Source organism: Cannabis sativa, chromosome X, assembly GCF_029168945.1.
Source record: "Cannabis sativa cultivar Pink pepper isolate KNU-18-1 chromosome X, ASM2916894v1, whole genome shotgun sequence".
NCBI classification, from domain to species: Eukaryota; Viridiplantae; Streptophyta; class Magnoliopsida; order Rosales; family Cannabaceae; genus Cannabis; species Cannabis sativa.
The window spans coordinates 12,370,323-12,484,035 of record NC_083610.1 but is presented as its reverse complement, the minus strand read 5'-3'; the positions used below and the strand labels follow the sequence as shown (position 1 = coordinate 12,484,035).

Sequence of the window (113,713 nt, the reverse complement as noted above, 5' to 3'; positions counted from 1 at the left end):
ATTCCAGATGAAGATTCGAGAGAGTGCTGAGAGCATTACTGATCAAATCGAAAGAAAATTTCGTTTAAATGGTATTCATTTTCTTTTCTTTTTCTTCAAGGCCAGATCGGGCTCTCTCCTTTATTGAACGAGTAACCTCAAGTCCAGATCCAACATATGAAATCCCAATTATTTTGTAATGGGTTTGGATTTTGGGTTTTAGATTTTGAGTTATTTGTTGTTGTGATGGTCATTGGTTGAATAAGGAATTTTGATTACTAATTTTGTTTAGGGATTTTCGATTAAGATGTCTTTGTTATTGTCTATTTTCTTTTTGTTCTTGGGGTGGTGGTCTCGCCGAGATTGTGGTCTCACTGTTGTCAAGGGTGGGGTGGTGTTGAGTTTTGGGTTGGGGGTTTGTGGGTGCTTCATTTTTCTGGGTAGTTTGGGTAGACTAAGAAAGAAGATGAAGAAAGAAAAAACGAAAAAAAAAATAATAATAATAATAATAATTTATGATTTTAAAATAATTTTTTTTTTTAATTTTAAATTATTTTGAATTAAAATTATAATTTAAACCAATTATTTATCGACACATGGCATTTTGAATTAGAAAACGGATCCGTTAGAGAAAGGGACTAACGGACTAACAAATATTGCGACCTTAGGGACTATTACCGCCAATTTTCGAAATTGAGGACTAACCTGCATTAACCTTAAGTTTTTGGGAACTTTTGCCGCAATTATCTCTTAACTTTAATTAAGTTTTACATATATATGCACAATTATTGGAATTAATGTAAGAACAACCAAAAGAAAATTTTCATTAATTATGCATAAAAAGACACCCTAATATCAAATAAATATCCTCTTATTACCTTATGCAAATTAATGTTAATATTAACACCCTTATATCAAAATTACCCCTCTCCTTAATTTTTCTAAATTTATCAAACAAACGTGACAAACCATGTCAGAGTTACCACGACGGCCAGCCCGTTGCTCGTCCACCACACCCCAAATCAAATGTCCACATTCTCTTCAATAATGGGTAAATGTTTTTTATTTTTTTAAAAAAAAATATTTAGAAAAATATGTAGTTTATTTCTAGTAGATCTGTGTGGTTGTTGTTTGCATTAGGGTTGCTTTGTCATTTTTTTTTCTTTGGAATTGAGAGATCTGGTTTTTTCGGTGAGATCCGAGTTTTTTATGATATTTTGATGGTATGTTGATAATACGTTAATGTTTTATCGATGATAATCGTACTAAAGTTAGAGATGAATTTAATAGACAATTTTTCGATTGATTTGAGATGATTTCTCAATAATTTTTAAGGTTGTCTGAATATTTGTTTTTTTACACTTTTCGTTTTATTATCGATATTATATCAATAGGTTTTCGATACATATGGTATCTTGAAAATTGTTATTTTTTATCCATCACAAGTGTTTATCGATGCTTTGTCTATAGTTGTTAGAAATTTGTTATTTTGTCTCCATCACGATTGTTTCTCGATATTTTGTCGATATTTTCTCAATGTTCACTTGGAAAATGTTGTTTTGTATACTTCACGATGGTTATCAATAATTTATCAATATTTTCTCGATGAAATGTATTTTTTTTTTTTATTTTGAGTGTTTTTAATATTTTTGTTGGTTATTTCTTAACTAACTTTTTTTTGTATGAAATTGCAGGATGGACTGTGTTTCTAGTTATATTATATGATAGTGTTTGGGGGTGTTGAGGGTTTTAATTGGGTTTATAAAAGCGAAAGAAGTTCAACGTTGATGGGTTAAACTAATACAACCTTATAGAAAATGTGCGAGATTTTATAGAAGAGTTGGAGGATGACCATTGGACTATGATTTGAAATTAGAAATTTGTTCGTTGTACATGAAAAAGTAATTGGTTCCGCTAGAGAAAGAATTGTTGGGCTTTGTGCCCTAAATAAAGATCTATTTTAATGTAATCTTTTCTATTCAATTATCAATAAAAGAATAAATTTGTTTTCATTACTTATTTAGTGTGTTATTTGGTTCATGTGATCATTTATTTGTATATTTGATTTATAAATTCATCCAAATCCTTATCACAATTATATTCTTGTTTATTGTATTGTCAACACAGTGGAAAATAATCAAGATTGTGTGATTAAATGTATTCCAATGATTTATCAGTACACAGGATTTAACTGATAGGATAATCTACAATGTAGTTTACTTGTACCTTGGATAAATGCTATGTCCTTTCTATGACATTAGTTAAAGTAAGCTTGGGTTGGATGTATGGAGTATGCATCGGAAGGGACCGATATTGAACTTGAATCAATATGATAAACTTACTGTAATATCTATTCAATTCAATATCACCTAGTTGATCTTAGATCAAATGATCTCAATCCTGAGATGGTTAGGTTCTAGTTCAGTTGCATTATTTGTGCTCTTAAATTTGTTCGTTAAAGTCGACCAAATGGTTCTTCTCGTGACATATAAGTTAAGGACATGGTAGTTCAATGAGTAGGAGCATTAATCATATATACGGAATCTATAGCTTCTATTCGGATATAGAAGTCAAACGATGATTTCCTTCGAGCTTGGCTTAATAGAGATAAATGATTGAGTACTCATTTCAGTGATTATATTAGTTCACTGAAATATCATTTATAGGTAGCTAAATATTTTAAGGGTAAAATACATTGAAGGGTGTAACAGTAAATTAGTCCCCACTCAGTGTAGATCATCTATAGAGGATCATTGATTATTAGGATAATAACAAATGGATAATCTCATAGCGTATCTATATTATGGAACATATAGAGTGTTCTATATAATTGAGAGTGCAATTCCAAATATATAGTGGTGCAAGGAGGAATTAAAAAGTTAGATAATTTACTTAGTAAATTCTAGATCTGCTTATTGGAAGCTCGGTTATATAGGCTCATGGTCCCCATACTAGCTGAGACAAACTGCTTGTAAGACTCAGTTAATTGATTTTAATTAATCAATTATAATTCTAAAATTAGACTATGTCTAATTTATGAATTTTTACTAAGTTATAGCTTGATTGTGAAGAAATAGAATTTTAGGATTTATTTGTTGATTAAGAAACTTTATGGAGTCTAATTAATAAATAATATAAATGAAAATTTTATTTGATAATTAATTTTAATTATTAAATAAATATTTTTGACATTTATAGGATTGAAATTACAAAAGTGGTATTTGTGACAAATAGATAAATGATTGAGAAAAATGGCAAGAATCTAACTAGTGGTGGGCCCACATGTGGCCGGCCATAGGGTCCTATTTTTGCTATTATTTTATTATTTTTTTTATTCCAAATAATTCAATCCTAACCCTGAGTGAATTATTATAAAAAGAAAAGAAATGTCTCATTATCCAACTAATGATGCTAATGCTTCTAAACCTAGTTTTCATTATGTCAGACAACTAGTGTTTTGAGACTTCTTCTTCTTCTTTTCTCTCTACTATTTCGAAATTCTTAGTGTTCTTCACCATCAAAATTCGAGCCTTAGTGCTCAATCATAGTGTGTAAGACTGTGAAGAATCCAAACAACTAAAGGAGTATCGGGCTCAGATCTTGATTATACTCTGCTACAGAAAGGATACAAGGGTTAGAGATCTGAGCGAAAGGAGTCATTTAATTCCGCTGCAACCAATGTAAGGTTTCTCATACCTTGTTCATTTTATATCGTTTTAGAAGTTCATATTTAGGATGTTAAAAACATACTTGTTAGTAAATCTAGGTCCTGGTAAAATAAATTCCAACAAGAACATCAACTAAGAGTGTTTAGGGGTGTTCATCCAATCCAATCCGTACTATTTTGCTCATAGTGCATCCGATCCGCACTAAGTGCGGATTTCATATTTTGGATCCAATCCAATCCGCGCAATAGCTCAAATCCAATCCAATCCAATCTGCAAAAGTGCGGATTGGATTGGTTATTTTTTTTAATAAAATTATTTAATTTTATGAAAAATAAAATCTTTTTTTCACATAACTAGCAAAACAGTAAAACACATTATTATTATTTCATGTCTCTAACTACAAATTAAAATAAATAAAATAACAAATAACAAATTTGAAAGAAGAAAAAAAAAATGTATGTATAAATAAATTTTTAAATTGTATGTAGAAAAAAATATTATATATAAGAATGGAGTATATATTTAATCTATTAAGTTTTAAAATGTAATTATATTATATGTATTAGACTTTTAAATTACTATTTTTTCACATTAAAATATTGATTGTATATAATTTTTTAATTTTTTTTATAAATATGTGTGGATTGGATTGGATTGGATCGGTTACTTTTACATGTCAAACAACATCCAATCCGCACAAGTGCGGATTCTGAATTTTCTAATCCAATCCAATCCGCACAAGTGCGGATATCCGCACTTTGCGGATTGGATTGGATTGGATCGGCTATTTTATGAACACCCCTAAGAGTGTTCATAGAGATGAGGTCAGCATTATCGAACACAGAATTTATGCCATTATAGAATTTATACATACGGTTTGACCAAAAGGGCTTTCCTTCACCCTATCAGTCAAACGACATGTATCAAACTGTGTTTTTATCTAATTAAATACATTGTTGCCTCTCTATATCACACGACCTGTAAAATACTCTGCGGATGGAACTATAAGCTTTGGAGACATCTGCAAATTAAAAAATCACAATTAGCACATAAACTGTCGTAAAAATATCGACAAACCGTCGATAAACCATCGATAATTAAACAAATTATCAAATACAAAAAGCCAAAATAAAAAATCATTGATAAGCAATCGACAAGCTATTGATACCGAAATGATAAAATAATTGTGACAAATTAGAAACCATCAATAAACCATAGACAATCTGGTGATAACCTATCAATAAAGACCAAAATGACAAAAAAAAAAAAAAAGATACAAAGCATGAACCATTGATATTATATTGACAAAGTATCGAGAACTTATCAATAACTCCCAAATTAACAGAACAATCTTACAGAAACATAAATCATCACTAAACTATTGATAGCCTATTGATAAATACTAAATTGACAAAGTAATTGAGACAAACTAGAAACCATCGATAAAACATAAATATTGTGCCGATAAATTGACAAAAAAATGTAACAAATTAGAAACCATCGATAATATATTGGCAAAGTATCGAGAACCTATCGATAACTACTAAATTTACAAAATAGTGGTAAACAAATAGAAATCATCGATAAACTATCGATAAATACAAAATTGATAAAATAATTGAGACAAACAAGAACGATAAACCATAAATATTGTGTCGATAACCTATCGATAAACACCAAATTGACAAAACTATGTTACACAAATAGATCCATAAAAAACATATCGATAACCTATTGATAAATTTGGTCGAAAAACACCATAACCACCACCATCTAAGATCTCAAACAAATACAAAATCCTAAAAAAATAAAAAAATTTAAAATTAAAATCTCACTAAAACAATCACAAATCCATGTCCAAAAGAAAGTTGTTCAATGTTCTTTAAAAAAAAATGAAAAACAAATGGTACCTTTCGGTGGTGGCAAAGCTCGCAAACGAAGGATTTGGGGTCTCTGGGTTTCTTCGCCACTCTCACAGACAGAGGTTTGGGGTCTCTGGGTTTTGTGGATGCTTGAGTGCTATGAAGGTCTGAGTTCAGGGCACATAGGTTTCGTCTAGGTTTTTGGGGCTTCTAAGGTTTCGTCACCACTGAGATTGAAGGGAGCAAGGTTTTCAGTAGTGGCTTCGAGCAGACAAAGAGAGAAAAGAGAGGGAGATGGAGAGTTATGATTTTTAATTGAAGGGGTAGAAGAAAATAAAATTAGGCATATATTGGTATATAATTATTGGAAGTCTAAAATTTGATATCAGGTAAAATTCTAAGCATCATTTATAAAATTTCCCCCCCAAAAAAAGACAACTGGTTATATAACTAAGAATATGAATCAACTATTACTATGGAGTCAAGCAAGAGGAAAGACAGACTATATGAATCAAGCTGGCTAATCTTAAGGATTTCATGTGGAAGGGTTGTAGAAATCAAGCAAATCTGCATCAATGATTAACAAGTTAAATTCAAGCACCAAGTAAATATAATTTGAGAAGGCCATTGCAGCAAAAGATAATAATCTGATCAATGAAATAACAATGTTATTATAGCTGATATAATAGCCATAAATATAAAAAATTCTGTAATCAATACACCATCAAAGTTACATCTGAATTTGAACACATCATAATTCACATATTGCTGCTTTCCTCTGTTACTCCCACCTAAGTTTAGAAAACTGCTTCAATAATAGCATGCTTAGGCTTAGGGAACCCCAGACCAAAAAGGTGGTTCAGGTACACTTTCCCGTCCTTAACAGTTGCAGCCGATGCCATTCTGCGCTTTGGGCCAGAAAAGGTGGCAACGACTGAGGCAGTTTCCCATCCATCAGAGCTCTCAACTAGTCTAGCAGAAGGTCGCCCGGCAACAACAAGCTTAGTTGGAGAAAGCAGCTCAAGGCCATCTCCAAAAGTGAGTGGACCTCCAGCTACCTTGATCAACTTCACTTCCTCTCCTTTTGTCAAGTCAATCTTTAACAAGTTTCCGCTGAAGGTATGAACGGCAATCAAAAACCCATCTTGGTGGTAAACGATTCCGTTCAGCCCAACCAAGTTCTTGTACCACTGTGTGGTAGTGAAGAGAGGGTTTCTTATGATGGAAATGAACTTTCCGTCCACCCCAACTTTCCAAATTTTATTGCCTACACAATCTGTAACGTATGCATTCCCCTCTGCATCCACTGCCACATCATCCGCCAAGGATTTCTCATCATCTACATCCATCAAATCAAAGGAACAAGCTTCATTAAAACCCATGTACAAAACAGAGATGATACGACAATGACTAATGAAACAATACAGGAGCGCACCAATAATGATATGTTATTTTTTACGGTGTTTCACACTTAAGGTCCCTCTAAGTATTTTCCGTGCAACAAATGGGTTCATTAAATTTCAACTAATTTAATTTCATATACCCTACAATGCTATTATATATGGGCATTTATTGAAGAACTAAACTTTTACAATGCCTATACAGCAAATTAAAACCCATACTAGCTACTTTCATATAAGTTATAACCTATGATGCAAATTGCAATCATTTTCAACAAATTAAAACCCAAACTGATTATTCCTATATACATGGCATTTATTAAAGAACCAAACTTTTGCATTATGATTGTGATACTAACTAACAATAGCTTTTCAACAAATCAAGACCCAAAAATAACTACTTTCATTAGTACCCTTTTGAACCTAGCTTTTAGATTTTCAATTCCCCAAACCAGTTAATGCAACAAACTATGACCTAATCATACCAGTTTGAGCATGTAAAGTTAGATTGGGACAAAAAATTAATGAAGAAAGAGGCAAAAACAAATCAAATAAAAGAGTCGAACCCCACTTGGACCACTGAGCTGGGTATGAAAGAGGCGATTCAACGTAGTCAAATCATAGGCGAGCAGAGCAGCATAGCGATTTCCCATGAGGTCAGCGGCGACCACGAGGAGGCGATTCCTAGGGCGGTCAATGACGAGTCCGAGGGTGGCGTTACCGGCCACGTCAGCATCTTTGATCAACGGAACTTCGCTCAGAACAGTCTCCGGAGAGTGGTCGTCGGGGGCAGTGAGCTGGGACACGGCGCCGGCGAAGGAGGAGATGAGGAATCGACGGTGGTGATCGTCCCACTTGGCGCACTCGCGGAACCAGCCTGGGCCACGGTAAAAGAAGACGGGGGTGGCTGGGGTGGCGAGTTCAAGGGAGACGAGGTAGGCGATGGGTATGGCGGAGAGGACGAAGAAGATGAAGAGAGACTTGAGTGAGCAGATTGAAGAACAACAGGAAGCCATTTTTCTTTTTCTTTGGAGAAATGTAACGTTCAAAAATAAATATTACAAATCGTTTAGTAGTTTTTAAGGGAAAAAATTTTACTAAACTTTTTAATTAAATATTGAATAAAGTAAAATCGTTTTTAGAAGTTTGATATTAGTTCACCAATGTCTTCATCTACCCATACTAAAATATTTATGATTACTAATTAATATTAAATGAAAATATTTGGTACACCTTTCAAAAGATTGTTCTAATATACTTCCATTTCTTTTGACATATACCATACTCTTTAACTTAATTTATTTTTCTAGTAGTTATTTAATATTACTTAATAAATTTTAGGTTAATTAGTAATTTTTCCCCCCGAACTTTGACATGTACTAAATCGTACCCCTGAATTTTTTTGGCCATTAAAAATTCCCCGCGAACTATTAAGATTGTTAAATTTAAGGACTTTTGTCTAATTTTAGTAAAAAATTCTAACATGAATGAAAGTTCAAAGGACATGATTCAGTACATATCAAAGTTGGAGGGGCATGATTTGGTAAATATCAAAGTCTGGGAGCATAGTTTAGTAAATAAACAATCAATGAAACAGTAAAATTGAATGAAATTAGACAAAAGTCCTTAAATTTAACAATCTCAATAGTTCGGGGGGAATTTCTAACGGCCACAAAAGTTCAGGGGGCACGATTTAACACATGTCAAAGTTCGGGGGAAAAATTACTAATTAGCCTAAATTTTATTGCACATAAGAAAAACAGTTACACTATAAAACATTTGATGTGTTTCTGTTTTGCCCGCCTCTTTTCGCTCTCATTCCGTAAGATTTGAGGTCCATTATCTTTCTGATTAGAGCGTGTTTGAGGTCTGGGCCGGAAGGTCGACTTCATATACACCAAAATTTACAATACAAAATTATATTCATTTTAATTTTGTTTGCAACCCCAAAATTTATGAAGACAGTTTATTTTGTTTATTTATTTTTTATGAAAGTTAACTGTATTTTGTTTGATGATAAATTATATCAAATAATGGTCTAAAGGGCCCTCCTCTATGCTATAGTTTCTGAACTGCAGAATGATCGATCTTTTTGTTTTACTGGTATGTATGGCAACTGGCGGCGGTGGAGGGAATTTGAGTGAGACTGTGGATGACATTGTTTCAATGACAAGTAAATTGGGGGTTAGTAGTGAGGAGGATTGGGAGGAGAATGAGGAGGCAGCCTCCTCTTTCGGTGAACATTCTCTAGTAGGCAAACTGGTTGCCAAGAGGGAGATTAAGGAATCTCTGTTCACAACAATTTTTAACCGTATGTGGAAAGGAATTGGAGGGTGGGAAGTTAAGGTTTTAGAAGAAGATGAGGAAGACTCATTTGTAGGAATCACATTTAAAACCCGAGAGGAAGCAGTGGGTATTCTGAATAAGTAGCCATGGATTTTTAATGGAGGTCTCTTATTGCTGGAAAAGTGGCCTAGCTCAGGTCTGTGGAGAGAGGCACGGTTAGATAAGGTCTGTTGCTGGGTAAAGATGAAAGGATGGCCAATTAGAGCGTTTACTCGAGCCAATGTTATGAGGTTGGGAGAGATAGCGGGTGAAGTTCAGGAAATTAGGTGGATTAATGAAAACCAAATGTTTTTGAATGGATTTGTGAGAATGAAAATTGGATTCCCTTTGAAGCAGAGCATCTTTGTGGGCAGGTATATACCTTGTGGTGGGAGGAAATTTTGGATTCAATTTAAGTTTGAAAGATTGCCAACTCTTTGCTTTGCTTGTGGAGTTTGGGGACATGAAAAGAGAGAATGTGGTAAAGAAGCTTTAATGGAGACTTCTGAAGATGGATTGCAAGTTTCTAAGTATGGTCAGTGGTTGAAAGATGATGATCCTATTCCTCATTGTTTTAGTGCATTTTATCAGAATCAAACAGAAACACATATTCCAACTAGGATTTATCGGGAAAAAGAAGGGGAAGGGCTGACGGAGGTAGATAATTCCACACGACACTTTGTGGTGGCGCCGGAGACGGGAACTGAAGATTGAGTGGGACTCCGATGATCCATAACGTTGTAACTGCTAAGAGTAGTGGTATAGCTTTTATCGGGGAGTCATCAATCGTGGGAGATGGAAAAGTAACTAATACTGTGCCAGGTGGCAATGGAGAGAAAAATTATCATTTTGGTACATTGGATCAAGTGGAGCGGGCTGGGAAGTTTAATATTAATGTGCCCAATACATTGGGCCGGGCTGGGAATATTAATGTTACTGAGCCCAATACTCTGGGCCAATTTACCACAAACAATAACCCAAAGGAGAATAGGGCTGCTTCTGATGTGTTTGACACGCACCAGGGGGGATCGAGTTCTGATGGGATTACAGAGGGAGCTGAGAGTGAAGCTAAGAAGAGAAAGAATGGAGGGAAGAATGGCGAGACTGAAGAGGAAAAAGATCGACGGGCACTTCTTAAGGGTAAACAAATTACCAATGATCTGGGGGTCAGCTCTTTCTCTGGGGGAGTGAATAATAATCATGGAGAGGGAGAGAAGTATTGGGAATTATTTTCTATGTTTGTTTTGGGTTACTGTTATCAGGTTATCTCCACTCTCACTCCGTGCATATTGTCGTCAATCAGGTGTACTCTTTTCCCTATCTTTTTTCATTTCATATTTTTTGTGACATTGAGGACACTGTCTAATTTTTAGTTGGGGGTGGTGAGCTCTGGTGAGCGTTCATTTGGAAAATTATAATTGTCTTGTTGAATTTTTAAGTCAAATTTTTCAAAATTATCTGAGCATGATTGTAAAATTACAGTTTGAGTCAATATTTGCTATGTTTCATTATCAAATTGTGATTTTTAGAGTTATTTTGTACACTTTCCAAACATGTGGTAAAATGGTTGTAAACACATATAGTTAAGAAAAATTTTGAGTGTAAAGTTTTTCATTTTTGGTGAGTTGTGAGAGTTGAGAAAACAACTTTTTGAACTTTTATTGGTCATTTGAGTTGGTAAAGTCAAATTTTTGGAATTTCAAACATGACATTTACTAGAGGGATTAATTTTATGTCTTATATCTTTATTTTTATATGTTGTCTCTTGTCAAAAATAAAAAAAAAGGAAAAGAAGAAAAAAAAAAGTAAAAACAAAAAAAAAAAGATCATCAAATCAAAAAAAAAAAAGAAGAAAAAAATCATAAAAAAAATACAATGAAAAAAGAAAAAGAACAAGAGCAACATCATTTTATTTTGATTTTCAAGTAGTCTCCATCTTTTTTTTAAGAAAAAAAAATAGCAAAAGTAATATCATTTTATTTCTATTTTCCTCCATTCTTTCCATATCTAAAAAAAAAAGTTTCATGTTAGTTTATTTTAGTTTAAAAAAAAAAAGAGAGAAGCATCACATGTCTCTCTAAAAAAAAATGTTATTACATTTCCTTATTTATTAGTTAGTTAGTTGGCTCTTTATTTTGTGAGTTTTTCATGTAAATCCTAAAGGTTGTTTGTCAGTTGAATTCTATTGGTTTGATATGTCTATCTTGTGATCAATATTTGTTCAAATTGCTTGTCCTAAAAAGTTTATCCTCTCTCATTTGTGCGTTAATTGTTACATTTCCAACTCCAAAGAGTGTCACCCTGCCAATATAAATACTTTCAATACCCGTGAAAAAAAATTGGAGTTGAGACCTTTACACTTTTGAGATTTTTCGATACTATTTGTGTTATGACTTTATAAAAAAATGGATAAAGTTTGGTGCGCACACATGACTCCGGAGTTACAACTGAAATAACTTTGATAGCAATTGACTCTCTACTAATATTTTGAAAATGCTTGGATGATTTCGCTGGGTTTGACTTGTTTATTCAACTCGATAATTCTTTTCTTTTTTCCGCTTGAATTGCTAGGGACTAGCAATAAGCTAGTTGGGGGTTGTGATTAATGGTGAAAAATACACAATTATTGGTGTTAAAGTTTAAAATAAATAAAGTTTAAATTAATATTTTCATGAAATTAACAAAATATATTTTTATATTGAAAATATTTTATTTGGATTTAATTTATTGTCATTTTGTAGGAATTAAAGTGTTGTTATTGAAAGAAAAGGAAAAAGAGATAAGAATGAGCAAATTTGAAAAAAGAAAGATGAAAAAGGGCAGCCCAGAAAGAATGAAGAGAAAGAAAAAAGAGAAGCCCAGCCCAATAGGCCTTGTTCTCTTTTGGGCTCCGCAATCCTCGTCATCAACAGTTGGTGCATCCCTATTCGTTCGCCTGTCCAACGCAGCGCTTAGTTGGCGCAAATCTCTTTCCACACGCAAGACAGATGGCAGCTCGGGATTGGTCTGCTTCTTCCTCTTCCTTTCCTTCAGCTCCCACGCGTGCGCCACTTGTCTTCCCACCATTGGCTCCACCTGCTCCCACATATTTTCTCCCCAATTGCAGCCCTGCCACACGCTAGCTCCCATGCTCCCATACCTGCATAAAAGTCAATCAAATGAAACATTAAATCACCAAAGCTTTTATCAATCAACAACACAAAAATAATAATAATAATATATAGAGTGGAACCATAGCTTCAGGAATCAAAAGCTACCATTCTTTTTATTATATTATTGTTATTATTACTTTGTAGTCCATGATTTATTTTTATTTTGCATTTTAATCCTTTTAGAGACTCTATAAATTGGAACTCAAAAGTGTAATTTTTAGTGTAGAAAAACTATAGCAAAATTCTCTCATCTTTTCTTCTCATCTTTTCTCTTTAGAAATTTTATGAGAATGATTAGCATAATGGCCTAATCTTCCTTGGAAGGTTAGGGATGATTCCATATGCAAAGTGAGGTTATTTTGTATCTTTGATTCACATGTAATATTTATTTGAGTAATGCAAGTTTTTATTTCACTTTTATTTTCTTGTTCTTCATCCATCTATACTACTATATATGCTATTATATACTAAATATATATATAGACTTAGTCATGCTCTTTCTATATATTTTTATTTAGTGATTGTAGTAATAGTAGTATTTATCTTGTTCTATCTTTTATGTTCATTTTTATTTACTTTTTATTAAACATATAGGTTTAGTCATGCTCTTCCTATGTGCTTAAAAATTAAGAAAAGTAATATTAATGTTCATTTCCTTCACTATCACCACCATCTCTATTTCTATTTTCTTTGTCATTATTTTTACTAAAAATATATAGGATTAGTCATGCTCTTTCTATGTGTTTCCATTTAGTAAAAATAATATTTATGTTTTGTTTTATGTTTAATCTTTTATTGCATTATTGCTTGATGTATAATGTCATTCTAGGTTCTACATAAGATTAAATCATTTCTTTTATTTTCAAGAACTTGTATACTCAAAATATAATGAACTTTAATGTTGTATGATTAGTGTCAACTTTGTGAATCGAAGGTACAAAATGGCTAAACAAGCATATGGATGATTCTTAAAGCCTTTCTCTCTTTTACTATTGATTATACATTTATTTGCTTTCTTTTAATATTTATTATCAAATTAAAAATCACAAAATCATTGGTTACTATTATCACTTATTATTAACCTTTTGTTTTTATTTTTCTATTAACGCTTTTGTCCATAATCACCTCCCTGTGGAATCGACCGCCCGATCTATACTACAACCACCGCTAGTGGAAGTCACATTTGGGCGTTAAACAATATAGCATATTGTATGTTTCACGATACCAATATACTATCTCATTTAACCATTGTTATAATCTTATTGTGATTTAAAGATCCTCTATATAGATGATTTACATCGAGATGAGATTTCTTTACCGTTCTCACCCCTCAATGTATTTTGCCCCTTAAAACACTTAGCTACCTGTAAATGGTGTTTAGTGATCTAATGATTAGTCAGTTAAACAAGAGCTCATCCATTTACTTCTATTTGCTAAGCTCGAAGGGAATCATCACTTGACTTCTATACACTAGTAGAAGCTATAGATTCCATATTTATGTTCAGCACTCCCACTCAATCATACTATCATGTTCCCAAAATATACGTATCACCCTGACCCGAAAGTAGGCTTAACTAATAAATCTAAGAACATGAATAGCACTCCTGAGTTGAGCCTAAGCATATCAGGATTTAGATTCTTTTAATCTTAAGATCAACTACTGATATTGACTTGGAAAGATATGTATAACGGTAAGTTTGTAATATCTTAACTTAGTTGCAATATCGGTCCAGTCCAATGTATACTCCATACATTCGAAACTAGTATACTTTACTAATGTCCTGGAAAGAACATAACACTTACTCCAAGTGTAAGTACACATCATCGCTGATTATCACATCAGTGTAAATCCAATAACACTGATGAAACAGGGACCAAAACTTTTGATTCATATGATCACAATCACATTCCACTGTGTTGACGATACTGTAATTGTGAATAAACATATGATCCTGATTTAACTGATTTTGTGTGTATGAATGTAATAAACATATTAAACATATTAAACCATTAGCATGTTAAATTCATGCAAACATCAATCACTTCAAATTTCTTATATTGATAACTAATCAGATTGTAAAGAGTTTTATTTAGGGCATAAAACCCAACAAGAAGGTTGGTAAGTCAAGTCTTCATGGCAATCGGAAGAAGATTTCGATTAAGAATCGGGCAAGAAATCATGGCAAAGGCAGAGTAGTGGTCTTTAACGCGAATGATGGTGGGGTGCTTGTTTCCTTGGGTGGAGTGGATTCGAATGAAATGGGGCAGCAGTTTGTGTTCGTTTCAGAGGCTTTCAATGGCACAAAGAATGTGGTGACTAACACTGAGGTGAGTATTTCTCATTGTACTGATTTATCATCTCAATTTTCAAATGACGAAGCGGCGAGTCTTGCTCAGCAAGACCGCCGAGAGCAATGAAAATGCTAAGCTGGAATGTTCAAGGAATTGGGAATCCTTGGACATTGCGTGCTCTGCAGTCCCACATTCGGGATCATGACCCGAGTCTTATTTTTTTAGCTGAAAGTAAGTTAATAAGAGTACAGGCTCAGAATTTATGTTCAACCTTAAACTTTGGGCAGAATTACTGGGCAGTGGATAGAGTTGGTTTGAGTGGGGGTTTATTACTTTTGTGGAAGGAGGAATTGAGTGTAAGAGTTGATTCAAGCTCTCCTGGTCATTTTCGTGGGAACTATTAAGAAACATTAGGGAAGAAGTTGTTGGACCATGGTTGTGTGTAGGAGACTTCAATGAGATAGTGAGCTTATCGGAGAAGGTAGGGGGTCGACTTAGAAGAGATGTGGCGATGGAGGAGTTTAGAACGGTGATTGATGAATGTCGGTTGATTGATTTTTGTTCTTCTAAAACGGACCTTACGTGGTGTAATGGACATGAGATGAACCCGGTTATGGAAAGGTTAGATAGGGCTTTGTGCAATGAGGAATGGCTACGGGCTTTTAATGGCGCTGATGTCATGGTGTTGGATTGGTGGGAATCGGATCATAGACCGTTGGTTGTGGATATGCCGATTGATACTGAAAGAGAATGGTGCGGTAAAGTGAAACGGAAGAGTCACTTCTACTTTGAGGAAGCATGGTGTGAAGAGCCTGAATGTACGGAGATAGTGGAGAGGGTGTGGACTACGGATACATTGGTGACTTCTACGGGGGGTTTAGATTGAAGACTAGGAAGGTGGGGGCGGCTTTACATGGTTGGAATAAAAAGAAGAAGAGGACACTACAAGAGAAAACGAACAAGCTGAAAAAGGCTATCTCGGAATTATCATCTCGGCAAGACGCTAATACATGGGGGGAATTGAAAACATTAGAGAAACAGTTAAATGTTGTGCTTGAGAAAGATGAGAAATATTGGCGGCAACGAAGTCGGGCATTATGGCTTAAATGGGGTGACTTGAATACGAAGTATTTTCATCGAAAAGCCTCGGCTATGAGGAAGAAAAATGAGATCAAAGGATTGATGGATAGTATGGGTATTTGGCAGACAGACATTGGTATGATCAGGAAGTTAGTGGAAGATTATTATGGAAGCCTTTTCTCAGCTTCTTCCCCTCATATGGATCAGGTAGAGGAGGTTTTAAGGAGAGTTAGGCCTAAAGTTACAAATGACATGAATGGGGAATTAGTGAGACCGTTTGTAGCTGAATAGGTAATACATGCTGTTAAGCATATGAATCCGGTTAAAGCTCTTGGAGTGGATGGTTTGCCCGCTTTATTTTATCAGAAATTTTAGGGTAAACTACAAGCTGAAGTTATTGCCGTACTCTTGAAGATGTTGAACGAAGGGGCTGATCTAGAGTGCTTAAATGAAACAATTATCGCCCTTATTCCCAAAGTTGAGAAACCAGTTCGAGTGGAAGAATTTCGGCCGATTAGTTTGTGTAATGCTATTTATAAGATAGTCTCGAAGTGTCTTGCTTGCCGGTTGAGATCTACTATGAGTGTTGTCATTTCCGACTCTCAAAGTGCCTTTGTACAAGAAAGGTTAATACATGATAATGCTATTATCGGGTATGAAGGTCTTCATTGCATGAGAAAGAATAGATTTCGGAATGGTACGAAGATGGCTTTAAAGTTAGATATGGAAAAAGCTTATGATCGGGTTGAATGGCACTTTCTTCGGGCAATGATGATAAGGCTGGGATAGGAATGTCAATGGGGCGGGTCGGATCTGATCCGACTCTGATCCGACCTGATCCAGATCATATACGGATCTGCCCCGCCCCGCCCCGCTAGATCAGATACTCGGATCGGATCTGATCCGACCCGCCTTATACGGATCGGATCTGATCCGACCCAACTTTTTTTTTAAAAAAAAAAATATATATTTTATATCTAAATTTATTTTTTTTTTCAAAATTTATTTGTTTAAGAACTAATAATGCATCATTTTTTTTCATATATATTTTTATTTTATTTGTCAAAATCAATAAAAAAAATACATTAAATTCTTATCACATAAAAATGTAATTTTACTATTGAAAAATTAATTTACCAAATGTTAGAAATTCCACCAATATAATCATCAATAATAATGTAGTATGATGATTACATGAAATAAATCTCCTCCAAAAAAATACTTGAAATTAACTATAAACTTTTTATATGCTGTTTTTCTAGTCTTCAAGATTTACTGTGTACGGCTCCTACAAAAAAATAAATATGTTAATAATAAAAGTAAGATTTTTTATACTGCATCACAACAAATTATAATTTTTGTAACTAATACTTTTAGTGATGGACCTATTTTAGTCACAACATAAGAATGATGATTTAATTAGTTACAACTTTTTTACTTTTAGTCACAAATTTTGTTGTGATTAAAAATAAGATTTTTTGTAGTGATATTTTTCTTATCAATTTTTAAAATTAAGAAAAAAAACAAAAATTGTTATAGAACACATATTTTTTAAAAACAAAAAATTACTTTTATTTTTATGATTAAAAAATTAAAATAAATAAAAAAAATAAAAATATTAGCAAATGTCCCTTAAATAATTAAATATTTAAGAGTCAAATAATAATATTAATTACTCATTATTATAATATTTAATTAATTAGTATTTTTATTTGATAAACAAAAATTAAATATTATTCTTATTAATTAATAATATGTTTATATTAAATGTAAATTATTGTTGCATACATATATAAAAGTGATATAATATAAAAGTGTAAATTATTGTACAAATTAATATATTTAACAGTGCCTATACATAAATCGATCTATTGTGTATAACATTTGTTACTTTACTTTCTTATTATAACTTTAGATTTAAGATTTTCCTTAAAGAAGAAGGTAGGGAATTTTACAAATAATAATAATTATTTTAATCAAATAATTAAAATATAAAGTGGCTAGTATGCATATATATTTTTATTTTTATATATATATACGCATATATATATAAGAATTAAATTGAGAGTGTAATTAATTAAAATAATAATATATAGTGGTCTATGGGCAGATCATATATGTCTAATGGTGGTATTCCACTGGCCTTACACCTTAAAAAAATATATTAAAAAGTAATTTTTTTTTAAAAAAAAAATATATATATATATTTCAAACGGATCGGATCAGATCCGATCCGTAAAAAAATTAAGCGGAGCGGGTCGGATCTGATCCAAGATCCAATAACTATCCGAATGTTACGGATCAGTAATGATCCGTCGGATCGGATCACTGATCCGATCCGAATGAATGGATCTTTTTGCCATGCCTAGGCTGGGATATGATGTAGATTGGGTTGATAAGGTGATGAGATGCGTGACCTCGGTTAGCTTTTCCTTCCTGATTAATGGTGATGTTCAAGGGAGGGTTATTCCGGAAAGAGGATTGCGACAAGGGGACCCTCTTTCGCCATTTCTATTTCTGTTTTGTGCAGAGGCTTTCTCAAATTTGATTCAACATGACGAACAAGAGGGTAGGTTGAGAGGGTTGCGATTTGGGAGGCATGGCTTGTCGGTATCCCATTTATTTTTTGCTGACGATAGCTTGATTTTTATGGATGCTGATATGGGGAGTTGTCAGAGGTTCAAAAGACTTCTAGATTTATACTCGGATGCCTCTGGACAATTGGTTAACTTTCATAAATCTGAAGTGTGCTTTGGGAGAAATGTGGATAGGGGGTTCAGCAACAGCTTGCTACTTTTTTTGGGGTCCGAGAGGTTGAACACCATGGTAAGTATTTGGGATTGCCTTCTTTTGTTGGAAGGAATAAGAAGGAATTTCTGGATCAAATCAAGAACAAAGTGTGGGCTAAGATGAAAGGGTGGAAGAGCTCTTTATTCTCAATGGCGGGTAAAGAGGTTCTTATCAAAGCGGTGGTTCAAGCTATTCCGACGTATGCTATGTCTTGTTTTCGATTATCCAAGAAGACTATCTCAAGCATTCATCGAATGGCCGCAAGATTTTGGTGGGGCTTTTCGAATAAGGAGAACAAGATACATTGGTGTAAATGGACACATCTGTGCAAACCGAAAGAGAAGGGTGGGTTGGGCTTCCGTGATTTGGGGTTGTTTAATCAAGCACTTCTAGCCAAACAAGTGTGGAGATGTATTAGGTTTCCGGATAACCTGTGTAGTCAAGTGCTTAAAGTATCGTATTTCCCCACTAGAAGTATTTTGGAAGCTAAGAGTGGAGCACATGCGTCCTTTGTGTGGCGGAGTTTGATGTGGGGAAAGAAAGTGATTGCTAAAGGCTATAGATGGAGAGTTGGGAATGGGGAAACTGTTCGGGTACTTGAAGATCCTTGGCTTCCGCGACCGGTTACTTTTAAGATTTATGATAAGCCTCCTCTTTCGGAGAATTTGTATGTTGCCGATTTGAAGAATGGGGATGGTAGCTTGGATGAAAACTTTGTCCGCTCGGTGTTTAATATGGAAGATGCGAAGCTCATTCTGTCTATGCCTAGCACGGGTTGGGATATAGAAGATAAGATAATGTGGCACTATAGCAAGAATGGCGAATACACAGTCAAAAGCGGATATAAGATGGTGACTTCATTGGCTTCTGAACAGTACCAATCCGATGATCAAATGTGTGTGGACTGGTGGAAAGCTCTATGGCGTCTTAAAATTCCACCAAAAATTAAACATTTTGTGTGGAAACTTGTATATAATTGGATCCCAATAAATGCTAATTTGGCCAAAAGGGGAGTGGTTGTGGATAACATTTGTGTGCGTTGTTCTGGACATGTGGTAGAGACGGCATCTCATGCGCTGTGGGAGTGCAAACGCAGTAAAGAATTTTGGGCGGTGAGCGGGTTGAAGGATGACATGAAGCAAATTATGGGTGAGGATTTGCTTTCTTTTCTGATGAGAATGGCTCGGCAGTGAGACAAAACCAGATTTGCATTTTTTTCTAGTAGTTACTTGGAATGTTTGGAATGTACGGAACACTGTTGTTCATGGAGGGATGGCTCCTATAGCTGGGGATATGGTAGATTGGTGTAGGTCTTTTCTGGCTGAATTTCAGGGGGAGGGAGTTGATCGTGAGAGTCGGGTTCGGCGGGACTATGCGAAATGGGTGGCACCTGACTTGGGACATAAGAAGATGAATGTGGATGCCAGAGTTAAGGATGGAGGAGGGGTATCAGGCCTTGGCTGTGTTGTCCGAGATCAAGGGGGGCGGGTTCAATATGCCTCTGCTACAGTAATTGATAGAGAGCTTGCTCCACTTCAGCTAGAGTTGCAAGCTATTTTATTGGGATTACAGGTTGGAATACAACATAAATACCATCGATTTAGCATAGAATCGGATTGTTTACAAGCCATTCAGTTAATCCAAAAAAAGGAAGAAGGTTGTCATGATGTTGATTGTTTGCTAAATCAAATTCGAACTCTCTTATTGTATGATAGTGTTGATGGTATCTCGTTTGTATTTCGTGAGGCCAATAGAGTAGCTCATGTTTTAGCCAATTATGCTTTGATTAACAAAGTTAGTGCCATGTGGATTAGGGTTGATCCCTCGTGTGCAAGTCAAGAAATATATCTTGACATGCCTAATCCTATTTGATTGTGTTATTAATGAAGATTTCCCTTTCAAAAAAAAAAAAAACATTTGATGTTATTTTCAATAATATACTATAAAATATTCAACAAAAAAGTTTAAAAATTTACACCATCTTAAATAATTACAATATACTAAGAAAAAAAAATAAGTTAAAAAATATGTAAATGTTGAAATAGATAAAGATGTACTAAAACAATCATTTTAAATAGTAGAAATTACATTATATATAGGAAAATAATAAGAATTTACTTTTTTATGCCATAAATAAATAAAGTTAAAGGGTTATAGATTTTTTTATTTTTTTTTAACATTTATATGATTTTTTTTATACCATATTTTTGTAAAAAAGATAGAAATCCCATATTTGTAAACAATAATAAGTTTTATTGGAAAAGTCGCGGGGATAGTCACCGGTGCCAGAAAAGTCGTCGGGATAGTCAATGGCCCTAGAAAAGTCACCAGAAAGTCATCGGCACAAAAGTCGCCGGAAAAATTACAGGCGTCGTAGAGTCATCGTCGTCGGAAAAGTCACCGTCACCGGAAAAAATTACTAAAAAAGTTACCAGAAGTATATATAAGGGAAATTTGAATTTCTATGCATGCATTAGGGGATAATTTTTTCCCTAAACTTAAAATAGGGGGTATTGGTAAAATGGAATAACATTTACTTAATTCCCACATAACCCCCACCCCCCCCCCCCCCCCCCAATTTGAAACCCGCTCTCTCTCTCTCTCTCTCTCTCTCTCTCTCTCTCTCTCTCTCTCTCTCTCTCTCTCTCTCTCTCTCTCTCTCTCTCTCTCTCTCTCTCGCCTCTCTTTCGCTCTTTCTCTCTTTCTCTCTCGCTCGGTGTCGCACCCACACACGCAGACCACCCACCCACGGCAGACCACCCACGCAGCCGACCGGCCTACGTGACCCACGGCCAACCGCCCACTCAACCCACATCACCCACGCCGACCGCCCAGACCACCCAAAATGTTCAAGATAATTTTTCTTTTCAATTTTTTTCTTTAATTTTTGGTGCTTAAATTCATGAAATAGAATAATATGGTTGCAATTTTGTGTGAAATCTGTTAGTTAAGGTTAGATTTAGGAAGATTAGGAAGAGATTTGTCGAAAATAGGAATTTATAGATCGGGTCCGATGGGGCCCGATGCCCGTCCGATGGTCGGGTCCGATAGGGGCATGGATGGAGGTTGAAGATGACCATCTGATGGGCCCGATGGTCCGATATAGGAGGGTCCGATGGGCCCGATTCCTTGGGCCCAATGGGCCCGACGGGTCCGATTCTTTGGGTCTGATGGGTCCGATGCCTTGGGTCCGATTTGCGTTTAGGGGAAAAGATGGGAAGAGAGGAGTTGATGTAATTGTGGAAGGGTATTTTGGAGAAAATAATAAAATTGTCATATATTAGAAATATTGGTAAGTATAAGTTTAGGAAAAAAAATTTAAGGTAATGTAAGCATAGAAATTCAAATTTTCCATCTCAAATATAAACAAAAATAGAACCGGTTATAATTGAAATATAACCGGTTCTGTAACACAAAGAATAAAAATAAATAAAACAAAATAACTCAAACTAATTATAATTAAATTAGAACCGGCTCTATAACATAATGAATGAAAATAAATTATACAAAATAAATCAAACCGGTTCTGTAACATAAAGAATAAAAATAAATAAAATAAAATAAATCAAACTAATTATAATTAAATTAGAACTGAGTTTATAACAATGTTATAATAAATAAAAATAAATAACACGAAATAACTTAAATTGGTTATAACTAAAATAGAACTGTATTATATACACATAATGAATGAGTATTTTTGAGGTAAATATGGTATGGGTGTAATTATTTGGTGGGTTAGAGCATGTTGAATGGATGTTTTTGTTTAAGCTATTTTATTTAACTGGATTTTGAGTGTGAGTTTTTATTTTATAGTTGCTTTACGCATCTAATTTATTTTGTCTTAAATTTTTAACTAGTTGATAAATATAAACGTTTTTTTTATATTGTATTTGAGTTATTGTGTGTTATTATTTGTGTTTATTTATTTTGTTATGGAACTGGTTCTTTTCATATTTATACCTTAATATTTTTTGAAATTGATCTCCATTTTTTTTTTAAATTATAATCGGTTTTATGAGGTATTATGTGTTATGAGGTTTTTTATTGTAGAACTAGTTTTATTTTTAATTTATGTTTCACTGTTTTTAGGAACTGATTTTCCATTTATTTTTTAATTGTAATTGGTTTGAATTATTGTGTGTTACTTGTCTGTATTCATTATGTTATATAACTGGTTATATTTTAGTTATAACTGGTTTTGAGTTATTTCATGTTATTGATTTTTTTCATTATAACACGGTTATAGAACCGGTTCTATTTTAATTATAACTGATTTAAGTTATTTTGTGTTATTTATTTTTATTAATTATATTACAGAACCGATTATGTTTTAATTATAACCGGTTTGTGTTATTTTATGTTATTTATTTTTATTCATTATGGTATAGAACCGATTCTATTTTTATTATATCCGAGACATTTGATCCCCACTTTTTTTAAAAAAAAAACAAAAAATTATAACCGATTTTATGAGGTATTATGTGTTATGAAGTATTTTATTGTGAAACTAGTTTTGTTTTTAATTTATATTATAGTATTTTAGAAACTGATTTCTTATTTGTTTTTAATTGTAATCAGTTTGAGTAATTGCGTGTTACTTGTTTGTATTCATTATATTATATAACCGGTTCTATTTTAGTTATAACCGGTTTGAGTTATTTCGTGTTATTTATTTTTATTCATTATAATACTATTATAGAACTGATCTATTTTAATTATAACTGGTTTGAGTTATTTTATGTTATTTATATTTAATTATAACTGGTTCTATAACATAATAGAACCGGTTATATTTTTAGTTATATCTGAGACATTTAATTTTGGTGACTTTTCCAGTGACTCTGCCAGCAATGGTGACTATTCCATTGACAGTGATTTTTCTGGCGACTTTTCCAGTGCTGGTGACTTTCCCGACGACTTTTCTAATACCAGTGATTTTTCCGGTAAAACTTATTGTTGTTTTACAAATATAAAATTTCTATTTTTTTCACAAAAATATGGCATAAAAAAATTCATATAAATATATATATAAAAAAATAATCATAACCTTATAGTATTATTTATTTATGTCATAAAAAATTAACTATACCCTCAATTTGCTAAAAGTCACCTATAATTTTTCTAAATTCTCTAGCAGACCGAAAGTCCGAAGGGGTAAGTTGAAAAATGCCTCTTTTAATCAATTAACCAAATTTGCCTCTAATTTTATATTTATTTGAAACATACCTCTTTTTATATGTATTGTACCTAAAATATCCTGACATAAGAGAGTCACATGGAGAGTATCTTGAAGTTACAATAATAAAATTAGTACAATGTTTAAAAAAAGAGGTAAAAATGATAGACTTTGAAAAAGAGAATAAAAATAAAAAAGGACAATATGAAAAGGGTATAAAGTGTAATTTCCTCAAGTGTCCGAAACCCTTTCGTCTTGAGCCAGAGTCCAAGCCCAAGCCCAAGCGGTGAAATAGAGATTTAACAAGCTCAATAATGAATTTTTGAATCGAGTCGAGTTATATCGTATCGTCTATCGCCCGTCTCTTTCTCCGTGTCATCATCGCTAATCGCCTCAGGTAAGAAAAACCCTAATTTCGATCTCGCGTTCTTTAATTTTGGATTTGTTGATTTAAGTTTTCGTTCAGGAAATTACTTTCTTTTTAAAATATAATTCTGTGTTGTTTTTCTTGTTTTTTCTGGTATTAAAATTTGAATCCTTACTTTCGAAAATTGAATCCAAATCCAAAACTCAATTTCTCTCTTAAAATTAAAAAGCTTTCGGTTCATGGTAAATATCTATGCCCTTGCACTTGAACGAAGAAGATCATCTCTTTATTATAATATCAAAATAGATAATCTTTTATGATTTTGATCTTGCATCTGTTTCAATTTGTGCATTCTATGAATTTTCCACCTTTGAGTTGCCCTTGAAACCTGAATGGATTTGAAACGAAGAACAATAATACGAAAACCCTCTGAATGTACGATTAAATGACACCAAATTGTATTATTGCGTCCGTGTTTACGATATGGTCTCCATAGGAGTTCTCTGTCTCTCTCGTCGGGTATTTATTTATTTATTTTTGTGTGTGTATGCGGACTTTAGTTTTTGAAAAAAATTCTCTTTTTCTTTTCTCTTTATAAAAGCAGGAAAGAAAATAGGCAAATGGAAGTCAGTTAGTGCGCTTAATTTAGAAACCTTATGCCCAGATTGGTTTGTGGAGTTTTTACTTTATATTATTTTTTTTAGTCACAAAGAACAAATTAATTATAAATATTCATTACAACGGATGATTAGGCAAAACAAAAAAAATGCCTAAAACACAACCATGATTAGTGGAAAAACACCCAATCAATATAGCATACCACGCTATTAATCTTTTTCTTTATCAATGCAGACACACATGCATACATATTAATAATCACACTGTAACAAAACCTGAGTTTACACACATTTGAAAAAACTGTCAGTTAGATTTGCTTCTATACTTGATCATCTGGACCAGCAAGCATGACATTGCAGTCAAAAGCATATTTTCTGGCAAGGGTAATAGCTGCATTCCTATCCCGTTCCGATTCAAATGTTAACATGAATGAGAGCCCCTTTCTCGCTTGCCAAAACAATGTTCTTGCTGCAGTATTACTTTCACCTCTGTAGCCGCATAACTGCATTGTTGCAGAATAAATTTCTCTAGCCTTTGTAATCCACCCTCTTGAAATCTTCATTCTCATCTTTCCAACATGAAATACATGTACAGAATTCGATGAATAATTTTGCCCATTCATTTGGGAAATGGTGACACTAAATTCAGTATTTGACTTTTACTTTATATTATTTATTCTACAAAGTTTGTGGAATTCACTTGCTAAAGTCTATATTCTGTTAGGTAGCTCAATTGGGCAGGCGTAGACATATAATTTGTTCCCACACAAGATTTGATATTCGAGTTTTTCCTTAGCGCCTACATAGCACAGCAATTGATAGAACTGTAGCTTTGATCTCAGAATATGTATGTATACTAAACAATAAGATGGTATTTTTAATAACATATATACATAATATGTATATCACTGAACAAAGTATAATAAACCGGTTATAACTTATGTATGTATGTATACATACATACATAAGTTATAACCGGTTTATTATACTTTGTTCAGTGATATACATATTATGTATATATGTTATTAAAAATACCATCTTATTGTTTAGTAATATTAGAATAAGTAAACTATTGATAGTAAGTATTGTAGGGCTAGGCGGGAACCTAGTTTAATATTTTATGTGATAATGGCCATCTTTACTGATTTGTGATATTCATAAAATTAAACGACTAGAAAAACAAGGCAGAAATTTTCTCTTGCTCATACTTTCATGTTGATACTTACATGAGTGTGAGAGGAGTCTTGTGAGTCCCTATAGATTATTCAATTTTTTTTGTTACTTTTTGTAAATCCTTTTCTATTAATATTCTTTGTATGTATAGGTTAAAAAAATGTGTTATTTGTATGTAGCCTATGTGGCTGGTACTCAACACCTCATTCTCATTGTACATAGCAATTTGATTGTGTTTGTTCTTACTAAAAGTTTCGTTGGTTGGTGTAGATGCTCTATCAAAGCTTATCATTAGTTTATTTTTCCGATTCAATAATAATATTGCTTTCTGTTATGAGATTGTGAGGAAAAATAAGTGTCTTGTATGTTAACGAAGATAGTCGTGTCAAATTTAGTGTTGAGTTTCAGGTGGTAGTGGTACTACTCTGTGTAAATCATGTTTACTGGTTGAACTATCTCGTGTTTTATGTATTTAATGAAGAAAGTGGAATCAAAGTTGTCTGTTGTTTCTTCTGTAGATTAACTGAAATGGCTGGACACAAGGTTGCTCATGCTGTCCTGAAAGGACCGAGTGTTGTCAAGGAGTTATGCATTGGATCGGTTCTTGCTTTGGCTGCAGGTAGCCTCTGGAAAATGCATCACTGGAATGAGCAAAGAAAAGTGAGGACTTTCTATGACTTGCTCGAGAAGGGTGAGATCGGTGTTGTGGTGCAAGAAGAGTAAATAATAGCTGTTTTTTTCCTATGATTTTCTTATTTGGCTGTTTGCAATCTTTTTGGGTTTTCCGCATTTGGCTCTTGAGCTTCGATATCGAATTTTCAGAGAATAAATTTCCCCTATTCAATTGTGGATATAATTTGATGTACTATTGCATCTTATAGAAATTGGTATTTACTTTGCTTTGCGTCCACATAGTTTTATGGAATTGCTTGAACTGCATATTATGTGCTAACTAGTTCTTAGAATTAAGATTTACTTGATTGTTTTGGAATTCTTTACAATTTTTTTTTTTTTAAAAAAAAAAATTATCATCTAAAACTTACACTTTGATAAACAGAAAGGATAATTCATTGATATTCTGAGGCAAATGGAATTATTGGCTACCAAATGAGCAGCTTGAGTTGCCTTCTTCTTAGGGATATTAAAGAAATTCTCTTTGATCGACTGATTATCTGTTCCTTCTTTTCATCTATTTTTGGGAGTGCAACAAAAAGTGTTTTTCAATTCATCGTTTTTTATGTTTATTTATTTTTTTTCCGAAGCATGTTTTCTCAAATAAGTGATATTTAACGCCCATTAAAATATAACATGTTTATATTTATTTTTGTTTTAAGAGGGTTTTTGTGTTTAAAAATATATATTGGAATATTTTTTTAAAAAAATAAGTTTTGTTCATAGCTTTGTTTGTGTTTATTTTTAATATTGTAAATTATTTAAAGTTTTTGAAAAATTTACATTTTTGTAATTATAATACTAATTAGGGTAAATACCATTTTGGACCTTCTGTTTTACAAAAGTTATCAATTAGACCCTGTGTCTTGTTAAATGACAAAATGGACCCTGTATTTTCTAAAATAGTACAAATAGGATCCTGAATTGATTTTTTGTCATAATAAAGTTTAATTATAATCCGATCTAAAAGTGCTATGACAAAACTGTTTACATTTTTTGTATGTGTTCATATTAAGCATTGTCTTCAAGTTGGTTGTATTAAAAAAAAATTGTCAAAAATTAAGCTCAGAGTCCTATTTTTACTATTTTAGAAAATACAGGGTTCATTTTGTCATTTAACAAAACACAGGGTCCAATCTGTAACTTTTGCAAAACACAGGGTCCAAAATGGTATTTACCCTACTAATTAACACTCTTCTTTCTTTTTAAGTAAATATACTTAATATCTTTAAACTATTGTACTTTTAAAATATTAAATGGTAGTAGTGATTAAATTTACATTTTTGTGATAATTTGATTTTTGGAAAAAGGCAAGTGTTAAAGTAACATTTGATATATTTTTTTTTTGAGGAAAAATCTGGTATTATAAATTCAAAGAGTCATATTTACAACAACAAAGTGAATGGTGGGAGGAAAACCTTCACACCACTTATAATCATTATCCAACGCTAAAGCTTGCTTAGCCAAGCCATAGGCGGCTTGATTAGCATCCTGACGAACATGAGATACACAAACATTAGGGAAATAGGATAATTGACTTTTAACATCATGAATTAAATCCTTAAATGCTAAATTCTTAGAGGCTAAACCAGTAATAGAATTCACAACCATGACAGAGTCAGTTTCCACATAACTGATTTGAAGCTGCAAATTCTGAGCCCATTGAAGACCATGACACAGGGCTTTAGCCTCCATTTCGTGTGACTTTAAGTTTCTAGCAATTGATTTTGAAATTGCAGCCACAGCTGAACCAGATGAATCACGAACTATTGATTCAATCCCTGTTCGATTTTGTGTTGTGTCTACTGCAGCATCCACGTTCATCTTTAGCTGTCCACAAGGAGGAGATCTCGATGGCTGATGAGCTGCAACAAAGGAAGCGATTGGAGAAGCCTTGTCAGTTGAAGATACTTGTTGAAAGTGGTTGAGATATGCTAAAGATTTAGCATAAATAGTTGCTGGTTGTTGAGGGGATTTATTGTGAATGATGTTATTTCTTGACTTTGAGTGAGCTCCATACAAATTTTCAAGTGCTTTCCACAGTGTTGCAGCTGTTTCACAGCCCATAACCTCGGTAGCAATTCCCTCTGTCATTGAACTATATAACCATCCCATTAGTAGCTGATCACTAACAATCTAGTGTTCGAAATCTGGGTTAATGGTTACACCAAACCCTGTTTCTCCTTCAGTGGTGATTGGAGCTGGGATAAACTTTGGTGGACATGGACGAGTTCCATTTACAAATCCATCGAGACGATGACCACGTATCACTGTGGACACCATTGTTTTAAGGACATAGTTTTTCCTATCAAGCTTTAAGGAGAATGGTTAATTCAGACTACTGAACGATTGGGTGTAGTTCTGTTGAGAAATAAGTACGGGTGAGCTTGCAGCACTTGCTGCAGCCGTAGTGGTTGCCTGAGGAGTTTGAGAGTGCGACGACATGGGCAGGCTTTTACTTGGCTCTGATACGAAGTTGAATTTTACACAGAAATGGTAAAGGTTTTCTTAGCTCAAATGGAGGCTGAGATATCATTTTCTATATATACTCTAAAGAGGGATTACAAGCACTAATAGGAGAAAGACATGTGGCCCTAGTGTTGGTAAAAGGGATTAACTAACACTGAAAACAATGTAACAAACTCAAAAACTAGAAATACAGGATTAACTAATTAATTAACAGTAATTAACTAATCTATTTTCTTAACACAAAATGCATCTCCTGTCTCATCCAAGAGAATTGTAGTGCCAAAAACACAAGTCTCATAATGGTGGTTGACACCGACAAGAATTGTCAATGGCTTGTTATATTTGTTTGTCATGTTTGTTGAATCAAAAGCCATAACATCACCAAAAAGCATGTAGTCTCTTCTATTGTTCCCATCAGCCCTAAAAAGCAATGCTAATCGATTTTGGTCACCAATCTTGTAGTTTCCATAAAATTGGAGATCTTTTGTCCAAAGGCACTCCAAGTACCCCAATGCGCCCTCAACATCACTTGACAAAACTTGTTCATTTCTTAATTTTTAAGCCGTTGTATACATCTCTCTTTTGAAAACTGAGATTTTTGTAGCCTTCTACTTAGAGGGCAAGATGTGTTATAATAGATGTAGTCTTCACCCCGCATTTGTTCATGATCATTACGTGTTCAGCCACATCATAGGGACCTCACGGTGTGAGTGTAGGAATGAAATTGAATCAAGGGTAGCTCGTTCGTGATTATGAGTAGCAATAAAAATGGTGCATATCCACTTATTAATTCCCACCAGGTTATTGACACGTATTCTAGCTTTGCAGCCTACGCATGTGATTTTCTTTGGGCGTTTTTTTCGATCTAGCATGTCTAAAAAAAATTTATTTTGAACAAACAAAGCATCTAATGTTAACAAGGTCTTTCCTGTATCTTGTCTTTTCAATCCAAACACTAAATCCTTTCCACTTTGAATATGTTTGGCAGAATAATTCCCATTGGTCTAGTGTATTCATCTCTTTGCCCTCAACATCTTCTCTATCTAATTTCACTACTGTCTTTAAAAGTTGACGAGAATCACGAATGCCTTCCCGTTTAGGATATGATGCTAGATCAATATCTAACATCTTGTTATATATGGATAAATAACCTGAACTATGGGAAAACATATTTAACAGCCATAATCAATATACTTATACATAGGGCATAATTATTGTACAATTTTTTATTTTTCGATCATAGTAGAATATGTTGGGCTTTGTGCCCTAAATAAAACTCTATTTCAATGTAATTTTTTCTATTCAATTATTAATAAAGAAACAGATTTATTTTTATTACTTATTTAGTATGTTATTTGGTTCATGTGATCATTTATATGTTTATTTGATTAATAAATTCATCTAAATTCTTATCACATTGATATTCTTGTTTATTGTGTCATCAAACAGTGGAAAGTAATCAAGATTATGTGATTAAATGTACTCCTATAATTTATCAGTACACAGGGTTTAATTGATAGGATAATCTACAATGTAGTTTACTTGCACCTTAGATAAGAGCTATGTCCTTTCTAGGACATTGGTTAAAGTAAGCTTGGATTGGATCCATGGAGTATGCATTGGAAGGGACCGATATTGACCTTGAACTAGATATGATAAACTTACCGTAATATCTATTCAATTCAATATCACCTAGTTGATCCTAGATCAAATTATCTCAATCCTGAGATGGTTAGGTTCTAGTTCAGTTGCATTATTTGTGTTCTTGAATCTATTCGTTAAAGTCGACCAAATGGTTCTTCCCGTGACATATAGGTTAAGAACATTCCTTCGAGTTTGGCTTAACAGAGATAAATGGTTGAGTACTCATTTCAGTGATTATATTAGTTCACTGAAATATCATTTATAGGTAGCTAAGTTTTTTAAGGATAAAATACATTGAATGGTGTAACGGTAAATTAATTCCTATTCAATGTAAATCATCTATAGAGGATCATTGATTATTGGGATAATAACAAATGGATAATCTTATAGCGCATCTATATCGTGGAACATATAGAGTGTTCTATATAATTGAGAGTGCAATTCCAAATTCTATAGTGGTGCAAGAAGGAATTAATAAGTTAGAGAATTTACTTGGTAAGTTCTAGATCTGCTTATTGGAAGCTCGGTTAGATAGGCCCATGGTCCCCATACTAGTTGAGACAAACTGCTTGTAAGACTCAGTTAATTGATTTTAATTAATCAATTATAATTCTAAAATTAGACTGTGTCTACTTTATGAATTTTTACTAAGTTATGGCTTGATTGTGAAGAAATATGATTTAAGGGTTTATTTATTAATTAAGAGACTTTATGGAGTCTAATTAATAAAATATTATAAATGACAATTTTATTTGATAATTATTTTAATTATTAAATAAATAGTTTTGACATTTATAGGGTTGAAAGTGCAAAAAGTTGTATTTGTAAAAAATAGATAAATGGTTAAGAAAAATGGCAAAAATATAACTAGTATAGTGCCCACTTCATGGCCGGCCACTAGTGCCTATTTTTGCTCTATTTTTATCATTTTTTATTCCAAATAAATCAATCTTAACCCTATGTGAATTAGTATAAAAGAAAAAGTATGGTCTCATTATCCAACTAATGCTTCAAAGGCTTTAAACCTAGTTTTCTTTCTCTCTGACAACTAGCTTTATGAGACTTCTTCTTCTTCTTTTCTTCTTCAAATTTCGAAATCCTATAGCCTTCTTCACTATCAAATTCGAGCCTTAGTGATTGAATGCATACCCACACATAGCAAGTTAGTCCTCAATCATAGTGTGTAAGATTGTGAAGAATCCAAACAACAGAAGGAGTGTCAGGCTCAGATTTTGGTGATACTCTACTACAGAAAGGATACAAGGGTTAAAGATCTGAGCAGAAGGAGTCATTTAATTCCGCTCCAACCAATGTAAGGTTTCTCATACCTTTTTATGTGTTTATTTTATATCGTTTTAGAAGTTCATGTTTAGGATGTTAAAATCATACTTGTTAGTAAATCTAGATCCTGGTAAAATATATTCCAACAGAATATTGTGTGGATTAATGCAACTTTTTATTTTAAGTTTTATCCATATTTTTTAAAAAAAAAGTTGTATAGAGAAATGATAATGAAGTAATTTATATATGGAGCTTGAAATTAAACGAAAATATCTATTAAAATAAACTAATTTGGGGCCAAGCTTAATAATATAAATAGAAACAAATGTCTCATTTACATAGTTCAAATTAAAGGTAACGTATAACAGAACGTTAGGGAGAATAGTGGTATCACTAAGACAAAGAAGATTACTTGAATTATTCATAGTGATATGGTAATGATGGAGAATGCTTTTATACTTGACTGGATGGTCAATCTAGTATACGAGATGACTATTGAAATTACAAGAAAAGATTGTAAGTAATGATGAAAAGGTATGCTCATCCAGAATGGAAAAAGCTTATAAACCGGGATGCACTTTAATGGGCATGCATTCAAGTGGTTGGTGAATGTTAGACCACAAAGTAGATTGTTTATTAAACAACGAACTATATAATTGAGTGTAAAATAAGTTTTAGAGGGGTTAACCAAGTATGATGATGTGATAATTGCAAGGGAACAATAGTGGTGTATGAATTAGGGAGTAAAACCTTAGTAGTAATGATGGGAAAAGTATACGAGGGTCTTAGATATTGATGAATTAGCATCATCAAAGGGGGACTGACTATAAGTTGGCATAGTAGTTCATGCCATGAGATTTTCAATGAAATAGAGAATATACTTGAGGTACGTACATCTCTGAATGTGTTTGAAAAGATTTTTAAGACTTCTACCAATTACAGAAACGAAATTAAAAAAACCGTGTTTTTGCAAATGTCAATTATATATAAGAAAATATAAAACAGTATGCGTCCGAAGCGAAAGTAATTTCTACAAAGAAACGAACGGGCGTAATATAAAATATTTGCAAAAAAATAAATAACTTGACACAAGAGATTTATACGTGGTATCAATGTTCTCATGAACACTCCTAGTCCACGGGGCCACGCCCAGAGAATGAAATCAATTAATAAAGTATCAAAATTACAAAGACAGACTTAAACAAGTTTAGACTCCCTCTAAAGTATTGTCGCAATCCTTTGTAATCCACTTTATGAATCTGACTTCTTGAAACACCTTCAAGCCCGAACTCCCTTCGTCTTTGAAGTGTGAGTGCTTACTTCCTCCCGAAGTAAGGCTTCAACAAGTCTTCTCCCAAAGACCAAGTGCTTACTTCCTCCCGAAGTAAGGCTTTATCAAGTCTTCTCCCGAAGACCAATCTCTTGTTCAGTCAAGTAGTTCTTCACAACCTCTAGGACAGAGTAAGAACAGAAATAGAACAACTAGAACCTAGATGAACAACTAGGCTCTCACAAAACAAAGAAACACTCTCTTCTCTCAAAAGATAAATGCAAAAAATGAATAATGGAAGAGGTAATTCGAATGGCTGCTCTCTAGGCTCTATTTATAAAACATAGAAACCTTAGAGACAGTCACAAGTTCGAATCTACAGCTGTACAAAAACTTTCCAAAAAAAAACACGATCTGCTACATCAGATTCGGATGCTGACGCAGCAGATCTGACCAGAAACGGGAAACTTGCTAAAATCGGGTCCGATCTACTATTAATGCTTGATTCCTGCCAAAAACAGATTAGATATTCTGATTGTATCAAGATACAATCGAAATCAATAAGGAAAAGGCAATAAACAAGGTTTCCCTAAAAAAGACAACTTTCCAAAAGAGAATTTCTTCTCTTTTAAGAAGTTTTCAACAAAGGAAAGTTCAGCTGAAAGTGCAACTTTCCTAACAAGGAAAAGAGCAACTAAAAACCGAATTTATAAGGTAAGAATCCGAATATGAATGCACAACAATCTTACCATAAAAGGAAAAAATTATTTTGTCAACTAACTTGCCAAAAAAGGACTTTACAATCTCCCCCTTTGGCACTTTAGATGAACAAAATAATTTTTAACACAAAGTACCTGCAAGTTAAAGTGAGCAAGAGCAAATAACTACTCCCCCTGAGTAACACAACCGAATATCACAAATAACACAATAAACAAGCTAACTTTTAACAAAAGATGTTCACAAGTACTAACCACAACTCCCCCTGGAAAAAGGGTCCAGAGTTGATAAAAACAAATTGAATGCTCAATAAAATGCACATTAATTAAATTATATTTTGACAACTAAATTGTCAAAAAAGGACCTAACAGAAACTTTGAGGTCAAGGAATAATCTTATGAACAATGCGTGTTAGTTTGATTCTCATTGTGTATAAATGATAATATTCGAATAATAAACTATATGATCATTATTATTGCTTTTCTTGCTGAGTCCTTGTGACTCACGAGTGTTATGTGATGCAGGTAAGGGCAAGGAAAAGTTAGAGCTGCCGTGAGGTGACTATCTTCTCCGTAATGTACATATTGACATCACCGGCCTGTGCACCGGATTGCCAGGAGTTATTTTGAGCTGTATCTACTGTGTATTTTGGTTTTATATTTTTGAGGCGTCGTCGTATATAGTTCTTCTATAAAACTCTTTATAACAGGGATTCCCAGAACACGCTTTTTATGCCGTTATAATGTCTATTTTTTGTATTTCATTTTAGTTAAGTTTTTAATATTATCACGGTTTTTAATAATTAATTAATCAATTAGTATTAAACTAGTTTATAAAATCATACATGCGGCGTCTCTATAGATTAGGGCGTTACAGATTCACTCGTTAAAGTTTCTCAGAGAAGATGATTCTTATAACTTCTATTTTGGGAGCTTAATACCATGAGTGGATGGGAACATGTTATACAATAGTAGAATCTAAGCTTTCCGAACGGATCAAATATTAGTTCCCTTATAGTGTTTATTCTGGGAGTGCTAACAATTGGATCCAAATCTATAATAAGTTATAGATTAATTGTTCACATTGAATTAATGGTACATAAGGAATCAAGAGATAATTAGAATAGTGAAACAATAATTTAACCAACTCTAATTATGAACTAATAATTAGAGGACGAACTCCTTATACTGATTATATCAATATACTACAAGTAAGAATTAAGTAAATATAATTTTATATTGAGATTTTTACACCTCATGTCAAAATTGACACCTTTTTTACATTTTTATCCATACACGGTTTTTTAAACTTTTTTAACTTTTACATTTTTCAATTTTACTTTTCAAAAAGTTTAATAATTACAATTTTACCTTTTCCATTCTTCCTTACACACGTACACGCACGCCACCTCATAACTCCTTTCTTTTTTTTTTTTTTTTTTGAATTTTTCATTTATCTGATTCTTCCACTCTTCAAACCGAGCTTCCCACGATCACCATTATCAAGCCCTAACCATTTTCTTCTTCCCACGATCTCCTTCTCCAAGCCCTCACCCACGTTTTCCTCAACCTACATTGTCATCCTCCACTATATTTTCTCTATATAAATGGCAACCACTAGAAGTGGTTCGAAATCACCATCTCCGGCGAAGAAAGTTTCTAAAAAATCGAAGAAGGCTCCAACTGTTACTTCCAAAGTCGAACCTAAGATGGGGTTAAAAAAAATTGCTAAAAATTTAGTGGCTGATGTTCCAGAGACATCGGGCACTAAGAAAAGAGCCCCTCCTGTTAAAGCCGATGCTCCTAAGACTAAGAGAGCAAAAATTTCCAAGTCTGCACGCGATGTAATTTTCTCTTTGTTGTTTTTAAATTTTTCTTTAGTTTTTTTCTGGTTGTTTTATTTCTGGTGTTACATTTGATGATTTAAAGTTTTCCCCATTTTTTGTTCTAGGTTTCCTCAGATTCTGATTTTGAGGATGAAGTGCATGGTGAGGACCAAAAGCCCAAAGTTGAATCAAAGGTAATTTAAATTTGCTTGGTTTCATTTTATTGTGTTAATTTTTACATGAGCTTTTTAGGTCACTGGTTTAGGTGTTTATTAGGATGTTTTTATGTTTTTTTGGTGTTCTTTATGTATTTCTGTCATGTATTGTGGTTGATGTTGTTTTGTTGTTTTTATTCAGTTGTTGTTTGGTTGTTGAAAAATTGCCCAGTTCAATTCGTATTTTGTTACAGTTTTGAATTGCTTTTCCCCATTGGTTGGTTATAAGTTTATTGTGAATTTGTTTTCGGTTGTTTTACACACTATTGGTATTGAGAAGCATTTTACTAATTTCAATTGCAACAAAATCTTTCAGTGTTGTTTATTCTTTAGTTTTGTATATGTTTATTGTCAGTTTTTTCTCGGTTGTTTGTCACACTACTATTATCGACTACCATTTTCGAAATTTCATAACAACGAGCTTGTACAGTGTTGTTAATATTTTAGTTGTTTTTTTTTAAGTTGTGACAGTGTTGTTACTGTATTTTTTTGAAAGTTGTTTATCTCTTACATTTATCATACTGTAAGGGTTTCATAAACGTTGTTTTTAGGTTTTTTATTGGCTGTAATTTGGTTACTACATTTTTATATATTCATTGTTATTGTATCTAAGATTTGTTGCTTTTGTATTTCTTTTTTTTGCAGGTCCATGCTAGGACCTCAGTGAAGGTTGAAGGATTTGACCTACCAAAGAAAAATCCCCCTAAGGTGTCCTTTTTTTTAAAAAAAAATTATTTTTATTATTTGTTTTCTGTTTTTTTTTTTTTAGTTTTTTTGTTTTTGTCCCGATTTATTTTGTTTATATTGATACAGAATGAGATTATATTTATGACCTTAAGAATCTATTCATTGCGAAAGCCTTTTCCATCGCTACTTTCCAGGTGATAGAGAACATTAAGTCTTGTCTTTCAGATGTACAGCTTGAAATGTTTTCAAAAACCTGTTTTGGTCATTTCCTTAACCTTCCCGATTTTAAAGTTCAACCCCAAGTGTTTCATGGGTTGTTGCTCCGGGAGGTTCAGCAACCTAATGATGCTGAGTTGTGGGTAATGATACGCGGTGTTAGGCTTAGGTTTAGCATTGAGGAATTTGCATTGATTACTGGGTTAGACTGTGAAGGTGACTGTAGTGTCTTAGATTTTAAGCAAGAGGTTAATAGTCTTTGTGAAAGATATTGGCCAACTTCGTCCTCTATCACTAAGGAATCTGTTAGGGAATGTTTTACCACCAAGAGGTGGGGTGATTCTGATGAGGATGCTGTGAAGTTGGCAGTTTTGTATTTCGTGGAGTGGTTCTTGCTTAGTGGCACTAAGCATAAAAATGTACCCAAGTCTATTTTAGATGTTGTAGATAGTGGGAGGTACAATGAATTTGCTTGGGGCCGGAGTTCTTTTGAATTGACTATTTCCTCATTGAAGGGTAAGCTTGATAGTTGGGTTGAGGGGGTTAGGAAGGCAAGGAGTTCGGGAAAGAGGCCGAGTGTTTTTTACACTTTGATTGGTTGTCCTCATGTTCTTCAAGTTTGGTTCTACGAGTGTTGTAAGTACATGAAAGGTAAGTACTGCCAAAAGGAAAGCTCTCGTATTCCAAGGATCACTCAGTGGACATGCAATAGTCAACCTACTTTCAAAGTTTTGAAGACTACTATCTTTGATGTTTCCAAAGATAAGGTATATCTGTTTGTTGTAATTTGGTTTTTCAGTAGTTGTTTTTGTGTTGTTTTTCATTATTATTAATCTTCATAATTGAAATTTTAATTTTGGTGTTTTTTGATCAGCTGCAACTTTCAAATATGAGGCCCACGGCTGGTGAGTTCAAAGCTTTGAAACTGAGCAGTTTCAAGTTCGACACCGACTACAACTCTTACAAGAGTCTTCCTCTTCCCGAAGAGCCAACTGTTGCTCAGAGTGACATTTCTGTCAAGCTTGATGCCTTTTCTGAGAAATTTCATGGGTTGGAGGTCAAGATCGATTCGTTGCATACTTCCCAACAGAAGATTTCATCTGATTTGGTTGAGTTGAAAGAGTTTGTGTCTGCACAGTTTGTTTCTTTTGGTGCTCAGATGGCTTCAATGCAGACACAGTTTTCTACTGTTTTTGCCGATTCCTATGCCAAGGTATTTTAGTTTTTCAATAGTTGTTTTTCGGTTTTTTTTAAGTTGTTTTATACTAATTTAATTTGTAATTTCAATATAGGAAAAAGGCAGTGACTCTTCCAATGATGATGATGGAGGTGGTGATGAAGCAGATTTTGATTTAAATGAATCTGAAGAAACTGATGAAAATGAAGAAGAGAATGTTATGGGTGATGAGGAAGGGGAGGGTAGTGAAGGTGAAGAGAAGGATGGTCAAGCCGATGAAGATTCTGACTCAAAAGAAAAAAATGATAATGGCAGTGATGATGAATCCACTGATAGTGAGGAGAAGGTAGATAAGTAGACAATGTAACTAGGTTTTAGTTACTTTGTGTGGTTTATTTTGTTGTAAGTCCGTTTTAGGTAGTGCTCTTGTAATTCTATGTTATTGTTATGTCTCTTGTTATGTTTTATTTTTCAGAAATTTGCAACTATTTTCAGACTATTTATTTGTATTTATTATGTTATTTATATGGCTGTGTTTGTAGATTATGTTGTTCGCAATTTATTGTTGGTCTTCTTATTTTACTTGTTGTTTTTATTTTGTTTTTAAGTTGTTATGTAGTTTTTTTTTAAGTTGTTAAAGTCTTTCACAAAAAATAACTTCACTTTTTTTCCATTTTCTTTTTCCTTTATTTTCTGTATCAAGAATTTCGTTGATTTCAATGACGGCCCTACTCAAATAGATGTTGAGGCTACTGTTCAGTCCGGTGTAAAAGCAGTTGAGATTATGGTAATTTTGCTTTTGTGTTGTTTTTTGGTTGTGTAAAGGTTGTTATTTTTTAACCATGCTCTAATTCCTTTTTAATACCATATATAAACAGATGTCTTCAGATGGAATTGGTGGTGATCCTTGTAAACAGATTTCAGTTTCTGAAAATGTTGAGGTTACGGATCGTCGTCTTGTTTGTTTTGAGGTATATATTTTTTTTTTTGGTTGTTTTTTAGTTTCTTCATACTTTTTGTGTTTAACACTGTCTATTTTCTTTCATTTTTGTGGAAAAAATATATTAGATGGGTGCAACAGGTCTCAATGTTGATTCTAACATTGAACTTGAAGATGACCCAATTCCCGTTGAAGAAACTCCTCTTGTTGACAAGAGGAAATCTAAGAAACCCATAGCGCTGACGTCTCCGTTTATGGAGTATGACTCTTCCATTTCTAGTTCTAAAGATGGTTCTGGTTATGGAGTTGTTAAGTATGTGGCTGGGTTGTGTCCTCTCGATGATAAGATTGGTGAAGATGTACAACATAAAGACGAGATTGATTTTGACTTGTGGCTTGGTGAAGGACGCCGATCGAAGAAAGATACGTAAGTGTTTATTTTCAGCATTTTTGTTGTGTTTTTGTATTTTTTGTTTTTTACTTTACTATTTATGTTTCCTTTTTTTTTAAATGTTAGGCATGATAAGGAGAAGGTTTACTTGAAGGGTAAGGATAAGATTGTTCCCCCTTTTCGTTTTGGCGTGGAAGATGTTGCAACCAAGATGTGGTTCCACAAGCTTGCATATCCTGGCCAATGTTTGACTAATTCTGTAAGTTAAATTATTTTTTCTTTTGATTTTTTTCAAAAATTTCAGTCTATAGTTTTATTCAGGTTGTTTGTTGGTTGTTTTTTAGTTGTTGAAATATAATTCATTTTCTGATTTTCGAACATTTCTCATTTTTTATTGTTTAGCATCTGGACATCATTTTTTACTATCTACATAAAAAAGGAAAGTATGCAAAGGAGCCAAAGGTTAAGTTCACAACCACCGATTGCTTATTCTTCAAAACCATTCATGCTTTGTATGAAAAATTTATTGCACAGAAAAAAAATCTTTCTTTGATAACTGCCCAGCATGCCATTGCTGATTATATAAGAGGTAGAAAAATGTTATGTGGTTCCCCTTGGCATTTGTGCGATCATGTTTTCTTTATCATCCATATGGAGACTGAATCACATTGGATTCTTGGTCGATTGAATATTGAGGAAAGGCGTGTGTACATGTACAACTCCTTGTCGACTGCTATGAAAGATAGTGCTGCTATCAAAGCTTGTCAGCCATTTGCGGTGTTGTTGCCCCACGTTTTTGCTTTGTTTGATGAGTTCAAAAAGGAAAACAAACCGGTTTGTTTAGACCCTTTCGAAGTTGTTAAGGTTGATGGTTTGCCTCAACAAACCTCGAAGTAAGTTGTTTTTATTTTTTATTTTCAAATGTTTTTAAAATTTGTAATGTTATTTTCCTTTTTTAAGTTTTTCTGCTGTTGTTTTTTGGTTGTTTTGCAGTGACTGTGGTTGTTTCGTTGCATCGTTCGCCGAATACTTTATTGATATGAATCCGATTCCTCCCATATTTGATGTTGAGAAACACCGTGATAGGCTTGCTGTGTTGTTCTATAAGTATGCTCGCATGAAAGAAGTGGAATTTATTGATAGTGAAGATGAGGCTCCTCCAAAGGGTCCAAAGAAGAATTTGTCTTAGTTATCTATTGGTTGTTGTTTGAAATACTACTTTTTTTTATGTAGCTTTTGTTTTTTCTATTACCAGATTATGTTCATAATCATAGACAAGTTGTTGTTTCTATCATGTTTTTTTCTTAATTGGAATTGGTTTTTAATTTGTTCATATTTTTGGATTTTTAATCTTTATATTTACTCTTAGTCATGACAGCATACTATTAACAACCTTATTACAACCATCTGACAAACAACTAAATTGCATTTGTAATCACTTTATGTAGTTTATTTTTCCTTCTTATTAATTTCAACCTTCTTCCACTCATTTAATTATTTAACTATAATATTTGATGTTCTTTTGTATATTAATGATAATAATACCAATTCCCTATTATCAATATCTCTCCACATAAAAAATCACAATAAAAAAATGTATGTAACAACCAATCGTAATATGCAGTATGTGTTTTCTAAATGTTTTAATATAGTTGTTTTTTGGTTGATGTGTAGTTGTTTCCACTTCTATGCTGTAATTCTTCTGCAGGTCTTTTTGTTATGTCCCTTTTGTCCACACTTGTTTTGTTTCTTTGTTTCCCAAGCTGCTGCCATTCTTCTTTTCCTCGGCCTTCCAGACTTGATTCTCTCCTTTGGAGACAACACTATGATTTCTTCAAAAAAATCTGGAAGTTCCCATTCTCTTACGTTTCCAACTGGGTATACTGTTTCTTCATATGTTTGCAGCCATGCTTTTGATGTGTAGTATTGTGCACAGTAGTTGTATGTGTTTATGTTCAAGTCCTTCATGACGGCGACTGCATGGTTACATGGCATTTCATCTTTTTGAAATCTATTGCATGTGCACGTCTTCTCCTTCAAGTTTACTATTCTTGTTCTGTCTTCATCTATCACCTCAAACAGGTTCTGGTTTGCTGGTTTCACCTGCATGTTTTAAACCAACTTTAAAACAACCAAAAAACTATGCAAAAACAACTGTTTTTATTTTACTTTATGCGAACGATAATCTGAACTTACTGTTAGTCGCAATGACTGTACATAGTTCCCTATGAGTTTTTTCTCAGATGATGGTGTCAGCCTTGTTGTGCATTTTTGTGCCTCCTTTCTATTATTGTATGTCCACTCTTGCATTTGTGCCCTCAAGCACTCCATTAATGTTATCCTTTGGTGTTTCCCTTCTTTGCTAAATTTGCGAGTTCGATTACCTCAGCTATGTTTGATGTCATGGTAGAGTACCTATATTTTGGACAGTTTCTGTCATAGTTCTACTTTTGAAAAAAAACTCAAACGCAACGCAAAAACAACGCAAATACAACGCTCTAAATAGGTGAACATATCATTAATTTTATCCTTCTTATTAGTTTTCACCTGTTGTTTTACGAATGATACCTTGACCATTTTTCATGGCCAATTTTCTCCGAGTACGGTCTTATGCGCTTATCCAAGTTGTCTAGCTCCCTCATATGGAATTCAAACTCCATTTCTGTGTAAGCTTTTGCAGCTGCAAAGAATGGCACTCTGAAATGCTTTGCATTTTTCTTGAATTTTGTTTTGAGGTTCGACAAGAGGTGGAAGATGCAGTAGCCATGTGTTATTTCAGGGAACACTTTCCTAGTTGCTTTGATGATGCTTTCATGTCTGTCTGATATTAGGCATTGACATTCTCGAACCCCGAATGCTTCTCTTATTTTTTTTAAGAACCACTCCCACGATTTATCGTTCTCAGAATCAACTATGCAGTATGCTAGTGGAAAAATTTTCGATTCTGCATCTTGTGTGTTGGCAGTGAGCAACGTGCCTCCATACGCGGCCTTTAGGAATGTACCGTCTACCACGATGATTGGTTTGCAGTTTGGCCAACCTTTTATAGCAGCATTCAATGCAACAAATGCATATTTGAAACTGTCATCATCATCTTTCTCTATGTCTATTAATGTTCCTGAATTTTAATCAAACAGGATTTTGTCAAACAACATGTACTCAACGAAATAACAACGCAAAAACAACTGTTTTTTCACAAATATTTTCAAAGTAAAATTTTTAAATTTTTTTTTACCTGGATTTGTTTTCTGTAGCATGTACAGGTATCTTGGCAAGAGATTGTACGACTCTTTAGCATTTCCATGTAGCTGGGTTTGTGCTCGCTCTTTACTACGCCATGCTTTCATGTAATTCATCTTTATTCCGTATTTGTCTTTCATTTCTGTCTTTATGTCTGCAGGGCTGCACTTTGTTTTCAGGTTCAAGAATTTTGGTTTTACAAAATCTGCTATCAACTTTGATGTAGCTTGTCGTTGATCTCCAAATCTTATTGTAACTGCACATGTGTGTTCTTCTTCGTAGCTCCTTATTATGAATGTTTCTGTGTTTTCATTTTTTGTAGCCTTTAAACTCCATTTGCAGTTTGTGTCCAAACACACTATGTTGTATTCTTTTGTGCAAGATTTCACTACTTTGTATTGAAATGTCTTCTTGATTGCAAAGTAGCATAGTGTACTTATCAATGTTTCTTTGTCCTTGTAAATTTGCCCCTTCTCTATTGTTTCATGTCGTTTGTCATTGATGATCATCATTTCTGTGTTGTCCACTTCCTCTTCTTCTTCCTGGTTGTTTTCTAGTTGCTGTACCATTTCTGCAGCCACAAGCTTTGCGTAGTCGGTGAAGTCGAAATCTTCATCTACTGCTGTAGTTTTTTCTCTGTTGTTTTCTGGTTGTTGTATGGTTGATTCTGATGACACTGTTACTGTTTCTAGGAAAAATGCATCAACTTCACCAGATCCCATCGTCTGCGCAGATAGTTGTTGCTTGGAAGTTGTTGCCGTGTTGTTTCCAGGTTGCTGCAAGTCTTCCTGTGCTGCGTTGTTCTCATACGATTCCATGATCATATTGTTCGACACCATTGTTTTGTTAGGTGGTGCCGTGTTACTGGTTTTGTTCACACACAATGGGTACCTTGTGAAATCAACCTCCTTCGTTAATAGCTTTATGTAGAACAACAGACTTTTGTCATCCTTGATTTGTAGTGGTTGGCCTCCTTCCTTCAGTTGATATTTCAGTTGTAGTTGTGTTGATTCATGGTTGCATTGGAGTTCTTCCATCATTATTCTCATTAGTTCCTCAAATGTGCACTTGGTCGAAATTAATTCTCCACTTGATTCATAATCAACATAGTTTCTGTTGTCATCCCAATGCCCATTGCTCTGCACCAATATTTGTAATGGTTCCGTTTCCTGAAATAATGTAAATTATTTACTTGGTTCAGTTTTTGTAGTTGCAAACAACTATTTTAATCTGCCAAAACAACCAATAAACAACTCTTTCCACCAATAACTTATGCATGTAACACTTTCAGCTGGCCGACTATTTATATAGGTTAAATCAACTATCAAACAACTATTTCAAAACTGATCACTAATTAATAACAATAGATTCATATTTTCCAGTTTGTAGATCCCAAACAACTATTATTCCACTGTAAAACAACTTGTAAACAACAGTTTCAGAATAAAACACTGTAGCAACTATTTATATGCCTTAATGTTTATTTTCATGCAAACCGTTGTTGTTTTTTTCTCAGATTCATCAATATTTCATTATTATATCAATTTAATCCGGTTTTCATCAATTAATATCAAATTTCTATTCATCTACACTAAAAAAAATTTTCACGTTCATTAAAAAATTTGTTTACCTTCAATTCTCCTTCTGATTCAATCATGGGTGAGTTTCTTTGATTTCCAGCTCTCCTTCTACTCGGTTCTTCTCCTCTGATCGCGATTTCTTTGTTCAATGATTGTTGTTTTTGAGTTTTTTTTGTACATCAATGGAGGTTTCCTGGTTTTTTTTTTCCTTTTCGTTTTTGATTTTGGATTTTCGGGATTCAGCTGGTTTCCTAGGAGTTCTACATTTTGAATTGAATTTGATTTTGCTGGTTTTTGGAAGAAAAATGGTTGAGATTGGGTTGTTGGGGTTGGACGGCTGGGTCACGAAGAATGGTGCGGCTGGTCACGAAGAAGATGGAGTTTCCCTTTCCGTTTTCTCAGCCGGCATTTTTGTAATTAACTTTTTAATTTCCATTTTTGTTTATTTCCTTTTTTGGGGTCATAAATGTAAATTTCATCTATTTTTAGTCTATAATAGAAAAAATCTCTTTTATATTATCAAATAGTGCAATTCCATATTTATAGTGGAGTAATAATAGAATTAATAGACTAGATTATTCTATTGATGAGATCCATAATAATCAAGTATGGTTATTGAAGCTTTGAAATATAGGTCCACGGTCCCCAAGTCATCTCAATACAACACTGTACAAGGGAAGGTTTTGTTAGATGAATAAATTTTGAGTGAGAATTAATTTTTATGTGAAATAAATTCTTAAAGGCAAAATAGTAATTTGTAAAATTATTGTTCTGATTAATTATGATTACTATGAATTGTATAATTAATAGTATTTAATTAATTAATTTTATTAGATAAAGTTATATTAATTAGTTAAATATAATATTATTTTTAAATATTATTAAAGAGAGAAATATATTATTTTAGAGAAAATAATATTTATTTTAATCCTTGTGAAATAAGAGATTAATTAGAATTAATCAATTATTATTTATTGGTAAAATAAATAATAAATCTTATTTATAAAAAAAAAAACAAAAAATTAATTTTGGACCTTAAAATATGACCCACACATGTACGCCCAATCCACACGTGTAAGATGAGGCTGAGGTATAATGACTCATGATTAATTTAATTATCTAATTATCTTTTAATTATTAATTAAATGAAATATTGGATGATTGTTTAATTAAAAAGATAATAATTAAAATAAAAGATCTAACTAATATTTGTTATTCAGTTATTAATTAAATATTTTCTTTTTATTTTAATAAAGGATTAAAAGAGTTTGTTTATATCACTATATATATGATATATAATCATAAATCTGTTGGAAAATTGTTGTGCTCCAATAGAAATATCAAACCAACAAAATTACAACTCAATGACAAATAATACAAAGGACAAAAATATAGAATAAATAATGTTACACATGAATCACAATATATATTATATTATATTATATATACAAAAGAGATGTGAGAGCAATCTCAATACCACACACCACAAGTGTATAATAGGGGAATCACAAAACTTGAACAAGGTCTTACACCTTTGTCTAAAAGCTTATTTTCCCCTACCACAAGCACTTAGGAAAGAGAAAAGAATGGAAATAGCTTTCTGGATTTATCAAGCCTATAGTGTTTCTAGCAATGTGCTCTCTTGATAGAAACTTCTTCTCCCAAAGTAAACTCAAGACCTCTATTTATAGTGTTTTGAGAATCACATTTGAAAATCAAACTCTTTCATCACATGGCTGTTACCAACACATTAATTTGTGTTTAATGGGATAAAAACGTTGGACAAGAGAGCTGGAAACATGCTCAATTAATTTATGTATGTTTATGAACGTTTTCAAAAATCTGGTTCCAGATGTTCGAAAAAAACCATAAAACAACATACAAACAACCATTAAACAACTGTTTCCTGAGAACTCAAAATGTAACTCCTCTCCGAGTTAAATCATTTCCCAACGTCCCAATACCCATTTAAATGATATAATTGAGTATTGTAACAGTTTCTAACAGCTAGAAACTTATCCCATTAATTCCATAACTACCATATGTAACAACTCACATAATTACATATTTATCAATTGTGATCCTTAAGTTACAATCTATTTTCAGATTTGTAACTCCTCATATGTTACAATTTTATGTGTATTATTATACTATATATGATATAATATAACCTCTAACACATAATATATATTAATCTCCTATTAATATATAATTTGTCACATTTAAATATTTTAATCTATATTATATTATATCAAATAATATAACAAAATCGACAACTTGAAAAAATAAGAGAACATCATGTGTCAGTTGAAAAGAAAATAGGAACTATTTTTCATCCCTATTCTCTCTCTCTCTCTCTCTCTCTCTCTCTCTCTCTCTCTCTCTCTCTCTCTCTCTCTCTCTCTATCTCACGCCTACTCTCTCTCTCTTTCTATAGGTCTCACATGCCTACACCATAAAAAGTGTGTGTGAGATTAAATAATCTTGTCTCAATTACAGTATCTCATGAGTTGAGTACACACTGTAATGCCTAAATTGATTTATCCTATAAGATCTATTAGCCCACTCTATTCCTGAGTGTTGAGGCTGGCTTAAAAGATTAAGGTATAGATTCTTCAACATAAGTTTTTTGATTAGATGATCGTTAATTGTACTAATAGAAATAAGGATACCCTAATAGGCTTCAAGATGTATTGTCTTTATTTCAATAGTCTAGATTTAATTTATATATGATAGGTTGAGATCTTTGGGCTTATGGTTCATATTAGATAAAAATTATTTTTATTAAATTCGCTTCCGCTTTTATAACTCTGATATGATCCATAAAGACTAAGATCTTTATCAACATGTCATTTACTATAAAGACCTAATTCATATCATAGTGATGATCAGTAATAGATCGGCCTAAATCATGAGCAATCATAAACTCATGTTCATGTTATTAGTTTCTTTGATTCACTCATTAAAGTTTTTCAGAGAAGATGATTCTTACAACTTTTATTTTGGAAAACTAATAATGTGGATGGCTGGAAACATGATCTACAATTATGGAATCATCACTTTCCTAACAGATCGAATGTTGGTTCTCTTTATGTGTTAATTTTAGTACTGAAAAGTTGCGCACAAATTTAGATGGGATCTAAATCATGCTTCCACTAGTGAATTAATGAAACTAAATGATAAAAAAGTAATTAAAATGGTAAAATGCTAATTTGACCAAAACTAATTATGAACCAACACAAGGATAACTAATCATTGAAATTGATTATATTAATAGATACTGCAGTAAAACTCAATAAATATAATTATATAATTACTAAGAGTTTAATTCTATATTTATAGTGGAGTAATCATGAAATTAATAAATAATTATTATTTGGTTGATGAGACTCAATAAATAATCTTATTTATTGGAGCTTAGAATTATAGGCCCATGGTCTCCGAATGGCCACCTTAAAATACTGTCAAGGGTAAGGATAAAGAGTAGTATAATATCGTTTAGAAAAATCTATTTTGAATTGGAAAAATAGTAATTACTTATCTTTGTAATAAATTAAAAAAAAAAAATTAAATTAAATAAATAAGGAAAAGACAAAAGTTATTAAGATAATATTTGTTGAGACAAAAGTTGTGAGGACAAAAGATACCATCCTTGTCTTAAACAAGACAAGGTAGGCACATATCATGTAGCATGTTCCTATAAAGTTTGTCTTTTTAGGTTAATTAATTATTTAATTAATTCAATTAGATAAATATCTAAATTTGAAAAGTGGTTATAGATATTTCAAAGTTTTTGAGATATTCTCTAAGTAGTTGAGAGATTCTTTCATAAATATCAGTAACCGAATTCGGTTATAGATATTTATTTATTTAAATAATTAAATATGATTTAATTAAAGGGTTATTAACTATTATAAATAGGAGCTTGATTTGAGAAATTAGACTGGCACTTTACACTATATATTTTTAAAATATAGAGAGCAGCAAGAAAATATACCCATTCTAAAATATTTATGATTACTAATTAATATTACAGTAGAACCTCTATTTAAGAATACTCTATTCAAGAATAACCTATAGTTTGTTATAAAAAAATCAAGTCCCAATTTGGGCCAGTTATAAATAAAAATAACCTCTAAATTGTAATTAGTTATACATTTTCTAAGTCCCGTACTAACAAAGTATACCTCTAATAAGAATAATTACATCTTAATAATATATATACATATATTTTGTAAATTTATTTATGTAAAATTAATAATTTTATTTAAATTATAATACATGTATGTGTTGGAAATATTTTACCAAGATCTAGATTTACTACCAAGTATGTTTGATTAACATCCTAATATGAATTCTAAAACAATGAAATAAACACATATAAAGTTTAGGAAACCTTACATTGGGTGCAGCGGAATATAATGACTCATTCCATTCAGATCTCTAGCCCTTGATTCCTTTCTGTAGCAGAGCATTATCAAGATCTGAATCTGGATCTCTTTCTCTCCTTCTTTGATGCTGATTTTCTACATTCTTACATACTATGATTGAGGTACCACTTGATGTGTGTGGGCACTACTCTATCACTCAAGGAATTTCGAAATTTAAAAGAGAAGAAAAGAGAGAGGAAAGTGGAGGCTCAGGAATTCTCTCAGAAAAGAATGAGATGCAATTGTGTGTTGTTTCCTGAAGCCATTACTTTCTATTTATAGAATGCCCTCTAGGTTTAGGTTAGAATTATGTGGCATTAAAATAATAGAAAAATAAAATGGTAAAAGCCTATGCATAGTGGGCGGCCCATATAAGGAAATTGGGCCTCACTTTGTAACTTTCTCATTTTGTTATTTCTCATTCCTATTTTCTCAAAAATGCCAATTTTCTAATTTAATCATTTAAATGCCAATTCTAATTATTTAATAACTTAAGAATAATTATTAAATAATATTGTCATTTAATATATTTATTAATTTAGACATATAAAATATCTTAATTAATAAATGAACCTAGAATCTCTTTTTTTTTTTTTACAATTTCGCCCTTGCTTAGTGAAAATTCATAAAGTAGACATAGTCTAACTTTAGAATTATAATTGATTAATTAAAATCAATTAACTGAGTCTTACAAGCAGTATGGTCTCAACTAGTATGGGGACCATGGGTCTATATAACCAGCTTCCAATAAGTCGAACCGAATTTACCAAGTAAATTCCCTAACTTATTAATTCCTTATTGAATCCACTCTTAGAACTTGGAATTGCACTCTTAGTCATATAGAACGCTCTATATGTTCCACGATACAGATACGTCATTAGTTATCCATTGTTATAATCCTATTTTGATCAATGATCCTCTATATAGATGATTTACACTGTAAAGGGATTAAATTACCGTAACATCCTACAATGTATTTTATCCTTAAAACACTTAACCTTGTATAAATAATATTTCAGCTAAGTGAAATGAGTACTCCACCATTTATTTTCGTTTGGTTAAGCTCGAAGGAAATCATCTTTTAATTTCTATTCGCCAGATAGAAGCTATAGATTCCATATTTATGTTGGCGCTCCCACTCAATTGCACTACCGTGTTCCCAAAATGTACGTATCACCCTGACCCAAAAGTAGGCTTAACTAACAAATCAAAGAACACGAATAACACTCTTGAGATTGAACCTGATCATATCAGGATTAAGATCATTTAATCTAGGATCAACATGTGATATTGAATTGAATAGATATTATGGTAAATTCTAATATATCTAATTAAAGTTCAATACCGGTCCCTTCCGATGTATACTCCATACATCCGATACTGGTAAACTTTGTCAATGTCCTGGAAAGAACATAACACTTTTCCAAGGTGTAAGAATACCTATCGCTGATTATACCATGTCAGTCTAAATCCAGTGTTCTGACAAATCATGGAATAAACTTTCAAACATATAATTAAGATTATATTCCACTGTGCTGACAACACTATAATCATTAACAAATTCATATGTTCTGGACTTAAATAGAATTCATACATTATATATATAGGGAAATTTGAATTTGTATGCTTGCATTTAATTAAAATTTATCCTCAAAACTCATAATACCCCATATTTAAAATATATGACAATTTTTCTATTATGCCCAAAATACCCTCTGTTTTTTCCTTCACCCCCCTATCACTTCTTCTCTCTTTCCCTCTCTCTTCTTTTCTCTAACCTGCCCGAAGCTACACAAAGGGAAGGTCAAATTTTGCTCCTCTATTCTCATCCTCACTACACTAGCACCACACTGCACAAGGCTCACCACAAGGCTCACCACATAATTTCTCTCATTTTTGGACGAGCATCATACACTAACTCATGGGTAATTTTTTTTTTGTTTGAACAATCTTGTTTGTTGTTGTTATATTTAGTTTAGAATGTTATTTTGATGCTTGATCTATAGATTGTTGCTGTTATTTGGCTGTTTTTTCTGATAAAAAGTTTGCTGCCTGTGAAATCTGGATTTGTTCTGGTTTTCTGCATTTTTTTCGTCGGGCCCGATGCTGGCCCGATGGGGGTCCTATGAGCTGAAAAATTTGATGGCAGGGAAGACGGCCCGATGGGTCCGATGGTCGGACCATGTGGGTCCGATGGTCTGACCCGTTGTGTATTTTTTTTTATTTTGTTTTTTTTGGACCTGGGTCCGATGCTCTCTATGTGGGTCTGATGGGTCCGACCCGTTGTGTTTTTTTTTTATTTTTTGGACCTGAGTCCGATGCTCTCTATGTGGGTCCGATGGGTCCGATGGTCGGACCATGTGGGTCCGATGGTCGGACCCTGTGTATTTTTTTAATTTTTAATTTTTTATGGGAAATTTGATTTTTTAATTTTTTTTGGACCCTGGGGCCGATGCTCTCCATATGGGTCCGATGGTCGGACCAATCGGACCCCATCGGACCCGATTGGTTTTTGGATTTTTTTTAATTTTTTTAAAGGATGGTCCGATGCACCTCCATGGGGTCCGATGGTCGGACCAATCGGACCCTACTGCAAGTTTTTTTTTTTATTTTTTATTTAATTAATTATGATTATTTATTGTTTATTATTGTATGCTTAATTTATTTTGTAGTGATTTATTAATATTTGTGTTATTAATTTTTCTTTTATTAATAATTATTATTTTATTATCAATTAATAATTATTTTTTATTATTAATTATTATTTTTTTATTAATTATTGTTTTGTTATGAATTATTAATTATTGTTTTATGTTTTTTAAATAATAATTGTTTTATATTATGAATTATTATTAATTATTGTTTTATTAATTATTGTTATATTTTTTATGGTTTTAGTAATAATTATTAATTATATTTTATTATTAATTTTTTGTATTTTTTTTATTATTAATTATTGTTTTATTATGAATTATTAATTATAGTTTTATTTTTCATTTTTTTATTAATAATTATTTTATTATTATTTATTAATTATTAATTGTTATTTTATTATCAATTAATTATTATTGTTTTGTTATTAATGATTAATTAAGATTTTTTTCGGTGAGATTTTTGTTGTAAATTATAACTGTGTTTTTTTAAATGTTTGTGACAGATTCAACTGTTAATGCGTGTGTTATGTATAATGGTGTTTGGGAGCTTGATGGTAGAGATTGGATTTATAAAGGGAGTGCCGCTTTGACAATTGACATTGATCCGAACCTAAGCTACTCAGGTTTGGTTGATGTTTTGTACGAAGAACTGGATGTTGACAAAGCGGAGTATGACTTGAAATTGAAAGTAAATTACAAGTACAGGAAAGGCTATGAGTATCCTCCTGAAGTTATTCGAAATGATAAGCGTGCAAGGTACTTTTTATCTACACTTGCGAAGAAGCCAGATGAATTTATTCCTTTGTTTGTGACTTTGTTAAAGAAGAATGTTTGGGTTGATCCTAGTCCCACACCAAGTTCTGTTAAGGATAATCGTAGCGAGGTTGGGAGTTTTGTTCCAGAAACAAATCCAGAGGTGTTGGTTGCGGATGTATTACCTGAATTAAATACTATGATGCCGAGTGCTGATATTGTAGCACAAATGCCCTTCATTGATGGTTTTTGTGATGGTCCAGACCCTGAATATTATGTTGAGGGCAATGATGGCGTAAGAGACGACGAAGGTACAGAGGCCCCTGCTGCTGTACCTTTGAACTTGACTCCACTATCGTACCAAATACCACCGAGGCCACCGACACATAAAAGAATGCCCCGTAGAGAAAATTGCCAAACACCTGGTACTAGTAGTAGTCGTCCAGGCGAAACCAGTCATGCTAGAGGAACTACTGACAGTACAGGTCCTAATAATGGTAGAGAGACCAATGATGTTAGTGGTCCTACTGATGCTCGAGGTACCAATGTGACTGGATGGAGCGATCCATTTTCTTCTTCGACAAGTTACGGTAAATTCAAGGAGAAAATGTATACAAGAGAAGACATCGAGGATCATAGTCATTATATATCTACGGGTGGCACACCAGGCGGGGAGTTACATGTGGGAAAGTTTTTTAGAGACAGAGCATTTAAAGATGGTTGTTGGCCTGTATGCAATGAAGAAAGGGTTTGACTACTACGTTAGGAAGTCCGGTACTGATATTTGGTACGTCACATGTAAGGATACAGATTGTGGGTGGAGATTAAGAGCGAAGAAGAACGTACTTTCTAACATGTTTGAGGTGAGTACATTTCATAATGTACATACATGTTCCCTTGATCTTCGAGGAAAAGATAACCGTCAAGCATCACCTGTAATAGTTGCCCATCTAATTAAGGATAAGTTCACAACTGACGGCTCGGATCAGTTGCCCTCTGATATAAGAAAAAGTATGCACAAGGATTACGGGATCCAAATGAGTTACGAAAAGGCATGGAGGTGCAGAGAGAAGGCAATACACCTGACTCGGGGTACACCTGAAGATTCGTACTCTTTATTACCTAGTTACTTGCACATGCTACAGTTGCGGAATCCAGGTACCATCACGGATTTTGTGGTAGAAGATGGTCGCTTCAAGTATTGTTTCTTCTCTCTGGGTCCTTCTATTCGGGGGTTTAAGTTTTGTCGACCTGTTATATGCGTTGATGGGTCTTTCTTGAAGACTAGGTATGGTGGGCAAATGTTGTGTGCAGTGGCTTTGGATGCAGGGAGTCATATCTTTCCGATAGCTTTTGCTATAGTTGACAGTGAAAACCACAATTCCTGGACCTATTTTATGAGAAAATTGAAAGAAACAATTGGTGAGGTTGAGAACTTAGCTTTTGTTTCGGATAGGCATCAAAGTATTGTTCGTGCTTTGGATATCGTGTTCCCTGATGCACACCACGGTGCATGCTACCACCACATTATTATGAATGTCAACCACAAGTTCAAGACTGACGTCTTCACGAATCACATTTACACGTGTGCGTACACGTATTCAAGATCAGAGTTTCACAGAGAATTTGAGAACATTCGGGCCATGAATCCAGCGGTTGCAAAATATCTTGAGGAAATCAGATTTGAAAAATGGGTCCGGTCGTACTTTCCAGGGGTACGTTACATTGTAATGACGAGCAACTGGGCTGAGAGCTTCAACAACACAACTAAGGATGCAAGAGGCTTCCTGATCACTGCTGCTGTAGCATTCCTGAGGTCCAAAGTCCAGAAGTGGTTTGCTTCACGAAAAGAAAAAGCTGACAAGTGGACGAAACCCCTAGCACCAGAAATGGAGGAGGACTTGGCATTGCATTTTGAAAAAGGTCAGTTTTTGAACGTTGACTCATGCGGGCCTTACACGTTGCAGGTTCACCCTGGAAGAACAGTTCTCACCGGTGGCGTAGTGGACTTGCAGGAAAAGAGTTGCACTTGCGGCTTGTTCCAGTGCATGAAGTTTCCTTGTCCTCATGCATGTGCTGCATCTCAGGAGCGAAGTATTAGCGTGTACACACTATGCTCGCCATATTACACAACAGAATATTGGAGGAGAACATACGAAGGAATAATTATGCCAGTTGGTGACGAGGATGATTGGGAATTACCTGATGACATAAAGAACATGACAGTTGGAGTGCCTGTTGAGAAGCAACCAGTAGGGCGACCCAAGAAGCAAAATGTTGGAAGAATTAAGAACAACCGAACTGCTTGTAATGGTGAAAGGATTATCAAATCACGAAAATGTAGCAAGTGCGGTGCCAAGGGACACAACAGAAGCACTTGCACCTACCGAGGTTTAACATAAATTTTTAGTTTATTAGTATTGTGATGCGCTGGACTATTATGTTATTTATATTTATGGTGTAAAATATTTTTAATTTGTGTCATGAACATGCGTTGTACTGTTACGTATTTCGTAGAAAATTATTTCTAAACTTTGTTAAACATCTGAGCCAAAAACATGTTCTACTGATAAAATAAAATAATTTTAGTGAAAGTAGTTTATTCAAATTGAAAAGTGTAAAAGTAAACATTGTTCAACAAATATAAAAAATTAAACATCTAAAGTTCATGCCAAGTTCTGGTAGAATAAATCTACTGCCCATCTCTGGCGAAAGAGCGACATATGCTGATCATGTACTCCATCGAATGGTAGATCCAATAACTTATGCTCAATATGCTCTATGACGTACATTCCACAATCGCCGCTGCAATAGTAGGTAAACGCAAAATTTAATAAACCATAGAGAATATTATAAATTTTTTTGTTAATTAATAAACATACTATAAAAAAAATGCATTTAAATTACCTCGATTTTGTCTGAGGTACAACTTTATTGTCCATTATTTCCCAGTCGAAGGGTCTGACCTGACTTTCGGAGGCTGTCATTTGAGGGACCATCACCATGTAATGAGTGTCACATACACCACATTGGTCCACCAATTTGGCTAGTAAAGGGCACCACACATCCATAAGCGAATTCAGTTCGTCTTTCGTTAGAGATCCAAGACTCGAATCGAAGAGGAATATCTTCCACAACTCAAGATTGACCTCCATAGCGATCCAATGTTTCGGTCCGTTCAAGAACATGGCCATGTATATGCACTCCATACCCTTCCAAGAAGGCAAAAATTGGTTTGGATCCCCACGAAGGAGTTCCAAGATGGACTCATCCCAAACAAAACCATCATGGTCAGTATTGCTCTTCCAAGCATCCCACCGACCCCTCAACGATGAGCTAAACCAAGATGGCATGACAGTACACTTACGTGGGTACAACTCCGGGAAGAAGTGTTGCCTCCTCCTCATCATATGGAAAGCAGCATCCAAATGCTGCACAGCACATATAAATAAGTCAGCACAACCACATTACAACATTAAAAAAAAAACAAATAACAACGGTAAAAAGCAGTAAATAACAACATATAATACTTAGTTAATAAACTTACGTCATCATAAAGCCATAGTTTGTCTGTATTTAGGGTCGAGAACCAAGCCACGCCACACAGACCGGTGAAGACGTCCCTTGGATACTTGTTTCCGATGGTTCCCACTAACCAATTTCGAAAACTATGTAGTAGCTTCTCATCAACGGGCCGAAGTGGGTCAACATTCACATTGGTTGTTGATGGCTTCATCTTCTTCTTCATTTCGGTGTACTCGTCAAACCACCTTGGCCTTTTCTTCGTTCTCTTCTCCACCGGTGTTGGAACGGTCTCTAAAACCTGAACCTCTGAATCTTGGGTATCTCCAATGGACGTGACCGACATGTTCTGAGGTGTCTGGAGTACATCTTCCACATCATTAGGTCTGTAATCATTCGGAAGAATGAACTCATCTCCTAGAGACACGGCGTCTGGCTGTGGCTCTGCCTCTGCGCTGGGCCTTCTCTGATCTCCCATAAGAGCCAATAGGGTCTTCAAGTAACCCATTATCTCATTCTGCCCTTTCAAAATATCGATCGCCTTGCTTCAAAGCAAGCTGTTCCTTTTCAACACGCTCCAATCTTGCCAATATGGCAGAAGATATTGGCACCTGAGGCTGTGAGGTGCTGGGAATAGATGCTGACTGCGGCATAGATGCAGAATCGGGCATTGAGGCAGACGGTGGAACCAAACGGGCCCCTGATGGTGGAGAATGTGGTGGTGTATCATCTCTGAAGATTCCAGCTTCCTTCGCTCGCTGTTCTAGCGTGAGTGCAAGCTTTGAAGCTTGACTGCGCAAACTATCCTGAGTAGGCTGGCCATCATTTCCAATAACCAATTCTTCCATATCCACAAATAGAGGCGCCTCACCTCCAGTGACGTGGCTCAAAAACTCGGTCTCATTACTCCGCGGACATAAAACGGAGTACACTGTCAACTGCAAATGATAACAAATTGATTATTAGACTTAAATTAAAATAAAATAAATAAATAAACGTAAGCAAATGCAATGAATTAACAAACTCACTTTTTTTGCAAATAATTTGATGACTTCCTCTTTCCCGAGTGGGGCATCCTTACTCTCCCAGTTCACCATTCGGGGAAAGCGATGCGATCTTCTGATTGCAAATTTCTCAGCAAGCTCGAGGATGGACTCATAAGCCCAATACTGCAATGCTACAGCATATCCATAGGCCGAATACTTTGACTCCTTCTTAGTCGTTCCCTTCCCAATCTTCTCATCCATATGCTTTTTCTTTTGTACGAAGTCCTTACTCCAAGTATCTTTCAACAAGTTGAAAGAAATTTTCCCCCACGGGTAATTGTAGAAAAAAGGGAGGTCCTCAACCATTCTAATGATAAATGGGGGAACCAGGGTCTTCTCTTCTTTCCCAGTCAGAACACCCATCACGAACAGCACCAAACCCAACTTGTAACAATCATCCTTCTCAGTGCAACTCTCAAAGACGCTGCGCAGACGACCAATGCTGATAGATGGATCCCCATTAAAATATTCTACTATCAAACGGTCTGACGTCGCCCTCTCCGAAACCTCAGCCTCAGTCGGTCCACGTAACAAATTAAGCCCAGTCACCAAGGCAAACTCAGTTCGGCCGAATCAGCATCTCTTCTTTGCAATATAAAAATGCACCTCATCATCTTTATCTGATTTTATCTTATGCATGAAGAGCTGATGGATAAGAGCACCTGAAAACGCTAATGGCTCTCTCTCAAAAAAATTGTTGAAAGGGGATTCCTCCTTCACCCTTTCCAACAACTGCATTTGTACAAACTTGGCTTTTACTTTGGGGTAATAGTAACTACCGCCCCGCCAAGTAACACGACCAGTGTAATGTTCAGACACTGGCAGTAAAAGTCGTGGAACTTTAGAAGACTGAAAAAAAAAAATTATATTACACCCTAAACCTATAAATAAACAACAATTAATCATTAATAATAAAACAATAATCAATAAATAATAAAAAATTAATAAGACAATAAAAATTAATACAAAAAATAATAATTAATAATCAAACAATAATTAATAAATAATACAAATTAATAATTAATAATTAGTAAAAAAATAATAATTAATAATAAACATTAATTAATAATTAACAAAAATTAATAATTAATAACTAATAATTAGTAAAAAATTAATAAATAATAAAACAATAAAAAATAATACAATAATTAATCATTAATAATAAAACAATAATTAATATAAAACCACACCTAGTAAAAAATATTAAATAATTATTAATAGAAAAAAAACACTAATTCATAATTAATAACAAAACAATAATTAATGATTAATAATAAAAAAAATTATTAATAAAATAATTATCAATCATTAATATAAAACAATTATTAATAAACAAATTATTAATATAACAATTATTAATGATTAATGTAAAACAATTATTAATAATTAATAATAAAAAATAATTATTAATAATATAAAACAATTATTAATATAAAACCATACCTAGTAAATAATATAAAATAATTATTAATAGAAAAAAAACACTAATTCATAATTAATAACAAAACAATAATTAATCATTAATAATAAAAAAAATTATTAATAAAATAATTATCAATCATTAATATAAAACAATTATTAATAAATAAATTATTAATATAACAATTATTCATAATTAATGTAAAACAATTATTAATAATTAATAATAAGAAATAATTAATAATTAATATAAAACAACTATTAATATAAAACAATACCTAGTAAATAATATAAAATTATTATTAATAGAAAAACAATAATCAATAATTAATAATAAAACAATTATTAATACTAAAACAATAATTAATACTAAAACAATAATTAATAAAAAAAACAATATTCAATAAATAATAATTACTAATTAATAAAACCAAAAAAAAAAAAAAATCAACCCACGGGTCCGATGGCTATGAATCGGACCCACTGTGAGGTCCGATTGGTAGCCATCGGACCCATACAAAACAATTACTAAGCATCGGCCCATTAATATTTAAAAAAACGAAAAAAAAATTGGTCCAATTGGACCGATGGGTCCGATTCGTACCCTATCGGGCCAATCGGACCCATCGGTCTGCCCATACAGAACACAGCCGAAAATCGGACCCATTTAATCGGACCATCGGACCCATATAAAATGGACCATCGGACCCATACTCGGGCCGTAATGGGACCATCGGACCACCTCCACTATCGGGCCGCCTTCTTCCCCCCCAAATCCGAACGCCATATTCACCATTTTTTACAGTCAAAATCCTATTTTTACGGACCCGAATCCCATTTTCACAATAAATTTCTTAAATCTTACCAATAATATTTCACAACTCAAACTAAATAAATCTATAAACCATTTCTAAGAAAAAAAACAAAAAAAAAAAGGGAAACCACTTACCTTTGACATTTTCGGAGTGGGGGTCGGGGTTGCGAGTTGCTCGGACTAGGTTGCGAGTTGCTCGGGGTACAGCGTTCGTTGGGGTTCAGGTTCCACGCCGGAGTGATGGGGGTTGTGGTTCGACGGCTGTGGCTGAGTTGGGGTTTTGGGTTTTTTAGTGCGGCTGAGAGAAGAGTGAGGAAGAGAGAGAGGTTGATGGTTTCAAATGAGAGGGTTAGATTTGGAAATTTGGTAAATTGGTCATATATTACCAATTTTAATAAGTTTGCATTTAGGGGAAAAATAATATGGTATTTTAAGCATACAAATTCAAATTTCCCTATATATATATATAATCATGAAATAAATCATGTGAACCATACAACATAAAATGTTATTTCTGATCTTTATTAATAAGTAAATCTGATTATATTGAAATGAGTTTTATTTAGGGCACAAAACCCAACAGTATGAACATTATATTTACTCTAAAATAATTTTATTATGATATAGTATTAATGATTATTTATTGTTATTATTATTACATTGATATTTTTTAGTTTTTTCATTTTTTTAATTATTTTTAGTGTAACTCTATTTAGTTATAACCTCTCAATTAGAATATAATTTACTTGGTCCCAAGTGTATTATTGGATAGAGGTTCTACTGTAAATGAAAATATATGGTACACCTTTCAAAAGATTGTTCTAATATACTTCCATTTCTTTTGACATATACCATACTCTTTAATTTAATTTATTTTTCTAAGTAGTTATTTAATATTACTTAATAAATTTTATTACACATAAGAAAAACAGTTACACAATAAAACATTTGATGTTATTTTTAATAATATAATATAAAATATTCAACAAAAAAGTTTAAAAATTTACACCATCTTAAATAATTACAATATACTAAGAAAAAAAAATAAGTTAAAAAATATGTAAATGTTGAAATAGATAAAGATGTACTAAAACAATCTTTTTAAATAATAGAAATTACATTATATATAGGAAAATAATAAGAATTTATTTTTTTATGCCATAAATAAATAAAGTTAAAGGGTTATGGATTTTTTTATTTTTTTTTTAACATTTGTATGAGTTTTTTTTATGCGATATTTTTGTAAAAAAGATAGAAATGCCATATTTATAAACAATAATAAATTTTGTTGGAAAAATCGCGGGGATAGTCACCGGTACCGGAAAAGTCGTCGGGATAGTCAATGGCCCCGGAAAAGTCACCGGAAAGTCATCGGCACAAAAGTCGCCGGAAAAATTACAAGCGTCGTAAAGTCACCGGTAAAGTCATCGTCGTCGGAAAAGTTACCGTCACCGAAAAAAATTACTAAAAAAGTTACCAGAAGTATATATAAGGGAAATTTGAATTTCTATACATGCATTAGGGAATAATTTTTTCCCTAAACTTAAAATATGGAGTATTGGTAAAATGGAATAACATTTACTTAATTCCCACATAACACCCCCCCCCCCCCCCCCCCAAATTGAAACCTGCCCTCTCTCTCTCTCTCTCTTTCGCCTCTCTTTCTGTCTTTCTCTCTTTCTCTCTCGCTCGGTGTCGCACCCACACACGCAGACCAGGCACCCACGGCAGACCACCCACGCAGCCGACCGGCCCCCTCAACCCACATCACCCACGCCGACCGCCCAAACCACCCAAAATGTCTAAGATAATTTTTTTTTCAATTTTTTTCTTTAATTTTTGGTGCTTAAATTCATGAAATAGAATAATATGTTGCAATTTTGTGTGAAATCTGTTAGTTAAGGTTAGATTTAGGAAGATTAGGAAGAGATTTGTCGAAAATAGGAATTTATAGATCGGGTCCGATGGGGCCCGATGCTCGTCCGATGGTCGGGTCCGATGGGGGCATGGATGGAGGTTGAAGAGGACCATCCGATGGGCCCGATGGTCCGATATAGGAGGGTCCGATTCTTTGGGCCTGATGGGTCCAATGCCTTGGGCCCGATGGGTTCAATTTGCGTTTAGGGGAAAAGATGGGAAGAGAGGAGTTGATGTGATTGGGGGAGGGTATTTTGGGAAAACAATAAAATTGTCATATATTAGAAATATTGGTAAGTATAAGTTTAAGAAAAAAAAATTAAGCTAATGTAAGCATAGAAATTCAAATTTCCCATCTCAAATATAAACAAAAATAGAACCGGTTATATAACTGGTTCTGTAACACAAAGAATAAAAACAAATAAAACAAAATAACTCAAACTAATTATAATTAAATTACAACCGGTTCTATAACATAATGAATGAAAATAAATTATACAAAATAACTCAGACCGGTTACAATTGAAATATAACCGGTTCTGTAACATAAAGAATAAAAACAAATAAAATAAAATAAAATAACTCAAACTAATTATAATTAAATTAGAACTGACTTTATAACAATGTTATAATGAATAAAAATAAATAACACGAAATAACTTAAATTGGTTATAACTAAAATAAAACTGGATTATGTAGACATAATGAATGAGTATTTTTGAGGTAAATATGGTATATGTGTAATTATTTGGTGGGTTAGAGCATGTTGAATGGATGTTTTTGTTTAAGTTATTTTATTTAACTACATTTTGAGTGTGAGTTTTTATTTTATAGTTGCTTTACGCATCTAATTTATTTTGTCTTAAATTTTTAACTAGTTGATAAATATAAACGGTTTTTTTATATTATATTTGAGTTATTGTGTGTTATTATTTGTGTTTATTTATTTTGTTATGGAACTGGTTCTTTTCATATTTATGCCTTAATATTTTTTGAAATTGATCTCCATTTTTTTTTTAACTTATAATCGGTTTTATGAGGTATTATGTGTTATGAGGTTTTTTATTGTAGAACTAATTTTGTTTTTAATTTATGTTTCAGTGTTTTTAGGAACTGATTTTCCATTTATTTTTCAATTGTAATTTGTTTGAATTATTGTGTGTTACTTGTTTGTATTCATTATGTTATATAACTGGTTCTATTTTAGTTATAACTGGTTTTGAGTTATTTCATGTTATTGATTTTTATTCATTATAACACTGTTATAGAACCGGTTCTATTTTAATTATAACTGGTTTAAGTTATTTTGTGTTATTTATTTTCATTTATTATATTACAGAACTGGTTATATTTTAATTATAACCGGTTTGTGTTATTTTATGTTATTTATTTTTATTCATTATGTTATAGAACCGATTCTATTTTTATTATATCCGAGACATTTGATCCCCACTTTTTTTTTTTGTTTTAAAAAAAAATAAAAAATTATAACCGATTTTATGAGGTATTATGTGTTATAAAGTATTTTATTGTGAAACTAGTTTTGTTTTTAATTTATATTATAGTGTTTTAGGAACTGATTTCTTATGTGTTTTTAATTGTAATCGGTTTGAGTAATTGCGTGTTACTTGTTTGTATTCATTATATTATATAACCGGTTCTATTTTAGTTATAACCGGTTTGAGTTATTTCGTGTTATTTATTTTTATTCATTATAATACTATTATAGAACCGATCTATTTTAATTATAACTGGTTTGAGTTATTTTATGTTATTTATATTTAATTATAACTGGTTCTATAACATAATAGAACCGGTTATATTTTTAGTTATATCTGAGACATTTAATTTTGGTGACTTTTCCAGTGACTTTGCCAGCGATGGTGACTATTCCAGTGACAGTGATTTTTTCGGTGACTTTTCCAGTGCCGGTGACTTTGCCGACAACTTTTCCGATGCCAGTGATTTTTCCGTCAAAATTTATTATTGTTTTACAAATATGAAATTTCTATTTTTTTCACAAAAATATAGCATAAAAAAAACTCATATAAATATATATAAAAAAATAAAAATAATAATAACCTTATAGTATTATTTATTTATGTCATAATACCTGAATTCCTTAAAATTCACCTATAATTTTTCTAAAATCTCTAGCGGACCGAAAGTCCGAAACCCTTTCCTCTTGAGCCCAAGCCCAAGCCCAAGCGGTGAAATAGAGATTTAACAAGCTCAATAATAAATTTTTGAATCGAGTCGAGTTATATTGTATAGTCATCGCCCGTCTCTTTCTCCGTCTCATCATCGCTTATCGCCTCAGGTAAGAAAAACACTAATTTCGATCTCGCATTCATTAATTTTGGATTTGTTGATTTAAGTTTTCGTTCAAGAAATTACTTTCTTTTTAAAATAAAATTCTGTGTTGTTTTTTTGGTATTAAAATTTCAATCCTTACTTTCGAAAATTGAATCCAAATCCAAAACTCAATTTCTCTCTTAAAATTGAAAAGCTTTCGGTTCATGGTAAATATCTATGCCCTTGCACTTGAACGAAGAAGATCATCTCTTTATTATAATATCAAAATAGATAATCTTTTATGATTTTGATCTTGCATCTGTTTCAATTTGTGCATTCTATGAATTTTCCACCCTTGAGTTGCCCTTGAAACCTGAATGGATTTGAATGTACGATTAAATGACACCAAATTGTATTATTGCGTCCGTGTTTATGATATGGTCTCCATAGGAGTTCTCTGTCTCTCTCGTCGGGTATTTATTTATTTATTTTTGTGTGTGTTTGCGGACTTTAGTTTTTGAAAAAAATTCTCTTTTTCTTTTCTCTTTATAAAAGCAGGAAAGAAAATAGGCAAATGGAAGTCAGTTATGGGCTGTTTGGTATCATGTTTGCTTACTGAGGATTGGGAATTTAAAGCCCAACCCCTGTTTGGTATTACATTTTAGCCTTATTTTTTTAGCTGGGGATTCATTTTACTATGGGCTCAACATTGAGGTAATATCCACCTCTTGATAACACAAGAGTTTCATTTCTCAGGAAAGCTCACCCGAGAGGAAGAACAACCAAGCCTAGCCGCCTCTGCTCTTCATCTTCTTCCTTCCATCCACCAATTCCTGCTAAATCAGGTATTTCTCTCTCTCTCTCTCTCTCTCTCTCTCTCTCTCTCTCTCTCATTTTCTGGTTGGGGACGAGGGTTTTGGGAAGTGAAAGATTCTAGATGAGATGCTCTTGTTGATTGTTTCATTGAATTGAGATGGTATAATTGTTTATTGAATTGAATCTGAGATTTGTTTTGTGGAATATATTTGTGTTTGTGTGAATTTCATTAATTGAATTGTTATGCTTAGATTTAACGATCATTTTGTAGATGGTGACCTATAAACCCTTCAATCTCAGTTATTTAAAAATCTACTTTTATTTTAGTTTACAGTTAAACATATAAAGCTGAGATTATGTTCATTCTGCTCTGTTTCTCTAAAATGAAAAAAAGCTTTTGCTCTCTTTTATGTTCTTTGTTTGTTTGGTTTGTATTTGGATTCAGTTCTTGCTCGAGTTGAAATTACAGCCTAACCTTCAAGCAGAGCAGGGGTTGGGGGCAATGATATGTTTCATTGATATTTATGGTGGTTTCAAGTTTTGAGCCAAGACATAATACATGGTTTTTACTTTGATTTTGTTTTCTACATTGTAAAATACAATTGATTTACCGTAGTACTATCATCAGTGCTCAGTTTTCATACTCATACGTGAAATGATATCTTGATAAATGAGGGTCTCTTCTATTTTGTGTATTTTTTTACTACAATATCTTTCCAGCACTATTCAGTGTAAGCCACTAATGATGGCAATTTCCTTGTTTAAAGGATACCTTAATTTTATCTCGGGTTTGGGGTTTCCTCCAAATTTGGAGGTCAGTTATTTTTATGTCCTGAATGATGGACTAATTTAATGTTGGATGTTAAGCTAACATACATACTGGAAGATAATTTCTGGCTAAGGTATAGTGTTTAAAATTAAGCATTTTGTGCCTTACTCATGCTTTATTTGCTTATCTTGAATGTGGTCAATTTGGAGTGGGGCTAAATCGGTTCCTTTTTGTATACATATTGCAGTTGTATATAAGTTCGAATTTCTTCTGTTTCTGAATATAACAGATATAATGGATCATTGTATGATTCACTGTAGGCTTTTCATCTTCTTCCTCTTCCTTTGTTTGCTACAGCTCCCAGTTTCCTCTACATCTTCGTGCTTCCTATATTATCCATTCCCATAGAGGTTCATTCTCTCTCTCTCTCTCTCTCTCTCTCTCTCTACACCCAATTTATGGTCACCTTCAATAGCTTTTTGCTTTTGTTTGTTTTTTTTTTTTGAAAGAAGAAGCAAGAAACGAGATGAAGTATTTGTTATTGTTATTTTGTATTTCCCTATTTTTGTGATAAATTTTTATTTGAGGACTAAAATGTAAGATTATTTTTAAAAATAAATTAAAATAAGGATTAGAATGTAAAAAAAAATCTAACACAAAATTGGTGTAGATTCAAAATCCAACACCATTAATGGTGTAGAATTTGATGTACACCAATTTTATACACAATTTGGTGTACCATTAGAGTGAAATAGTGTAAAGATTCTACACCAATTTGGTAAAATAGTGTACCATTAGAGATGCTCTAACAGTAAAAATATAAAAAAGAAAAAAAAAATAGAAAATTTTTGTAAGATTGTAAACAAAATAAAAAATTCATCAAAAAAATATTATTTAATTATGCCATTAAAAAAAGTAAACCTTTAATTTTTTAGATGTAATTTTTAAGGTAAATACCATTTTGGATATTTTATTTTGTAAAATTTACCAATTAGACCCTCTGTTTTGTTAAATAATAAAATGGACCTTGTATTTTCTAAAATTGTACAAATAGGACCCTAAACTGATTTTTTGTCAAAATAAAACTTAATAATAATTTGATCTAGAGATGTTATGACAAAACTGGTTATATTTTACGTATTTGTTCGTGTTAAAAATTGTCTTAAAATTAGTTATATCAAAAAAAAAATTGTTAAAAATTGAGCTCAAGGTCCTATTTTTACCATTTTAAAAAATAAAGGGTTTATTTTGTTATTTAACAAAACAGAGGGCCTAATTGATAACTTTTGCTAAACATAGGGTTTAAAATGGTATTTACCCTAATTTCTATTATATTTTTTAATTTTCCTCCCCTCACTCAAAGTGGACTGAAAGAGAAGAGAAGAGAAAAGTGGGGTGTTTGGCAGAAGGGAAAATCTGATAGAAAATAATGTGGATGGTTTACGTTTGCGAAGACGAAAAGAAGGAGCTTGATCTCTCTCTCTCTTTCTTAATTTTCCTCTCTGTTCTTCTTTAAACACTCTACTTTCTCACATTATACGAATTGTATTATTCAAAAATAATTATGTCAACAACATCAGATAGTTCTGGTTCTAATTTAATTTTTTTATATAGCATTATAATTGTTTAAGATATATCATACAAATTAGAGTTTAAAAATATGTTTTTTGACACACGTATAATACAATCCAATATCACAATATGTTATTTAAATGTGTTATTTCAAAATGTCCTAAAAGGTATTCATTTACATTGTTTGCATCTATGATTCGTGAAGAAGAAGTGTGGGTGCCTTGTCAGTTTGCAGTTATCATCTTCTTGACAATTGAATTTTGAAAGGACTAAACCGCCAACTTTCAGGTGCTTGATTTGATGAATCCCCTGTTTCACCTCCGAAGATTGAACAATCTTCCCCACCTAAAACCCACCATTTTCTCTGGCCGTAGTCTCCTCCAAATCCAAGCTCAGCTCACCACCACTGGCCTCATCTACTCTAACCCTTCTTGTCTTCTTTCACTCCTTAATCTTACCCTTTCATGCCCTGAAACTCTTCACTATGCCACTGCCATTTTCAGCCACATCCAACAGTCAAATGCGCCAACCTGGCCTCTTATGGTCCGCAGGCTCGCTTTAGACACCGACCCTTTTCAGATTTTCTCTTTGTTCAATACTATGCAAAGGCTGAGACGAAATGACCCACTTGGTGATCCTTATGTATATGCTTCATTGGTTAAAGCCTGTAATAAGTTGTCGGCTATCCGAGAAGGGAAATCGATTCATTGTTATGTTGTTAGACTCGGTTTAGATTATAATTTGAATATCTTGAATAGTTTAATCAATTTCTATTCGTGTTCGAGGAACTTGATGGGCCTTGCATGTGTTCTGTTTGATAGAATTGCTGAGAAGACTATTGTTACTGTTAATGGTATGATTTCTGGGTTCGTGAAGAATGAGTCATTTGATGCTGGTTTGAATTTGTTTAAACGAATTCTGGTGTGTCTTTTCGGTTTGGAATTGAAGCCCAATTATGTTACTTTAGTAATATTGATTTCTGGTTGTTTTGAGTTTCGAAGACTTGATGTTGGAAAAACACTTCATTCTTACTGTCATAAAACGGGTCTGGATTCGGTAACAGAGGCATGTAATGCACTCATTGATTTGTATTCCAAGTTTAAGTGTATGACTGAGGCATCACGTTTGTTCGAAGCAATGGTTGATAAAGATTTGGTTTCATGGAATACTATGATTTCTGGTTATGCTTCGGTTGGTGAATACATGAGAGCTTTCATTTTGTTTAGCGAAATGAGATCAAATAATATTGCATTTGATAGGGTATCCTTGATTAGTTTGATTTTGGCTTCTGGTTACGGTAAAGAAATTGATTTGGTCAAAATGGTTCATGGCTATATAATAGCTAGTGGAATAGAGATCACTGCGCCTGTTGGAACTACTTTGATTAACATGTACTCAAAATGTGGATCAGTAGAGTTTGCTAGAAATGTGTTTTTCCAATTACAAGACAAAAATATTGCTTCTTGGAATGCTCTGGTTCATGCGTATGTTGAATGTCATCATGATCATGAAGCGTTAGAAGTCTTCAGTCAGATCAAATTGAGAAAGCTAAAACCAGATGAAGTAACCATGCTAGGAGTAATCTTAGCTTGCCGAAACTCTGGTGAATTGTATCATGGCATTGACATTCATTCGTACATTGAATCGAGTTCTCATCTCAATCAGAGCATCATATTACAAAATGCTCTTATAGATATGTATGCAAAGTGCGGAAACATGGGCCGAGCTAAGTTGGTATTCGATGAGATGCCCAGGAAAGATGTTATATCATGGACTTCAGTTATAGTAGGCTATGCAATCAATGGTCAGGGAGAGGAAGCTTGTGATGCTTTTAGGAGAATGGAGACTGAGAACGTAAAACCAAACTCTGTCACTTTTCTTGGTGTTCTCTCTGCTTGCAATCATGCTGGCCTAGTTGAGGAAGGCCAAAACTTCTTTCATTCTATGTGCATGTCTTACCATATTCAGCCAAACATTGAGCACTGTGGATGCATTATTGATATGCTTGCACGATCTGGGAGGCTAGAAGAGGCAGTAAAATTTGTAAGGAATTTGCCCGTCGGGCCAAACGCAGTTATTAGGAGGATGTTAATCAATGCTTGTAAAGTTCATCGTGATTTTGATATAGGATTGAGTTTGATCAGAGGGCTAAAGACTTTTTCACACAGTCCTGAAAATTATGTCATCTCTTCCAATTTGTTAGCTGAAGCAGGAATGTGGGATGATGTCCTTGATGAAAGAAGCTTGATGGTGAAACAAAAAGTTCTAAAGGTTGCTGGTAAAAGCTTAATTTCTGAATTAACATAATAAAATTCTGGTAAAACCTCAGCGATGAAAGTTATTGTGGCTTTCCCAGTTTCCCTTATGTGAATCAGCAATAGCAATAATAGGGAAAGCTTGCTCAATAACAATGAGTCAGAACTGAAGATGCTCTGGACAAAATAAAAAAAATGAATCAAAATGTCACTTCAAGCATGTCTAAGAGAAAAATCAATGAAAGATGTAATGAATGTTGGAGGATGCTTGATAAGCTATTCTTGTCTCAATGATCATTCTAGTAATATTTAAGGCAAATTCTAAGTGGTCAACAGATGATATAGAACTAGTTTAATGAATGTTGTTTATACATTATGACTGATATGAGTAGCTTTCTTATCTGGTTTGAAATAATGTCATGTTGCACCCTTCCAGTTATCTCTAAGCACAATCCATGGGCAAGGGTCTTATTTGGCTGTCTGCTTTTACCAGGTTTCTTAATGGGGCCAGGATCCATGAATATTGGTTGAACTTTATGAGTTGGATTTGGTTTAATACGATTAGAGTCTCTTTCATCTGGTGGCCTCAGTATTCCCTTATCTGATTGTACTTCCTCATCTTCATCTTTATTTACAAGAACCTGCAAGATAACTATAGGTTATAGCATGGGTAGAGAAACAAATTTTCTCTAATGATCAATATTATGCATGTATACCAAACAGCCCATTAGTGTGCTTAATTTAGCTTACGGATTGAGAAATACCTGTTTCGGGTAGAAACCTTATGCCCAGATTGGTTTGTGGAGTTTTTACTTTATATTATTTATTCTACAAAGTTTGTGGAATTCACTTGCTAAAGTCTATATTCTGTTAGGTAGCTCAATTGGGCAGGCGTAGACATGTAATTTGTTACCACACAAGATTTGATATTCAAGTTTTTCCTTAGCACCTACATAGCACAGCAATTGATAGAACTGTAGCACCTACTGCACCTACATACATACATACATAAGTTATAAGCGGTTTATTCAGTGATATACATATTATGTATATATGTTATTACAAATACCATCTTATTGTTTAGTAATATTATAATGAGTAAACTATTAATAGTAAATATTGTAGGGCTAGGCGGGAACCTAGTTTAATATTTTATGTGATAATGGCCATCTTTACTGATTTGTGATCTTCTTAAATGACTAGAAAAACAAGGCAGAAGTTTTCTTTTGCTCATACGTTCATGTTGATACTTACATCAGTGTGAGAAGAGTCTTGTGAATCCTTATTTATGGTAAAATTGGCAAGAAGATTATTCAATTTTTTTTTTTACTTTTGTAAATCCTTTTCTATTAATATCCCTTGTATGTATAGGTAAAAAAAAATGTGTTCTTTGTATGTAGCCTATGTGGCTGGCACTCAACACCTCATTCTCATTGTACATAGCAATTTGATTGTGTTTGTTTTTCTTACTAAAAGTTTCATTGGTTGGTGTAGATGCTCTATCAAAGCTTATCATTAGTTTATTTTTCCGATTCAATAATAATATCCCCAAATTGGGTTAACGACATTGCTTTCTCAGGTGTAATGCATTACTCTTTTGGGAAAATTTTCATTTTTATCATCAGGATCGGTGAAAATGAGATGTTTTGTTCCTGTTTTGCTTAGGTTTTCCAAACACATGTATAATTCTCAGTTGGTGATAATATTTGTCTTTGTTTTAGTGTTGCAGCTTACAAAGAGAAAAATTAATGTGCCTTTTATGTATGAAGCTTACCATCTTCTTTTTTTGTGCCTCTAGAACCTTGACGAAGCTGAAGATTTGATAGGGAAAGGGTCAAGTTTTTCTGGGCTTTAGAGTTTATTAGTGATTATAGTACAGATTTTGAAATGGGTTCTGCTTCTTTACTTCCCAAACATGTTGCCTTTGTGGTAAAGTACCAAAGGGATCCACTGAAAGCACTTGAAATGTTCAACTCAGTGAAAAGGGAAGATGGGTTTAAGCATACTTTTCTTACTTACAAATGTATGATTGATAAGCTTGGCTTTCACGGGGAGTTTGAAGCTATGGAACGGTAAGCATTTCTTGGAGATGAGGATGAACGTGGATAATGGTTTACTCGAAGGAGTGTATATTGGAGCCATGAGAAACTATGGAAGAATAGGTAAGGTTCAAGAAGCTGTTAATATTTTCGAGAGGATGGATTTTTATAATTGTGAACCTTCAGTGCAGTCTTATAACGCAGTCATGAATTTACTCATTGAGGCTGGATATTTTAATCAAGCCCACAAAGTGTATATGAGGATGAAAGATAAAGGAATCGAACCAGATGTATATACTTATACAGTTAGGATCAAGTCTTTCTGTAGGACTAATAGGCCTCATGCTGCATTGAGGCTTCTCAATAACATGCCTTCCCAGGGTTGTGAGTTTAATGCAGTTGCATATTGTACGGTCATCAGTGGATTTTATGAACAAGACTATCGTGCTGAGGCTTATGAATTATTTGTGAACATGCTTTCTCAAGGTTTTTGTCCAAATATTACAACATTCAATAAGCTTATACATACACTTGCTAAGAAAGGAGATGTTCGAGAGAGTGAAAAACTTTTCAACAAGGTTTATAAGAGGGGGGTATCTCCAAATTTGTTTACATTCAACATTTTCATTCAAGGACTTTGCAAAAAAGGTTTGCTTAGTGAGGCTGTCAGATTGTTAGATGGAGTAAAGAGGGAAGGCCTAACTCCTGATGTTGTTACATATAATACATTGATCTGTGGTTTGTGTAAAAAGTCTGAGGTTGACAAAGCTGAGTGCTATCTTCATACAATGGTAAATGATGGGCTTGAACCTGATGGATTTACCTACAACACTATCATTGATGGATATTGCAAACAGGGTAAGATCCAAAATGCGGATAATCTTCTGAAAGATGCAACTTATAAGGGCTTTGTGCCTGATGAGTTCACATACTGCTCATTAATCAATGGTTTGTGGCAGGAGGGTGACATAGACCGTGCCATGGATGTATTTGCTGAGGCTTTGGGAAAGGGCTTAAAGCCAAGTATTGTTCTGTATAATACTGTGATCAGAGGGTTGTCTCAGCACGGGCTTATTTTGCAAGCCTTGCAGCTGATGAATGATATGTCAGAAAATGGCTGTAACCCTGATACATGGACTTTTAATTTAGTTATAAATGGGTTGTGCAAGATGGGGTGTGTTTCTGATGCAAGTAAACTTATGAATGATGCTATTTCTAAAGGTTGCCTTCCTGATGTTTTTACCTTTAATACATTGATTGATGGTTACTGTAAACAGTTGAATTTGAATGATGCCATTGAGGGAGTAAGTAGCATGTGGAGTCATGGTGTTACACCTGATGTGATAACATATAACACTCTACTGAATGGTCTTTGTAAGGCTGCAAGGAACGAAGATGTGATGGAAACGTTTAGAGCAATGTTGGAGAAAGAATGTACCCCTAACATCGTTACGTACAACATACTTGTAGAAAGTCTTTGCAAAGCTCGAAAAATAAGTGAAGCAATGGACTTGCTTGATGAAATTCAAGATAAGGGATTAGCCCCAGATATTGTTTACTTTGGTACATTGATTAATGGTCTCTGCGATAATAGGGATTTGGATGGAGCATACAAACTATTTAGAAGAGCTGAACAAGAATTTAAGGTTTCTCATACAACTTCATCGTATAATATTATGATCAATGCTTTTTGTGAAAAACTGAAGGTTGGCATGGCACAAAAGCTATTTAGTGAAATGGGTGAAAAAGGCACTAATCCAGACAGTTACACTTACCGAGTCATGATTAATGGATTCTTGAGAGTAGGTAATACTGACTCTGGTTATGATTTCCTTATTGAAAAGATTGAGAAGGGATTTCTTCCGCTGTTGACAACATTTGGAAGGGTGCTGAATAGTCTTTGTGTGAAACATAGAATTCTTGAGGCTGTTGGCATCATCCGCCTTATGGTGCGTAAAGGAATTGTTCCGGAGGTTGTGGATACAATCTTTGAGGCTGATAAAAGGGAGATAGCAGCGCCAAAAATTCTTGTGGAAGATTTGCTGAAGAAGAATCATATAACTTATTCTGTTTATGAAACTCTATATGACGGAATTAGAGATAAAAAGATACTGAAGAAAAGGCTTCCAATTAGGTCTTCTCATGCTATTAGTTGAAGCTTTAATTTTTAACTAGTGAATAACTTTTTATATCTTTATATATTAAGAGTGACTATCTAATAACATTTCTTGGTTTAACGATTTTTTTTAACGTTATATTTTTTTTAGAAAAAAAATAGACGGATCATTAACGTGAAACGTTAACCATCCGTTTATTTCTACGTTTTATACCAGTTACTTCACTCAATCCCAGTCCCATTCGCATACCAATCGTAGAAATTCTGGTTCTTCTCTATATTTTCAATCGCAGAGTTTCACTCTCAATTCCAATCCCAAAAAGGAAACCCAAATCCCAATTTTAATGAGAAACAACCATTTGTCTTCATCGTCCCTCCTTCCAACAGCAATGGTCAGTGCGATAATTCATTTTCACCACCAGCAATGGCCGCAAGCAATGAAAATTACGATCAAGTTCGACTCCTGCAAAACCCTCTTCTTCCCAAATAGACAATGACCACGGCTTGGAGACCGCCAGAGATGGCGAGTTTGGGGGTAGCGATAACAACGACCACCACCATCCGCATCAACAAATAGAGGAGCATAATTAAACTCCCAATCAGATGCATGGGAAGATCAAAACAAGCTGTTGATGAAAATGGTAATTAGAAGCTTTTAATGACTTTGTTATATAAATATAATCAAAATATTTGGGTTTCATTTTAATTAGGTAGTTGTTTTTGTTTTTATTTGTGACATTAATTTTGGAATTAACTGTTGTTGATGAAAATGGTAATTAGAAGCTCTTAATGACTTTGTTATATACATATATGTGTATATATTTCATTACCGTATATTGGTATTAATGATTGGATTTTTTTTCCTATTTTGTATAGGCCCCAGAAATATGGATGAGACAAGACAGTGATAATGTTCACAAATGCATTGCTCGACCCAAGAATCAAATAAGTATGTATAATCAATGTATAATCAAGCACAAGAGAAACTCATTAAAACAATTCAAACTCTAATGTTTTTGGAATGTGAATTCAATTAAGTGATAGGTTCTAAAACGAATGGTTATCTTCTTGTTCATGGCAACAGTGGACTAAATTAAATGAGAGCTGGGGTAAGATTTTTTTTTTGTTTTTTGTTTTCTCAGAAATTGCTTCTTATTTATTGAAATTTCTGAGTGACTTTTTTTGAGTTAACTAACTTTTGCCATAAATGAGTTGCAAATTTGTGATATCGTTGTTGTCGCAAAGATTATGAATGCTATTTTTGTTCTTCCTTCTCCTGATTTTGAGTCATTTTGGACTGATCCAAGGTTTGATTCTCAGCTTTTCTGGCTTTTGAGATATTAAGGGTAAATAATTTTATTTTCAAAATATATTGATTCACATTTCTAATTTCAGTGAATTTAAGGACATATTTTACTGGAGACACTTTATGGAAGTTCCGAAAGATGATATAGCAATAGTTGAATATTTGCCTTCCTACTATGCATCCATGAAGCCCTTACTTAAGGCCTCTGTTTCCTGGTCTAACGTATGGAAATTATGAGACACTATTTAAGCTAAACAACATAATATTTTACTTGAATTTTATCTAAGATGTTTTTAACAAATGCAGCCTAGCTATTATAGGAACGAAATGATTCCATTGCTTAAGCATTACAGAGTGGTAAATTTCACTCATACTGATTCCTCCCTTGCTAACAATGGCCTTGAAATAAAGAGTTTTAAGCATTAACGAATTCCAGTCGACTTTTGGTGTTTTTCCTAATTATTTTGTAAAGGGGATTTGGGTTTTGTAGTTTTTAAATTGCTCCCTAATACAAAGATATTAAAAAAAACATTTTAAGTATCCGTGGTCTAGGAAATCACAAAGAGGAGTGGTGAAGAGTATGGTGAGTAGGCTATCAATCACTGTCGTTGTTCACTATCGTTTTCTTGATTAATTTCACAAGCAATCAAATATAGCTTCGATTTCAAGTATTATGTGTATATTAGGGGTGTTCATCCAATTCAATCCGCACTATTTTGTTTATAGTGCATCCGATCCGCACTAAGTGTGGATTTCATTTTTTAGATCCAATTCAATCCGCACAATAGTTCAAATCCAATCCAATCCGCAAAAGTGCGGATTGGATCGGTTACTTTTTAATATTAAATTATTTAATATTTATGAAAAAAAATACTTTTTTTTTTCACATAACTAGCAACAAAATAAAATAAATTATAGTCATTTTATGTCTCCAACAATACATTAAAATAAATAAAATAACAAATAACAAATTTAAAGGAAGAAAAAAAATTTATGTATAAAAAATATTTAATTTTATTTGAAATTGTATGTTAAAAAAATATAAAAATAGAATATACATTTGATCATTTAAGTTTTGCAATATAATGGTATTATATGTATTAGACTTTTAAATTACTATTTTCTTTACATTAAAATGTTATTTGTATATGTAACTTTTTTAAATTTTTTTTATAAATACGTATGGATTGGATTGGATCGGTTACTTTTACATGTCAATCAACATCTAATCCGCACAAGTGCGGATTTTGAATTTTCCAATCTGCACAAGTGCGGATATCCGCACTTTGCGGATTGAATTAGATTGGATCGTGCAGATTGGATTGGATTGACTATTTTATAAACACTATATATTTGTATATTAAAATGGACTTTTTGTTTTTCTCAGACCCAAAGCCAATTATATTTTTATTCTCTCACGGATTAGAAGTTCAATTCATCTTTCAAATATATGTATCTCATGTGTATAAAAATGAGTATATAGGTATTGGTTTATTTTTTGTGTTAATTTATGTTTTTCATTTTTTTTTTTTTTTCTATTTTCAGGTTAAAAACCAAAGCCCAGCTCTGTATAATATTGCTCTCTCATTCTCTATCTTGGTTGTATCAATGGTATATATCTGTATAAATATGTAAATATATTGTTTTAATTTTTTTCATTATTTACAAGAGTTTATGAAGGTCTTTCCTCATATCACTCTGATTCATCCCTTCTCTTAGTGGTGTTTGACATTGACAGGTTTGTATTTATTTTCCTGCCCTAATTTTCTTACCGTTGTATCGCAACTTCAACTCTATCTTCGACTCCAGTGGTCTCTAGTGGTTGGCCTAGGCTGAGGAGATTTTTTTTCTTCCAATTATATATATATTTATATAATATTTGTGTTTATGTATTTATTAAAACTTTTATGTGTTTAATTTTATATTACAACATTAGATTGTTATTAGGAAAATAAGTTCTTCATTGTTTGGAAATTATATCAACAGGTCTTAAATTTAAAATTCTATTTTACAGTTTCACATTCAATGTTTTGCTTTGATTTTCATATAAGGGTATTCTAAATTTGAGTCCAATTGTATGGAGATTCAAAACAAACAATCAATCCAAAGTACAATTAATTCACTATTTAAATTGCTGAAACGATGAAAGATTAAGATAAAATTTCACTATACTTTACTTTATTTTTCATATGGTATTTTATAAAACAAATCGTTCAAATAATCATATCACTTTAATTACAAAAATTTATATAAAAAAAAAAGCAAAACCTCAAATAAAACTAACAATACGTGGCTCGGCACGTAACATCTACCTAGTAGAAATATTATACATCTTTACAGTGTGCTATGCGGAACATGAAACCAAAAGTTAAAAGTAAAAAGGTTGCAAGTGTAAAAGAGTTTTGGAGCTCCAGCTGTATTGAGAGATAGCTCTTGTTAAGCTCGGTGTACTTGTTCAACTCTTCAAGATTTATGAGAGTGTAATTCTGCTTCTATGCCATCAAATCCTTATTGAGAAAAATCTATCTCTTAATAAAATTCAACCATAGTTACCCTTATTTTCTTTGGAAAGAAATGAAGAACGGAAAGTGCCTTATTATGGTACATGCTAAACTTTCTTTTTAGCAGGATTTATATGAGAGTAGTCTTGTATTGTATGACATGAGAAATCAGTTTAGTTGAAACGGATGAGAATGATTTTTTAAGTGATTTAACACAGATTTAATAAAATTATTGGGGAGGAATGAAAGAGCTCAAGGTTTTTTTATTTCTCTCAATCTCTTGTGCAACTATAGAAAAATATAAATGGGACAATGGGTTGGGATGTAACTCTACTTTATTGACATTTTTTGGAAGATGGATAATTATCTTCTAGTTTCTGTTATTTCTTTCTTTACCTTAAAATTTTTCACTATAAAAATGAACTCTTGAATGTTTATTATAAATTGCATTCATTTCAGTCATTCAACATGTGGTGCATTAATTTATCAAACTTGTGGGGTTTATTCTCTACATTATGTACTCTTTCAACAATCAATACCAATCTTGATTATTAATTAAGTTTGGTCGGTAACAATAGCACTAGAGTTTTCAAGAGGCATGTTTCTCTATCTCCGTTTGGTACCTATGTTGGGTTTCTGGTCCACCCTCTATGGTGGTATGGTGGCAATTGGGTCTTGGTCCCCCTTTAATTTTCTCATCATTCTTCTATTCAGTGCATTAATTACCATCTTAATATCTCTGATGCTTATTATCCTCAAAAGATCCTCTCAGCTGAAAATTTTCAATGCATTAAATGCATTTTATCTTTCCCACAATTTTTAAAGCCTTATTTGTCAAACCCTAAATTGTATCTAATAATTTACTTTCACCATCAAATCAGTAATCTTAATGAAGATATGCTTCTTCTAATAGAGGAGGCGGCGAGAAGATATAATGGTGATGATGAAGTCTGGGAGAGTGGGATGTCTAGAGGAGCTACTCAAGAAGCTACTGCCAGGGATAAGCCAAGAGTCTTCCTGAAATGCATGGTATTTTTTTATCTATAAAACGCGTTTTCATTTGAGTTTATGCATTTGTGCTGTCTGTTGTTCTTTTTCTCTGTGGAAAATTTTCTTTAGCCTCACTATGAATGCTTTAGGGTCTAGTTCTGCTTCTCCTCTTATTCTAACTCCTGATGAGACCATGGTTTACACCATGGCTGAAGTTCAGGAGGAACCTCCTACTGATATCAGTCTCCTTCTTAAACTATGCACTGTTAAGCATTTTAATTGAGTTTCCCTTATTAAAACTTTGTCTCCAGTTTGGACCTCTCAGTGTCGTTTTCTAGTTACCATCTCTGAGCACGCTGATGGTCTTTTTCTTGTTACGTTTCTCTGTGAGGGGGATAAACGTAGAATCCTTGATGGGCAACCTTGGCATTTTGCCCAAAGTCTCACTATTTTTGCTGCACCAGATAATTCCTTTCCAATCACTCCTGATCAGCTGCATTATGTGCCTTTTTGGGTGCAAGTCTATGGGATCCCTTTTAGATGTAAGTCTTATGATTTGGCCAAACTCATAGCAACTGAGGTAGGGGAATTGATTCAAGTTGATAGCACTACTATTAAGGATGGAACTGAGCCTTACCTTAGGGCTAGGTATTTGCTAGATGTCAACAAATCCATTAGGAGGGGAATTCATACTCGCTTCATAAAGATGGACAGAGAGTTTACTAAGTGGTTGGATTTTAAATATGAAAGATTACCTGATTTCTGTTTTTATTGTGGGAAGCTAGACCATACTAAGAAGTATTGTCATGCATACCTCTAAAAATGTGATGAGTCTCTTGTTCCTCCCCATTGCCCTTATGATAGGTTGCTCTGTGGTAAAGAGAAGTCTTCTGAAAAGCCTTTGCCTTTCCAGTATCCTCATGCTCCTGCTATCACCATAGCTGACCTTGATCTTGCTGATTTTCCTCATGAAGGTCAAGTTATGAACCCTTTCCTCACTCAATCTGTTAGTTTTACACCCTTGCTTAACTCAAATGGAGCTTCACTTTCTAGTTTGAGTGCACCTAGGAACTCACCTAGTGTTATGATTCCCACCCCAATTAACCCAAATTTCTCTGGAAGTCAATCGGTTTGTCTCACCTCTATTGTCACTAATTCTACTCTTGTCAGTGATAGTCCTGCCTCTGTTACTCATGAGATAATCCATGCTGCACATTCTTTGGCTGCAGCCATTCCAAGTTTAGACCTTGGACAAAATTGTAGTGTTAACTAGGCTACTGCTGTGGAACCCCTACGACTTGATTCTCAAGTGAAGGGGAAGGGGCTGGCTTGTGCCTCTGGAGTGAAAAGGCCATGTTTCCAACCCTTCCAAGCTCATGTTGGTGGTTCTCTACGTTCCATGCTCAAGAGAGCTCAAGTTGGGGAATCTGATTCTGATGGTGTCTCTCCTGCTGAAGAATTTGAACAGGCGGGTGTTGCAAAGCACACCCGCCCAGAAAAATGAATCTTATGAGTTGGAATGCTTGAGGTTTGGGGAGTCCTCGAGCATTCAATCGGCTCTCCCAGTTGGTCAAGAATCATCGGCCAAATGTTCTTTTTTTGATGGAGACAAGGTTGAAGGCTTTTTCTGTAGATAAGTTTAGAAAGGCTTTAGGGTTTATGTTTGGTTTTGAAGTCCCAAGACAATATTTTGGTGGGGGACTTCTTCTTTTGTGGGGGGCTGATGTTAATATTACTATTTTGAACTCTTCTTCTAATCATATCGATTGTATAGTTAATTTTAATGATAATATATGGCACTTTTAAGCATGTTACTTGGAAATTATTGTGTGATTTGTATTATACTGCTCCTAATCTTCCCTAGCTGGTCATGGGGGACTTTAATAGTTATTTTGTATAGTTGTGACAAAATTTGGAATAATAACCTTGATAATCCCGCTATGACTCTGTTTGCAAATTTTCTAAATAATTTTAGTATGTTCCCTGTCTCTTTCCTAGGCAATAGATACACTTGGTCTAACAAAACTATTTGTGAAAGATCAGATTGGGTAGTTGTGTCTAATTCTTGGTGTGATCTTTATCCTACCCATACTCTTCAGCATTTAGGTTTTTATGGGTCTAATCATTGTGTGCTCAAGTTAAGCTTGACGCACACTCAACCAAATCGTGTTATACCTGGGGTTAAGCGATTCCGTTTTGAAAATAACTGACTAGAAGATCACTCTTTCTACACTGTTGTTAAAACTGCCTGGAACACCTCTTTGGTTTCTTGCTCAACTCAAGGAAATAGTAGCTCTCCTGTGCGTTGTTTTGGGGATTTTCTTAGGAAGCAGAGTAGTTGTATTTCCTCTCTTAAATGTTGGCATAGGGATAATAATCTCCTTTTTAAAACCAGAATACAACATCTTACTCATGAAATCGACATGCTTCAAGATAAGATGTTTTTAGATGATGAAGATAGGACTCGTTTATCTCATTTGCAGTCTTTGTTGGATGTTGTGCTCTATAAAGAGGAGATTTATTGGAAATAGAGGGCTAGGATTGAATGGCTTAATGCTAGAGATAAAAACACCAAATTTTTTCATAAGCATGCAACCTCTAGACGCAGGGCCAATTATATTAGTTATCTCAAGTCTAATACTGGTGAGGTTGTCAATTCTCATGAGGGCATTGTGGGTTTAATTACTAGTTATTTCTCAACCCTTTTCACCTCCCAGGGTAGTGATGTTGAGGTTGCTGCCTCTATTTTTGACTGTTTAGGGTCTGGTCTTGCTGATCATGATATTGAGAGTCTTTCTCAACCTTTTGTTGCTGAGGAGGTTAAGCGGGCTGTTTTCCAGCTTTCTGGTCACAAAGTTGTAGGTTTAGATGGTTTTAATGCCTATTTCTATATATAAAAAAAAAAAACTGGTATGTTCTGGGTAGTGATTTTACTGCCGATGTCCTTGATTGTCTCAATAATGGGGTTGATTTTTCTGAGATTAATTCCACTTTGATTGTTTTAATCCCTAAGAAGGCTCGTGCTAACATGCTTAAAGACTTTAGGCCCATTAGCCTTTGTACTACTTTTTATAAAGTCATTTCAAAAATTTTGGCAAATAGGCTGAAAAGAGTTTTAGATAGTGTCATTTCTCCTTTTCAGAGCGCTTTTGTTTCTGGTCGTGTTGTATATGATAATATCATACTTTCTAATGAGTTAGTCCATACTATCACAAATAGGAAAGTTGGGAAGAGGGGATGGGTTGCTCTTAAGCTTGATATGGCTAAGGCTTTTGACAGGGTTGAATGGGATTTTCTTCGAAATGTTATGTTTCATTTTAATTTCGCTGTCCATTTTGTTTCTCTCCTTTTTAAATGCCTTTCCACTGCTACCATTTCTTTTTCTGTGAATGGTGATGTTAGTGATTCCATCAAGCCTACTAGGGGTTTACCTCAATGGGATCCCCTATCTCCTTACTTGTTCATTCTTTGTTCTGAAGGCCTCTCAACAATCCTTAGCAATTACCAAAATCGGGGTCTTCTTAGAGGTCTTTCTATCTCTAGGAATGCTCCTTCAATTTCTCATCTTTTGTTTGCTGATGATAGCATTCTTTTTTGTTCTGCTGATCGCACTTCTTGCTCTGCTCTTAATCAAGCTCTTGCTCTTTATTCCAAGGCATCTGGACAAATGATCAATTTTAGTAAATCGTCTATCTTGTTTTCACCAAATACTCTTACTGATATTAGGAATCTCTTTTTTAAACGTTTCAGTTAGAGGACCGGCCTTTTATTACAAAATATCTGGGTTTACCTCAATGTCTGTCTAGGTCCAAATATCCTGCTTTTGTCTTTCTTAAAGACCGAATTTCTGCTATCATTCACTCTTGGCATCATAAGTGGTTTTCTAGAGCTGGTAAGGAAACTCTTATAAAAGCTATTCTCCAAGCCATTCCTACTTATGCCATGTCCTGTTTTAGACTTCCAACCAAACTTCGTAAGGATATTGAGTCTATTCTTTCTAAATTCCGGTGGGGTTCCTCAAGGGATACTTCTAAACTTCACTGGAAAAATTGGGGAGCTATTTTTCAATCCAAGTTTGTTGGGGGGTTGGGATTTAGATCTCTTGTCCATTTTAATCAGGCAATGCTTGCCAAGCAGGCCTGGCGGATTTTTATGTGTCCTAACTCTTTGCTTAGTCAAACTCTAAAAGCTAGGTATTTTCCTCATTCTTCAATCCTTGATGCTGCTCCTGGCTTTAATCCATCTTATTCCCGGCGTAGTATTCTTTGAGGGCGTGACTTGATGAAGAAAGGGTTAATTTGGAAAATTGGTGATGGATCGAAGATAAACACGATTGAGGATCACTGGATTCCTAGGCTTCGTTATAAGTTCTACGCTTCTCTCCCTCCTCCTGATTCTACTCTTTCTTATTTCCTATCACCTACTGGTGATTGGGATCTGAATAAGCTTAATCAACATTTTGATTCCTCAATGATAGCTAATATCCTCAATGTACCAATATCTGGATCATGTGGTTTGGATGGCCTGATTTGGGGACAAGATCCCTCATGAATTTTGAGTGTTAAGAGTGCTTACCATCTTGCCCTGAAGGATCGTAGTATGGCTTCTATCTCTTCTTTTGATAGCAGTAAACGTTTTTGGACTAAAATCTGGTCTTCAAATGTCCCTCCTAAAGTGAAACATTTGATCTGGAAAGTGTTGTCCCAGTCCATTCCTGTTGCTTCCTCCCTGTTTTTTCGTCACATTATTCCCTCCCTTATCTGCCTGATTGGCCATCAGGCTACGGAGACAGTGAAACATGCCATCTTGGACTGTAAGTATGCTAGGAAAGCCTGGAAACATTTGGAATTTTTTAGTATTTATACTTGTCATAAAAATAGCTCAGTGGATATTTATTTTTTGTTACTACTTTTGAGGTTTTTGATACTCATCAGATTGCTATGCTGTTTTGTTTTGTTTGGGCAATTTGGAATTACAGGAATAATGTTTTCCATAATAAAAAAAGATCTATGCCAGAAGATATATTTCAATCTGCTTGTAATTATTTTAATGAATTTCAGTTGGCTCGTATAAGCACTATAAAGCAGTTTGCTCAAAACTAAGACTCGTAAGACCAGCTCCCTGCCCTGACTGTAGGAGCTTGGAAAGTTAGTACTGATGCAGCCATAGATGCGGTCTCTCAAAAAACTAGTTTAGCAGCAGTTGTTATAGATGATCTTGGGATCATCAAAGTGGGATTTATGCACTAGACCTGACATATGCTGTGCAGTAGGAATTGTGAGCAGGTATCAGACAAACCCAGGAGAGGAACATTAGACTACAGTTAAGCATATTCTGAAATATTTGAAAAGTACTAAGCATTATGTGTTAGTCTACAAGGGTGGAGCTTTAAATCCTGTAGGCTATACCGACTCAGATTTTCAGGCTTGTCTTGATGACAGAAAGTCTACATTTGAGATGGTTTTTACTCTTGGAGGTGGACCAGTTTTTTGGAGAAGCGCTAAGAAAACTGCAATATCAAACTCTACCATGGAGGCTGAGTACATAGCTGCCGCTGAGGCTGCTAAGGAACTTGTTTGGCTAAGAAAGTTCTTCTCAGGAATTGGTGTTGTTTCTGGAATGGAAAAACTACTGGTTTTACTTTGTGACAACACTGGTGCTAGGGCTGCACACAAGTCGGGTTTTCGGATGGTCGGGTTCGGGTTATCGGGCCTCGGGTTTTGGAAATGTGTAACCGAACCCGGTTTTCGTGTGCTCGGGTACGTCGGGTATCGGGTCGGGTGTAGTCGGGTTGGGTGTAGTCGGGTTCAAATCTTATTGGGCTGAGCCCGAATATTTAATTTATGGGCTAAAATAAAATTTTAATTTTAAAAATGTCTTTTTTTTTTATTTTTAATATTGTTTGGGCCTTTTAGATAATATTATGATAATATGATATTATGATTATCTTAATAAAAATTATATAATAATAATTTATTATACAAAATTTAATAAAATGATGTATATATAAAACAAAAGTTATAAAATCATATAATTGTATCCTATGAGATAATCAATGATATGTTCATATTACATAAAAAAAAAATAATAAACAGCCCAATAACACCTAACCAGTGCCCAGCCCAATCAATCTATTAAGTCACGGTGGTCACCACATCTCGGGTTACGGGTTACAACCCGATCAAAAAATACAATATTTCCCATACCCGAACCCGAAATCGTGTGGGGTGTTTTCAGGTTGAACTCGACCAAACCACACGGGTTTTCAGGTTTTCGGTTCTTTTGGCGGCGGGTCGGGGCGGGTGGTCGGGTTTTTCGGGTTTGCGGGTCTAAATGTTCAGCCCTAACTGGTGTTATAGCCAATAGTAAAGAGCCTCGAAGCCACAAGAGAAGCAAACACATAGAGAGGAAATACCACATCATCAGAAAATATGTGGCAAGAGGGGACGTACTAGTGGAGAAAGTGGACACTGAAGACAACTTAGTTGATCCATTCACCAAAGTTTTGATTGCAACTACATTTGAAAAGCATTGATTGAATTTATGATTAATTGAAATGTACTGATAGTATTATGTTAGTGCAAGTGGGAGTTTGTTGGGCTTTGTGCCCTAAATAAAACTCTATTTCAATGTAATCTTTTCTATTCAATTATCAATAAGGAAACAAATTTAATTTCATTACTTGTTTAATGTGTTATTTGGTGCATGTGATCATTTATTTATTTATTTATTTGATTTATAAATTCATTCAAATCCTTATCACACTGATATTCTTGTTTATTGTGTTGTCAACACAGTGGAAAAAAATCAAGATTGTGTGATTAAATGTATTCCTATGATTTATCAGTACAGAAGGTTTAACTGATATGATAATCTACAACGTAGTTTACTTGCACCTTAGATAAGTGTTATGTCCTTTTCAGGGTATTGGTTAAAGTAAGGTTGGGTTTGATGTATAGAGTATGCATCAAAAGGGACCAATATTGAGCTTGAACTAGATATGATAAACTTACCGTAATATCTATTCAATTCAATATAACCTAGTTGATCCTAGATCAAATAATCTCAATCCTGAGATGGTTAGGTTCTAGTTTAGTTGCATTATTTGTGTTCTTGAATCTATTAGTTAAAGTCGACCAAATGGTTCTTCTCATGACCAAATATAGGGTCTATTTTGTTATTTAATAAAACAGAGGGTCTAATTGGTAACTTTTGCTAAACATAGGGTTTAAAATGGTATTTACCCTAATTTCTATTATATTTTTTAATTTTCCTCCCCTCACTCAAAGTGGACTGAAAGAGAAGAGAAGAGAAAAGTGGGGTGTTTGGCAGAAGGGAAAATGTGATAGAAAATAATGTGGATGGTTTACGTTTGCGAAGACGAAAAGAAGGAGCTTGATCTCTCTCTTTCTTAAATTTTCCTTTCTGTTCTTCTTTAAAGACTCTACTTTCTCACATTATACGAATTGTATTATTCAAAAATAATTATGTCAACAAACATCAGATAGTTCTGGTTCTAATTTAATTTTTTATATAGCATTATAATTATTTAAGATATATCATACAAATTAGAGTTTAAAAATATGTTTTTTGACACACGTATAATACAATCCAATATCACAATATGTTATTTAAATGTGTTCTTTTAAAAATGTCCTAAAAGGTATTCATTCACATTTGTTTGTATTTATGATTCGTGAAGAAGAAATGTGGGTGCCTTGTCAGTTTGCAGTTATCATCTTCTTGACAATTGAATTTTGAAAGGACTAAACCGGCAACTTTCAGGTGCTTGATTTGATGAATCCCCTGTTTCACCTCCGAAGATTGAACAATCATGTCATCTCTTCCAATTTGTTAGCTGAAGTAGGAATGTGGGATGATGTCCTTGATGAATGTTACATGAAAGGGTATATGATACAATTACCGATTGTATCGAATTGCACTCTTCGAGTCAGTGCCAAACTCCCAATTGAACCAAAGTTCTATTTACTCATTTCCTTCATTGATTCCCATTTGTGTAATAGTATTACATATTTATACTAATTAGACAATACTAACAATTTTACTAATTAGTCCCTATACCCTTTCATGTAACACTCCCTAACCCTTCAAAATTACCTTGTCCTCAAGGTGGTAAAAATAAAAGAAATGAAACTAAGAACAAGTACAAATATAAAAAAAATAAAAAAACTAATTACAGCCCAATTAGTATTATCTTGGTGTAGTAAACTTTTCAACAAAGCCCAAGCCCAAAGTAGCTAGGGTAATCACCCTTCTTCCTCTTCTCGATACTGTGAGTGTGCGCAGCCCTTTTTTTTTTTTTTTTTTTGAATGCACTTGAAACAAAGCTATTTTCGTTCACATGCACTGTATTCTCCTCCGATGGTCTTCATCCGTATAACCATCAATTGTGTACTATATATTCCCATCAATGTATATATATTTCCATCCATTCAGTGATGAAAACATTTATTTATATATTTTCCAGCAAACTGTGAACACAAGATCAGAGTAGTCGTCACTTGCCTTCGATGGTCTTTTGCGACCCGGCGCGACCACGCCTCCGTCCGTCCGCCAGTAACCAGCACCCTCCTTCCCTCTTCAACACTCTTTGTTTCTCTGGGGAGCTCCACTTTTTTCTTTTTCGCTAATCTCCGGCTGTAGTCGTCATTATTGTTCGAATATTTCAGACGAAGAACTCGACCGGATCCGTGCCAGATCTGGTTCGAATCACGAACGACAAAAACAATGCCGGTGCTAGTATCGGTCGATGGAGCTAGGATCATCATCTCTTTCTCCAGCGTTGGTGTTCTTCGAACTCCATTCGCTGCCACAGGTACAGAATCCACAATGTCCGCTGAAGTCAAGGATGTCTTCTCCGACGTTGGTGAGTTGCGGGCTGCCGTCGAATATTGAACTTGAGTCGATTGTGATCTACTCAGATCAGATCCAGTAGAAACATTGATAGTGACGAAATCGGGAGGCATCTCTGATGGGACAGAGAGCTTCTTCAGTTTCGGTAAACTGCAATTCTCTCTTGGCGGTGCTTCGCTGCCTTCTCTGACGAGTCCCATTTCAACGTTGATGTGTGAAATTCGCTCAGGAACAACCACTGGTTTTATGATTCCCTTTGGTTCAGTAGAGTCGTCGACCTCCTGAACCGTGGTTGGCGCCTGAGATGAGGAATCCAGCAACGCTGCAGTCGACAAACCGCGGCGCTCAAACATGGCGTCAATACGCAACTCTACAGATCTAATCATGGATCTTACGAATTCACGAAGCTCGTCGTCAGTCATGGTGACAATCTCTCTATGAGATTCTCTCAATGAAAGCACCAATGATACAATTACCGATTGTATCGAATTGCACTCTTCGAGTCAGTGTCAAACTCCCAATTGAACCAAAGTTCTATTTACTTATTTCCTTCATTGATTCCCATTTGTGTAATAGTATTACATATTTATACTAATTAGACAATACTAACAATTTTACTAATTAGTCCCTATACCCTTTCATGTAACAATGAAAGAAGCTTGATGGTGAAACAAAAAGTTTTAAAGGTCGCTGGTAAAAGCTCAATTTTTGAATTAACATAATAAAATTCTGGTAGAACCTCAGCTATGAAAGTTATTGTGGCTTTCCCAGTTTCCCTTATGTGAATCAGCAATAACAATAATAGGGAAAGCTTGCCCAATAACAATGAGTCAGAACTCTCTGGACAAAAAAAAAATGAATCAAAATGTCACTTCAAGCATGTCTAAGAGCAAAATCAATGAAAGATGTAATGAATGTTGGAGGATGCTTGATAAGCTATTCTTGTCTCAATGATCATTCTAGTAATATTTAAGGCAAATTCTAAGTGGTCAACAGATGATATAGAACTAGTTTAATGAATGTTGTTTATACATTATGACTGATATGAGTAGCTTTCTTATCTGGTTTTAAATTATGTTATGGTACATAGAATTATTGAATAAACAGTATGTTTATGTTAGACTGTGACATCAATAGACCCAAGTACTAGCATACAAAAGATTGCATCAAAAGCTTATCTATAATAAGCCATTAATTCTGCTTTAAAAAATGGGCAAGTATTCTCTATTTTTGCTGGGAATACAGGAAAATAACTTACACACTTGAATTCCTTTTTTTTTTCCCATGTTTTTTCTCCTTCAAAAGCAACAAAAACTACCATTGCCAGTAATTAGATTCATGAAAAAGGCACTGGAGCCAAAGTAAACTCAATAGTTGTTTATTACTGCTAATCTAGAGAGCACTCTCCTTCATCGTTAGCAACAGCAGTACTACTTGAAGATGGCCCTTGCCAAGACTTCTCATTTGAATCTGCTTCGGACTGGTTGTCGTTTGTCATAAGAAACTTAAGTTCATTGCTCTCATGTTGCACCCTTCCAGTTATCTCTAAGCACAATCCATGGGCAAGGGTCTTATTTGGCTGTCTGCTTTTACCAGGTTTCTTAATGGGGCCAGGATCCATGAATATTGGTTGAACTTTAAGAGTTGGATTTGGTTTAATACGATTAGAGTCTCTTTCATCTGGTGGCCTCAGTATTCCCTTATCTGATTGTACTTCCTCATCTTCATCTTTATTTACAAGAACCTGCAAGATAACTATAGGTTATAGCATGGGTAGAGAAACAAATTTTCTCTAATGATTAATATTATGCATATAAACATCAGCATAACAGGTTTATAATGAGGGACACTATCATAATCGTGTCAATCATCAATATTGCTTCACCTCAGATAAGATAAAAACTAGAACTATAATAAGAAGAACGACACATTAGAACGAAAAGAAGTTATGTTGTTCTAATTAAAGTAGGGAAGGCCCTAATAATTCAGGTGTCTTAAAGGTGTTAGTTACTGTCCTTTTGTTAATATTTTCGATTATCATAGTTAAAGGAACATATGTGAATTTTGAAAGGATAAATGACTTTTTGTTATCTTTTTCAGATTATAATTATGCCAAAAAAGGATGACCATTTGGAAAGATCTAACACCTTGCGGCCAACCAAGTCAAATGTCACAACCACTCTGTTTCGCTTTGCCTTCTCTTCTTCTTCAATCTCCTCTCGCTTTTTCCTCAAGAGCTCCTTCTCCTGTAAATCAAAAAGGACAGAATGAAGAATCATTGAGAAAAGTCTTTAAGTGAATCTATCAACAAATACACTGATACATAAATGAGTCCTTGTAGTCAGACAATATAAAATTTACCTCCATTGACAACCAGTTGTTACCCTCCATCTCATAGTAATCACTTTGGTCATCAATAACAGTTGTACGAGCTGCAGAGTTTCGATCATAATCAACAAGTCTTTTAGCATAAGCTTCAGCTACAGCTTCAGCATCTGATATGAGAGGCAGACTTTCATCCAAACCAGCGTATTTGCTCCCTTCCCCGAGCACAAGAGAACCGCAGAAGCTGCAAGGACCCTCCCCCTCTTGTTCACATACTATTTTCCCACAAGACAAGCAATTGCTAATTAGTCTGTGCTGACGGGCTTGGCATGAGCATGGTTTACCCTGTTGGAATATAATGGATCCTTTTGCAGCCTCTGCAAGTGAAATAACTTTCCCAGCTTTCTTCTTTTTGTTGTTATTATTATTACTTTGGTTCCCGTTTTGCATAGTTTTCATGTCACTGGATTCAGCTGAAACTCGATTACCCTGCTGAGAGGAAGCTGCATTCTTTTTAGCTTCTGTCTGATTACTGGGGGCTGTAACAACTTTTGGTGTTCTCAAAGGTTTTTTAGTTCCGCTACCAGAAACTTTTTCTGATGGTGGCTTGACATACGCTTGAAATTGAGAAGTTGAAACATTTTGGTTAGAGTTGTGGGGATCTACGTAGCCTCTTCTCTGTAAATACTCATCAGTTACAGGTTTTCCAGCAACCTGTCCAATAATATTCTGCAGCAGAAATTGGAGATGTTTCAAACTTCTTATAGCTTGGAAAAAGAAAAAATGTACACTGACCTGACCATTGTTGTGCACAGAACTACATGGAATGTCAACCAATGCTAACACATTCAAATAATAACATGATCACTTTCTCCTCATAGGCTTAACTTGTGTCTAATACAAGAATATGATCAAACAAACCATAATTTCACATTAAAAGGTGAAGAGGAATCCATTAAGGTCAAGGAAAGGATACTCTACTCATATCTTTGCTTTGTCGAAACTCATTCAACTACACAACACCCAACAACAATGGCAACCTAGAGGCGAAACTCAAACAAAATTGAATGCATGAAAAACCAAGTAAAAAAAACTCATTTCAACAACATTTCAATCGTGCTTGGCTGTATCATAATATTTCAATTACCAAGAACTATCAACGCCTGAGTAAAGAAAAAATAACAAATCTCAGCCATGAAAATTCAATTCAAAGATTCTGCGCTATAAACTAGATTTAAGGAACCAGTTTGGATGGAAAGAAAGCGAGAGAAAAAAAGTGGGAAATTACGTCGAGATATTCTTTGGCGTCTTGAGGATCAGCGAGCTCACAGTAGGAGACTAGACCCGAAATCATATCCGAGTCCAAAGCCATACCCGTTTCCATCTTTTGGCATAGATCGATCAACGACTTCTGCAACCAATGTCCCGTCGATTCGGCCATGTTTTCCTCTCCGCGAATCGAAAAACACTTTCTCTGCTATTATGGCATCAAATTTTAAATAAAAACTCACTTATATGCACAAATAAAATTAAAATCTAATTTAGACAAAAAAAATACATGATTAACATGTTATTGCTTCCCATGCTTGAAAGCTACTCAAAATCAACATACTCACAACATACATAATTTATGTTATTGCTTCACTAAATTAACATGAAGACTGAATATCTTACTACAATACAACATGTGGGCAGATCTCTTTTGGTATAAATTAAAATAAAACATGACTAATGAACTTTTACTTTTAATAGTAATGGATCTAATTAGCAGTAGAAACATTAAAAGAAAATGATATTATTTCTGTGATACACAGACCAGTGATCACAGCCTTGATTTTGTACAAAACGATGTTTCAGATGGAAAAAAGATAGCAGTATTTAAGGGACCAACTTTTTCTAATATTGAGATGCATAAAATTGACATTTCTTGGGTGCTTCAGTGTTCAGTGGCCATTCCTGCCTTGTTTGGTAGCACATCAATAAATTCTTACTATCACTTAAAAAAGCCTATGTGAAAATTACAACAGAGCACCCACCCCAATGTGTGATACAAACTGGACATTGAACAATATTAAATGAGCTATCAAAAAGAAAAACAAAAAGTGAAACATTTACACAATAACCTATATGATAATATTACAATAATAACAACAACAACAACATTAACAAAAATACAAAATAGACCTTTAATTAACAAAAATACAAAATAGACCTTTAATTGGTCTCTCATGTATACATAGACAACCATCAAAGGGGTATCATCAAGGACCAGACAATTCATCTGGAGGGATGTGTGAAATAGAGTCAACTATGATTTCCAACTAATATTTTGAAGTAGGAGCATTACAAATAGGGGATTTAGTAATATTCTCAGTTTTATTAGATATTTGCTTATTAATGAAGATAGCATTGTCCCCGTTTTTTACAAGCAATAATTATAGGATGTTCAGAATTTTATCTGAGAATCTTCTCATAATTTTGAGCCTTGTGAAAAAGTATATTCAAGTTTGACATTTTTCCTTCATTCATTAAGAAAATGACACTGAAGTCATATTAGTTATCTGGGTTAAACCCATCAAGATAATATGAATCCTGATTTTGGTATCCATATCAATTCCAAGAAATGTAACACTATGTAACATATCGTAGCTAGTGATAGGGAAGAGGTTGAAACTACACTATACATATAGCTATAGTACATATATCTATGTATGTATAGCCAAAAGAGAGTGAGAGACATAACAGTGCATATACAGTGAACAAGGGAAGCAGGGGAGTTGTATATACTGCCCAATTAATTTCATACAGAGGCAGCCTACCTCTGTTTCAATTACTTATTACCTTGTTGACTAACATATCAATTATCCCTCGTATGACAAATTTTTTAAGCTAAAAAAAATGCAAAGCATGGAAATCAAAGTATACAGCAGCTACACAAATTGAAGATAAGCAAGTGGAAACAAAAACAACAGCATGAAACTCAATTTTTGAAACTCCATCTTATCCAGCAGCAACCCAGAAAAATCCATAAAGCAGAACAAATTCATGAAAAACATACAAGATTGATATACATAAGAACACGAAAACCTAATTTCAAAAAAAAAAAAAACAAACAAACAAAAGCAAAAAGCTATTGAAGGTGACCATAAATTGGGTGTAGAGAGAGAGAGAGAGAACGAACCTCTATGGAAATGGATAAAATAGGAAGCACGAAGATGTAGAGGAAACTGGGAGCTGTAGCAAACAAAGGAAGAGGAAGAAGATGAAAAGCCTACAGTGAATCATACAATGATCCATTATATCTGTTATATTCAGAAACAGAAGAAATTCGAACTTATATACAACTGCAATATGTATACAAAAAGGAACCGATTTAGCCCCACTCCAAATTGACCACATTCCAGATAAGCAAATAAAGCATGAGTAAGGCACAAAATGCTTAATTTTAAACACTATACCTTAGCCAGAAATTATCTTCCAGTATGTATGTTAGCTTAACATCCAACATTAAATTAGTCCATCACTGAGGACGTAAAAATAACTGACCTCCAAATTTGGAGGAAACCCCAAACCCGAGATAAAATTAAGGTATCTTTAAACAAGGAAATTGCCATCATTAGTGGCTTACACTGAATAGTGCTGGAAAGATATTGTAGTAAAAAAAATACACAAAATAGAAGAGACCCTCATTTATCAAGATATCATTTCACGTATGAGTATGAAAACTGAGCACTGGTGATAGTACTACGGTAAATCAATTGTATTTTACAATGTAGAAAACAAAATCAAAGTAAAAACCATGTATTATGTCTTGGCTCAAAACTTGAAATCACCATAAATATCAATGAAACATCATTGCCCCCAACCCCTGCTCTGCTTGAAAGGTTAGGCTGTAATTTCAACTCGAGCAAGAACTGAATCCAAATACAAACCAAACAAACAAAGAACATAAAAGAGAGCAAAAGCTTTTTTTCATTTTAGAGAAACAGAGCAGAATGAACATAATCTCAGCTTTATATGTTTAACTGTAAACTTAAATAAAATAAAAGTAGATTTTTAAATAACTGAGATAGAAGGGTTTATAGGTCACCATCTACAAAATGATCGTTAAATATAAGCATAACAATTCAATTAATGAAATTCACACAAACACAAATATATTGCACAAAACAAATCTCAGATTCAATTCAATAAACAATTATACCATCACAATTCAATGAAACAATCAACAAGAGCATCTCATCTAGAATCTTTCACTTCCCAAAACCCTCGTCCCCAACCAGAAAATGAGAGAGAGAGAGAGAGAGAGAGATACCTGATTTAGCAAGAATTGGTGGATGGAAGGAAGAAGACGAAGAGCAGAGGCGGGTAGGCTTGGTTGTTCTTCCTGTGGGGTGAGCTTTCCTGAGAAATGAAACTCTTGTGTTATCAAGAGGTGGATATTACCTCAATGTTGAGCCCATAGTAAAATGAATCCCCAGCTAAAAAAAATAAGGCTAAAATGTAATACCAAACATGGGTTGGGCTTTAAATTCCCAATCCTCAGTAAGCAAACATGTATACCAAACAGCCCATAAATGTTTCTGGGTTTTCCAGCGAATCCAAAGTGGTAGAAAAAGAAGACGAAGATAAGGAGCCCTTAACTGAAAACTCACCACCGCCAATAGTGCGAAATGAAGTTTCAAGAGATGAAAATGTTACAGAAACTTCATCCAAAAAAGTTGAGATTATCGTGGAGGAGAAGAAGAGTAAAGAAACTGTATTAAGGAAGGCTTTAATTTCAAGTGCAAGAGATTGTGATGTTAGAAGAGGAAAATTGGTTTTCGATGAAAGCTATCCAATATATACAAATACTTCTTGTCCTTTCATAGATGAAGGGTTCAATTGTGAGAGTAATGGGAGACCAGATAAAGGTTACAGTAAGCAAACATGTATACCAAACAGCCCATTAGTGTGCTTAATTTAGCTTACGGATTGAGAAATACCTGTTTCGGGTAGAAACCTTATGCCCAGATTGGTTTGTGGAGTTTTTACTTTATATTATTTATTCTACAAAGTTTGTGGAATTCACTTGCTAAAGTCTATATTCTGTTAGGTAGCTCGATTGGGCAGGCGTAGACATGTAATTTGTTCCCACACAAGATTTGATATTCAAGTTTTTCCTTAGCACCTACATAGCACAGCAATTGATAGAACTGTAGCACCTACTGCACCTACATACATACATACATAAGTTATAACCGGTTTTCAGTGATATACATATTATGTATATATGTTATTACAAATACCATCTTATTGTTTAGTAATATTATAATGAGTAAACTATTAATAGTAAATATTGTAGGGCTAGGCGGGAACCTAGTTTAATATTTTATGTGATAATGGCCATCTTTACTGATTTGTGATATTCTTAAATGACTAGAAAAACAAGGCAGAAGTTTTCTTTTGCTCATACGTTCATGTTGATACTTACATCAGTGTGAGAGGAGTCCTGTGAATCCCTATTTATGGTAAAATTGGCAGAAGATTATTCAATTTTTTTTTTACTTTTTGTAAATCCTTTTCTATTAATATTCTTTGTATGTATAGGTTAAAAAAAATGTGTTCTTTTTATGTAGCCTATGTGGCTGGCACTCAACACCTCATTCTCATTGTACATAGCAATTTGATTGTGTTTGTTTTTCTTACTAAAAGTTTCATTGGTTGGTGTAGATGCTCTATCAAAGCTTATCATTAGTTTATTTTTCCGATTCAATAATAATATTGCTTTCTGTTGTGAGATTGTGAGGAAAAATAAGTGTCTTGTATGTTTACGAAGATAGTCGTGTCAAATTTAGTGTTGAGTTTCAGGTGGTAGTGGTACTACTCTGTGTAAATCATGTTTACTGGTTGAACTATCTCGGTGTTTTGTGTATTTAATGAAGAAAGTGGAATCAAAGTTGTCTGTTGTTTCTTCTGTAGATTAACTGAAATGGCTGGACACAAGGTTGCTCATGCTGTCCTGAAAGGACCGAGTGTTGTCAAGGAGTTATGCATTGGATCGGTTCTTGCATTGGCTGCAGGTAGCCTCTGGAAAATGCAGCACTGGAATGAGCAAAGAAAAGTGAGGACTTTCTATGACTTGCTCGAGAAGGGTGAGATCGGTGTTGTGGTGCAAGAAGAGTAAATATTAGATGTTTTTCTCTTATGATTTTCTTATTTGGCTGCTTGCAATCATTTTGGGTTTTCCGCATTTGGCTCTTGAGCTTTGATGTTGAATTTTCAAAGAATAAATTTCCCCTATTCAATTGTGGATATAATTTGATGTACTATTGCATCTTATAGAAATTGGTATTTACTTTGCTTTGCGTCCACATAGTTTTATGGAATTGCTTGAACTGCATATTATGTGCTAACCAGTTCTTTTGGAATTCTTTACAATTTTTTTTAAAAAAAAAAAATTATCATCTAAAGCTCACACTTTGATAAACAGAAAGGATAATTCATTGATGTTTTGAGGCAAATGGAATTATTGGCTACCAAATGAGCAGCTTGAGTTGCCTTCTTCTTAGAGATATTAGAGAAATTCTCTTTGATCGATCGATTATCTGTTCCTTCTTTTCATCTATTTTTGAGAGTGCAACAAAAAGTGTTTTTCAATTCATCGTTTTTTATGTTTATTTATTTCTTTTCCAAAGCGTGTTTTCTCAAATAAGTGATATTTAACGCCTATTAAAATATAATATGTTTATATCTATTTTTGTTTTAAGAGGGTTTTTGTGTTTAAAAATATATATTGGAATATTTTTTAAAAAAAATAAATTTTGTTCATAGCTTTGTTTGTGTTTATTTTTAATATTGTAAATTATTTAAAAAATTTGAAAAATTTACATATTTGTAATTATAATACTAATTAACACTCTTCTTTCTTTTTAAGTAAATATATTTAATATCTTTAAACTATTGTACTTTTGAAATATTAAATGGTAGTAGTGATTAAATTTACATTTTTGCGATAATTTGATTTTTGGAAAAAGGTAAGTATTAAAGTAACATTTGATATTATTTTTTTTTTTTAGGAAAAATCTGGTATTATAAATTCAAAGAGTCATTTACAACAACAAAGTGAATGGTGGGAGGAAAACTTTCACACTACTTACAATCATTATCCAACGCTAAAGCTTGCTTAGCCAAGCCATAAGCGGCTTGATTAGCATCCCAACGAACATGAGATACACAAACATTAGGGAAATAAGATAATTGACTTTTAACATCATGAATTAAATCCTTAAATGCTAAATTCTTAGAAGGCTAAACTAGTAATAGAATTCACAACCATGACAGAGTCAGTTTCCACATAATTGATTTGAAGCTGCAAATTTCGAGCCCATTGAAGACCATGACACAGGGCTTTAGCCTCCATTTCGTGTGACTTTAAGTTTCCAGCAATTGATTTTGAAATTGCAGCCACAAGTGAACCAAATGAATCACGAACTATTGATCCAATCCCTGTTCGATTTTGTGTTGTGTCTACTGCAGCATCCACGTTCATCATTAGCTGTCCACAAGGAGGAGATCTCCATGGCTGATGAGCTGCAACAGAGGAAGCAATTGGAGGAGCCTTGTCAGTTGAAGATACTTGCTGAAAGTGGTTGAGATATGCTAAAGATTTAGCATAAATAATTGCTGGTTGTTGAGGGGATTTATTGTGAATGATGTTATTTCTGTCCGACCAAATTGACCACATAGTGCATATAATTTTTTTCCATATCCGACTTGGTGTGAATATTTGACAGAAACATCAAAAAATCTCCTTCTTTCATCCTACTAGCTGCTTGGTAGTCAAAATTAAAATCTGAATGTCTTCAAACAGTCTTAGCATGTTTACAACTGAACATGGCATGCCCTATAGATTCCCAAGCATTAGAGCATAGGCTACAAGCAGCAGAGGTGATGATTTTCCTTTGAAACAAAGCTGCAGCCACAGGAATTGAATGTTGAATGACCCTCCAGGCAAAGATTCTTACTTTGGATGGCAAATTAAGACCCCAAAAAGTCTTCCACCATGACTGTTCTGAAATTGAAGAAGTAGCAAAGTGCTGGATTTCCAAGGAACAAGCAAAGTGGTAGCCACTTTGGACAGTATAGTCACTCGTAGTAGTATTGTTCCAAATCCATATATCAGTAGTAGAAGAGATTGACAAAGGGATTTTCAAGATGTTAGCCACATCCACAGATGAAAAATCCCTATGTAACAAGTCTAAGTTCCAATCTGCTTCAGATGTTATGTAGTTGGAAACCGTAGTATGAGGATGCCCTGAATAAAAAGTTGGTGTAAAAATAGAAGTATCAGGAATCCATGGATCAGATGCACATCTAATCTGGGTGCCATTGCCAACCTTTAGCCTTAATCCCTGTGCAAGTAGTTCTCGACCCCAACAAATACCCTGCTAGGTCATGGAAGAGAATCCTCCTTTCCTTGCTGACATGAAATCAGAGGTTGAGAAATACTGAGCCTTCAAGATTCTGGACAGTAATGAGGTTGGGTTTTGGAAAATCCGCCATGCTTACTTTGCTAGTAAAGCTTGGTTAGAATGGACATAGGAACGAAAACCCATACCCCCTTCCATCTTAGTTTTGCAAAGGAATTTCTATTTTTTCCAATGGGTTTTTTTCTTATCAGCTGAAGAACCCCACCAAAACTGAGCCATTATCTATCAAGTTGGTTACAAAAACTCTTTGAAAGCTTAAAACAACTCATAGCATATGTGGGAATGGATTGAACAACAGCTTTCAAGAGAACCTCTTTCCTACCAATTGAAAATAACTTGTCATTCCAAGCATGCAATAACTTCCAGATTCTATCCTTGATATCAGCAAACAAATGTTTTTTATCTTGCTCAGAGTAGGCTGGGAGGTCTAAATATTTTTCATGACATTCACTTATTGGCATACCAAGAATATTACTGAAAGAGTGTTAAACATGCTCAGGAGTATTAGGAGAGAAAGACATAACCGATTTGCCTACGTTAAGCAACTGTCCTGAGGCTCGATGATAGATGTCCAATGCTCTTTTTATTGCAACACAAGACCTGTCATTGGCTTGACAAAAAAGTAAACTATCATCTACAAATAAAAGATGTGTAACTGATGGAGCACTGCGGGCAACAGCTAAGCTTTGAGGCGTCCAATGGATTCCTCATATTGTAAGAGACGTGAGAGACCTTCAGAGCATACTAAGAATAAGTACGGAGATAATGGATCACCTTGACGGAGCCCCCTCGGAGGAATAACCGAGCCAGTTACTTCTCCATTTATCAGAAATAAAAAAGAAGTAGAGTGTAAACACGACATGATAAGAGAAATCCATCTAATGTTGAAACTCATTTTCTCCATAACAGCTGCAATGTATGACCATTCAACACGATCGAAGGCTTTACTCAAGTTCAATTTTAAAGCTGCATATCCCTTAGAGCCTCTCCTTCTGTTCTTTAGACTATAAATCATTTCAAAAGCTACCAAAACATTAAATAATATTTAGAATACTTGTCACTAAAAATTGATGGAGATAAAAGTATAACAGTTTGAAAACATTAGGTATATGCAATATAAGTCTAATATTGTAAAAATTTTGGGTATTTTAAGCACAATTTAACAAAATGCTTTAATTTCTTTGAGCACGTTTTAATATTTTACGGGAAATTTTACTAACCATTCTTAAAAAAACATACCTTAAATTAAAATTTAGACTCTCGTAATTTGTACCAAATGATACCTATAATTTTCTAAGATACCTAAAATGCCCTTTAATTAAAATTTCAATCTCTTTCTATCTTTCTCTCTTCCCTGTGCTCTCTCTCCAAACTAACATCTTCCCACCTACCTTCGAGAAGCCCAACGGTTAAATCACCCCCACCGAAGGTCTCTCTCTCTCTCTCTCTCTCTCTCTCTCTCTCTCTCTCTCTCTCTCTCTCTCTCTCTCTCTCTCTCTCTCTCTCTCTCTCTCTCTCTCTCTCTCTCTACTAAACTCCGTCCGAAACCTAGTCGAAACCTACCACCACGAAACCCAGTCGACACATCTGTGCGCCACCACCGCTCCTCAAGTCGCTCTCAGTCAAACTGCTGACTCAACCACCACCGAATCGAGTGAAATGGTATCTTTTCAATCATTTTAGTAGAATGACTATTCCATAATATTTTAATTAGATAATAATTCATATACAATAAATTAGTTTAAATAGATTTTTTTTTAATCTACATAATATTTTTTCCAACAGACATTAAAAAAAAATTCTAACAGTTGTAAACCGTCATTTAAAATAACTTTTCCCAACAGTTATAAACTGTTATTTAAAGTTCCGCATTTTTATGACACCCACACAACTAATGGTTTAGGAACTGTTGGGAAATAGTATAAAAGACAGTTATAAACCGTTGGGAAAAGTCAATTTTATAGAAATTATCGGAGCAACTTAAACCGTAAATTTAAAAAAAAAATTAAAAAAAAAAACATATGGGGTATTTTTTTTTTTTTGATTGGGCTTTACAAACACTAAGTAATAAACATGTAACAAAATCTAATTAAGGATATCATATTATTAATATTTGTAACAAATTATAATTAACTTAGTTTAATGATTAAGTCATGTCTTAGATAATTAAATATATATTTGACAAGATTGTTCATTGTCGATGCTATTATTTTATTACAACACGATAAACCAAGTACGCATTATGTATAAAAAATATGTATTTATATTATTAAAAATGTTTATGAATTTGTCACATTTATTTTGTGCCATGTTAGTACACAATATTATTTGTAGTCCCTTAATAATAAGTGAATTTTTAGGTGCCGTTTGGTTGAAGGTAATAAAATGAAAGAAAATAAAATAATTTTAATTTTATTTATTTGTTTAGTTGTATTTTAAAATATTAGAATATCATCCCAATGAAATGTCTTTTTAATTATTTTAGTAGAATGACTATTCTATTTTAAAATAATAAAAAAAAAATAGACCATTCTAACGTAACATGAGAAAAAATTTAGGTAGCGTTTGGTTGGAGGTAATGAAATACAATGGAATGGAAAAGAAACAACTTTCATTTCATTCATTTGTTTGGTTGCAAATTAAAATATTAGAATGTCATTCTAATTCTAATGGAATGGCTTTTCTATTATTTTGGTAGAATGACTATTCTATTTTGAAATGAAAAAAAAAAGACTATTCTATTGCAATGTTGCATGATGAGAGCATATTTAATAATTTTTCTATGCATATTAAATTTTATTCCATTCCATTCTCATTTCTATTCTCATGTTTTCATTCCTCTCAACTAGACAATCCCTTAATAATTTTTTTATCAATTTTTTTATACATTTTAAATTTTATTCCATTTTATTTTTATTCAAATTCTCATTCTTATTTTTCACTCCTTCAAATCAAACAGTTTTGTTTGGGTCTCAAGTGGATTGATTTCATACAGCTTATTCTTTTTCTTTTTCTCAAGATTACAAAAATTATGGAATTCTATCAGAAATTAATTAGAAATACTCAAATTTTTACACTGCATGTGACACTATAATTCAATATTTATAGCAATTTTTTTTTTTAATATATTTCGTATCTTATATATATATTACAAAAGTTGTTGCGTCTCACCCTTCATTAAATTAATTTTAAAACTTACTTAATTTATTTATATATATATATCTTTATATATTAAAAGTGCCTAATTAACGGCATTTCTTGGTTTAACAGAATATACTTGGTTTAACAGAATATACTTAAAAAATAAAAGAATATTCTGTTAAATTTAACGATTACGTTTGATCACCCGTTAATAAATAAATCCAATAATTAAACCAAAAAATTAAACAATCTTTTAAATATTAATAATCTCTTTTTAAATTAAAAAAAATCATCTTACCCCATCTCTCTCTAACAAACCTATCTTGGGAGAATATTAATAATTTTTTTATTTATCTTTTAAAAAAGAAAAATATAGATAAAATATCTAGAAAAGATAATATAAATGTGAGACTGTATATGAGTATTTACCTTATATGTTTGTGCTTATTTTTAGTTTTATTTTTAATTTTACCACCAAGAGGAGAATGTTGAAAAATATTAGAATATGAAAATATTATTGGTGCTTATTAGTAATTTGCAAAGAATGTGAAAGTCTATAAATATATAGTTGTGTAGCTATTATTAGATATGAAATGAGATAATAGAACTTTTTTTAATTAGAAGATTAATGTACATTTTACTATTAATAACATACATTATTATAGCACAATGTAGGGGCGAGCCACATACACCCCAACAAAATGTGGCCCCCCCAGAAATTTTTAAAAATCCATACTAATTAAACATAATTATATATATAAATACACTATTTTTGATAATATTATATATAATTTTATTATATATGAATTTAAGTATCATAATCATATATAATAATTATATTATTCTTTTTCTATATTTAATTTGATTTGTATTAATTTTAAAATATTTTTAATAAATTGTTTAATTAATAGTAATAAAATTAATCAATTATATTATTCTTAAAATCAATATGATTTTTTTTCTAGAAGAAACTACATATCATTATTAATTTTGGTAATATTAAATTGAACTCCGTCAAATTTTAAACTATCACTCGTATTTTATTTTTAATTTAATTATTTGATTATTTTTTAAAATATTTATAAAGTTTAAAAATCATAATATTTTCCACAATTGACATACATCCTTAAAATATATTTTAATCACCAAAATTTAAATTTGTTGTATACTGTGTTGTTCGATATTGGCCCCCCAACTATTTAGTTCTGGCTCCGCCCCTGAGCACAACTATGTTTTACTTACTAAATATACTGACACATATTTTATTTTTATAAAACAAATTGTTCAAATAATTATACTATTTTAATTATTAATTAAAATAAAAAACTAAAATATTAAATAAAACTAACACTACGTGGTTTGGCACGTAACAAGCACCTAGTATATATATAAGGGCTCGTTTGGAACGCCGTATTAGGTCGTATTGTATTGTATTGTATTATATTGAATTGGATTATATATCATATTTTTATATAATATTATGTTAAACTTTAATTTATACTAAAATATTATATATTTAGGTGTCTATAAAAGTTAATACCACATATAGTTTTATGTAAAAATATTGCATAAAATACAAGTCAATATAATACAATACGACCTAATACGGCGTACCAAACGAGCCCTAAGTATACAAACAAATATTTGTTCGTGAAATGCACGTTTGTAGTCTTGAACTCTAGCGTTGTAATTTGCAAATAAATACATAAAATTATAATAATTTATGTGGTTAATGATTGAACATTTGGGTGGCTTCAACAAGAACCGTTCTTCACTTTCTAATAAGAAACAAACGTGGATTAAACTACTTAACCAACTAATATATTCCCAATTTGCAAAACGCCAAGCAATAATAATTTGTACTAATATTTTATTTCATAAGAAAAGAAAATAGAGAAGAGTTTATGCTGAATATGGTGATATTTTAATGCTCGAAAGGGTAGTCAAAGTCTTCAATAATCAGCTGAAAGAGAGTACGTATCAAGATTTTTCTACTATTATTATATTTAAATCTCAATCACCATTAAATATTATTGGGTTTTTGTTACTAACCAAAGGTAATATTAGTATTTGTTTTATTTTGGTATCGATGCCAAAGTTCTATTTTGTTTTGTTTGATTGAGTCAAGTTTTTAGAGGCTGAGGATTTTATGTTTTAATGATATATTATCAATTGTAGATACCAAAAAAAAAAAATATATATATATATATTGAAAAATATTTTATTAGATTTATGTATGTATTTATTATTTATAGAATAAATACTATTTTAGACTATGTGTTTCGTAAAAGTTGTCAATTAGACTATCTATTTTCTTAAATGACAAAATGAATCTTGTATTTTCTAAAATTGTACAAATAGGACCCTGATCTGATTTTTTATCAAAATAAAACTTAATAATAATCTAATCTAAAGATGTTATGATAAAATTAGTATCTGTTCGTGTGAGAAATTGTCTTAAAGTTAGTTATATTTAAAAATAAAATTGTTGAAAATTGAGCTCAGGATCCTATTTTTATTATTTTAGAAAATATAGGGTCTATTTTGTCATCTAACAAAACAGAGGATTTAATTGGTAACTTTTGCAAAACACAAGGTCCAAAATAGTATTCACCCTTATTTATATATGTATTTATTTTTATATGAATGTTTGATTTGTTTATTTTTCTACTAGCTAATCAAATAGTATTAATATATTTTTAAGTATATTTGCTAGGATGATGTTGATTTTGTACCATGTTTTGATGCTTTTTTATGGCTGAATGGAAATATTTAGAATTACAATATGAGTGTGATATATGACTTGAAAGATCTTGGGAAGATATTTAAACGCAAGTTGAATCGCATCAATCAGATCAATACTGAGTAAGTTATGGCAATAAACTGAAGGATGTTCGCCAACCAACGCCTAGGTTGAGATTCTGATGTCAACCTAGACGTTGTATGAGTGGGAAAATGTGCCGAACTTTTATTTTTTATGCGTAAGTGATATTTTGACATCACTTAGTCAATTTCTTAGTTCTGGTGAAGTCCTTGACCTGTTCATAGAGATGTCATTTTTTGCAAAATCGGGTAGACTCGAAACTTCTCGATTTATGGCTAATTTGCCAATATTCCAACTTGCTGAAAATGTAAAATATCAAAGTGTAAATTTTACTTGTCAAAAGTCGTATCTATCATTCATTATGGAAATAGAGTCATATGGTCGAGACAAAACCAGAATCGAATAAGCAGATGCCAGTGCACCAGGCTATACATCAACCTGGGTGTTAGGTGCTCCTCGAGGGCCTTCTCGGGACTCATTTTAATACTTCTATGGCATTCGGATTGTGAAAAAGGTCTCCTACCCCATTTTTTACTAAAATAAGAAGAATGCCCGCGGGAGTAGAATTTGTGTTTGAAGAGCAGAAACATGTGAACCAGGTCGTATGTCAACCTAAGCGCAAGGCCTAGCATCCATGTCAACCTGGGCGTTGGGGCCCTATTTTGGCTCCCAAATGATCTCGTTTGCTTCCCAAGATCATTTGTATCTTTGTTATTTCTAGAAATGAAAAGGATGCCTAGAACACTTTTTGGAAAAATACTTTGAACTAGCCCAGGTTGACAAAATGTCAACCTAGCTAGGTGCTGGGACCAGGCACTAGGTCAACCTGGGCACTAGGTCCTAATTTTGATCACCAAATGCTTTCGTTTGATTCTCAAAAATACTTGTATCTTGATTGTTGGTGAAAACGAAGAATATGCCTAGAGGACTTCTTAGGTGAAATGTTTGGAAATGGCTATGTCAACCTGGGCGTTAGGCCTAACACCAAGTCAACTTGGGCGTTGGGTCCCAGTCCACTCCCAGATGACTCTGTTTGTTTCCCATAAGCACGTGTATCTTAATTGCTGATGAAAACGGGGAATATGTCTGAACTACTGTTGGAAGTGGCTCAGGTTAACAATATGTCAACTTGGGCGTTGGGTCCTAGTTTTAGCCTCCAGGTCGATCTCTTTCTTCCCCAAAAGAACTTTTTTTCTCATTTTGGATGAAGTCAAAGAAAATTCTTGAGATACTTCTTCAGCATGGTGGTTAGAAGCGCCCCAGGTTGACAGCATGTCAATTTGGGGGCTGGTTGCATCACCAGGCAGCCCATGCACTGGGTTCCCGGATATTCCAAATAGGAAATGTTCGAATTTTGATTCTGGTGCCTCTAATATGTGCATTTTTATAGTGTATATTTTAATTTATTCTTAATAATTTTTTTGTTGTATGTGTTATTTTGTAGATGTAGATACATATATTACCCATTATATCATATACTCTATTTTAAAATTATAAGATTTATTATTTCTATTATTAATGTAACTATTTATTTAACTTCTAAAAAATTAATTGTCATTTTAACTATCACTAACTCAAAAATGAAAAGAATAAAATTGCATGTATGAAGTTGTAACAACAAATTTCATGAAAAAATAATGTAGTAGTATAAAATGATAAACTAATTAAGTTGTCAAAATTAAGTGAAAAAAAAAAAAGAATTTTGTAATACAATTACATGTAGAGGAGTTGATATTATTTTGCATATTGTAACGTTTGTTATTTTTATGTTATTTTTTTGTTATTTTATAGTTGTTTTAATGTTGTTGTTAAAATATTTTATAATTTTATTGGAACACGGTATTTTTATAATTTTAATATTTAAAAAAAAAAATAGTTTTGATAACTTATTACAATAAAAATATAAAAAATAATAAAAAACAATAATAATATGAAAATAAAAATATAAAAATAAGAAAAGTATTTTTTTTTTTTTTGGTAATAATTCATTATTATATGAATATCCTGTAAGCCCATGCAATAGGCAGTGACAGGTGGAGTAAAGCGAACATATTGAAAAGAGAGATTTTTTGTTTCAAGAAATATCTGCCACAAATGCTGACGTGGAGGCATATGGTTGGTTAAGATCTGATAAGAATTGTGTGCTCGTAAAGCACTCAAACCCCAAATTATAACCCATATTATCATCACAACTTTCTACTACATTTCACATTTCACATTTCGCTTAAGCATCTCCCCCAAAAAAACAATATCAAAATGGCAACCACAATGGCTGGCATGAGCCTCTCGGCCCCAAGAATCGTAGCAGGAGTAGACTCAGTGAAGGTCCAGCCCTTCAAGCCCGCCACGTGGCTGAACCAGCCATGGAAGAGGAGTACTAGCGGCCGCTTGGCTTCCGTACGTCCCTTGTTCGCGGCGCCAGATCAGATATCTGAGAAGGTAGCCGAGAGCATCAAGAGCGCCGAAAGCGCTTGCTCTGACAACCCGGCTAGCGGCGAGTGCGTGGCGGCGTGGGACGAAGTGGAGGAGCTGAGCGCCGCGGCTAGCCACGCCAGGGACAAGAAGAAGACTTCTGACCCCTTGGAGGAGTACTGTAAGGACAACCCAGAAACTGATGAGTGCCGTACTTATGAAGATTGATTGAATTTATAGCATAGCGTAAATTCCAAAGTTACTTCTTCTTCTTCTTATTTTGATATTATTTACTATTAAGAAAGGGAAAAAAAAAAGTTTATAATTAGCTGTGTTATATATTATATGACGCACTTATTAATTTGTACGTGTTTGTTAATTAATCTCCATGAAGCCACAACTTAATTATATTATTTTGGTGATGATGATAATTATTACTTCTTAGTTCTTATTAAATAATAAGATTATTGTCACAATTATATTGATAATTTGATATATTCTGGTGTCTTATATAGGCTTATTAGAGGAACCTACCTAATCCATCCCCTAAAGTGAATGACCCAGTCTATGTAGTTCTTTCTTTGTTGATTTTAAGATTAATTTAAATGATTAATATAGTTAATTACTTACGTGCTATGACAAGTAGAGTAGTTTTAAAGATATATTTGTAACCTTTTTATAGAGTATATATAGAGAGAGTTGAACAATAATATATGTAGTTTTAATTAGTAAATGGAAAAAGCGTGATTGAAATCTATGGGAAAATAAAAAAAGAAGAATAAAGTGATGCCCAACTACTATAGTTTAATCTAATTCTTTGTGGTTTAGTGCATAAGCAAACGCGTTTTCATATGTAATAATATAGCTTACCTTCACATGAGAACAACACACTAGTACTACGTAGCTGTGGTAGCTTCAGTTTCCCAGTCAAAATGTTGGTGGGCTGTTAGATTAGATTCATAGTCCCACTTAATCTTGATCTTGGTGGTTAGACTTTTTTTAGACCCATTGGAATAATTAAGAAGTATAAAAAACTTTTATTTAAGAATATTGTATTGAAGAATAACCTTTAATTTATTATAAAAAAATTAAGTTCTAATTTAGGTGAGTTATAAATAAGAATAATCTTTTTTTTTTCTTTGAGATAATAAGAATAATCTCTAAATTGTAATTAGTTATGTATTTTTTAGGTCTCTTATTAATAAAGTATACCTTTATATAAAAATAATTATATCTCAATAAAATATGTACATAAATTTTATAAATTATTTATTTATGTAGATTTAATAATTTTATTCTAAATTGTAATACATGTATAAATATTATATTTATTCAAAAATAATTTTATTATAATGTAGTATTAAAAATTGTTTATTGTTATTGTTGTTATATTGATTATTTTTTTGGTGTTTTGATTTTTTTTTTCCTAGTATAATTCTATTTAGTTATAATCTCTCAATTAGAATATAATTTACTTCGTACTAAGTGTATTCTTAAATAGAGATTTTACTATATATTTATATATTTTTTTTAACTTTTACACGAAAAAGGGAAATGAAATAACCATTCTGTTATAATAGTAAAATATAAAGTGTATTTCTTTTGCCGGTTTCAAATGTTATATTTTTAAGAAATATCGGGGAGACTCACGTTAGAGATGGAAATTTATACCGCGGGGATGAGTAACCACGGGGACCCACTCCTAATGGGGTGGGGATTCCCCATCTTGGTGGTTAATGAGACGGTGATGGGGGACAATTTCAATACCCGAAGCAGGGATGGGGCGGGGCGGGGATAACACTATCTGCACCATATCCGACCCCGATATAGATATATATAACTTTTTTTGTTTTTTTTTCACACTTTGACACATATTTAGTTTTTATTTTCTATTAAGTTATGCTTTTTTTAAGTAGATTTATTTTTTATCTTCTATGAATTATGAATGCATAATAAATATTTGTGAGAATATTGGTTTAACTTATTTTTTTCAATTATTTTAAATTAATTTGTTTTTTCATTTAACCTTAATGGTGTTGGGTTTTATGCCCTAAATAAAACTCTTTACAATCTGATTAGTTATCAATATAAGAAATTTGAAGTGATTGGTGTTTGCATGAATTTTACATGCTAATGGTTTAATATGTTTAATATGTTTATTACATTCATACACACAAAATCAGTTAAATCCAGATCATATGTTTATTCACAATTACAGTATCGTCAACACAGTGGAATGTGATTGTGATCATATGAATCAAAAGTTTTGGTCCCTGTTTCATCAGTGTTATTGGATTTACACTAATGTGATAATCAGCGATGATGTATACTTACACTTGGAGTAAGTGTTATGTTCTTTCCAGGACATTAGTAAAGTATACTAGTTTCGAATGTATGGAGTATACATTGGACTGGACCGATATTGCAACTAAGTTAAGATATTACAAACTTACCGTTATACATATCTTTCCAAGTCAATATCACTAGTTGATCTTAAGATTAAAAAGAATCTAAATCCTGATATGCTTGGGCTCAACTCAGGAGTGCTATTCATGTTCTTTGATTTATTAGTTAAGCCTACTTTTGGGTCAGGGTGATACGTATATTTTGGGAACATGATAGTATGATTGAGTGGGAGTGCTGAACATAAATATGGAATCTATAGCTTCTACTGGTGTATAGAAGTTAAGTGATGATTCCCTTCGAGCTTAGCAAATAGAAGTAAATGGATGAGCTCTTGTTTAACTGACTAATTATTAGATCACTAAACACCATTTACATGTAGCTAAGTGTTTTAAGGGGCAAAATACATTGAGGGGTGAGAACGGTAAAGAAATCCCATCTCGATGTAAATCATCTATATAGAGGATCTTTAAATCACAATAAGATTATAACAATGGTTAAATGAGATAGTATATTGGTATCGTGAAACATACAATATGCTCTATATAAGTCTGAGAGTGCAATTCTAAGTTCTAAGAGTGGATTCAACGAAGAATTAATAAGTAGGAATTTACTTGGTAAATTTGGTTCACTTATTGGAAGCTCAGCATATAGATCCATGGTCCCCATTCTAGTTGAGAACATTCTGCTTGTAAGACTCATTAATTGATTCGTGATTGATCAATTATAATTCTAAAGTTAGACTATGTCTAATTTTATGAATTTTCACTAAGCGAAGTGAAATTGTAAGGAAAAGAGTTTTCTAGGTTTATTTATTTATTAATGGACTTTATATGTCTAATTAATAATTAAATTAAATGACAATATTATTTAATAATCTATTTTAGTTATTAAATAATTAGTTTTGGCATTTAAAAGGTTAGAATTGGAAAATTGGCGTTTTTGAGAAAATAGAGATAAATTTTGATAAAATTGCAAAATTAAGTGAGGCCCAATAACACCATATGGCCGGCCACTTAAATAGATTTTTCAAATTAATATTTTCATTATTTTAATGCCAAATAAATCCTAACCTAAACCTAGTAGTAGCCTATAAATAGAAAGTGATGGCTCAGTCTCATAACATGCTTTCATTAGCTTTCTGACAGAAATTTCTCTCTTCAAAAAACTGAGCCTTCCCACTTTCTATCCTTGGCCGAAATACCTCTCTCTCTTTTCCCTTCATCTTTTTCGTGACCCTAGTGAAAGAGTAAGTGCCCACACACAGCAAGCAGTAACTCAATCATAGATTGGAAGACTGTGAAGGATCAAACTTGAAGAAGAAGGACATTCGGGCTCAGATCTTGATTATACTCTGCTACAGAAAGGAATCAAGGGTTAGAGATCTGAGTGGAAGGAGACATTTATTCCGCTGCATCAATGTAAGGTTTTCTTAACTTTATATGTGTTTAATTTATCGTTTTAGAAAGTTCATATTTAGGATGTTAATAAACATACTTGTGAGTAGATCTAAGATCCTGGTAAAATAATTCCAACAAATGGATACCCGATGGGTTTCCCATAACCGATGGGTATTCCCCTACCCCGAATCTGTTGGTTATTAGACGGGGATGGGGCGGGAATGGGGGTATAAATAGGTAGCGGGGATGGGGGCGGGGATTGCATTCCCCGTACATTAACCGACCAATTTCCATCTTTAACTCACGTAGAGGAGAGAGGACAGTTGTCCCTTTAAAAAAATCAAGAAAAAATATTTATGTATTTTAATTAGTTACAAATATTTGTAATTAAAAGTCATAAATATAAACATAATATTAGCTTTACATATGATATAGGTCAAAGATTCTAATTCTAACAAAAAAATCTTTATTTTTAATATTTAGTTTACTTCTTGTCCCTCTCACTAAAAAAAAGTATGTCCCCCTTAACTTTTAGGGCTATTACCGTTAAAAGGGGTCGAACTTCTATAATTTTGTATGTCGTTTAGAGTTATTCAAAATCTTTATTATTATTCAAATACTTATATTATCGTTTTATTGCTCCGCATCATTGATTAGAAACAAGGTCAATATTTTAGTACTTTCATTGAGGAACTTGAAATATCACCTTGCTCTCATCAACCTTTGACTTTCAATCCACTTTGAATCGGTAAAGAATGGTTTTGACAAGGAGATCCTCATCAATTGAACCATGTGATCCCATGGCGATGGATCCCAATGTCCAAGCACCTGCTGACTCAGGACTAGACAACACCAACACTCAGTTGCCTCCTCGAAACAACTCAACCGTGAGAGCGAAAAATGGGGGTACAATCCCTCCAGAGACTAACACAGGAACTACGTACTGGGGTCACTACCCCTATCATTGGATTTACGCCTTGTGTTCAAGAGATTAGAATAGCAAGTACTCAATATGTTAGAGAGATTGGACCCAGCACTGGTCAACCGTCTAAAGGAGAGCCCTAAGTAGATTTAAGGGAGAATTCCAATTTAAAAACCTCGAGAGATGTGTTGGGGTAGGTTCAGATTCATACTAATAGACTCCACTACAACTAGGAGGAAACCCGTACTGTTGTGAACTATGCGTTCGAACAGTAACGACGTGAATTCCAGGAGTGGATGGACCCATAGTCTCAATCCATGTGGGCCCAGCAAGAAGAGATGAATCACCGTTCTATGGAGGCTACCGACCTGATCAGGCAATTTACCCAACAAATTAGGGGCCAAAGGCTGGAAGCCCAACTGCCCAAGCAGGACGCTAGCAAAGGAAAAGGTCCTTATATCTCGGGCGGAGGACATGAATACGGGTTGGAGGAACGTCCGACTAACTATGTATAATCGCCCAAACAGGATGGACCATCTGATGCCAAGCTTGAGGATCAAACCATCAGTCGACTAGTCGATGATCAAGTTTTTCATAGTCACTACCTTGGACGAGACAACCATAATAACTTCTGACCTAGACTTGAGGGGAGGAGAGATGATGTACCTTCTTGACCAGTTGGGGGATCCTAGGCACAGGTGGGCCTGCAAAATTAGGACAAAATAGTCCAGGTTCATGGTCATAACCAATATGTCAACCAATGATAAGGCCAAAAAAGAGCTCAGAGTAGATAATCATACTCTAACAAGAATGGTGACAGAGCCAAAAGTGGGCTTAATAATGAAAATCGTCAATGGAGGCATGATTATCGCTAGGGCAGCATCCCAATAATTACAATCAAGGTAACACCCAGATTGATGATAATCCTCCCAGGCCGACAAGGTCCACCAGCCAAAACTTAGACAAGAGGCCTAAGGCTGACTCCGTCTTCCAAAGGATGGGACCCAGACCTGAAAATGACATTTAAAATGACTTAAATTGAAGAAGAGGAAATTGGGACGAACATTTTGTCCCCTCGCATAATAATCAGCCTATTAACATGGATAACTACATCCCATAGAAAGAGATAACTTCGTACCCTTCAAATTCCTAAGGGACCAACAAGTGACACAGATCGGTCAACAAGTAGGCCAAGTTGATCTAGGATTACAAGCTCAATTGTATCAACTTAAGAGCCTAATATAAAGCCTGACCGCCCCAAAACTCACTGACCTATAACACAATCAGATGAGAGGTTCACCATTTATTGCATAGATCAATGCCTTAGACCTACCGACCAAGTTTAGAATGCCAACTTGGAAGATGTATACCAGGAAGGATGATCCATTGTCTCACATTAAGTACTTTGAGATGCAAACAGACTTGCAAGGAGTAAAGGGCGACATTAGGTGTTGAATTTTTCCAACAACATTAGTAGAGGCTTCCCGTAAGTGGTACTTTAAGCTAACTTCTAGAACGCCCTTGTCTCAGAGTTCTACACCCAATTCTCCTCCTCTCAAAAACTCCTCGCTCACCTAGAAGACCTGGTAAAAGTGAAGCGAATACCAAGAGAGCCTCCAAAAGATTATATCAGTCGATTCGTGACTGAGGCAACAAAGGTGAAGGGGCTTACCGAAGAGATAAGATTAGTCGCAGTGCTAGGAGATATCAAGCCCAGAGGTGAGGTATGGAAAGATATAAATAGGCTTACTACAGGTTCAATGGAAGAATTTCTGGATCGAGCGTATGGTTTTATAAAGCTCGAAGAATCAGCCAGGCAAGTGGACAATGTCGGCCAGAGCAAAGTCAACCCGAGTCACAAACCCTCCACAACTATATCCCATACATCCATTCAGCCTAACCAGACCTTCCAGCCTTAAACTATCAAGAACAACAATAATGGTAGTAAAAGGTCTAATAACGAGAATAACCAAAATAATGGGAAGAAGGGGAAGTATAATGTCGATCAGTGAAACCCCCAAGAAAAACCTTCAAAGTTCACTACCTTCACTATTCTCAACAATGCTCAAGAGACCGTCTTTATTGAAACCTAATCAGTTGTACCGTACAAGAGACCTCCTCCGATCAAGAAAGATATGAGCAAGAGGGATACCACCAAGTACTACCAATTTCACAAAGATTTTAGCCACGTTACCAATGAGTGCAACAACCTGAAGGAGGAAATTAAATTCTTCATTAGAAAAAATAATATGCAGATACATCGGTATATTAAGACCGACCATGATTGATCAAAAAGCCACCCAATAGAACAATAACCAGAATTACTTGATGCCCCCACCAGTGGACAGGCATTTACAAATGATTATTGGGGCCCCACAAATTGCTAGAGACTTGAGAAAAGTAAGAGAGATATGCTCAGACCATCCAGTATGAACAAAAAGATGAAGAAGTATTGGTCGTGGAAGAATGAAAGCCAAAACAATCGCACAAAGATGAAACAATTGTATCATTCAGTGAGGAAGATGATGCTCATGTTGTCTACACTCATAACGACCCTCTGGTCATCGAGTGCAGAATGCCAACATGATAGTGGCTAGGTCCATGATTGACAAATGGGCAAAAATCACTAGAATGGCCGGCCACTTAATGGACCACTTTCTAGTTACAATTTTGCCACTTTATTTCAACCAGTTATGCTTCTTTCAATAATAACATATTTCTAATTTCAATCTTATAAATGTCAAAATTATTTATTTAATAATTATAATTGATTACCAAATAAAATTGTCATTTATATTATTTATTAATTAGACCATCCAAAGTCTCTTAATTAATAAATAGACCCCAAAATCTTTTTTCTTCATAATTAAGCCCTGCTTAATGAAAATTCATATATAAGACATAGTCTAATTTTAGAATCATAATTGATTAATTAAAACAAATTAATTGAGTTTGCAAGCAGTATTATCTCAATTAGTGAGGGGACCATGTGTTGGAAATTATTTTACCAGGATCTTAGATCTACTCACAAGTATGTTTATTAACATCCTAAATAAGAACTTTCTAAAACGATAAAATAAACACATATAAAGTTTAAGAAACCTTACTGTTGACCGAGGTTTTCGGCAACTAATAAAATACGAATATAATAGTGAGCTATAAGAAAGCGAGATGAAGACTTTTTTACGTGGTTGGGGCGTTAATGAGCCTTAGTCCACGAGCCACTGATATTTATGGATGTCTTTAATACAGATCTTACACTTGGGAGAATATTTCTCTCTTTAATACAAAGAATGTTCTTGGTGAGTTTTTTCTCTGTTTGCTCTTAAGCAGCCAAGATTCTCCGACCCCATTAAATGAGCTTTGAGGGGGTATTTATAGTGTTTTAGAGGGGCACTCCCTAGAATTGTACTTACACATGTGTCTGTAAGTATCCATAAAGTTGGGCATTTCCGATGAATATACCATGGGTGATGCATGGTCAAATCCCTAGGTGCTGTAGGGTTTTTATGGAGAATG

The 113,713-nt window shown here is 33.5% G+C and overlaps 13 protein-coding genes and 1 pseudogene across 24 annotated transcripts; 8 read left to right on the top strand and 6 right to left on the bottom strand.

The window, feature by feature from the left end:
* Positions 1-6,139: 6,139 nt before the first annotated feature.
* Positions 6,140-8,108, bottom strand: LOC115707209 (uncharacterized). Its single transcript, XM_030635129.2, has 2 exons — positions 7,481-8,108; positions 6,140-6,848 (listed from the first exon to the last, which is right to left on the bottom strand). Exons 1-2 carry the CDS (start codon positions 7,923-7,925, stop codon positions 6,307-6,309), a joined length of 987 nt encoding a protein of 328 aa, XP_030490989.2. The 5' UTR covers positions 7,926-8,108; the 3' UTR covers positions 6,140-6,306.
* Positions 8,109-15,189: 7,081 nt separating this feature from the next.
* Positions 15,190-16,049, top strand: LOC133032031 (uncharacterized). The gene is made up of 2 exons (XM_061105844.1): positions 15,190-15,516; positions 15,567-16,049. The coding sequence occupies exons 1-2, from the start codon at positions 15,190-15,192 to the stop codon at positions 16,047-16,049; spliced, it is 810 nt and encodes a 269-aa protein (XP_060961827.1).
* A 7,936-nt stretch (positions 16,050-23,985) lies between these two features.
* Positions 23,986-26,794, top strand: LOC133032702 (cytochrome c oxidase subunit 5C-2). Its single transcript, XM_061106859.1, has 2 exons — positions 23,986-24,124; positions 26,403-26,794. The coding sequence occupies exon 2, from the start codon at positions 26,413-26,415 to the stop codon at positions 26,605-26,607; it is 195 nt and encodes a 64-aa protein (XP_060962842.1). The 5' UTR covers positions 23,986-24,124; positions 26,403-26,412; the 3' UTR covers positions 26,608-26,794.
* Positions 26,795-27,927: 1,133 nt separating this feature from the next.
* On the bottom strand, positions 27,928-28,650 carry LOC115715782 (uncharacterized). The gene has a single exon (XM_030644457.2). It carries the CDS (start codon positions 28,648-28,650, stop codon positions 27,928-27,930), a length of 723 nt encoding a protein of 240 aa, XP_030500317.2.
* A 6,524-nt stretch (positions 28,651-35,174) lies between these two features.
* Positions 35,175-38,598, top strand: LOC115696496 (uncharacterized). The gene is made up of 6 exons (XM_061105843.1): positions 35,175-35,780; positions 35,888-35,956; positions 36,623-36,685; positions 36,817-37,647; positions 37,755-38,093; positions 38,173-38,598. The coding sequence occupies exons 1-6, from the start codon at positions 35,544-35,546 to the stop codon at positions 38,413-38,415; spliced, it is 1,782 nt and encodes a 593-aa protein (XP_060961826.1). The 5' UTR covers positions 35,175-35,543; the 3' UTR covers positions 38,416-38,598.
* A 1,387-nt stretch (positions 38,599-39,985) lies between these two features.
* On the top strand, positions 39,986-40,723 carry LOC133032701 (uncharacterized). The gene is made up of 2 exons (XM_061106858.1): positions 39,986-40,281; positions 40,382-40,723. Exons 1-2 carry the CDS (start codon positions 39,986-39,988, stop codon positions 40,575-40,577), a joined length of 492 nt encoding a protein of 163 aa, XP_060962841.1. The 3' UTR covers positions 40,578-40,723.
* On the bottom strand, positions 40,697-41,718 carry LOC133032700 (uncharacterized). The gene is made up of 2 exons (XM_061106857.1): positions 41,585-41,718; positions 40,697-41,491 (listed from the first exon to the last, which is right to left on the bottom strand). The coding sequence occupies exons 1-2, from the start codon at positions 41,696-41,698 to the stop codon at positions 41,075-41,077; spliced, it is 531 nt and encodes a 176-aa protein (XP_060962840.1). The 5' UTR covers positions 41,699-41,718; the 3' UTR covers positions 40,697-41,074.
* A 6-nt stretch (positions 41,719-41,724) lies between these two features.
* Positions 41,725-44,632, bottom strand: LOC133032030 (uncharacterized). Its single transcript, XM_061105842.1, has 4 exons — positions 44,259-44,632; positions 42,624-43,797; positions 41,957-42,506; positions 41,725-41,803 (listed from the first exon to the last, which is right to left on the bottom strand). Exons 1-4 carry the CDS (start codon positions 44,283-44,285, stop codon positions 41,725-41,727), a joined length of 1,830 nt encoding a protein of 609 aa, XP_060961825.1. The 5' UTR covers positions 44,286-44,632.
* A 10,021-nt stretch (positions 44,633-54,653) lies between these two features.
* On the bottom strand, positions 54,654-56,075 carry LOC115713534 (uncharacterized). Its single transcript, XM_030642016.2, has 3 exons — positions 55,593-56,075; positions 54,953-55,476; positions 54,654-54,850 (listed from the first exon to the last, which is right to left on the bottom strand). Exons 1-3 carry the CDS (start codon positions 56,073-56,075, stop codon positions 54,712-54,714), a joined length of 1,146 nt encoding a protein of 381 aa, XP_030497876.2. The 3' UTR covers positions 54,654-54,711.
* A 4,851-nt stretch (positions 56,076-60,926) lies between these two features.
* LOC133032029 (pentatricopeptide repeat-containing protein At1g06140, mitochondrial-like) lies at positions 60,927-68,640 on the top strand. The gene is made up of 9 exons (XM_061105840.1): positions 60,927-61,012; positions 62,630-62,724; positions 63,617-63,709; positions 63,815-63,903; positions 64,320-64,411; positions 64,595-64,688; positions 64,964-65,053; positions 66,504-68,493; positions 68,591-68,640. The coding sequence occupies exons 1-9, from the start codon at positions 60,927-60,929 to the stop codon at positions 68,638-68,640; spliced, it is 2,679 nt and encodes an 892-aa protein (XP_060961823.1).
* On the top strand, positions 62,990-95,016 carry LOC115707006 (cytochrome c oxidase subunit 5C-2). Of its 2 annotated transcripts, none has more exons than XM_061106861.1 (2): positions 62,990-63,083; positions 94,583-95,016. In XM_061106861.1, exon 2 carries the CDS (start codon positions 94,593-94,595, stop codon positions 94,785-94,787), a length of 195 nt encoding a protein of 64 aa, XP_060962844.1. In that variant the 5' UTR covers positions 62,990-63,083; positions 94,583-94,592; the 3' UTR covers positions 94,788-95,016. The 2 variants fall into 2 exon arrangements, with proteins under 2 accessions (XP_060962844.1, XP_060962843.1); XM_061106860.1 differs by lacking the exon at positions 62,990-63,083 and adding an exon at positions 93,816-94,131.
* Positions 63,032-73,750, top strand: LOC133032699 (putative pentatricopeptide repeat-containing protein At1g74580; annotated as a pseudogene).
* On the bottom strand, positions 87,323-93,823 carry LOC115706000 (uncharacterized). Of its 11 annotated transcripts, none has more exons than XM_030633608.2 (7): positions 93,132-93,823; positions 92,937-93,025; positions 91,803-91,892; positions 89,910-90,095; positions 88,658-89,350; positions 88,444-88,542; positions 87,323-88,040 (listed from the first exon to the last, which is right to left on the bottom strand). In XM_030633608.2, the coding sequence occupies exons 1-7, from the start codon at positions 93,136-93,138 to the stop codon at positions 87,684-87,686; spliced, it is 1,521 nt and encodes a 506-aa protein (XP_030489468.2). In that variant the 5' UTR covers positions 93,139-93,823; the 3' UTR covers positions 87,323-87,683. The 11 variants fall into 11 exon arrangements, with proteins under 11 accessions (XP_030489468.2, XP_030489773.2, XP_060962837.1 ...); XM_030633913.2 differs by having other exon boundaries at positions 91,803-91,923; positions 93,607-93,741; XM_061106854.1 differs by having other exon boundaries at positions 93,607-93,741.
* Positions 95,017-105,089: 10,073 nt separating the features above from the next.
* LOC133029052 (calvin cycle protein CP12-1, chloroplastic-like) lies at positions 105,090-105,925 on the top strand. Its single transcript, XM_061106852.1, has one exon. The coding sequence runs from the start codon at positions 105,314-105,316 to the stop codon at positions 105,695-105,697; it is 384 nt and encodes a 127-aa protein (XP_060962835.1). The 5' UTR covers positions 105,090-105,313; the 3' UTR covers positions 105,698-105,925.
* Positions 105,926-113,713: the final 7,788 nt, after the last annotated feature.

Bases quoted from the DNA above. Each gene is read 5' to 3' on its own strand.
- LOC115707209 (XM_030635129.2), bottom strand. From the start codon at position 7,925: ATGGCTTCCTGTTGTTCTTCAATCTGCTCACTCAAGTCTCTCTTCATC. The intron at 6,849-7,480 runs GTGGGGTTCGAC...TGATGGATGTAG, and splicing joins TACCCAGCTCAGTGGTCCAA to ATGATGAGAAATCCTTGGCG.
- LOC133032031 (XM_061105844.1), top strand. From the start codon at position 15,190: ATGGAGGAGTTTAGAACGGTGATTGATGAATGTCGGTTGATTGATTTT. The intron at 15,517-15,566 runs GTGTGGACTACG...TTTAGATTGAAG, and splicing joins GTACGGAGATAGTGGAGAGG to ACTAGGAAGGTGGGGGCGGC.
- LOC133032702 (XM_061106859.1), top strand. From the start codon at position 26,413: ATGGCTGGACACAAGGTTGCTCATGCTGTCCTGAAAGGACCGAGTGTT.
- LOC115715782 (XM_030644457.2), bottom strand. From the start codon at position 28,650: ATGACAGAGGGAATTGCTACCGAGGTTATGGGCTGTGAAACAGCTGCA.
- LOC115696496 (XM_061105843.1), top strand. From the start codon at position 35,544: ATGGCAACCACTAGAAGTGGTTCGAAATCACCATCTCCGGCGAAGAAA. The intron at 35,957-36,622 runs GTAATTTAAATT...TTTTTTTTGCAG, and splicing joins AGCCCAAAGTTGAATCAAAG to GTCCATGCTAGGACCTCAGT. The intron at 36,686-36,816 runs GTGTCCTTTTTT...TATGACCTTAAG, and splicing joins CAAAGAAAAATCCCCCTAAG to AATCTATTCATTGCGAAAGC.
- LOC133032701 (XM_061106858.1), top strand. From the start codon at position 39,986: ATGTTATGTGGTTCCCCTTGGCATTTGTGCGATCATGTTTTCTTTATC. The intron at 40,282-40,381 runs GTAAGTTGTTTT...GTTGTTTTGCAG, and splicing joins TTGCCTCAACAAACCTCGAA to TGACTGTGGTTGTTTCGTTG.
- LOC133032700 (XM_061106857.1), bottom strand. From the start codon at position 41,698: ATGCAAGAGTGGACATACAATAATAGAAAGGAGGCACAAAAATGCACA. The intron at 41,492-41,584 runs GTAAGTTCAGAT...TAAAACATGCAG, and splicing joins TACAGTCATTGCGACTAACA to GTGAAACCAGCAAACCAGAA.
- LOC133032030 (XM_061105842.1), bottom strand. From the start codon at position 44,285: ATGATTGAATCAGAAGGAGAATTGAAG. The intron at 43,798-44,258 runs GTAAACAAATTT...ACATTATTTCAG, and splicing joins AATCAGAAGGAGAATTGAAG to GAAACGGAACCATTACAAAT. The intron at 42,507-42,623 runs GTAAAAAAAAAT...ATTAAAATTCAG, and splicing joins GCTACAGAAAACAAATCCAG to GAACATTAATAGACATAGAG.
- LOC115713534 (XM_030642016.2), bottom strand. From the start codon at position 56,075: ATGGGTTACTTGAAGACCCTATTGGCTCTTATGGGAGATCAGAGAAGG. The intron at 55,477-55,592 runs GTAAGTTTATTA...TGTGCTGTGCAG, and splicing joins AACTATGGCTTTATGATGAC to CATTTGGATGCTGCTTTCCA. The intron at 54,851-54,952 runs GTAATTTAAATG...CTACTATTGCAG, and splicing joins GTACCTCAGACAAAATCGAG to CGGCGATTGTGGAATGTACG.
- LOC133032029 (XM_061105840.1), top strand. From the start codon at position 60,927: ATGGGTCCAATGCCTTGGGCCCGATGGGTTCAATTTGCGTTTAGGGGA. The intron at 63,904-64,319 runs GTATTTCTCTCT...ATTTGGATTCAG, and splicing joins ACCAATTCCTGCTAAATCAG to TTCTTGCTCGAGTTGAAATT. The intron at 65,054-66,503 runs GTTCATTCTCTC...GCCAACTTTCAG, and splicing joins TATTATCCATTCCCATAGAG to GTGCTTGATTTGATGAATCC.
- LOC115706000 (XM_030633532.2), bottom strand. The intron at 89,351-89,909 runs GTAATTTCCCAC...TTTCTGCTGCAG, and splicing joins ACGCCAAAGAATATCTCGAC to AATATTATTGGACAGGTTGC. The intron at 88,041-88,443 runs GTGTTAGATCTT...GTTATCTTGCAG, and splicing joins TTGACTTGGTTGGCCGCAAG to GTTCTTGTAAATAAAGATGA.
- LOC115707006 (XM_061106861.1), top strand. From the start codon at position 94,593: ATGGCTGGACACAAGGTTGCTCATGCTGTCCTGAAAGGACCGAGTGTT.
- LOC133029052 (XM_061106852.1), top strand. From the start codon at position 105,314: ATGGCAACCACAATGGCTGGCATGAGCCTCTCGGCCCCAAGAATCGTA.